This window comes from Elephas maximus, chromosome 23 (assembly GCF_024166365.1).
Source record: "Elephas maximus indicus isolate mEleMax1 chromosome 23, mEleMax1 primary haplotype, whole genome shotgun sequence".
NCBI lineage: Eukaryota > Metazoa > Chordata > Mammalia > Proboscidea > Elephantidae > Elephas > Elephas maximus.
This window is the reverse complement of record NC_064841.1, coordinates 27,654,756-27,798,934: the sequence shown is the minus strand read 5'-3', so window position 1 is coordinate 27,798,934 and position 144,179 is coordinate 27,654,756. Positions and strand designations below refer to the sequence as shown.

The following is a 144,179-nucleotide window of genomic DNA, read 5'->3' as shown; positions in this document are numbered from 1 at the left end:
AAACTGTATTTGCATTTAAATATGAAATGAGCTCTTCAAGCAGAAAACACAAGGTTATTGCAATAATGTAGAAGAAAGAACAATAAACTAGGAACACAAAGCAGATACCAGCCCTAGTTCTCCCTTGATTTCTGTGACCTTGGAGCCATTTACCACATCTAAAATAAAGATTATATCAACTGTTATCCTGTCTACCTCATGGGGATCCACAAGGAGTACTGATGGGGGCCATGCCACAGTAATTTGCCTCCTTTTTCACATTGAATTTACTAAACATTATGCTAAGTGCATTGTATTTTGTTTCTACTCTTCTTAATTCTTCCCTTCAGAAACCTGGGTCTCTCTGTCTCTGTCTCTATCTCTGTCTCCTTTATAGAAGAAGAAATTAAAACTCAGAGATTATAAGTAATTTATTAAAGGTGTAGGTAAAGGAGCTGAGATCATAAGACTTTCAGAAAGACAGAAGTTATTCTTCATCAGGAGTTCTAGGACATTTGGCTTTAGATTGATGTTACTTTCTTGTGGTTATTCTGAGAAAATAGAGATGAACAAGCAAAGAGGTTCACCTTTTCACCAGATAAAACCGAATCTCTCTTGAAAAGCCATTATTGTGAATTTCATTTTATAATATAAAATCATTTCTTCTGAAAACTTTTAAAAGGAAAATCATTGCTAAAAATATGAATAACAATAATACCTTATATTTACTGATGTGTTTCACAGTTTGTACAATACTTTCTCATGTATAATCTCTGCTGGAATAGTTTCTTAATTTTTATTTTTAGCTCCAAGCAAATAAAAATTATTTATCTCTTTTATGTGCCCACAACAAAGTGAATTGAAACATTAAGAGGAAATACTAAAACATACATATATCTGTATATATAGATATATATGTATATACATATACATATATAGATATTGGCATCAAGTCAACTTCAACTCATAGTGGCCCTGTAGGACAGAGTAGAACTGCCCCATAGAGTTTCCAAGGAGTGGCTGGTGGATTTGAACTGCCAACCTTTTATATATCTATATCTGTGTACATATATACATGTGTATATATGTATATATATGTGTGTGTATATGTATATATATGCGTGTGTGTATATATATGTATATGTGTATATACACACACACAGAGTAAAACCTGTGAAACCCAGAACCTGTGTGAGGTGGAAACCTGTCAGAGAAGGAAAACTAAAATATTCTCCACTAAAATGAGCAATAGAAAAGTGGTAAGACTGCACCCTGTCAAAGGTGAAAAACTTGCAAGACCCAGAAAAACCTAGCAGTCCTGTTGAGTTCCTAATCTCACAGATTTCACTGTATATATATTTTATACTTTTTTAATAGTCTCTGGGTGGCACAAATAGATGAGCACTAGGCTATTAACAGAAAAGTTGGTGGTTTGAACCTACTCAGAGTTGAGTTGGGAGAAAGGCCTGACCATCTACTTCTGAGAAATCACAGCCATGGAAAACCCTATGGAGCACAGTTTTACTCTGAAACACCTGGGGTCACCTGAGTCAAAATTGACTTGACAGCAACTGGTTTAGTTTGGTTTACATAATAATATAGGTAGATGGATAGATAGACATAGAGATATCTATATCTTCCATAGCAAGAAAAAAGAAGAATACACAAAAATGAGCCTCTGCCATAATGCCTTCACCAAGTGGCCAAAGTTAACATTGCCAGTAAATGAATAAATCAGCATTCTAGATTAAAATATATATATATTTTATATATATATATATATAAAACTCATTGCTGTCAAGTTGATTCCAACTCATAGCAACGTTATAGGACAGAATAGAACTGCCCCATAGGGTTTCCAAGGAGTGCCTGGTAGATCTGAACTGCCAACCTTTTGGTTAGCAGCCAAACTCTTAACAATTATGCCACCAGGGTTTCCATATATGTATAAATATACACCAATTGCCATTGAATGAATTCCAGCTAATGGCAACTCATGTGTGTCAGAGTAAACTGTATTCCATAGGGCTTTTAATGACTAATTTTTTGGTCACATTCTGGAGCCATCTGTCTTGAAGTACAGTGATAGGATAATATCTATATGCCTATGGAAGATCAGTTAATACGACTATTATTCAAATTTACCCACCAACCACTAATACCAAAGATGAAGAAACTGAAGATTTTTACCAATTTCTGCAGTCTGAAATTGATCAAATATAAAATCAAGATGCATTGATATAGTTTATAAAGATAATGTTTTACATTCTACTTTGGTGAGTAGTGTCTGGGGTCTTAAAAGCCTGTGAGTGGCCATCTAAGAAACTCCACAGGTCTCACCCCTTCGGGAGCAAGAGAGAATGAAGAAAACGAAAGATACAAGGGAAAGATTAGTCCAAAGGACGAATTGACCACATTTACCACAGCCTCCACCAGACTGAGTCCAGTACAACTAGATGGTGCCAGGCTACCACCACTGAATGCTCTGACAGGGATCACAACAAAGGGTCCCAGACAGAGCTGGAGAAAAATGCAGAACAAAATTTTAACTCACAAAAAAAGACCAGACTTGCTGGCCTGATGGAGACTGGAGAAACCCTTAGAGCATGGCCACTGGACACACTTTTAGCTCAGTAATGAAGTCACTCCTGAGGCTCACCCCTCATCCAAAGATTAGACAGGCCCATAAAACAAAACAAGACTAAAGGGGCACACCAGCCCAGGGGCAAGGACTAGAAGGCAGGAGGGGACAAGAAAGCTGGTAACAGGGAACTCAAAGTGGAGAAGGGAGAGTGTTGACATGTTGTGGGGTTGTTAACCAATGTCATAAAACAATATGTGTACTAACTGTTTAATGAGAAGCTAGTTCTGTAAACCTTCATCTAAAGTACAATAAAATAAAATAAACCAAAATAAAAAAAATGCATTGATAATTACTGGTGATTGGAATGTGAAAGTTGGAAATAAAGAAGGATCACTAGTTGGAAAATATGGCCTTGGTGATAGAAACGCCAGAGATCACATGCTAGAATTTGGCAAGGCCAACTACTTATTTATTACAATTACCTTGTACCAACAACATAAACGGTGACTATAAATGTGGGTCTCGCTGGATGAAATACACAGGAATCAACTCAACAACATCTGTGGAAAGAGATGATGAAGAAGCTCAACATTATCAGTCAGAACAAGGCCAGAAGCTGACTGCGGAGCAGACTACCAGTTGCTTACATGGAAGTTTAAGCTGAAACATGGAAGTTTAAGTTGAAGCTGAAGAAAATTAAAACATGTCTACAAGAGCCAAAGTATGACCTTAAGTATATTCCACCTGAACTGAGAGGCCATCTCAAGAATAGATTTGATGCATTGAAGACTAATGACTGAAGAATACATGAGTTGTGGAATGACATCAAGGGCACCATACATGAAGAAAGCAAAAGGTCATTAAAAAGAAAGAAAAGACCAAAATGGGTGGCAGAAGAGACTCTGAAACTTGCTCCTGAATGCAGAGTAGCTAAAGCCAATGGAAGAAATGATGACGTAAAAGAGAGGAACAGAAGATTTCAAAGGGAAGCTTGAGAAGACAAAGTAAAATATGTGCAAAGACCTGGAGGTGGAAAATCAAAAGGGAAGGACACACTCAACATTTCTCAAGCTGAAAGAACTGAAGAAAAAATTCAAGCCTTAAGTTGCGATTTTGAAGGATTCTATGGGCAAAATATTGAACAATGCAGGAAGCATCAAAAAATGATGGAAAGAGTTCACTGAGTCACTGTATCAAAAAGTATTGGTTGATGGTCAGCCAATTCAGGAGGTAGCACACGATCAAGAATTGATGGTATTGAAGGAAGAAGTTCAAGCTGCACCGAAGGCATTGGTGAAAAACAAGGCTCCAGGAATTGATGGAATACCAACTGAGATGTTTCAACAAACAGATGCAGCACTGAAGGTGCTCAATCTCCTATGCCAAGAAATTTGGAAGACAGTTACCTAGCCAACTGACTTGAGGAGATCCATATTTGTGCCCATTCCAAAGAAAGATGAGCCAACTGAAAGCAGAAATTATCAAACAATATCATTAATATCACGCACAAGTAAAATTTTGCTGAAAATAGTTCAAAAATGGTTGTAGCAATACATCGACAGGGGACAGCCAGAAATTCAACCTGGATTCAGAAGAGGACATGAAACAAGGGATATCATTGCTGATGTCAGATGGATCTTGGCTGAAAACAGAGAATACCAGAAAGATGTTTACCTGTGTTGTATTGACTATGCAAAGGCATTCAACTGTGTGGATCATAAGAAATTTTGGATATGGATAACACTGCAAAGAATGGGTATTCCAGAACATTTATTTGTGCTCATGAGGAACCTGTACATAGATCAAGAGGCAGTTGTTCGAACAGAACAAGGGGATAGTGTGTGGTTTAAAGTCAGGAAAAGTATGCATCAAGGTTGTATCCTTTCACCACATTTATTTAATCTCTATGCTGAGCAAATAATCCAAGAAACTGGACTATATGAAGAAGAATGGGGTATCAGGATTGGAAGAAGACTCATTAACAACCTGCGTAATGCAATGACACAAACTTGCTTGCTGAAAGCAGAGAACTTGAAGCAATTACTGATGAAGATCAAAGACTACAGCCTTCAGTATGACTTATACCTCAACACAAAGAAAATAAAAATCCTCACAACTGGATCAATAAGCAACATCATGATAAACAGAGAAAATATTGAAGCTGTCAAGGGTTTCAATTTACCTGGATCCATAAGCAATGCCATGGAAGCAGCAGTCAAGAAATCAAAGGACATATTGCATTGAGCAAAGCTGCTGCAAAAGACCTCTTTAAAGCGTTGAAAAGCAAAGATGTCACCTTGAGGACTAAGGTGTGCCTGACGCAAGCCATGGTATTTTCAATCACCTCAGTGGCAGTGGTTCATATGCATGTGAAAGCTGGACAATGAATAAGGAAGAACTGACACCTCTGAATTATGATGTTGGCGAAGAATATTGAGGACTGCCAGAAGAACAGACAAATCTGTCATGGAAGAAGTAGAGCTAGAATGCTTCTTAGAAGCAAAGATGGCGAGACTTTGTCTTATGTGGCTGCAACAATGGACTCAAAAACAGCAATGATTGTGAGGATGGTGCAGGACTGGGCAGTGTTTTGTTCTGTTGTACATGGGGTCGATATGAGTTGGAATCGACTCGATGGCACCTAACAACAATAATGTAAAATCATATTTGAGAGCTTTGCTATCTTCTGGATAATCAGGGTGATCCAGACTCATCTGGTACCTTTCTTGACCCAGACATGAAATTGCCTATTTCTCCATCGAGCTCTGATTTATTTTTGGGAAAGATGTTATTAGATAATTTGGTGTGTCACAGGTATATAACTATGTGTCCCATCTGGAATACCATTTGTAGTGAACCTTTTCAGTGAAGAGTCCTAGAAAAGATACATTTTTTTTCCATCCTAAACTCATGAGTTTATACTAGTAATTTTCAATTCGATTCTAATATTCCAGTGTTCTTTATAATCATATCTTCATTTCTCTTGTACTGAAAAATCTTGATTTTCAACAAAATAAACATTATTGATTACTTGCTTCATCTAACAATGAAACAAAATGATCTCCCCCAAAAATGCCATTAATTGGCGCGGGGCTTTGAACTGGGCGCAGGGGAGCTGAGCACCACATCCTGTGACGGTACAAACATGGGGCGCTGCCCCAGCCCCCTGATCTGACCAGGGAGGTGCCCAGCTGGTCCGCGCGGGCGGCGCGGCAACGTGGCTGGCGGGAGGAGAAGTCACCAGGAGGCAGCAACTGTTTTTGGAGCCGGGAGTGCAGTGACCCAGCCAGGGAACCATGACGCTGGGCTTTGGACTGGCAGCGGAGGAACCGACCCCCGCTTCTGAGACAGCTCAAGCACGGGACGCGGGCCTGACCCTTGGGGGCAATCTCTACCCAGCCAGCACACACAGACCCCTCGGGAATCTCAGATAAAACAGTCATCCCAAGCACGATAAGTAACTTTGTCTATATTCCGGGGCACTACTCTCTCCTGTTTTTCTGAACCCTCCCCTCCCCTTTCCAGGCGGCTTCATTAACATTGGAATTTCCTGAGGCAGAGGGATAACTGCTCCCTGGTTTTTCTTTTCATTTTTTTTTTTTTTTTTTTTGGTCTTTTCCTAACCCATTCTTCTGGCCTGAGAGAAGCAACCACAAAAAACCCAGGGACCAAAAATCCTTCCCTAACTGGACTAAAAACACAGAACCAGCTCCAGCCAAGCATATGTGATCCACAGTCTCCGGCTTTCATCCCTACAGGGAACAAGGTAGCTATTATAATGCAAAGGCATTTCTGATAGGGATCTGACTGCATTTTTTTTCTTAGCGGATTTACTGGAAAGACAAGTTTCCCAAGTCTGATATTTCTGCATATTCAACAGAGCCCTCACTGACCCACAACAGGGAACTGAGGGCCGAAGCTCCCCCCAGACCACCTAGCCTCCTGCCTTAGGGGTCTAAAGAGGGTGAAACCTCCCAATCTGTAGAGGTATTTGCATTGGGGGCCTAAGGTACAGCTGCAGAGCCCACCCTCCAAGGTGCTTTAGGAGTAGAGACACACCTACCTCACTGACACTTGGGGGAAGCCTGTCAGCATCCTGCCCCCCCCCGAGTGTGAACCCCACCTGCTACTAGAATCTGGTGCACACAACTATCACCACTACTTCTCAAGGTGGATAGGTGACAGTGTGCATCACACACTTGATGACCCAAAATCAGATTCTACTCAAGAATAGTGAATGGACTCAGGCATATATATCTGGTAACAGCCCAAATCAGCTGGTAATAGGTCATAAGTAAGTCAAGGGCTACAACAATCAAGACAGCACAATCTAGTAGCCCATCCACATATATTGAAAGAAAACAAAACAAGGTAAGACTCAGTGAGCAAATATACAATAAATCACTACAATATCTTAGTGATGGCTCGGGGACAGCAGTTGATATCAAACCACATAAAGAAGCAGACCATGACTGCTTCTACAACCCCCCAAACAAAAGAATCAAAATCTTGCCCAAATGAAGATCCAATCCTGGAATTATCAGAAAGAGAATATAAAAAACTAATTTGCAGAATGCTTCAAGACATCAGGGATGACCTCAGAAATGAAATAAGGCAATCTGCAGAAAAAGCCAAGGAACACACCGATAAAAAACAGTCAAAGAACTCAAAAAGATTATTCAAGACCCTAGTGGAAAAATTAGTAAGTTGCAAGAATCCATAGAGAGACAGCATTCAGAAATCCAAAAGATTAACAATAAAATTACAGAATTAGACAATGCAATAGGAAGTCAGAGGAGCAGACTCGAGCAATTAGAATGCAGAGTGGGAAATCTGGAGGACCAGGGAATTAACATCAACGTAGCTGAAAAAAAAATCAGATAAAAGAATTTTAAAAAATGAAGAAATCCTAAGAATCATGTGGGAGTCTTATCAAGAAGGATAACTTGCGTGTGATTGGAGTCCCAGAACAGGGAGGGATAACAGAAAACAGAGAGAATAGTTGAAGATCTGCTGACAGAAAACTTCTGTGACATCATGAAAGACGAAAGGATATCAATCCAAGATGCTCATCGAACCCCATTTAAGATTGATTCCAAAAAGAAAAACACCAAGACATATTATCATCAAACTTGCCAAAACCAAAGATTAAGAGAAATTTTTAAAAGCAGCCAAGGACAAAAGAAAGGTCTCCTTCAAGGGAGAATCAATAAGAATAAGTTCAGACTACTCAGCAGAAACCATGCAGCCAAGAAGGCAATGGGATGACATATACAGAGCACTGAAGGAGAAAAACTGCCAGCCAAGGATCATATATCCAGCAAAACTCTCTCTGAAATATGAAGGCGAAATTGAGATATTTACAGATAAACACAAGCTTAGAGAATTTGCAAAAACCAAACCAAAGCTACAAGAAATACTAAAGGAAATTGTTTGGCCAGAAAACCAATAATATCAGAAACCAGCACAACACAAGGTCACAGAACAGAACATCCTGATATCAACTCAAATAGGGAAATCACAAAAACAAATTAAGATTAATTAAAAAAAAAAATGCTCAAAACAGGGAATCATTGAAGTCAATATGTAAAAGATCACAATAATCAAAAAGAGGGACTAAATACAGGTGGCATAGAATGCCATATGGAGAGGGAAACAAGGCGATATAGGACAATACAAGTTAGGTTTTTACTTAGAAAAATAGGGGTAAATATAAAGGTAACCACAAAGAGGTATAACAACTCCATAACTCAAAATAAAGACTAAGAAAAACATAACGACTCAGCAAACATAAACTCAAATACTATGAAAATGAGGAACACACAATTCACAAAGAAAAACGTCTCAGCCCAAAAAAGTAAGTGGAAAAATGAAATTGTCAACAACACACATAAAAAGGTATCAAAATGACAACACTAAACACATACTTACGCTGAATATAAATGGACTAAATGCACCAATAAAGAGACAGAGAGTCTCAGACTGGATAAAGAAACACGATCCGTCTATAGGCTGCCTACAAGAGACACACCTTAGACTTAGAGACACAAACAAACTAAAAGTCAAAGGATGGAAAAAATATATCAAGCAAACAACAAGCAAAAAAGAAGAGGAGTAGCAATATTAATTTCTGACAAAGTAGACTTTAAAGTTAAATCCACCACAAAGAATAAAGAAGGACACTACATAATGATAAAAGGGACAATTGACCAGGAAGATATAACCATATTAAATATTTATGCACCCAATGACAGGGCTGCAAGATACATAAATCAAATTTTAGCAGAACTAAAAAGTGAGATAGACACCTCCACAATTACAGTAGGAGACTTCAACACACCACTTTCGGAGAAGGACAGGACATCCAGTAAGAAGCTCAATAGAGACACGGAAGACCTAATTACAACAATCAACCAACTTGACCTCATTGACTTATACAGAACTCTCCACCCAACTGCTTTAAAGTATACTTTTTTTTCTAGCACACATGGAACATTCTCTAGAATAGACCACATATTAGGTCATAAAACAAATCTTTGCAGAATCCAAAACATCGAAATATTACAAAGCATCTTCTCAGACCACAAGGACATAAAAGTGGAAATCAATAACAGAAAAATTAGGGAAAATAAATCAAATACTTGAAAACTGAACAATACCCTCCTGAAAAAAAGACTGGGTTATAGAAGACATTAAAGTGGGAATAAGGAAATCCATAGAATGCAATGAGAATGAAAATACTTCCTATCAAAACCTCTGGGACACAGCAAAAGCAGTGCTCAGAGGCCAATTTATATCGATAAATGCACACATACAAAAAGAAGAAAGAGCCAAAATCAGAGAACTGTCCCTACAACTTGAACAAATAGAAAGCGAGCAACAAAAGAATCCATCAGGCACCAGAAGAAAACAAATAATAAAAATTAGAGCTGAACTAAATGAATTAGAGAACAGAAAAACAATGGAAAGAATTAACAAAGCCAAAAGCTGGTTCTTTGAAAAAATTAACAAAATTGATAAACCATTGGCCAGACTGACTAAAGAAATACAGGAAAGGAAACAAATAACCCGAATGAGAAACAAGATGGGCCACGTCACAACAGACCCAACTGAAATTAAAAGAATCATATCAGATTATTATCAAAAATTGTACTCTAACAAATTTGCAAACCTAGAAGAAACGGATGAAATCCTGGAAAAACACTACCTACCTAAACTAACACAATCAGAAGTAGAACTACTAAATAGACCCATAACAAAAAAAGAGATTGAAACAGTAATCAAAAAACTCCCATCAAAAAAAAAGCCCTGGCCCGGATGGCTTTACTGCCGAGTTCTACCAAACTTTCAGAGAAGAGTTAACACCACTACTACTAAAGGTATTTCAAAGCATAGAAAATGACGGAATACTACCTAATTCATTCTATGAAGCCACCATTTCCCTGGTACCAAAACCAGGTAAAGACATCACAAAACAAGAAAATTACAGACCTATATCCCTCATGAACATAGATGCAAAAATCCTCAACAAAATTCTAGCCAATAGAATTCAACAACATATCAAAAAATTAATCCACCATGACCAAGTGGGATTTATACCTTTTATGCAAGGGTGGTTTAATATTAGAAAAACCATTAATGTAATCCACCATATAAATAAAACAAAAGACAAAAACCACATGATCTTATCAATTGATGCAGAAAAGGCATTTGACAAAGTCCAACACCCATTTATGATAAAAACTCTTACCAAAATAGGAATTGAAGGAAAATTCCTCAACATAATAAAGGACATCTATACAAAGCCAACAGCCAACATCACTCTAAATGGAGAGGGCCTGAAAGCATTTCCCTTGAGAACTGGAACCAGACAAAGATGCCCTTTATCACCGCTCTTATTCAACATTGTGCTAGAGGTCCTAGCCAGAGCAATTAGGCTAGACAAAGAAATAAAGGGCATCCGGATTGGCAAGGAGGAAGTAAAATTATCTCTATTTGCAGATGACATGATCTTATTTTTTTTATATACACAGAAAACCCTAAGGAATCCTCCAGAAAACTACTGAAACTAATAGAAGAGTTTGGCAGAGTCTCAGGTTATAAGATAAACATACAAAAATCACTTGGATTCCTCTACATGAACAAAAAGAACATCGAAGAGGAAATAACCAAATCAATACCATTCACAGTAGCCCCCAAGAAGATAAAATACTTAGGAATAAATCTTACCAAGGATGTAAAAGACCTATACAAAGAAAACTACAAAGCTCTACTACAAGAAATTCAAAAGGACATACTTAAGTGGAAAAACATACCTTGCTCATGGATAGGAAGACTTAACATAGTAAAAATGTCTATTCTACCAAAAGCCATCTATACATACAATGCACTTCCGATCCAAATTCCAGTGACATTTTTTAATGTGATGGAGAAACAAATCACCAACTTCATATGGAAGGGAAATAAGCCTCGAATAAGTAAAGCATTACTGGAAAAGAAGAAGAAAGTGGGAGGCCTCACTCTACCTGATTTCAGAACCTATTATACAGCCACAGTAGTCAAAACAGCCTGGTCTTGGTACAACAACAGGCACATAGACCAATGGAACAGAATTGAGAACCCAGATATAAATCCACCCACATATGAGCAGCTGATATTTGACAAAGGCCCAGTGTCAGTTAATTGGGGAAAAGATAGTCTTTTTAACAAATGGTGCTGGCATAACTGGATATCCATTTGCAAAAAAATGAAACAGGACCCATACCTCACACCACGCACAAAAACTAACTCCAAGTGGATCAAAGACCTAAACATAAACACTAAAACGATAAAGATCATGGAAGAAAAAATAGGGACAACCTTAGGAGCCCTAATACAAGGCATAAACAGAATACAAAACATTACCAAAAATGATGAAGAGAAACCCGATAACTGGGAGCTCCTAAAAATCAAACACCTATGCTCATCTAAAGACTTCACCAAAAGAGTAAAAAGACCACCTACAGACTGGGAAAGAATTTTCAGCTATGACATCTCCGACCAGCGCCTGATCTCTATATGATTCTGTCAAAACTCAACCACAAAAACACAAACAACCCAATCAAGAAGTGGGCAAAGGATATGAACACGCACTTCACTAAAGAAGATATTCAGGCAGCTAACAGATACATGAGAAAATGCTCTCGATCATTAGCCATTAGAGAAACGCAAATTAAAACTACGATGAGATTCCATCTCACTCCAACAAGGCTGGCATTAATCCCAAAAACACAAAATAATAAATGTTGGAGAGGCTGTGGAGAGATTGGAACTCTTATACATTGCTGGTGGGAATGTAAAATGGTACAACCACTGTGGAAATCTATCTGGCGTTATCTTAAACAGTTAGAAATAGAACTACCATACAACCCAGAAATCCCACTCCTCGGAATATATCCTAGAGAAATAAGAGCCTTCACACAAACAGATATATGCATACCCATGTTTATTGCAGCTCTGTTTACAATAGCAAAAAGCTGGAAGCAACCAAGGTGTCCATCAACGGATGAATGGATAAATTGTGGTATATTCACACAATGGAATACTACGCATCGATAAAGAACAGTGACAAATCTGTGAAACCATTCATTTCATGGAGGAACCTGGAAGGCATTATGCTGAGTGAAATTAGAGGCAAAAGGACAAATATTGTATAAGAGCACTATTATAAGATCTTGAGAAATAGTATAAACTGAGAAGAACACATACTTTTGTGGTTACAAGGGGGGGGAGGGAGGGAGGGTGGGAGAGGGTTTTTTTACTGATTAGTTAGTAGATACGAACTGCTTTAGGTGAAGGAAAGGACAATACTCAATACACGGAAGGTCAGCTCAACTGGACTGGACCAAAAGCAAAGAAGTTTCCGGGATAAACTGAATGCTTCAAAGGTCAGCAGAGCAAGGGCGGGGGTTTGGGGACCGTGGTTTAAGGGGACTTCTAAGTCAATTGGCAAAATAATTCTATTATGAAAACATTCTGCATCCCACTTGGAAATGTGGCATCTGGGGTCTTAAATGCTAACAAGCTGCCATCTAAGAAGCATCAATTGGTCCCAACCCACATGGATCAAAGGAGAATGAAGAACACCAAGGTCACACGATAACTATGAGCCCAAGAGACAGAAAGGGCCTCATGAACCAGAGACTTACATCATCCTGAGACCAGAAGAACTAGTTGGTGCCCGGCCACAACCGATGACTGCCCTGTCAGGGAGCACAACAGAGAACCCCTGAGGGAGCAGAAGATCAGTGGGATGCAGACCCCAAATTCTCATAAAAAGACCAGACTTAATGGTCTGACTGAGACTAGAAGAATCCCGGCGGTCATGGTCCCCAAACCTTCTGTTGGCACAGGACAGGAACCATTCCCGAAGACAACTCATCAGACATGGAAGGGACTGGACAGTGGGTAGGAGAGAGATGCTGATGAAGAGTGAGCTATTTGTATCAGGTGGACACTTGAGACTGTGTTGGCATCTCCTGTCTGGAGGGGGGATGGGAGGATAGAGAGAGTTGGAAGCTGGCAAAATTGTCACGAAAGGAGAGACTGGAAGGGCTGACTCATTAAGGGGAGAGCAAGTGGGAGTATGGAGTAAGGTGTATACAAACTTATGTGTGACAGTCTGGCTTGATTTGTAAACGTTTACTTGAAGCTCAATAAAAGTTAAAAAAAAATGCCATTAATACAAAAGACAATTAAATGAAGTTGTTTTGTCCTTAGAATTCATTCCACTAAGGATGCACAGTTAGATTCTTTTGGTCTAAATTTACTCACAGTTTCCCATTTCCAGTCAATGAGATAAGAAACACAGAAGAGGCAGATTGAGAGGGGAAGAGAATGAGTTCGGTTTTGGATATGTGAAAGTGCCTGTGGGATGCCCATGGGGGGCATTGCTTAGGGGCCACTGAATTTTTGTTAAGGGTGCTGGTAAAATTTGGACACGGGTAGTGGTGATGATTGCAGAACATGATGACCAACATTAATGTCACTGAATTGTACATGTAAAAAATGATGAAATGGCCAATTTTTGTTGTATACATTTGTACCAGAATAAAAAAATTTTTTTTTTTTTTTTTAAAGAACCAAATAGCTATTTTACTGGCCGAAATCAACTTTACTGGAGAAATCACCTTCTAATTGTGGCAGACTATACTCAAATGCACAACAGATATTCCAAAGAGTTTTAAATAGGAATACTAATTTTGCCTTTGAAATTGCTCCTCCTGAGGCTTAATGGTGAAGTGACTCCTCTGGAGTCAAACAAAACACCACTTACAAACTGGGTGAACTTGAGGAAGTTATTTAACCTCCATTATTTTTTTTTTAATGTATTAAAAAGAGACATTCAGGTTGCTAACAGATACATGAGAAAATGCTCACAATCATTAGCCATTAGAGAAACACAAATCAAAACTACAATGAGATTCCATCTCACTCCAAGAAGGCTGGCATTAATCCAAAAATCACAAAATAATAAATGTTGGAGAGATGGTGGAGAGACTGGAATACTTATACACAGCTGGTGGGAATGCAAAATGGTACAACCACTTTGGAAATCTATTTGGCGCCTCCTTAAAAAACTAGAAATAGAACTACTATACTATCCGGTAATCCCACTCCTTGGAATATATCCTAGAGAAATAAAAGCCCTATGAACAGATGTATGCACACTCATGTTCATTGCAGCACTGTTTACAATAGCAGAAAGATGGAAGCCACCAAGGTGCCCATCAACGGATGAATGGATAAATAAATTATGGTATATTCACACAATGGAATACTACGCATTGATAAAGAACAGTGATGAATCTGTGAAACATTTCATAACATGGAGGAATCTAGAAGGCATTATGCTGAGTGAAATTAGTCAGTTGCAAAAGGACAAATATTGTATGAGACCACTATTATAAGAACTTGAAAAATAAAGAATAAAATATTCTTTGATGGTGATGAGAGGGGGAAGGGACGGAGGGAGAGGAGTTTTCAATAATTAGATAGTAGATAAGAGCTATTTTAGGTGAGGGGAAAGACAACACACGATACAAGAGAGGTCAGCACAACTGAACTAAACCAAAAGCAAAGACGTTCCCTGAATAAACTGAACACTTCGAAGGCCAGCGTAGCAGGGCCAGGGGTTAGGGGACCATGGTTTCAGGGAAAATCTAAGTCAATTGGCATAATAAAATCTATTAAGAAAACATTCTGCATCCCACTTTGGAGAGCGGCATCTAGGGTCTTAAATGCTAGCAAGCGGGCATCTAAGATGCATCAATTGGTCTCAACCCATCTGGAGCAAAGGTGAATGAAGAACACCAAAGACACAAGGTAGTTATGAGCCCAAGAGACAGGAAGGGCCACATAAACCAGAGACTACATTAGCCTGAGGCCAGAACTAGGTAGTGCCCGGCTAAAACCAACAACTGCCCTGACAGGGAGCCAACAGAGAACCCCTGAGGGAGGAAGAGAGCAGTGGGACGCAGACCCCAAATTCTCATAAAAAGACCAGACTTAATGGTCTGAGACTAGAGGGACCCTGGACATCCTGGTTCCCAGACCTTCTGTTAGCCCAAGACAGGAACCATTCCCAAAGCCAACTCTTCAGACAGTGATTGGATTGGACTATGGTATAGAAAATGATACTGGTGAAGAGTGAGCTTCTTGGATCAAGTAGACACATGAGACTATGTGGGCAGCTCCTGTCTGGAGGAGAGATGAGAGGGCAGAGGGGTCAGAAGCTGGCCGAATGGACACAAAAAGAGAGAGTGAAGGGAAGGAGTGTCTGTGTCATTAGTGGGAGAGCAAGTAGGAGTATATAAAACCCAAACCCAGTGCCATCGAGTCGATTCCGACTCATAGCGACCTCATAGGACAGAGCGAAACTGCCCCATAGAGTTTCCAAGGAGCGCCTGGTGGATTTGAACTGCTGACCCTTTCGTTAGCAGCCGTAGCACTCAACCACTATGCCACCAAGGTTTCCTAGGAGTATATAGCAAGGTGTATATAAATTTTTGTATGAGAGACTGACTTGATGTGTAAACTTTCACTTAAAGCACAATAAAAATAAAAAAAAAAAAAAGAGGATGGACACAGAAAGAAATAATAACTCCCATATGTGATTACAGGTGTATAATGATGTGCTCAGTAAATATCTTTTTTTTTTTCTTAGTTTATGTGTATGCATTTGTTCTTTTCACATCTTTTCCTTTTCTGTTTTGTTCATTGTTTAGGTGTACCTCAGTTTTGCTTTGCCTTGATTAGGGGCACAGAAATAATGAGGTTTTTCTTACTTCTCAACAATGAACATAAATTTGTGACAAAATGAATATGAAGAAACAATGACCATAAGAAGGAAATAGATCTTTGTGTTGAGTACATGGACCAACACCATGTAGGATAATCTTTTACATAGAGCAGGGAAAGCTTATTTTGTACTTTTATGGTGAATGAATTCTCACACATTTTTGGTTTTGGTTTTGGTTTTACACACAGGTGATAACTATGTTATAACCACATACCCTACTTATCTGAAGAACACTAATAATTCCCTCAAGTTTTCAAGTTTAGAAATAGAAATGTGTTGTGGTAGCCTTCTTTCACCTGGGGTTACTTCTTACAGAAAAACAAAAGTAACACTTTTAAAGAAATTGAAAAAGAAACTTAGCTTCTATTTTTCCTGTAATACCATGTGAATTAAACTAAGCAAGCTTACTTCCTCTTGGAAATCAAAAGCTTAGCAACAAATCAAAAAAAAGTTAGTTACATAATTTTGGTTGACAAGGAATTTAACTGTGAGGAAGAGGCCCAATTGTCTAACTAGTTTATACTGAAACAACACATTTTCTTCTCAAGTGGGGTAAAGATTTTCAAAGTTACACTCAAGGGCTTAATTAATGCATTAATTCAAACTCCCCCAGGTGTTACCAGATTGGTTGATAAATTAAAGATTAACTCCTGTGGAATGTGAAACCATCAAACACCATTTGTGGCATATTGACTTTATTTCAAAAGCTACCGTATAAGTATAATGAAATGGATTTTTCCCAAATCCTGGAGGGACTTAAATTACCCCAAACGTTTTCCTCAGTATACAACAGTGACTAGATCTTTCTGGCTGTGCAACGCTTTGCCAAAACAAACAGGTCAAGTCTTGGTGGACAATTTTGATTACTAACGGTTTGAAATGTTTACCAACATGCCTGAACATCATACCTGACATTCATCCTATCTTTCTAAGGTGGATTATTCCCTTTCTTCCTAATTCAGCCTCATTCCAAGCAAAAAGGAAAACATAGGTTTTATGTGCTAGTTATTTTTTAAATATACAAGAAAATAAACAGAATTATTAAAATTAAAGTAAATATTTGCTTACCACATGCATATCAACTTTTGGAAACAATGGAGTAAAGTTGTTTCAGCCATGAGCGAGTGGCTAAAGTCCATCCAATGAGATAGTTGCTGGAACTTTGTTGAGAAAGAAGCATGCTCCTCAGTATGCCTTAACTTGTGGAATGAGTCTAAATCTGCTGGTGTCCATATGACCGCCACATGGGGGAGTCTACCTTTGTGAGAATTAGGTCAAGCTGAGAGAGGGGGAAAGATAGGAAGAAAGGGAGATGGCATTTGATCTGGATTGCCTGAAACCAACTTCAACTCTACACTTTTCAGCTACAGAAACTGATACATTCTTTTCTTTGATTAAGTCAATTTGGGATGGTGTCATGGATTGAATTGTGTTCCCCAAAATGTCTGTCAGTTTGGCTAGGTCGTGATTCCCTTGTATGAGTGTATGATTGTCTACTATTTTATCATCTGATGTAATTTCCCCATGTGTAGTAAATCCCATCATTATGATGTGATAAGATGGATTAGCAGTTTATATTGATGAGGTCTACAAGATTAGATAGTGTCTTAAGCCAATCTCTTTTGGAATATAAAAAGAGAGAAGCGAGTACAGAGACATGGGAACCTCGTACCACCAAGAAAGCAGCGCCAGGAGCAGAGAGCGCCCTTTGGACTTCAGGTTCCTACAATGAGATGCTCCCAGACCAAGGGAAGACCGCTGACAAGGACCTTCCTCCCGAGCCAACAGAGCGAGAAAGGCTTCCCCTGGAGCCGGTGCCCTGAATTCGGACTTCTAGCCTATGGGACAGTGAGAGAATAAATTTCTCTTTGTTAAAGCCAGCCACTTGTGGTGTTTCTGTTATTGCTGCAGTAGATGACTAAGACAGATGGGTTTATGGATGACTCAGAGGTCTGAACTAAGCTAGGAGTTAGTCAGTGGAAATGAGGTTTTACATACAACAGACATTAAAGTATGGACTTGTCTATGACAAGATGTATTGTGCGGTAATAAAAACTCCCTTATCCTATCGGAAAAGGGAAGATTCTGGTAAGTGGCTGTAAAGCAGCCGGCTAAACTGCTACCTGTTCTTTAATAAATTCAAACTACATCCTTGTAGCAAGGCGTGGTTTGGGGGAGTTGGTGGGAAAATGTCAGGATATTAGGATGTGCTGACTACTTCCTAAGGAGACCTGGTGGTGCAGTGGTTAAGTGCTCGGCTGCTAACCAAAAGGTCTGTGGTCTGAACCCACCAGCCGTTCCTCAGGAGAAAGGTGTGGCTGTCTGCTTCCGTAAAGATCACAGCCTTGGAAACCCTATGGAGTAGTTCCACTCTGACCTCTAGGGTGGCTATGAGTCGGAATTGACTTGATGGTAATGGGTTTTGAGTAGCCCCCTTCCAAATCCAAATTCCTATGACCTTGTTTGGCCTAAGGTGAAACAAAAGTGAAAGAGTTCGGGAAAAATACATTTAGGAAATTCCAGCATGTTCTGTTATTGACATTTGTTTTCCTCCTGGGAGCTGGAATTGATCCTTCTCTGAATAAACTAAGAATATTTTAGGTAGATTTTGTAGCTAATCCAGACACACCCAGGCATATTTGTTTACTCCTGGGTTAATACCTGAGTTCTTACAAGTGTTGCCAGTATACATCTAGCTTTTTTCTCTTCCTGGTTTTACCTTCAGAAACAGAAGAAAATTAAAGGAAGGAAAGACAAGGGGAGGAAAGGAACAGGAAGGAACAGAAACAGAAAAAAAGATTTAGATCTGAGCATAAGAATAATACCATTGTTAAGAAGGTAATGATTTTCTAAAAAAAAAAAACACAAAAAATAATTGTAGTTTTTAACAAATTAAAATATATACATATTTATTCTCCCCAATGCACTTTTTCTTCTTTAAAACAACAATGATTCCTCAGAGAGGCCTTTGGGGGTTAAGAAGGCCAAACTTTGTGCAGAGGCAAACAAAATCCTTCTTATGTTTTTCTCACAAAGCATGATGAGATAAATCCTTGACATGCCAGACAAAGCACTAAATTAAAAGATAAGATCTTTTTCCCAGTTGCCAGTGTGATATGAGAGAAAAGTTAGCCAACACTTGCTCCTTTTCCTGGATCTAGCTCCCACTCCCTTAGTCACACACCTCGTGGGGACAAGGCTCTCTGTGCCTCATGGGCACCCATGGGCAGGAGGTCGGGTTAGTCTTCAGTTGAGCAGCATCAGCTACCTGGGATTCTCCCCTAAACAAAAGTTCTGAGGGTCTAAGACTGAAATATTAGAAGGAAAGAGAATGCTTAGTACTGTCTGCTAAATATCCCAGTGGAGTTCCTTATACATGCGGGCCTTAACTAGCAAACTTGCCATACGGTCTTTGCCTTTCCTAGTTTGGCAGAGGTCCAGAAGCCAGAGATAGTTTGCCTGCTCCCTGTCCTGCTCAGCAACGTTTGCCCTCATGGGGACATGGCTCTGAGCCATGTGTTGTGATAAGTGGAGTATTTTGGACCTCTGAGAGGCTTTCTCCATAGAATTCCCTGCACATATGATTATCAGACTGGATCTGTTCGAAGCACCTCAAAGACCAAGGAAGAATTTATTATTTCTCCTCAAAATCCAGGAGGCTCCAGAATTCAGCCTAGGTGGTTGCATAGTGGTTAATATCTCAACGGCTAACCCAAAGTTCGCCAGTTCAAAATCCACCAGCTTCTCCTTGGAAACCTTATGGGGCAATTCTATTCTGTCCTGTAGGGTTGCTGTAAGTCAGGAGCTACACAACGGCACCTAACAACAACAACAAATCCACTCCGTGATTTAAGGCAGTCAAGGCCAGTGTGTAGTTGGACTCTGCATGTTTTCCTGTAAGAGGTAGGAATTCCCGTTGGACCAAATTGACTGAGTGACCTTGAGTGAACCACAGTTTTTATCTCGCCCTCTCTCCCTCCCGCCCAAGGACAATGCAGAAAGGAAAATAATAGCTGCTATTTCCCTTTGAGTTCTCTGCCTATACCTGATACCTGTTGTTGTCAAGTAGATTCTGACTCACAGTGACCCTAGAAGACAGAGTAGAACTGCCCTATGGTGTATCCAAGGCTGTAATCTTTACAGAAGCAGGTTGCCACATCTTTCTCCCATGGAGCAGCTGGTAAGTTCCAATTGCCGGCCTTTCTGTTAGCAGCCAAGCACTTAACTGCTGCACCACCAGGGCTCCTTCTGAGTTCTTTAGAGGAAAGGAATTATTACTTTGACAGCTAGTTACCAAGATAAATAATATATATGTATATAACATATGTATGAATTTCATATATCAATATATATATAATGAATATATACTAGTTCACATATCTGCGTCCTGAAGTCTGTAGAAATGTTTTTTTCTATCTTGATGTTCTCTTAGGTGAACACAGTACCTTCCCCTTACTCTTTATTCCTTAGGTACAAAGACTCAGTGTGCAGTTTAGAAGGAGATGAAAGAATTTGAATTCAGCTGAGTAGGTCTGTTATTGTGCACCACTGAGTCCATGATGACTCACAGCAATCCTTACAGGACAGAGTAGAACTGCTGCAGGGAGACAGATTGTCAGGTCTTTACCCTCCTGAGAGCTGTTGGTGGGTAAACCGCCAAACTTAAAGTCATCTAGAAATTGTGCTTTGAGACATTAGTAGTGAGTGACTAATTAACTAGAAGTGGCAGGAAAGTTAACCTGGAATTTTCTAAAGACTTGAGTACAGTGCTTTAAGGAAGGGTGGAATTGAATACAAGATTGTATGATAGCGCACACTCATTTTGGCCTAAGAAACTGAGCAAAAGCTTTACTGATTGAAAAAAGAAAAAAAAAAAAAAGCTTTACCTGCAAGAAAAGAAAATCCTAATTGCTTAACATGTTAAACATGACAGTGAGAAGGAATTAAAACAACTAGCTTTAGATGTAGCAGAGTTCAGAATATTAGTGATTTCAATTTGTTTCTGCTTCCAGTAGCTGCTTCCCCTTACCAATCACGCAGGAACAAACGGTTGTGTGTTTTTCCACCCATCCTGTGATTGCTGGGTCCATATTTTGACCCTGTTGTTTTTTTTGTATTATTACCAATTATATCAAGAGGAGGGAAGGGAGGGGGTATGAGGTAAATCTAATCAATTTTAGGACTTCTTCGAATAAATCTTACAGATTTGGATGAAGAGAGTTTTATGAGACAGAAGGGCTAAACAGAGTTTATAAATCCTGGCTGTGTTGCAGCTGTGGACTCAGCTGCGCTCTGGCACAGGCAGGTAATGAAATAGTAAAACTGAGGACCGAATTGAAAGAAAACAACTCAGGGACTGTTAAATTTTCACGGGATCTGTGTTTGGCAACCGCCCTCTATCGGCTGTCCTGAATAGTACACTAGATGGGACGGAGAAGCCTGAGGGGTCTTTTTGCTGGTTTTCTTTATAACATATCATCAGGGGCAGATTACCCAGTAAGTAAGGTAAACACAGGCAAATCGGAAAATCATGTGAAATTGTTCACTACAGTTTAGTAAGTAAGCACAAGTAAACCTGTGCTTACCTTGCTTACTGGGTAATCGGTTCCTGTCAAGGACTGTAAATTTGAGAAGATTTGATTCTGTAGGGAGGTGATGTGAGGTTGGGAGAGAGACAGATGCCAGCCATACCTAGAAGCAGAATCTTTGACATGATGAAAAAGATTAAAATTGTGCACTACAGATTAGCAAGTAAGCCCATGCTTACCTTGCTTATTGGGCAATCTGCCCTTGCTTCATAAACCAAGACCTTCTTGAGTCTGCAAGGTGAGGAGATTTGTGACCTCAATGCTTTTCTCTAACTGGTGTGGGCACTACTCTCAGGAGGGAGCCACACAGAAGTCAGTCACCCAGAAAAAGTCACAATATGAAGTCAATGTATTTGGTGGAGATGTTCATTTAGGTGTTAACTTTGTAATGAATTTCACTCCTAATCTCCCTTGTTCTACTTCCATGCCAAGAGACAGATCAGTATAGAGACAACAGCACTACACTGGAGTCCAAGGGAGTTGTTTCCAGTCTCAGTGCTGCTGCTTTTGAGCTGTGGGTCATTAGATGAGTCATTTAGGCTTTCTGAGTCTCCGATTCCTGCTTGCCTGCTTCTCTGCCACCTCATAGAGTGGTTAACCAGTTGCCAGCAAGCTGACTCTGACTCATGGCAACCCCATGTGTGTCAGAGAAGAACTGTGCTTAATACAGCTTTCAGTGGCTGGCTTTTCAGAAGTAAATCTCCAAACCTTTCTTCCAGGCACGTCTGGGTGGATTTGAGTCTCCAATCTTTAGGGTAGCAGCTGAGCATGTTAACTGTTTGCACCACTAGGGGTTCCAGGACCAAATGAGATGTATGTGGAGGGACTTTGCCACCTATGCCCTATGCAGAGATGAAGCATTATATTGCTACCTGCCTAATAAGAGTAAAAATACAGTCATTATTTTCTCATTCCAGGGACTGAGGATTAGAGGGTAAAAGAAATCACCCTAGGTCTCTGATTGCCTTCAATTTTGAGGCCCTGGGATTGGCAGGCTTTCTGGCATAGAGAAAATAGACCATGGAGTCATTCAAACACTATCTCTGTGATCTTTGCAGATCACTTATATGCTCTATGCTTCTATTACACTATCTGCAAAGTGAGGACCTTTTTGCAAAATGCCTGATACAGAGTGTGCATGCAATAAATAAATTCCGTCTTTAAAGTTCTTCACAGAAAATGGAATTACAAGATGCATCAATTTTTTTTTTTTTTTTTGGTATCATCAAAAGGCCAAGGTGAATTAATCTTCTTACAACAGGAATCAAATTTTAAGGTATAATGAACATAATTATCTTAAAATTAACAAAACCTATGTGATTAATTGCAACTGTGCCTAATTCTTAGTCCAAATAATGTTGCGGAGTGGCTTTGTCATGACGAGGACAGAGTTGTAGGAAGGAACAATTCAATACTCCTTGGTTCATGTTACCCTCGCGCAACACCATTGAAAGAGGGCTATTTTTACAAAAATTTTTTTAAAAAGGGATTTTATCACTTTTCAGAGGAGTTCCTCCCCCCCTCCCACTTTGGTATTTAAGCTGGTACCTGATGTGAGCATTTATTGTCATTATCCTTACCTATTTTCCCTTTTTTGATGTTAATTTATCTGATTCCTTGTCTGTTTTCTTCAGTTTTTACCGAGTGCCTTCACACATGACTATACATAAGATTGGAACAGTTCTCCAACATCATTTTCATGAAATTTTTCATTTTTTGCAAGCATTGCAACTTCACTTTGTCATCTAGTTGCTTTGTATTGTCCAGTGTTTACAATATCCAACAATCAGTAAGAGACAGACTGGAGAAGATTTTGACTGGTCAATCAGGGATAGTTACTCTAGCTAAGCAGGGAAGGTTGTTCAAGAGGGAAGCTATTTTATAAATATTTAATTCATCAATGAGTGTTTTCAAATAATGATAAACTTTTCCTAAATGACCATGCCCTACAGGAATTTGGATAATGAAAACTCAGATAAGAAAGAGTTCCTGATAATATTTCTTTGTCCAGCCAAGAATTCCTTTCTGTGCTTGTTGGTTCAGTCGTAAGAGGTTTAAGCTGAACCATATTCACTCTCGAATAAAGGACTAACATTTGCTTGTCAGTTCCCAGCCTTAGTTTAGGGATGCTAATTTGCCTAAGGTGCAGTGGTTAAGCGTTCGGCTGCTAACCAAAAGGTTCAAATCCACCAGCCGCCCCTTGGAAATCCTATAGGGCAGTTCTACACTGTCCTATAGGGTCACTATGAGTTGGAATCAACTCGACGGCAGTGGATTTACTCGCCTAATCAGATTCGTTTCATTAACTTGGTGATCCAAACCAATGTCTCTTAACCTTCATTTTGTGTTGTTCTCCTTATAAGTATGCTGCAAACACATGGAAAAATAATTTTATATCCTATTAAAAGCCACCAATAGTTGATGTCAAACAAAACTGAAAAGCAATTCATTGAATTTTTTGTTTCTTCTAGTAAAGAGAATAGTTTATATTTTGTCATGTAAAAAGCCAGTACTTTAACGAAAAACCATCACTAAGAGAGTGAAAGACTGGGAGAAGATTTTTGCAATACCAGGATTTCCTTGCAATATATATATCCAACAAAGGACTAGTATCCAGACTTCAACCTAATTTTACAAAATTGGTAAGACTGTGGTGAATAGGCACTTTACCAAATAGAATATCCTAATGATCAATAAAAACCAACCAGTTGCTAACAAGTTGGTTCTGACTCATGGTGACCATACGTGTGTCAGAGCTGAACTGTGTTACATAGGGCTTTCAAGGGCAGATTTTCAGAAGTAGATCACCAAGTCTTTCTTCAAAGGAGCGTCTGGGTGGACTCAAACGACCAACCTTTCAGTTAGCAGCCGAGTGTGTTAAATGCTTGCACCAAACATGCTTATCATCACTAGTCATCAAAAAAAACACACATTAAAACCTCAGTGAGATTTTGACACACTTGTATCAGAATGGCTGAAATTTAAAGGACAAACAATATGTGTGTTGATGAAGATGTGGAGCAACTGGAATGCTCATAAATTGTACAAGTATAAATTGTACGGCTACTTTGGAACACTGCTTGACAAAATCTACTAAAGCCTATGTATAGCCTATAGCCCACCAGTTCTACTTTTGAGTACATACCTGTATTGGTCATCTAGTGCTGCTGTAACAAAAATACCACAAGTGGATGGTTTTAACAAAGAGAAATTTATTCTCTCAGAGTCTAATAGGCTACAAGTCTGAATTCAGGGCATCAGCTCCAGAGGGAGACTTTCTCTCACTGTTGACCCTGGAGGAAGGTCTGTCATCAATCTTCTCCTGGTCTGGGAGCATCTCAGCACAGGAACATCATGTGCAAAGGACGCACTCTGCTCCCAGTGCTGTTTTCTTGGTGGTATGAGGACCCCCATGTCTCTCTGCTCACTTCTTTCTTTTATATCTCAAGAGAGGTTGGCTTAAGACATTATCTAATCTTGTAGATCTCATCAATATAACTGCCACTAATCCGTCTCATTACATCATAGTAATAGGATTTACAACACATAGGGAAGTCACATCAGATGATAAAAAGTAGACAATCATACAATACTGGGAATCATGGCCTAGCCAAGTTGACAGATATTTTGGGGAGACACAATTCAATCCATGACAATACCCAACATAAATAAATGCTTATGTTCACCCAAAAAGCAGGAATACTACCTAGAAATGAAAGGAACAAACTACTGATATATGTAGCAGTGTGGTAAAGAATCAGACACAATGAATATATAATGTATGATTATATAAGGTTTAAAAACAAACAAACAAAACTAATTTAATGGCAATAGAGATGAGAACACTAGTTATCCTGAATTGAGAAGGTATTGACTAGGAGGTGACACAAGTGGGTTGTTGGAAATATTTTAAATCTTGATCTGGGTAGTGGTTACATTAAAAAAAAAAAAATTGCCATTGAGGCGATTCCAACTCATAGGGACCCTACAGGACAGAGTAGAATTGCCCCATAGGTTCTCCAATGAGTGCCTGGTGGATTTCACCTGCTGAACTTTTGAACAACAGCTGAGCTCATAACTACTGTGCCACCAGGGCTCCAGTGGTTACATGGGTTATGTAAAAATTAATTGAGCTGTGCCCTTTTGGCTCTCTGAGCAGCACCGTGGCAGTCGGCAAGAACAAGCACCTTACAAAAGGTGGCAAAAAAGGAGCCAAGAAGAAAGTGGTTGATCCATTTTCTAAGAAAGATTGGTATGATGTGAAAGCATCGGCTATGTTCAATATAAGAAATATTGGGAAAACACTAGTCACAAGAACTCAAGGAACAAAAATTGCATCTGATGGCCTCAAGGGTCGTGTTTTTGAAGTGAGCGTTGCTGACCTGCAGAATGATGAAGTTGTATTTAGAAAATTCAAGCTAATTACTGAGGATGTTCAGGGCAAAAACTGCTTGACCAACTTCTATGGCATGGACCTTACCCGTGACAAAATGTGCTCCATGGTGAAAAAATGGCAGACCATGATTGAAGCACATGTTGATGTCAGGACTACTGATGGCTATTTGCTTCGTCTGTTCTGTGCTGGTTTTACTAAAAAATGCAACAATCAGATTCGGAAAACATCTTATGCTCAGCATCAACAAGTCCGCCAGATCCGGAAGAAAATGATGGAGATCATGACCTGAGAGGTGCAGACAAATGACTTGAAAGAAGCGGTCAATAAATTGATTCCAGACAGCATTGGGAAAGACATAGAAAAGGCTTGCCAATCTATTTATCCTCTCCATGATGTGTTTGTTAGAAAAGTAAAAATGCTGAAGAAGCCCAAGTTTGGGTTGGGAAAACTCATGGAGCTTCATGGTGAAGGTAGTAGCTCTGGAAAAGCTACTGGAGATGAGACAGGTGCTAAAGTTGAACGAGCTGATGGCTATGAGCCACCTGTTCAAGAATCTGTTTAAAATTCAGATTTTTAATGGTAACAAATAAAAGATCTTATTTGTGAAAAAAAATTAATTGAGCTGTACTCTTAAGATTTGAACATTTTGTTGCAAATTAGTTCTCAATAATAATGAGGAAAAGGCTACCAGTGAGTAAAAATTCTATTGCTGAGGATGCTATACCTTCAAATGTAGAACCGAGGATGGCGGAACTTTGTCTCACTTACTTTGGACATGTTATCAGGTGGGACCAATCCCTGAAGAAGGACATCATGGTTGGAAAGTAGAGGGTCAGTGAAAAAGAGAATGACCCTTCAAGAGATGGATTGACACAGGGACTACAACAATGGGCTCAAACATACCTACTATTGTGAGGATGGCATAGAGCCAAGCAACATTTCCTTCTGTTATACATGGGATCGCTTTGAGTAAGAACTAACTCGATAGCACCTAACAACAGTGACAACAATGTAGCATATTTCATAAGGCACAGAAAACCTAAAACTATTATCCTTTAATTAAAAAAATACTGGAGAGACATTTAATAAATTGTTAATAATGGGATTGTGGGTAGTTTTTGTTGTCTTTATACTTTTCACTATTTTTCAATTTTTTATAATAAGCCTGTCTTAATTTATAATACAAAAATGCAAAATGTTTTTAAAGTATCTACTAAAATGTTAACTAAAAATGGTATCCCATTTTAACTTGAATTCATTGATTTATATTAATATTAAGTAGTTATCTGTTTTTGTGTAGTTTTTGATAATAGAAGAGAGAATTGCAAATTATGTCTCTTGGGCTAATACTATTGTTTTTTGGGCTAACACTATTGTGGATAAAGACACTAAGGTATGTGGTTTTTGTTTTTATTAAAACTGTGTATAGCCATCCTTGTTTTACTTGGAAGCAGTGTAGCCAGTTTGTCAAGTGTGTGGGGTCAAGCCTGACTGCTTGAGTTCATAGGCTCAGCTCTGCCATCTTCCAGTGCCTGACTATAGGCAACTGACTTAATCTCTTAAAAAAAAAAAATTTTTTTTTTTTATCAGGAATGATAATCAAATATATCTCAAAAAGGTCATAAAAGATAAAAGCAATTTTTATTACTATCATTTCTATGATAACTGATGAACTTGTTTTTGCTGTATGTCTCTATGGGTCTAGCAACATTGTTTGAAATAATTTTAAAGGCTATCTCACATTAAAAATTATTTGGCATTCTGAGTTCTCAAAAAGTTTAGCAGGATACCAAAAAAAAAAAAAAAAACCCATTGCTATCAAGTCAATTCTGACTCATAGCAACCTTATAGGACAGAGCAGAACTTCTCCATTGGGTTTCCAAGGCTATAAATCTTTATGGAAGCAGACTGCCACATCTTTCTCCTAAGGAGCAGCCGGTGGATTCCAACAGCCAATCTTTTCGTTAGCAGCCAAGGGCTTAACCATTGTGCTACCAGTGCTCCTCATTAGTAGCATAGCTCTAATCAACTGATCTACCAATCTGTATTGGTATAACATATAATTTATGTTGTCCTTATAACCACTCTGTGAAGTAGGCAGAGTAGTACTCCCATGAAATGAGCTTCCAGAAGACATGGAGGGGTTCAGAGTACAGCAGAGGTCTTCCAACTTCAGTGCCTATTCCACCACCTCACACTGACCACAGCAGGCACACAGCAATTTCCTTCTGGTTGAATTTAATCTTTCACTCCTATATGACCTCTCTGGTATCCTTTTTGATTGGAGCTGACCCCACCATCCTGCTTGTGATGGTTAAGGTTGTGTGTCAACTTGGCTGGGCCGTGACTCTCATTGGTTTGACAGTTATGATGTAGTTTGGCGGCTATGCAGTGATATAACAGCCTTCATAACGAATTTTGATATAATGTAATCACCGCCATGATGAGATTGCTATGAGCAGCTAATCAGTTAAGAAGAAGTTTCCTTGGGGCTGTGGCCTGTATCCAATATACATGAACTTCCTGGCAAAGCTCATGGGCTTTTGCTCACTCTGGATCCTGCATTTAACTCCTGTTCACCTGACCTCCTTGGGACTTCAGCTAGAAGCTTACCAGCCAATCTTACGATTCGTCAGCCTCCACAGCCTATGAGTCAGCAGCCTGCCAGCTTACCTGCTGACCTTGGGTTCATCAGCCCCTAAAGCTACATGAGTCAGGAGAAGCCTCCAGCCTGACCCAAAGACTTGGGACTTTCCAGCCTCTACAACCGAGTGAGCCATTTCCTTAACATAAACCCCTCTCTCTCTCTCTCTCAATCTCTATACACTTCACTGGTTTTGCTTCTGTAGAGAACCCAGCCTAAGACATTTGGTACGAAGGGTGGTTCTAGAGAAACAAAACTGTAAGGATAAATTTTCTAAATTGGTTTTCAAGTCTGGTTAGCCTTAAAGATGTTGGTGACTCTGCTTCCAGTAGTAAAGGCAGCACTGATAATCCATGGTGTGGGGTGGCAATACCAATATGTAAAATATTCTGGGTGATCACAAGTTTGATACGTTTCTACAATTTTGTCAGAATGAGAAGTATAAGAAACCTGGTTGGTTGGTCCCACTTTTGCTGGCCAAAGTGGTGAAAGAAAGAGATGAGCTCAGGGCTTCAGAGTCACAGATCAAGCACTGGACAAACGACCTCAGAGTTTCCACTTGTGCCTGAAAGAAAGGCTTATTTCTCGTAGCAACAGAGCTGATATTGCTGAAAATCAAACTCACAGTCTTATTGTAAGACTGGTTGTATTATAATGCCAACTGAATTCCCAGACTAAGTGGTGTCTGAAGTTAAAGTGAGGGCATTGATTGGGAAGAAAAGGAATCCTGAAACTTGGGAAGGGGACATATGGGCAGATAATCAGGAAGCTGGAGACACTGAGCTTCTAAATTATGTTGAATCACTCCTGCCAACAGAACCAACCTTCTCACTCCCATCTGAAAAGATTACTCTGTGTATGTCTGCTAAGCCACCTTCCCAAGTAAAACCATCAGCCCCTCCACCCATCTGATGAGATTAACCCAGCTGTGTCTGAAGAGCCTTTGAGTGATCCTCTGGGGAAGTGTCTGAGACATTGCCTGGGGCATTGCCTGAGGCAGATGCCTTAGAAGACATTGCTGAATGTTCTCAGAAGACGTTCCCACCACCCATTTTTGCTTCTACACCTATAACTAGACCTAAATCCAGCAAGCCCCAAAAGATAAAGTACAAAATGTGACTCAGGAGGAAGCACACTACACTCCAAAAGGTACTTGAGGTCTCTAATATGTACAAATAGAAACCTGGGGTATATGTGTAGAAATGACTATTAAAGGTGTGGGATAATGGTTCAAGGAAAATAAAGTCGAATCAGTCTGCGTTTATTGATATAGGCCTACTATGCACAGATCCTTCATTCAGTGTTTCAGCTTGAGAGGTTAGGAAAGGATCTAGCAGTTTATTTGGTTGGTTTGCTGACACATGCAGTGGCCCACACTAAATCAGGTTGAAGTGCCAGCCCTGCCTTGGTATCCTGTAGAAGGACTCTAAAAGCTTAGGAAATTAACATGTTAGAGTGGAATTATCAGGTTAGACTCACAGACCCACACATGGAGTACCCAGAGAACGTACCTTTTGCAACAGTGGTAAGGAACAAATTTGTGAAGGGAGCATCCTTGAAGACTGCTGTGATTGCTCTTTTATATAAATTAAATTTGAGAGTGGGAACTGGCCTAACTGAATTAAGACATCTAACTACTATGGGGCTGATTGGGCCCTGGTGGTAAGGGCCAAGTGGTAGCACTCAATCAACAAAGAAAAGGTGAGCATAGTTACTGTAATGGATGGTGGAGTCAAAGCAGTAATCAGGACAGTCTGATTCATGTGGACTTATGGCGTTGGCTACTTAGTCATGGTGTCCCTAGGATTGAAATAGATCAGAAATCTACTAAGTATTTACTTGATCTGTACAAGCAGCAGAATTCTAGGTCACGTGAACTGCAATCTAACTTGAATTGCCAGAATTCAGAGTCACAGCCCCTCAATCATTTCCCAGACTTGAGCAGGTTTACACACCCACAACACTTTGAATGAAAGAAAAGCTGAGTCCCCTTGAGGAAGGACTCCATTACACTGCCAAAAAGTTATACTATTAGTCTTCTTCCCAGCCTTCTCCAAAGGGATCTATTGCCTTTTATGAAATGACTGTTCATTGGGGAAAAGAAAATAATCAGACTTTGGGGATTACTGGATACTAGCTCTGAACTGACATTAATTCCAGTAGACCCAAAAAGTCACTGTGGCCCACCAGCCAGAGTGGGGTCATACGGAGGTCAGGTTATTAATGGAGTCTTAGCTCATGTGAGTCTCACAGTGGGTCCAATGGGTCCCCAAACTCATCCTGTAGTAGTTTCCCCAGTTCCAGAATGTGTAACTGAATTCTTAACAAGTGGACTAAGAGCTAAATATTGTAAGAAAAGCCAAATGGAAGCCATTAGAACTGCCCCTACCTAGGAAAATAGTAAACCAAAAGAAATATCGCATTCCTGGAGGGATTGCAGAAATTATTGCCACCATCAAGGACTTGAAGGATGCAAGGATGGTGATTCCCGCCATATCCCCCATTCAACTCACTTATTTGGCCTGTGCAAAGAACACATGGATCTTGGAGAATGATAGTGGATTACTGAAAACTTAACCAGGTGATGACTCCAACTGCAGCTGCTGTTCCAGATGTGGTTTCATTGCTTGAGGAAATTAGTACATTTTCTTGTATCTGGTATGCAGCTATTTATCTGCCTAATTCCTTTTTCTCCATACCTGTTTCAAACGACCACCAGAAGCAGTTTGCCTTCAGCTGGCAAGACCAACAATATACTTTTACTGTCCTACCTCAAGGGTATACCAACTCTCTAGCCCTAATTTTGTCCACAGGTACCTTGATTGCCTCAACCTTCCACAATATGTCACACCGGTCCATCACATTTATGACATTACACTGATTGAACCTAGTAAGGAAGACGTGTCAATGATGATGGACTTATTGGTAAAATATTTGTGTGTTAAAAAAGGAGGGGAAATTAATCTGAAAAAAATTCAGGCACCTTCCATCTCAGTGAAAATTCTAGGGGTCCAGTTGTGTGGGGGATGTTGAGACATTCCGTCTAAAGTGAAGGATAAGTTATTGCATCTGGCCCCTCTCATAACTAAAAAGGAAGCACAACACCTAGTGGGCCTCTTTAGATTTTGGAAGCAACATATCCCTCATTTGGGAGTGCTATTCCAGCGTATTTATCAAGTGACTTGAAAAGCTGCTAGTTTTGAGTGGGGCCCAGACCAAGAGAGGGCTTTGCAACAGGTTCGAGCAAGCCTCTCTGCCACTTGGGCCATTTGATCTGGCTGATCCAATGGTCCTTGAAATGTTGGTGGCAGATAGAGATGCTGTTCGGAGTCTTTGGCAGGCCCCTATTGGTGAATCACAGCACGGACCCTTAGGATTTTGAAGCAAAGCCTTGCCATCCTCTGCAGATAGCTACACTACTTTTGAGAAACAGCTTTTGGCTTATTAATGGGCCCTAGTAGAGACTGAAAGCTTAACCATGCACCACCAAGTCACCATGGGGCCTGAGCTGCCCATTATGAACTCGGTGTTTTCTGACCCACACAGTCATAAAGTCATACGTACACAGCAGTACTCCATCATAAAATGGAAGTTGTATATATAAGATCAAGCTCGAGCAGCACCTGAAGGCACCAGTATGTCGTGTGAGCAAGTGGCCCAAATGCCCATGGCCTCCACTCTTGTCACATTGTCTGTCCTCTCCCAGACTACGTATGGCCCCATGGGGAGTTCCTTATGATCAGTTGACTGAGGAAGGGGAAAACTCATGCCTGGTTTACAGATGGTTTTGAGCGATAGGTAGGCACCACTCAAAATTGGAGAGCGGCAGCACTACAGTCCCTTTCTGGGACCTCCCTGAAGGACAGTGGTGAACGGAAATCCTCCAGATGGGCATAACTCTGAGCAGTGCACCTGGTTGTTCACTTTGCTTGAAAGGAGAAATGGCTAGATGTGTGTTTGTATACTGATTCATGGGCTGTGGCCAATGGTTTGGCTGAATGATCAGGGACTTGGAAGGAACATGTTTGGAAAATTGGTGATAAGGAAGTATGGGGAAGAAATGTGTGGACAGACTTCTCTGAATGGGCCAAAGAAATGAAGATATTTGTGTCTTATGTGAATGTTCACCAACAGGTGACCTTGGCAGGGGAGGATTTTATCAGTCAAGTGGATATGATGAGGCATTCTGTGGAAATCAGTCATCCTCTTTCCCCAGCCACTCCTGTCATTGTCCAATGGACTCATGAACAAAGTGGCCATGGTAGCAAGGATGGACTTCCACTCCCCAAGGCTGCCTTGACCACAGGCACTGCTGAATGTCCAATCTATCAGCAGCAGATACCAACACCGAGTCCTTGACATGACACCATTCCTCGAGGTGATCAGCCAACAACCTGATGGCAGGTTAGTTACGCTGGACTACTTTCATCATGGAAAGGGCAGCATTTTATTCTTACTGGAATAGATACTTACTCTGAATATGAATTTGCCTTCTCTGCACTCAACGCTTCTGCTAAAATTACCATCCGTGGACTTATAGGATGCCTTATCCACCTTCATGGTATCCCACACAGCATTGCCTCAGATCAAGGAACTCACTTCACAGCAAATGAAGTGTTGCAATGGGACTATGCTCATGGAATTCACCGGTCTTACCATGTTCCCTATCATCCTGAAGTAACTGGCTTGATAGAATGATGGAATCGCCTTCTAAAGACACAATTACAGTGCCAGCTAGGTGGCAACACTTTGCAGGTTTGGGACAATGTTCTCCAGAAGGCTGTATATGCTCTAAACCATCATTCAATAAATGGTGCTGTTTCTCCCATAGTCAGAATTCACGGGTCCAGGAATTAAGAGCATACATCATATGCATGTGAAAGCTGGACAATGAATAAGGAAGATGGAAGAATTGACACCTTTGAATTGTGGTGTTGGTGAAGAATATTGAATATACCATGGACTGCCAAAAGAATGAACAAATGTCTCTTGGAGGAAGTGCAAGCAGAATGCTTCTTGGAAGCAAGGATCGCAAGACTGCATCTTACATACTTTGGACATGTTGTCAGGAGGGATCAGTCCCTGGAGAAGGACATCATGTTTGGCAAAGTACAGGGTCAGCAGAAAAGAGGAAGACCCTCAACGAGGTGGATTGACACAGTGGCTGTAACAATGAGCTCAAGCATAACAACGATTGTGAGGATGGTGCAGGACTGAGCAATGTTTCGTTCTGTTGTGCATAGGGTCGTTATGAGTCGGAACCGACTCGACGGCACCTAACAACAACAACAACACACACACACATATGCTTCACTGGTTTTGCTTCTCTAGAGAATCCAGCCTAGGACACTAATCTCCTATGCTCTTCCCATCAGCCAACCTATGCAATTCAGGGGGTTTTCCCACTTACACACTTGTGTTCGTTTAAATTTTTTGCCTGTGTGCCTATTATCCTTCAAAGCTAAAATCACATTCTTTATCCTTCATGAAGTTTTTCCTAATTTACTCTATGCAGTGCTCTGATTAATTTTAGCCTTTTTTTTTTTTTTGCCTCCTACTATGCCTTTGTTTCTCCTTTTTCTCAGCACTTTTAATGCTCTGTTTTGCATTTCAGTTATCTGGATATTTGTTTTCTCCCTATATTATTATTTTTCTTAAAATCTCTTAACTGCCTGGCATGAAACCAAAAAAGCCAAACCTGTTGCTCTTGAGTCAATTCAGACACATAGGGACCCTATGGGCCAGAGTAGAACTGCCCCATAGGGTTTCCAAGGCAATAATCTTTACAGAAGCAGACTGCCACATTTTTCTCCTGCTGAACGGCTAGTTGGTTCTAACCCCTGACCTTTTGGTTAGCAGCCGAGCGCTTAACTACTGTACCAACAGGGCTTCTTCTACCAAGAAAAGTGCGTTAAAAATGGGACATCCTTAATGAATATCATTGGATGAATGAGTTCATAATGTAGTAGGCAAATGTTGTTGTTGTTAGGTGCTGTCGAGTTGGCTCCGACTCATAGCGACCCTATGCACAACAGAACACTGCCCAGTCCTGCGCCATCCTTACAATCGTTATGCTTGAGCTCATTGTTGCAGCCGCTGTGTCAATCCACCTCACTGAGGGTCTTCCTCTTTTCCGCTGACCCTATACTCTGCCAAGCATGATGTCCCTCTCCAGGGACTCATCCCTCCTGACAACATGTCCAAAGTATATAAGACGCAGTCTCGCCATCCTTGCCTCTAAGGAGCATTCTGGCCACACTTCTTCCAAGACAGATTTGTTTGTTCTTTTGGCAGTCCATGGTATATTCAATATTCTTCGCCAACATCACAATTCAAAGGTGTCAACTCCTCTTCGGTCTTCCTTATTCATTGTCCAGCTTTCACATGCATATGATGTGATTGAAAATACCATGGCTTGGGTCAGGCGCACCTTAGTCTTCAAGGTGACATCTTTGCTCTTCAACACTTTGAAGAGGTCCTTTCCAGCAGATTTGCCCAATGCAATGTGTCTTTTGATTTCTTGACTGTTGGGCTATATGAAGAAGAATGGGGCATCAGGATTGGAGGAAGACTCATTAACAACCTGCGTTATGCAGATGATACAACCTTGCTTGCTGAAAGTGAAGAGGACTTGAAGCACTTACTACTGAAGATCAAAGACCACAGCCTTTAGTATGGATTACACCTCAACATAAAGAAAACAAAAATCCTCACAACTGGACCAATGAGCAACATCATGATAAACAGAGAAAAGATTGAAGTTGTCAAGGATTTCATTTTACTTGAAGTAGGCAAATAGGTACACATTTTTAATAAATATTTATGAAACAAGCTTGGGGAAGACATAAGTCATATAGGCAGATATACCTCTCTTTGCCCAGATGTTTGAATGTAGGAAGTGACTTGCCTATTTTGCTTACGTTTCATTCATGAACATTTTTTGAGGTTTTTAAAAATAGAATTCTTGCTCAGTTGTCCTTGGGTCTGGTCTCATTAATATACTGGAAATAAATCGTCTCTCTTTTGTGGGCACTTTAACTCATACAGGCCATAGAGGCAGGCCATTCATAGAGAATTCCCTGAATGCCAAACAGATCAGTGAGGGAGGCTGGGATCCAATAGTGGCAGATACACAGCTAACCCTTCCCTGGGTGTATCAGGCTGCTCCTGCCCAGAGCAACAGTCATATTCAGCCATTTTGTTTCATAGACTCCTCAATACAAGTGAGGAGGCTGGTTGAAAAAACCCTCTTACGTATGGCATAGTTGATCATAATATCTAATGCAAAATGTGGTTGTAGAAATTAGGTGAATTATGTATTTCGATTGCTTTAATACTCCCCTTTTCTGGCCTACAAGTTTCATATGGTTTGATACAAATATTTTGAAGTAGTTTAGGCAGTACGTTTTGTTTTATCTGTTAAGTAATCTTGAACTGAGTATGCAAAATAAATTCATATTTTTGAGCAACAGAACCTGTGCTTTTAAAAAATAAATTTCGTATTTAAACATTTTTAATTATAAAAAAAAGTTTGAAAGCCTCAACGTTTTTTGGATGGTAAACCCCTTCTTACTTCCTAAAAGTAATTATAAAACCAAGGGGAAGTGAGGGTGAATTATGCTGACAAGGAAACCTAGAGGGAATTTCCAGAATGTTACTTCCAGAGTGTTATGAATAGTAGGGTGTAGACTTGGGAATGGGCTAGATAGGACTGAGTTGGGATTGATAAGAGGGCAACGTTTTTGTTTTGTTTTTTAATTTCAGACTATTTGATGAGAAGACTTGTTTTAACATGATCTCTCCACTGCCCCAGACAATCAAAGCAGATGTTGAAGCTGGAGAAAACTCACTTCCTTTGGGGTAGACAGGTGTGATAAAAGAACATGAATTTTGGAATTAAATCAATCTGGGTTCAAATCCCATCTGAGCCACGTTCTTGCTATGTGATCTTGGATAAGTTCATTCGCCTCTCGATTTCCTCATCCACAAAGCACAAAATATTGCAGATTGTTAGGAAAACATAAACATTCAATACATCGTGTTTATTACTGTTAGTGTTTCCCTCAGGGTTTATTTAGCATTGTTCCAAAGAATAATTATTTAACACTTCTTACATAGGAAACATAGAAAATAGTATGAGTCAGAGTATATTTTTAAGGTATGTTCAGGGTTCTTTTAAAATCACTGATGTGTATCTACAACTTCAAATAAAATCTTCAAAATTCTACCAACGAGTGGTGTTATTAATATTATTATTATTAATCGCATGTTCCATATTCCTCTATTAGGCACTTCGATTTTGAGACAGCTTGATCTTCCCTGGTCTCTGGTGGACCAAATGTGGCAAGTGGAACCAGCGAGGAAATAGGGCACATCTCTTCACTGATGGACAACAAAGTATTCCCTCTTGTTTACAGCACTCTTTCTCTACTAGGTCATGCCAATTTGGAGGCTGAAAAAAACATGGTGTTGGAACTACTTAGAGGGCATTTTGATTTGACTACATAGAACTTCATGTGCTGTTTGGGGCACAAATTCATTATGGCCCCAATGAAACATAAAAGAACAATGCTGACCATGAGGGAAGACAGAACATCATTTACTACATCATCCTGGTCTCCCACCCACTCTGGGCAAAGCTGGGACAAATCATTCAGGTTTGATTATAATTGACCTGGCTGTGGACTCAACCCTGGAAGTGAATCTTGGGGATAGCAGTCACGGAACCTGTGAGGCAACAGGGCCAGACCTAAGTGAAGCTGTGAAGCAGGTGAACATTGCCTCTTGGCTACCTTCATCTCCTATTTTTATACTACTTCCCTCCTTTCCAAGCCAACTTTCGTTACGTACCCCCCTTCTTTCCTGTGTTTTCTGAAGATGTTCTATTCCTGTCATAGTTAAAGCTGATTTCTGTTCTAGAGCTAATGGCTTGATATTTTACCTTTCCAGGAGTATTTGGGTTTTAAACAAAGACAACAGTTATAAAGCAATACCTAGCATAAAAAAAAAATTTTTTTTTTTTTTTTTAGCATAGAGGTGTATGTCCATCACCATCATTAGTCAGCACTTAACTTTTCTGAGGCTCAGTTTCCTTATCTGTAAAATCAAGACAGTAATAAAAATTACTCCCCAAGATTGCAGCGAGGATTAAATAAGATAACATCTGTAAAAAACGCTTTGGAAAACCGTGGATTGTCATAAATATTTTTATGATTAGATCAATATCATTAAATGTTTCATTTCCCTCACAGGAGCGTAAGCTCCTTGAGGGCATAGATTGAACCTGAATTCACAATGGATTCCCAGGGACTGGTACTGTGCCAGGCATTTAGTTGGAATGTAACATTGTTTATTAAACAAATGAATAAATGTACAAATGACAGACAATGGGGGAAGGAGGTCTTTTGAGGTCCAGTGTTTTGCTCAATGTATTATCTTTGTGTCCCTTCTCTGTCTGGACAGTCCTCATTGACCATGAAAGAGATAAAATTTTCTTTCCTGCTTGATGAATAAATTGACAGTTTATATGAAGTCTTCATCCTTGTAAGTGTTGCAATCATTGCTTATAACATCCATTTTTGCACACTGTAAACCAAAATTTGTACTCAGAAAAAAAAAAAACCATTGGTGTCAAGTCAAGTTGAACTCATAGCAACCGCATAAGACAGAGTAGAACTGCCCCACTGGGTTTCCAAGGATCAGCTGGTGCATTCAAACTGCAGACTTTTGGTTAACAACCATAGCTCTTAACCACTGCGCCACTAGGGCTCCAGTAGTAGGCAGGAAAGATCATTTGATCCTACAACTGGTACTTAAAAGGAGAGACTAGCAGTGTATTTTTATGTAGTTTTTGTGCTTACAAATTTTTAACCAGGGTAACCATAGACATAGATGGTGTAATAGAGCTAACCCTATTATTTCCACTAAGTGCAATCCTAAATTAAATGTCACTTATATGATTTCTCTTAAAAGTGTAATTACTTTGGAGAGCATAAAAAGCTAAAATGTGCCAGTGTAGACATGAAGAAACTTCTTCCTCCCCTTGTTATCTGTGGCATTAATCCCTAGGATACAAAAGCACAGGATGTGCAGTTCTGTCTACAGGGTGTGCTGGTTGTCTTTCCAGACCCCTCCAGATTCACTCTCCACCTGCTGTACCCTGCTGTGGGCTCACAGAGTCTGGTTGATGAAGGAGTTCCTCACCTCTGCTTCAAAAGATGGGAGGCATGAATAGGAGAATGGACAACAGTCAGAGTGAAGTTTGCAGTGATCATTCCCCTGGCACCTTCTGCTGGTCTACCAAAGGACACAGCTTCACTCTTATAGACTCATTGCTGTGTAGTAGATTCTGATTTACTTAAGACAAAGTAGAATTGCCCCATAGGGTTTCCAAGGCTGTAAATATTTACAGAAGCAGACAGCCCCATTTTTCTCCGGTGGAGTGGCTTGTGGGTTCCAACTGCCGACCTTTCAGTTAGCAGCTGAACACTTAAACTACTTTGCTACCCACTGTGCCACTAGGGCTCCTTATCGCTCTTGCTGTTGTTAGGTGCCTTCGAGTCAATGCCAACTCATAGCGGCCCAATAGGTCAGAGTAGAACAGCCCCATAGGGCTTTCTAGTTGGTAATCTTTAGAGGGAGCCCTGGTGGCGCAGTGGTTAAGAGCTTGGCTGCCAACCAAAAAGGTCGACAGTTTGACTTCACCAGCCGCTCCTTGGAAACCCTATGGGGCAGTTCTATTCTGTTCTATGGGGTCCTTATGAGTTAAAATTGACTTGATCACAAAGGGTTTGGTTTGGGGGGGGTTAATCTTTTACAGAAGCAGATCACCTAGTCTTTCCCCTGCGGAGCCACTGGGTGGGTTGCAACAGCCAATATTTCAGTTAGCAGCCGAGTGTTTAACCATTGCACCACCAGGGCTCTTATCCCTCTAGTAGAATGGGGGATTACTCCCTTCCCTCTGGTGGGACAATGGTTAAGCACTTGGCTGCTAACGAAAAGGTTGATGGTTTGAACCTATCAGCTGCTGTGTGGGAGAAAAGACCTGGCGATCTGCTCACTTAGAGATTTCAACCTATGAAACCCTATGGGACAGTTCTACTCTGTCATATAGGGTCACTGGGAGTCCGCATCGACTAGACAGCCCACAACAATAACTCGCCCTACCAGGCCGAGAGGAGATGCTGTTGCTACAAGCTCCAGAGTACCGCCCCCTCCCCTGCTGGTTTCCTTAAGCCCCGCCCACATCCTGTGCAGCGTTCCTTTGGTAAGTGCTCCTCAAATGAAGCCGTATGAGTGCGCCATCTCTTTCCGGCCAGAACCCTACTCGCGTACAGAGAGAATAGAATGCATCTGAGAATTGGCCTTTCTATTTCAAATCCTTAAATCACAGCGAAGGCCATTTTCTACAAACCATTTTCTATCCGTTTCACGGAGTAATTCATTGATTATTATGTGACATTTCAATATTTCTAAACAATTCATAAATATTTCCATATATTATTTCAACCAATCCTGTTTGGTTCTCAGTGTGTTCAAGATCAGCAGCACGAGCACGGCCTGGGACCTTGTTAAAATGTAGATTCTCCTGACCCACCTAGATGGAGTGAATTAGAATCTTCATTCTAACAAGGTCCCTCAGAGCCATATGTAGACTAAATGTGAGAGGCACTAGACTAAGGAACTAAGACGTCTTACTAGTGAGTGCTTTAATCTTACCCAGAATTTAGTCATTTTTGATCATATGCAGCCAAGAAACCATGTCTGATGAGAGAAGTTGAATAATGCAGATGATAAGAAGAAAGCCGCAGAAACTAGACAAGCTGAGGGGTACAGGAAGTAGCTGGGATTCTTGAATTTTCTGTGTCTAGCTCCATGACCACAGCCTTTCCTTTATTTATGTCTGGGAGATTTCTGGTTGTATCCTCACAATAAACCTCCCTACTTATTTTTTACTTGAGCTAGCTTGGGTGGGTGTCTTTTTCTTGCAACAAATGACTTGCCAAATGATTAGAACATGACTAAAAGAGAATTAAAATGGGTATTTGGGGTCATTTTCCATACCCTGTAAAAAGTATCATGTACGGGAAAAATGCTTTGCTTTTCTGTTTATTAAATGTTAATGTAATATATAAAAAATGCAAAAATTTCAGGAAGGAGATAAGCAGGGAAAAGTTTTTCTTCCCCTAGGATTTCTATTCTCATTTCTTAGAGGTAACCAGTTTCTTGTACAACCTTCAACGATTTTTCCCCTAGCACTAAAAAAAGAAGAAAACAAATTGTCTTATTATCAATACACCTAGAGGGATAAATTAAAACTATCTAACATTTAACTCCCAGCTTTTAAAATGTCCTTCTATAACTTAATTTTCAAAACAGTCCTTTGAAGCAGGAAGTAAGACAAGCACTATTACTTTCATTGTTTTAACATAAGGATACACCGAGGTTTAACGTTATGTCCTCAGTTTTCACTGAAATTCATTAAATAAATATTTACATGAAAGTTCCTGCTGTATTTGCTTTAAAATAACTGAGGACGTTATCCATTAAGTCATATGTAAGAATTTATTGTAGAATTCAGTGTTAGGGAAAAACCATCTCCCCTGAGAAACTGAAATTGCTTCTTTGCTGAAATAAAGGCTACATCTCTGATTATTTTTTTTATTTTATTTTTTTGCCTTGACTGCAAGGGTTCTCAGAGCCTAACCAGAAGATCACCCATAGCATTTGTTTTCCTAGTTGGCATATTTTTCTTCTTTTTCTTGACTATAAGCTCCTATTTCTAAGTCATTACTTCGTTGTATTTTTTATTTAATTATATAAGCCGCTTCAAGTATTTTTGCGAAATAAGGAGGGGTGTTAGATAAAAATAACTTTTAAAATGAGGTGACTAAGACACCAGTGAAGACTTCCCTAAATTTACTGCGATATTTCCTAGCAGAGCTGGAACTGAAATTGTAGCTTCCTAAATTCTAGTTCATGCAATTCCCTTTCTTACATGGGAGCTCAGCGGTCAGCATTTTTCCCTCAACTGTGGTACATAGTATATCTGTTTTTAAAAGTATGGCAGTCCCACAAAAGGACAAATATTGTATGACCTTGCTTATATAAAAAGACAAGAAGAGGCAAATGTATAGAGACTAAAGTTTATTAGTGGTTACCAGGGGTGGGAGGGAGGGGGAAAGGGAGATTAATGGTGACAGAAAAATCACATTAAGGGTACTGCACAGCTGATTATTGTAACTGCTGTCACTAAGTTTCACACCTGTAAAAAGTTGAATTGGCAAAGGTTTTGTGATAGATATGTTTACAATGACCAAAAAAAAAAAAAGCAGCTGCTGAGGCTGCTTATGTAAAACCAAACACTTCACGGGATTTGGTTCCTTACTTTGGAGATTTAGGGTCATGGTTTCATGGGACAGTCCAGTTAATTGGCCCACTAATTTGTTTAGTGCTTCTATTCTACCCCCTAGTCTGTTGTGTAGTGTCTGGGGTCTTAAAAATTTGCAAGCCATCACTCAAGGCAAACAATTGGTCCCTATTTACCTGGAGCAACAGAGGAAAGAGAGTCAGGAACAGGAGGAGGAAATGGAATGTGTGACTAATTGCCTTCGTGAACAACTGCCTCCTTTGCCATGAGACAAGAAGAACTGGAAGATGCCCGGTTACCATTACTGAACATTTTGATTAAAAATTCCATGGAAGAATCCTGATCAAAACAGGGAAAATGCAAAATGGAATTTCAAATTCTTGTGGACTGTAAGACTTTCTGGAGCCATGGAAGGTGGATGAACCCCTGCAACTATTGCCCTGAGATAATCTTTAAACCTTAAACCAAAAATATCCCCTGAAGTCATCTTAAAACAAAAGAATAATTTAGCTTAACTAGTAAAAAAGGCCTGCCTTGAGCATTATGCTCTTTAAATAACTGTGTATATGGGATCAAATTGATAATAGCAACTTGAAAGACTAGAAAGGAACCTTAAGGCACAGTGAGTTTATGATAACAAGGGAGAAACAACTCAGAAAAGGAGGGTGAGATGGTTACGCGAAGAATGTAATCGATGTCACTAAATTGTACGTGAACTGCTGTAAGTTTTGCTGTGTATATTCTCAACAACATCAATAAAATAAATAAAATTGAGGAGAAAAAAAAGGATAGCAATTCTCCAAATGTCACAGTTGAGTGTTGTTTGAATTGAAGGTGCGCTTTAGCTTGTGAAGTCCATGTTGTTGCTGTTGGGTGCTGTCCAGTGGCTGCCCTACTGTGTTCAAAGGCAGTTTCTTCCTATCTAAGGACCCGCAATGCAGTGCTGAGTGCCTGGGCTTTGCCAGCAGGCACAACAAAAAGATACGGGTCCTCTATTTCCTGCTGCACTAAATGGCTCTTCAGAAATGAGGGATACTGTTTTTCTGTCAGCATTTTTCCAAATGGATGGCCAATATCTGCCTTGAATAAAAGAAGAAGAAGAATAGAAAAGACTTTGGTGGCCAGAGGGCTGAGTCATGTTTTAACAAGGGATCAATGTGAGTCCTTTTATATTTTATTCTGTTTTGTTTTGAGAATTCGTTTTCTCTCCAGTACTTATGAGGGTTTTAAAGTCTATTTTTTTTTAATCTCCTAATTTAACTTATTCTGTGATGAAAAATGACATGGCTTTTCATAAAAAGTAAAAGAAAGGTACTTTTTTTTTTTCTTTTAATTCAAGTCCAAAACAACAAGCATGTAGGACAGCTAAGGTCATCTATTTGCAAGAGTGCCCTCTGCTGGCAATTGCCTTGAATAAAAAAAATCAGTTGTAGACTTCGGGTTTTTGTTCTTTGACCAAGTGAGGTTTTTAGTACTTTATTAGAAAGAAAATATCTGGAGGATTAAAAGAAAACTTAGATATTTTATCTTAAGAATATAAGTAAGCAAATATATTATGTATAATAGCATCAGGCATAATTTTACTTGTCATAAAAACAAAACTATGTTTTAATTGAGGCAGCATTAGCCATTTGTTTGGCAAAAAATTATTGAGTGCGTATTCTGTGGGATGCACTGTGCTGGGCGTTGGGGTCACAAAAGCAATGCCGACGTGACCCCTCTTTGAGGAACTCGCAGTCTAGTGAGGGATTCAGACCCAGCTGCTAACCAAAAAGGTGGGCAGCTTGAATCTACCAGCCACTCCTTGGAAACCCTATGGAGCTGTTCTACTCTGTCCTATACGGGCACTACGAGGAGTTGGAATTGACTTGATGGCAAAGAGTTTGGTTTTCTGGTTTTTATCAAACAATTACATATCATGTGTTATGGATTGCGTTCATCCCCCCAAGATGTGTGTCTACTTGGCTAGACCATGATTCCCAGTATTGTGTGATTGTTCACCATTCTGTCATCTGATGTGATTTTCCTATGTGTTGTAAATCCTACTTCTATGATGTTAATGAGGTAGGATTAGAGGCAGTTATGTTAATGAGGCAGGACTCAATCTACAAGATCAGGTTGTATCTTGAATCAGTCTCTTTTGGGATATAAAAGAGAGAAGTGAGCAGAGAGACAGGGGGACCTCATACCACCAAGAAAGTAGTGCCGGGGCAGAGTATGTCCTTTGGACCTAGGGTCCCTGAACTGAGACACTCCTAGACCAGGAGAAGATTGATGACAAGGACCTTCCTCCAGAGTCAACAGAGAGAGAAAGCCTTCTCCTGGAGCTGGTGCCCTGAATTCAGACTTATAGGCTACTAGACTGTGAGAGAATAAATTTCTGTTTGTTAAGGCCAACCACTTGTGATATTTCTGTTATAGCAGCACTAGATAACCAAGACACCATGTGTTGAGTCCAATGTGAGAAAAGAGGCAGTTGTTGTTATTAGCTGCACTTGAGTCGGCTCCGACTCACGGTGACCCCATGTGCAACAGGACAAAATGCTGCTTGGTCCTGCACCATCCCCATGATCAGTCTGGGATCAAATTTTTGTGATCCACAGGGCTTTCACTGGTTGGTTTTCAGAAGGAGATCACCAAGCCTTTCTCCTTAATCTGTCTTAGTCTGGAAGCTCTACTGAAATCTGTTTAGCATTATGGCCACATGCATACCTCCACTAACAGACAGGCGGTAGCGATGCTGGAGGTCCATTGGCCAGAAATAGAACCTGGGTCTCCTGCATGGAAGGCGAGAATCTACCACTGAACCATCGATGCCCTCATGAGACCAGAGGAAAACCAAAAAAAAAAAAAAGCCCGTTTCAGTGTAGTCGATTTCAAATCATAGTGACCCTAAAGGACAGAGTAGAACTGCCCCATAGGGTTTCCAAGGCTGTAATCTTTATGAAAACAGACTGTCATATCTTTCTCCTGCATATTGGCTGATGGATTTGAACCATTCACCTTTTGGTTAGCAGCCAAGCACTTAACCACTATGCCACCAGGGCTTCTGATCAAAAAGGGGGAAAATGCAGAACAGAATTTCAAAATCTCATGGACTCTAGACTTTCTGGAGCCACGAAGGGACCAGAGGAGGGACCCCTAAATCATCCCGAGGATGGGGTAGTTAGGAAAGGCTTTCTGAAGAAGGCTGGCTAAGAAAGAGAAGGAAGGGGACAGAAAGGGCATTCTAGGTTGAAGGAAGAGTATCAGGTAAGAAAAATCATGGCGTGTGTGTAGAACGTGTGCACAGTCACCACGGTAAGTTCAGTGTTGGCTGGCTGTCGCATAGCACAATATGCAGGGATGGCCAAGAGATGATGCTGTAAGGCAATGGTTCTCAAATGTTTTACTCTTAGGACTTCATATTCTTAAAAAGCATTGAGGACCCTAAAGAGCTTTTGTTTGTGGGGATTTTATTTATTGATGTTTATGATGATAGAAACTAAAATAGCTATTGATTTATTTAATTACATTTTATCTTAAGCTGTATTTTATGGGGGAAAAAACTCTAAAATTTTCAAATAACAATTATAAGAAGTGTGGCGTTTTATATTTTTGCAGATCTCTTTCCTGTCTGGCTTAACAGAAGACAGGTGGATTCTCATATCTGCTTCTACATTCAATCTACTGCAACATCACATGTCACGTAGCTACTGAAAAACCCCACTCATGAAAGAAAAGCAGTGGCAAAGGCATATAACATCACAATATTACTATAAAAAAAAGTTTTGATTTTATGGGGCCCCATGAGTCCCCAGACCACACTTTGAGAATTGTAGCTGCAAAGTAGAGGCAAGGGCATGAGGGAGAGCTTGGCATAGTGTTAAGGAGACTGAATCTTACCGTGTGCCTGTTGAAGGACTTGAAACTGGAAATTATACAGTCAGGTTTTGGTTTTGATCCATCACTTTTGCAGCTGTAGAGTGGATGAATTTGAGGGATACAAGGCTAGAAAGAGGAAAACTAATTAGGAAGATTGCAATTGTTAGGGCAAGAAATAATGAGGGGCTCAATTAGAGCAGTGTGTTCAAGGATGGAGATTAGGGAGTGGACTTGAGAAATATTTAGGGTGTAAAATTGATTTGACATGGTGACTGATTGAATGTTGGTAGAGTGGAAAGAAAACTGTCATAATTCTATCTTGGGTAACTGGGGAAAAGGTGGTATAATCAAGTGAAATGGGGACTATAAAAGGCAATGCATTTAGTTCACGATTTGTTGCACTAATGGGGCTATGAGATGGCCCAGAAAAAGCATCCTGAAGGAGGGTGAACCTGTGAATCGGAACCTTGTACAGGGGCAAATTTACTGTGAAGTTTGACTTAGGGTTTCTCATTTGCATGAAACTGCAAGGAACTAAAGGGCTCCATTCATAGGTGCCGAAGATTATCACTTTTTAAAAGATATGCAAAAGTCATATGTTTTTTAACTGCAATTGGTTAGAGTTACTGACTCTTTTTACTCCAACTTCTTCATGACAATTCCTCATGTGTTAAAAAAAAAAAAATGGCTTGAAATGGCTGCAGGCAATTTTGAGACCCAGTCAAGGGAAAATCGAGCTGGGGATACACTTTGCTTGGGTTAAGTGGGACATAGGAGCTCTGATGGCACAATGGTTAAGCACTCACCTGTTAATTGAAAGGTCCGTGGTTCAAACCCACCAGCTGCTCCGTGGGAGAAAGATGTGGCACCTGCTTACATAAAGATTACAGCCTTGGAAACCCTATGGGGAAGGACTTTGAGTTGGAATTGATTTGATAGCAATGGGTTTAGTTTATGGTTTGGTTTAAGTCATTTGCAGCTGCTTCAGTAAAGTTATTGCTGGTTCTCCAAGGAGAGGAGTATCAGGAACACCACAACCCCATACTCAGTTGACCTACTTAGTGTCATAATACAGAAGTGCAGGGCTGAATGTATCACAATACGAACTTATTCTGTGATACCCAGCACCAGAAGTTCAGGGTAGCAGTGGAGAAGAAACAAGGTGAGAAATATATGGGGCCAGAAGTAATCTGTGGAAAATTCCCCCAATCATTAGGCACATAAAAACTATAAGCAAAGGATTTTAATCTCATCAGTGACTGGTAAAAAAAATGGAGGTTCTCTCTTGGCAGAAATTCCAGTGACTTAAAGGTAATTGAGTTCTTTGCCATTCCTTCCATTAAGCAGCGGAGTCTTATTTCCCCTCCCCTTGAATTTGGGCTGATCCTGTGACTTCCTTTGACTCATAGAATGTGGTGGAAGTGGTGATGGGTAACTTTCAAATCTGGACCTTAGGAAATACAAAGCTTCCTACTTTTGCACACTCAGAATGTTCACCTCTTGGTACCCAGCTGCCATTCTTTTAGAATACCAATTCAGAAGGAAAAACCATGTGGAGGAAAGCCAAGGCACCCAGCCAAGAGCCAGCATTAACTGCCAGTCTTGCAGTGAACTGTCATGGATGTTCTAGCCCAGTGGAGCTCTCTAATGGTTGCAGCCCCATCAATACCACATTTAGCGGATGATCTACCAAGCTAAGCTGAGTCAACCCAGAATCATGGGAACAACTGGTTACAGTTTTAAATTATGAGTTTCAGAATAATTTGTTACTCAGCAGTAGATAGCCAAAACAATATTGTAGCACATATAATTTTAAAATTTTTCTTGGGGTGTGTGTGTGTGTATACATTCTCATATGAACACACACACATTTCCTTTTTTGATGAGAATTACATGCAATAGAATTTTGTAGTGTTTACAGTTCATCAACTTTTTAAACTGTAGACAACTCTTTCAGTGTTTGGACCAGAAAGAAAAGAAAATTAGAGATAAAGGGCCAAATTGGGGGTTTCTTTCAGACAGGACTGATTTATCTATATTTATAGAGCTATGAGGAAGGAGTGAGTAGAGATGGAGAGTTGTGGTACAGGAGAGAGGGGAGATAGTTTAGCAAGTCCTTGAATGGGATAATAATGAATGAGATTAAGGGCCCAAACTGAGGTATTGGCTTAGAACAGAAGAAAGGGAACTTCATTTTCTGAGAGTTGTGGGATTGAAGTAAGCAGGGATGATGGTATTTAGCTCAGTAAACCATCTGACTTAAAGTAGAATATTTAAAATAACTTTAATCTATGGTCACGCAAAAGAAATATTAATTCTTTATTCTTTGGCTTCAAGTGGAGTAAAAAAGAGAGAATTTGATTCTATATTAAAAAATAATCAAAATAGAGAAAAGATAGCATTCTAAATGTGGTGGAATTGCTTTGGTTAAAAGTTCTCAAACACTTAAATTGGCTTCTGTGGAAAATTTATGAATGTATTATGTAGATTATTCTTTTAAGGGCAGTTTGCAACACTTTACTCAACATAGCAAAAACCCCTATGTCTGTTAAAAAAAAAAATGCAGTTGTGGAAGGAAGAAAAAAAAAATCATCATTTTATTCAGTCACTCAGTAATATTTTGCAGCGAAGGCAGTACTCAGAGGGAGACTTATAGCAATATACATACCCAGTCTACATAAAAAGAGAAGATCTCAAATTAATAGCTGAACTCAATAACTCCAGAAACTAGAAAGAGAAGAGCAAACTAAGCCTAAGCCTACCAGAGGAAAAGATATAACAAAGATTAGAGCATAAATAAATAAAATAAAAAACAATGGAGAGAAGAATAAAATCAGAAGTTGGTTCTTTGAAAAAATCAATAAAATTGACAAGCCTTCAGCTATACTAACAAAGATGGAAATAACTAATATAAACAATGAACGAGGCAGGTGTTACGACTTACCTGATAGAAATAAACAGAATTAGAATACTATGAACAACTGTTTGACAACAAACTGGATAACCTAGATGAAATGGACAAATTCTTAGAAGCACACAACATACCCAAACTGACTTAAGAAGAAATAGAAAGTCTCAACAGACCAATAACAAGTGAAGAAATTGAATCAGTGCTCAAAAGGCTCCTGACAAAAAGAGTCCTGGACCAGATGGCTTCACTGGGGAGTTCTACCAGGCATTTAGAGAACTGACAGCAACACTGTTCAAACTCTTCCAAAAGACAGAGAATGAAGGAATACTCCCTAATTCAGTCTATGATGCAAACATAACCCTGAAACTCAAACTAGACAGACACCACAAGAAAACTACAGGCCAATTATGAATATAGATACAAAAATCCTCAACAAAATACTAACAAACAGAATCCAACTGCATATTAAAACAGTCATACACCATGACCAAGTGGGATTTATTCCAAGATTGTAGGACGGTTCATCATTAGAAAATCAACCAACCTAATACACCACATCAATAGAACAAAGGAAAAGAAGCATATGATCATCTCTACGGATGCAGAAAAAGAATTTGATAAAATCTAATACCTTTTCTTGATGAAACCCCTAAAGATTGGAATAGAAGGGAAATTTCTCAATGGCAATTTTTTTTTGTGACCATTTATAACCAATACAGACAATTCACTTTGAAAATAAGTTTTGTAAATTCCTGGGATTCTGATATGAACTAAGCATAATAAACTCCAGTGTGAAATTATTAGATTTGCATGAGATGACAGGGTCAATCTGAGAACCTGCCTTCAATGATATTGCCATTTCTTTTGGCTGAACTGGGCAAGCCTAAATTCATTTGGATTATGACTGCCCCTTGTGATGGTTAATTTTATCGGTCAATTTGGCTAGGCTATGGTGCCCCAGTTGTTTGATCAAACACTAGTCTAGGCTGTGTTGTGAAGTAGTTAGGTGTGATTAAATCAGCTGGCCTTAAGCAGATTATGCTCCATAACATGGTGGGCCTTAACCAATCAGTTGAAGGCCTTACGAGAAAAAAGGGAGTTTTCCAAGGGTGTATTCTGCTCCAGACTATAGACATTTTTCCAGAACCTCTTCACTCTTCCTGTCACCTAACCTACAGATTTTGAGACAAAACTGCAGGAATCTCCAGCCTGTTACCTGGTCTATACTTTACAGACTTGCCAGCCCCCACAATCATGTGAGACAATTTCTTAGAATAAATCACTTTCTGTCTCTCTGTGTGTGTATATACATATATATGTGTGTGTGTATTTCCCACAAGTTCTGTTTCTCTAGAGAACCCTAAGACACCCTTTTTTTTCTTTTTAACAAACTTATTTGCTTTAACAAACAAATTTCTTTTCTCACAATTTAGGAGGCTAGAAGTCCAAATTCAGGATGCTGGATTTAGGGAAAGCCTTTCTCTCTGTCAGCTCTGGAGGAAGGTCCTTGTCATGGATTGAATTATGTCCCCCCAAAATATGTGTCAACTTGGTTAGGCCATAATTCCCAGTATTGTGTGGTTGTCCTCCATTTTGTGATTGTAATTTTATGTTAAAGAGGATTGGGGTAGGATCATAATGCCCTTACTAAGGTCATATCCCTGATCCAATGTAAAGGGGGTTTCCCTGTAGTGTGGCCTGCACCACCTTTTATCTTATAAGACATGAAAGGGAAGCAAGGAGAGAGTAAGTGAGGACCTCGTACCACCAAGAAAGCAGTGCCTGGAGCAAAGTGTGTCCTTTGGACCTGAGGTTCCTGCATGCAGAAGCTCCTAGTCCAGGGGAAGATTGATGAAAAGGACCTTCCTCCAGAGCCAACAGAGATGGAAAGCCTTCCCCTGGAGCTGACGCCCTGGATTTGGATTTCTAGCCTACTAGACTGAGAAAAGAAATTTCCCTTTGTTAAAGCCATCCACGTGTGGTATTTCTGTTATAGCAGCACTAGATGACTAAGACAGTCCTTGTCTCTTGGTTTTCTGGTGATCTTCACATAGTGCAGACATCCCTTCTTAAAATATGTAATTACTTGGCTTGTTTTGAAGGTGCCAATCCCAGGGCCTGCCTGGCTTTTATGAATATTTTAGTCAGTCCAAGGCTAGTTTCCCCAATACGGGCAGCTCATACTTTCTCCACACATGAAATCACTGTCATCAGGGAGGCCACTGACCCACTCTCGGTGGTGAAAGGCAGCTGGGGTACGCCAGTGAGCAGAAGACTTGGGGAGGATTGTGCTACAGCTGTGGGGTACAGAGAGAACACTGTCTTAGGTGTGAACCAGAAAATGAGACAAGGGGAAGTGAAAGAGTCACATTCTCAGATGGAGCCATTTTATTTCCAAATATGATTCAAAACAGATAGATGCTAGATTTTCCATACTGGATTTTCATTTTATAAAATATATTTGCTACTAAAACCCTTCATAAAATCTGCCTCCCCTTTCATAGTGGGAAATAAGCAAAAAGTCCAAAGTTAAAAGGTCATGCATAAAATATTATTATATCCATGAAGATAATTATACGATAGTCTAAAATTCTTCACAAATAAATGCTAAAACACTAAAACTAATTTACATTTCACTATATTTTACAGCACTTAACTTTAAGGTTTTTTCTTCATATATTTGCATTCATATTTCACAATGATTACAATAAAGATTATCAGCTTTTTCATAAAATAGGAAAACAAAACAAAGCCATAACACTAAAAAAAAAAACTGCAGAGAGCATAATTTTTTTTTTTTAATACAAACAAAAACTCAAAGAACAATAAATTCACCCCAAACCAAAATATCTTCTATAACAGAATGAAGTACTGCCCAGTCCTGTGCCATCTTCAAGTTCACTGGTATGCTTGAGTCCATTGTTGTGGTTATAGGCTAATTTATATCCAGTGATTTTCATGTATCATGATTTGCAGTTGTCGTTATCCCAAGCAGACTTTCATTATAGCAAAGTCTGAGGTGGGATGCAGTGTAAGTTACTAGACAAATTATTCACATATTTAAAACTCACAAATTAATCACATACTTAAAATCGCCAGTGACGTTCAAGTATTTCATCAGAAACAGTGGTTAACCCCTTTTTTTTCTTCACTCCCTTTTCATTCAAGAGAACACTTTAGAAATCTGTAATATAATGTCTTTAGGATGTGGCTCACACCTCGGGGGGTGGGGTGTCATTTTAAGGAATTTTGTGCACATATTATTTTTCTGCTTTCTTAGAGGTAGATGACCCCCAAAATAAGGTCCAAACTTTGGTTCCTTCAAATTGTCTCAAAAAGAATAGTATCATGTGAAGGATATAGCTATCATAGAGTAAAAAACATCATAGAGTACTAACTAAAATTCCAGTTTTCTAGAAAGAAAAATCATTGCTGATGCAAGTGTCTGTATATATGGAATAACAGCCTTAAAAAAACCACCATAGAAGAAGAGGCCAATACGATTTGCCACCTGACAAGATGGTTGGAACTTATAGTTGGATGAGACCTTATAGATCAAGTAATCTAACTTGCTGATTTTAGAGGAAAGGAAGAAAAGGTCCAAACATGGTAAGTAAATTACCTAAGTACCTTAGCAAGTTAGCTTGTATGGTTATTTTCATACACACACAGGCACACACACTACTGCATTTACTTCTGTTTTGCATTAGCTCATACAATAATGCTATTAGCTCATACAATAAATGAAAAAAAAAAGGATGCAAGTTTTCATTTGTCATTCCACTGCCAGAAGTGGGGAAATACCCATCCTTTAGTGGAGAGAAAATGTTCAACTTCCTCTCCCCTGATACAGTTACCTGGTTACAGTGCAGCTTTCTGCAGTCCCTAAAAGGAGCATGGAGTGGGAACAGAAGGAAGGGGGCAGGAAGAAGGGCAGAGGCACAGCTACCAAATCCAAATTGGAGCTCCTTGCTATGCCAAAGATATTCCCACTGGCAGTGAAGGCTTTACATGAAGTTAAACTTGGGTATGGGAACTTCTAGATCTGGCTGGAAGGAGAAACGAAGGGTATAGGTACTATGTACCAGTGTATGCCCTTTACCCAAAAGCATATGAGCTAGTGTCGCCCTGGCCATAGAGAACAGAGAGGAGCAGCCTGGGTCTTTCCTAAGCTCATGAACCATAAACATAGATGACTTTATCAAATGTACTCACAGTTACTAATTATTTTAATTTACATATGCAAAACATCAAAATAGGCTTAATGTTTAATAGTACTAATAACTATTTTATCTCTTTCCACAAAATTAAATATGGATATAACTCTAAGGTAGTTTTTTAAACCCTAAGGTAGTTTTTCAAAAATACCATTATTTTAAATATTCATCGCAGTCATTACTTTTGAAAAATTCTAAGTCTAGCCGCATATATTAACATTAAATAACTTTAAAAAATAAACAATACATTATATATTCCAAAATAGCCCCATTTTTAAAGCCATATAAGTGAAAAAGGATGAGTTTTCAAGAATAAACTAGACCTTCTAAAGGTATTTTTCATAATTTTAAACTATATTAAATTCATTTCCTTTTCTAACTATGCCAAATATATACACACTGCTCTTGGTAATTTATGTCAGAAGTATTCATTATGACACAACAAAGTATTTCATTTGCCTGTTTTTACTTGTTCTAAAATTAAAAAAAATTATCCTTGATCTAAATAAACTTGTTCCCAAAAGATCTCCCAAGGAGACAGCTCACGAAAAGCAACAAAAACTTAATTATGTGCAGGTATTCAGTGCATGCAACCTCATATTTTCTAGTAAGAGTGGTGGAAAGTAGCTTTCAAGTATTACAATCCAACTTATGGATAGCTATCTCATAAAATGAAGTCCTCTAAGACACTTCTCCTTGCCTTTGCCAAAACTCCTATAGGAAATGAAACCGTCCATCCGTAAACAACGAAGGGCACTCTGACCCAGCACTGACCTTAAAGTGCACACATTTAACACTGCTCTGAACCCAAAGTAAATTCTAGCAAGTTGAAAAGAGACCACATTTTCTTAACTCATTAAAGATCATGATATCGTTTACAGCTGGAGGAATTTCTTCTGCACTTGAGCTTAGCCAACAGGCTGAGAAGCAATGGAAGAATTTCTTCTAAAAAAAAGTATCTAACAAAGCCAGGACCCAAAGCTATTTCCAGCTCCTGGCCCTGCTTTCTCCAGCTGTGTGTATTAGGAGTTGTTTGGCTAAAACCACCATAACAGACAGACTGATCCACTTTGGGAACCAGGTGCAGATGTTTTGCACTTAAGTTAATTAAGTTCATTAAACAAAACAAAACACAACCATCAAAAAGTCTGCAGGGACTAGAGATTCCGTAAGTCACAAGCAATGGAGAAATCGGTCAACTAAAAAGTGCATGTCTTTCGAAGCAGTTGCAAGAGGTCAAGAGAGGCTCAAGCCTTCTAGAAGTTGTACTCCTTTACAGGTTTTGATCCAGCCACTTGATATAACTATTTCTAGTCCGGATTCCCACTGAGAAGTTGGTGGGCCAGCTGGTAAAAATCATGCACCCGTGGAAGCAATCCTCAAAGTGGTCAAGGGTCACCTCCACACCTGCATTCTCCAAACGCTTTGCATACATGATCCCATCGTCTCTTAGGACGTCATACTCACAAGTGAGAATATAGGTCTTTGGGAGGTGCTGGAGGACTTCCTGGTCTGCAATAAGTGGGGAAGAACGGGCATCGAGCAACTGAGGGATCTCCTGGACAATCCTGGCATTGCCCGTGGTGTGCATGACTGGCTTGTAGTTCTTTGTGATGGATGCAGGCAAGAGGGATGTCCAGTTTAGACGGGCCCTGAGGGCGGCAGCCTCTTGCACATCAAGGGAGGTGTGATTGTTAACTATCATTGCCTGGACAAAGTCATAGTCGCCTTTGAAGTAATCCACCCAATACTTCACCATGACGTAGCGGGGCAGGATTGGGGTGTTCGCATTCTGCTGATAAGAGGGTGTGTTAAAATCTAGAGCTTGAAGAACCGGATAAATTAAAGCTTGCAGTTTGAGCTTGTTTCTTAGACTGGCGTCTTGACTAAACTGGAGAAAAGGAAGGAAACAAATTATTCTACTAGACATAGCTCCTTTTACAGAAACCACAGTAGCTCAATGTGTTACTTTCAATCAGTCAAGGGCATACATACATCTTAAATTTTCACTAAGCATGGTATTTAGTAATATATAGTTTAAAAAAAAAATCCCCCCCACCCCCATCACCACTACCACCAGATCAAGCTGCTGGGTATTAATGAAGAAAGGTATGATGTTTGCAACTTACAGTTTTGAGTGAGCCCTTCCTTCTAGGGCACATGATCGCTTAGGTCTTTCAACCTCCATTAACACATTACTTGTGTCTATCTTACGGCACTTAAGACATGTGGCTGCATATCATGGACGGATATGGCAAAACTTACTCAATTTTATAGGCAATGGACTCCTTGGGAGAAAAATCTAGCCTGGCTCTTCCAGAGAAGAGGGGTAAGAAAAGCTAAATGAACAGATGATGGGACTTCAAAGGTGTTTTGGTGGACCTCAGGACACCCCCTCAGATAAGCTTTTAATCTTCATGCTTGGTAAGAGTGAGAATTTAAATAGTGCTGGCAATGCACCTCCATTCTACTGCCTTAGCACGTGACCCAGGGTCAAGCTGAAATGGGAATGTGAATCCCCTGCCTCAGCAGATCTCATTCCCCCATGCCTCCCTTCAGTGTGAATATATCATCTCATTTTATAATTCTAGTGCCTAAAACTATGTATTTTTCATGTAACATCTAAAAACTAACTAGGCCACTGTGCTGCATAGGCAACTAACTGATCTTCAAGGTAACTTTAGCCATACAGTGTTTCATACCCAGGCCTTAGAACCCCATCCCCAAGATGTAACTACTCTGCAATAGCAAGAGGAAAAGATTATTAATTTGTGCCAAGATCTGTGTATGCATCATCTCACTAAGCCCTCTCCAGAGCCCTGCCATCAGATGATGTTATCCTCATTTTCCTGAGGCTCAGAGAGGTGAAAGGACTTTCCCATAGCCCTGTAGCTCTGAAAGGGTGGGGCCTGGATTCAATTGCAGTTCTGTCTGGCTTTAATGCCATGCTGCTTTTCTTCTTACGCAGATTTTCTTCTTCCCACATTTGGACACATGGATAGCAAACTTGCCAATGTGAAGAGGAGAACTGAGTTCTTTAATTACAGCAAAGGAGACAGGAACCAATACATATTACAAATAAAAAGGAAATGCTATTCATAGATACCAAAAGAAATTTGGAGGTGAGGAAACAGAATGCTATTCTTAAGTTATTTAATCCATAAAATGAAGAAAATGTGCTTATCTTGAGTTTACAGAGCTGCCAAACAATATGGGTACATTAGGGCTGTACATAGTTTTCAAAGAATCAACTAAAGTTCAGATTAACTTGCAATATAGCATTTAAAATGGATAAACCATTTAATCTTTTTATAGATATATAAAAAAATAACTGAGAAACACCTTTTTAACTTGGTTGAAAGTTCTAAGGAAACAATTTTAGTAATTGGAATTTAAGCAAAAAGATCTGTTTTCCAAGTGAAAAGGAACAGTAGATACGTAAGTTCCATGCATATCTCTAAGAAGCAAGTAAGTCCTCAAAAATGTTAGTGTTCTGCTCATCTAAAGACTTCACCAAAAGAGTAAAAAGACCACCTACACATTGGGAAAGAATTTTCAGCTATGACATCTCCGACCAGCGCCTGATCTCTAAAATCTATATGATTCTGTTAAAACTCAACCACAAAAAGACAAACAACCCAATCAAAAAGTGGGCAAAGGATATGAACACGCACTTCACTAAAGAAGATGTTCAGGCAGCTAACAGATACATGAGAAAATGGTCTCGATCATTAGCCATTAGAGAAATACAAATGAAAACTACAATGAGATTCCATCTCACTCCAACAAGGCTGGCATTAATCCAAAAAACACAAAATAATAAATGTTGGAGAGGCTGCGGAGAGATTGGAACTCTTATACACTGCTGGTGGGAATGTAAAATGATACAACCACTTTGGAAATCTATCTGACGTTTTCTTAAAAAGTTAGAAATAGAACTACCATACAACCCAGAAATCCCACTCTTCGGAATATACCCTAGAGAAATAAGAGCCTTTACACGAACAGATATATGCACACCCATGTTTACTGCAGCTCTGTTTACAATAGCAAAAAGCTGGAAGCAACCAAGGTGTCCATCAATGGATGAATGGTTAAATAAATTATGGTATATTCACACAATGGAATACTACGCATCAATAAAGAACAGTGACGAATCTGTGAAACATTTCATAACACGGAGGAACCTGGAAGGCATTATGCTGAGTGAAATTAGTCAGAGGCAAAAGGACAAATATTGTATAAGACCACTATTATAAGATCTTGAGAAATAGTAAAAACTGAGAAGAACACATAACTTTTGTGGTTATGAGGGGGGGAGGGAGGAAGGGTGGGAGAGGGTTATTTACTGATTAGTTAGTAGATAAGATCTACTTTAGGTGAAGGGAAGGACAATACTCAATACAGGAAGGTCAGCTCAACTGGACTGGACCAAAGGCAAAGAAGTTTCCGGGATAAACTGAATGCTTCAAAGGTCAGCGGAGCAAGGGCGGGGGTTTGGGGACTATGGCTTAAGGGGACTTCTAAGTCAATTGGCAAAATAATTCTATTATGAAAACATTCTGCATCCCACTTTGAAATGTGGCGTCTGGGGTCTTAAATGCTAACAAGCGGCCATCTAAGATGCATCAATTAGTCTCAACCCACCTGGGTCAAAGGAGAATGAAGAACACCAAGGTCACACGATAACTATGAGCCCAAAAGACAAAGGGCCACATGAACCAGAGACTTACATCATCCTGAGACCAGAAGAACTAGATGGTGCCTGGCCACAACCGATGACTGCCCTGACAGGGAGCACAACAGAGAACCCCTGAGGAAGCAGGAGATCAGGGGGATGCAGACCCCAAATTCTCATAAAAAGACCAGACTTAATGGTCTGACTGAGACTAGAGGAATCCTGGCAGTCATGGTCCCCAAACCTTCTGTTGGCCTAGGACAGGAACCATTCCCGAAGACAACTCATCAGACATGGAAGGGACTGGACAATGGGTTGGAGAGAGATGCTGATGAAGAGTGAGCTACTTGTATCAGGTGGACACTTGAGACTGTGTTGGCATCTCCTGTCTGGAGGGGAGATGGGAGGGTAGAGAGGGTTAGAAACTGGCAAAATTGTCATGAGAGGAGAGCCTGGAAGGAGGGAGCGCGCTGACTCATTAGGGGGAGAGTAAGTGGGAGTATGGAGTAAGGTGTATATAAGCTTATATGTGACAGACTGACTTGATTTGTAAACTTTCACTTAAAGCACAGTAAAAATTATTAAAAAAAAAAGTAAAAGAAATTTCATAAAAGGATATTTTTAGCTTTCTAACAATTAGAGCAATATAGTGATGAATTTTTTTTCCCTGTGAGTTGTTGAACTCTCTGTACTGAAAATATTTAACCAGAGTTAATTAACACTTTTCAGGAAGCTTATAAGTGGAATTGGGAGACTTACTGATCAAAATCCATCTGAATTTCCTCATAATAATAAGATAATATTTATAAATTTCCTTTATAAATTCTCAACAGCAAAGTTATACAAAGTAGAGAAAAAACAGAAAATAGGAAAAAGGGAAAAAGTGTTTCATGTATTCCTACCACTCAAAGATAACCACTTCTAGGCATAATGTATTCATATATTTTTCTGTTACATAATTGTAATCATAATTCTATAAACCAGTATTTATATTTTTGCTTCCTGGATTATTAAATAATATTATAAGATAGTTATTTTCCATGCTATTACTATTTGAACATACAATTTTTGATAGTATGTTTTCATGTAGATGTTCTAAAATTTGCCAGATTTTTCCTTCCTGAAAATTTGAGTTGTTTCTAATTATATACTGTTATAAATAATAGCGTTAAGCAACTTTGTTTATAAATGTTGTGAGTGTAAATGTATGTGTGTGTTGTTTCCCATATTATTATTGTCGCTTTCTGATAGATTCCCTAAGTAATTATGGGGTTAATGGAGTTTAAGATTTGTAAGAGTTGAAACGCACTGTCAAATTGCTTTGTAGATTTTCCTAATTTTTACTACCACCAATTTCTCAGTTAAACTTTCTCCACTCTCATTTTTTATATTACACAATTTTATCACATGTAGTTGAGCTTTTTCCCATATGTTTTTTACCTAGCCAGTTTTTAACTTATTTATTCGTTATTTTTGATCGCTTATTTAAGGTCTTAGGATTTCAGAAGTATGTATGATCACAAGCTTTAGTATAAAGACCAGGTTCTTGAGATACAGTCTATGTACTTTTAGTGACTCCGCATTCCCCGGAACATTGCCGGCCAGTTTTTTATACAGGCGTATGTGCTTTGTGTTTGTTTGTTTGAGTTGAGGGCCCATAGCTTTCAACCAACTCTCAAAAAAGCTCATGAAAATGAGGGTAAAGAACCATGAATGAGAAAATAGTACCTGTTTGTATAACTGTCTGTAAATGTATTCTGTAAATAATATTCTTAATGTTTGTTTTTAAATTTCAGTTATGCCTATTTTGTTAGATTTTTAAAACATAGCTGCATCTTTCAGTTCTTTTGTGAATTCTTCATTGCTTCTAAGTAAAAATGCTCTTGTTTTTCCAGAGAGTTAATAAATTCTCACTTATATATCTTCCAATTAAAAAATTCACCTCTCCATGTAAGTTATTTGAAGACATATGGAAATTACATTGACAAGTTTTGTTACTACTATTCCAATTAATGCTTGTGGAATAATTTATTAAATGGTTCACCTTCTAAAAGTACTTCACGTATACATAGGATGTACTGGGAGGATCTGGCTTATTTCATATTCAATTAATATATCAGTTAACTTAAAAAAAAATGTTAGTGTTCTTCTAACAAAGACTCAGAGATGACACCTCCTTCAACGACCCATCTTTTAGCTCTCCAAGTACAATCATATGAATAACTTGGCCACCTAGTGACCAGCCCACCCCTCTAAGCCTTTACCACTCGGTGATGGAGAATGCTTTATTAGACGTTATCATACACCCCTCCCACCACCACCACCACACCTGAAGGCAGTGGTGTTACCTGTTGCCCCAGGGCAGCGGCCAAATTACCACCAGCACTGTCACCAGAAATGCCAACTCTGCTTGGGTCAACCGAATACTTCTCTAGGACTTCTGGTTGCAGGAAATACTTCGCGGCACGTACAACATCGTGAATTTGTTCGGGAAAATAAACCTTTGGAACTAGCCTGTATCTGTGAAGACAAAAGTTGTATTCACTTAAGACCTTCACCACATCTTTATAGGCCATTTAAAGTTTAAATTTTAAGGGGAAACTGACTCTTTTAAAGCCAGAAATATACAGGTAAAGAATTAAACATAAAAATAAACCATATATTTTCTGGCAACTCAAATACTTGGTTTAAAGTATAGTAATTTTGTATTTGCAAGTCTTTTTCTTTTAACCATCAGCCATGAAACGAAACAAAACAAAACAAGCAAAAACAAAAAACACAGACTACCACCACTGATGAAAAAACAAAACTTCAAAGTTAAGTGCAGATGTTGATTAAGATGTGGCTAGAACTACAATAGGTCTTAGAATTTTATTTCTGGAAGTCACTGCTCCATTCACAACACCTCTGGGTTAAAAGGTGACTTGGCCACATCAACCACTTCATTAGCTAATGTTTAGTGTGTCCACATGGTATTCACAATTTATTTGATAACATAGTCAAACTAAAACAGACGTTCCGAGGCTGCAGAATATTCCATTGCCTCAAGCAGCTTTCTTGGCACACCCCGTAATTTTACGTTAAAGTTTTGGTTCCCTTTTCCTTAACTACTGCCCAAAACTAGAGGGAATTGGCAGAAGTTGGTTTAGGCACCATGTTGACATTCAGGAAACCTTTTAGCTCATTAAACACCTCATACACAGTAACTCTCCCATCTATGGGTGGAGTTTAACTGCCATTTGCTGAACATATGATACATGAAGTTATATGTAAACCCTACTGCACCTGCATAGTATGATTAAGAATGTTGCTGCTGTAACTTGTATGAACTTCTTACTTGTAAACCCTTTAAAAGTAACCTTCCCCCTCGCTGAGCAGTCTTGGTGGCACCAGCCCCAACTGTTTCCTTTCCTTGGGCAACAAATAAAGGCACCTTTCCACTCTCCCAATTCGGTTTCTCATTTATTGGCTGAGACGAGTTGTGCCGAGCAGAACCTGGAGTTTCCACCTGGCAACAAAACTATACTCCACTGAAGAAGTCTGTGCCAGCCTAACATTAAACCCAAGCACTGCACTCATTCACTGGAAGATGGAACTAAAAGGTCAGTTTTTAACCATTAAAAAAAAAAAGGCCAAGTGTGCAGGCCCTCAAGGCTCTAACACTTCTGGGGCTCCTCCTACTGCCCCAGTTTGCAGGATCAGTATCCCTTTGGGGGTATATCTAGTAGGAGTCATATTCCCTTCAGAGCCCCAAAGAAGCCTGGTTTTGTCAAATACTCTGTCCATAATGTTGCCCTCCATCTCCATATTGACAATCTCGTATTGGTGTGCCCTCTTGTTCTCCACCTTCCTCCCTCGCTTATTAATTCTCCCTCATTCTTTAACCTGGGTCAACTGAATACTTCTGTGAGACTTCCAGTTGTAGGAAATACTTTGTGGCACATACAGTATTGTGAATTTGTTCAGGAAAATAAAACTTTGGCACTAGCCTGTATCTGTGAACTATCCAGGCCTTTCTTGACCGTAACTCCATTTACCTTCGGGGACTGAACTGGCTACCATTCTTTGATACTTCTCTGTGGTAGAGTATATCACTGCACTTATTGCCTCACATTAAAATTATATATTCTTGTATTTCATCTAAAGACTGCGTTCTCTGATAGCAGGGACAGTGTCTTATTCATTACTGTGTTCCAGTATCTACCAATGTATTGGGCACATAATCCCAATAAATAATCCATTCCATAAATCCTTAATGGAATATTGACATGCCTTCATTTTGTAAATGAAGAAACATAGGCACAGAAAAGTTACCTGATTTGTAACATAACTCAAATACACACCCTACAAAGTAGGGTGGAAACTCATTACTTAATAAAAATCTAACAGTAGTTTTAAGATTCTGGTCTTTTTCTTTCCATTTATATTTAGCATATTTATTCCTGGAAGCCATTTTTTCCTAAGCCAGTCTACATAAGGCCATTTATTTCCCACATCTAAAATCCAGCTAGCTAACTGAACATCTAAAATGAAGTGCAGATACAAGCAAAACGAACAAATATTTGTGACTTTGGTAAGTAGTAAATATGGCTGTGGCTGGTCACTCAAGAATTATTACATTTTGAAAATCTAAGTGCAGTGAGAAATTCCTTAAGTGGTTACCCTATGGCAGATAAAACAAACTTTCTAATTTATTATTTTCCCATCTGTGGTGATGAATTAATCATTCAAAATGTTTTTTTTTTTTTCCTTCAGTCGATTTTCACTGTCTAAAAGCTGCTTCAAAGGAGTAGGAGTACACGACTTTGTCCACTAGGTGGGGCCATCGCCCAGGATTCCATTTACCTTTTTTTTTTTTTTTTCTTGGCCCGGGTCTCAGTTTTAACTTTTATTATTACCAAGGGTAAACGCCTAGTTCTCTCAATAAATTAAAAACAAATGCACTTCATGACTCAAGTTGTGAAAACAAAAGCTATTTTTTATTATCTCAGCAATAGCCTCACATATCATGATACCCCGGTTGCCCAGTGGGCCAGGACGTATTCCCACTTGCACACGTACATGAATTAAAGTGAGTTTTCAGATGGCGTTTCTGAAAAGTTCTCCGTGACTCTGAATCAAAGGAAATTGGTAATCTAGAAGAACAGATTCCTGCTTCAAATCTTCAGTTAATAACTAGCTCATATTACAGCGTCAACATGCTTAAAAACAAGCAGGTTATGAGGCCAGAATCTTCCTGAAACCCTTGAAAATGAGTATCTTGCCCCTCCCCTTATCTTTGTTCAAGATGGAAACATTCTGCAGCTTTCCTCAATAAGGAGGGACACTAGTTTTGTTGACTGGAGAATATAGTAAGACCAGATACTTCTTAGATCACCTGGCATAAGATGAGTGTTGAAAGTAGCTTGAAATTCACCTGATATTTATATTGTTGGGCAAAGGAGAGTTTATTGATTGGGAGCTTTCTCTATTTTTATTGTGCTTTAGATGAAGTAAAATAGTTTCTCACTAAACAATCAACACACATATTGTTTTGTGACATTGGTTGCCAACTCCACGACATGCCAACACCCTCCCCTTCTCAACCTTGGGTCCCCTATTACCAGCTCTCCTGTCCCTTCCTGCATTTTCATCCTTGCCCCTGGGCTGCTGTGCCCATTAAGACTTGTTTTGTTTTATGGGCCTGTCTAATCTTTGGCTGAAAGGTGAACCTCAGGAGCAACTTTAGTACTGAGTTAAAGGGCATCCAGGAGCCATACTCTCGGGGTTCTCTAGTCTCTGTCAGAGCAGTAAGTCTTTCTTGAGAGTTAGAATTTTGTTCTACATTTTTCCCCAGCTCTCTCCAGGACTCTCTATTGTGATCTCTGTCAGAGCAGTCGGTAGTGGTAGCTAGCTACCATCTAGTTGTGCTGGACTCAAGTCTGGTGGAGGCTGTGATAGTTGTGGTCCATTAGTCATTTGGACTAATCTTTCCTGTGTCTTTGGTTTTTTTCATTCTCCCTTGCTCCAAATGGGGTGGGACCAATGGAGTACCTTAGATGGCTGCTCAAAACCTTTTAAGACCCCAGACGCTACTTACCAAAGTAGGATGTAGAACATTTTCTTTATAAATTATGTTATGCCAATTGAGCTAGATATCCCCCAAGGCTAGGATCCCTAGCCTTCAGCCCAGTAATTCAGTCCCTCAGGGAGTCTGGGTGTGTGAAAACCTGGTGGCGTAGTGGTTAAGTGCTACAGCTGCTAACCAAGAGGTTGGCAGTTCGAATCCACCAGGCGCTCCTTGGAAACTCTACGGGGCAGTTCTACTCTGTCCTATAGTCTCGCTATGAGTTGGAATCGACTCAACGGCAGCGGGTTTGGTTTGGTTTTGGTATGAAGCTTCCATGACCTTATCTTGGTCAAGTTGTGCTAACTTCTCTAGTACTGTGTACTGTCTTACCCTTCACTAAAGTTACCACTTATCTATCGTCTAGATAGTGTTTTTTCCTTCCCACGTCTCCCCTCCCTCATAACCATCAAAGATTGCTTCTTTCTGTGTGGAAACTTTTTCATTAGTTTTTATAATAGTGTTTTCATATAGTATTTGGCCTTTTGTGACTGACTTATGTCCTCCAGGTTGATCCATGTTGTGAAATGTTTCACATATTCATCATCGCTCTTTACCATTGCATAGTATTCCGTTGTATGTATGTACCATAGTTTATCTATTCATCTGTTGATGGGCACTTAGGTTGTTTCCATATTTTTGCTATTGTGAATAATGCTGCAATGAACATGGGAGTGCATGTCTATTTGTGACCTGGTATTTATAATAAAAGTTTGTAGTATCTTGACAGACACAAAAAACTGAGAGTCAGAAGGAAATTCCTGGGTAGTACAGCCAAAGAAGCCCACTGCCATCAAGTTGATTCCAACTCATAGCAACCCTATAGGACAGAGTAGAACTGCCCCATAGGGTTTCCAAGGAGCAGCTGGTGCATTCCAAGTGCCGACTTTTGGTTAGACAGCCAAAGAAAGCATACATAAATCAGGGCTTTGAATTGGTTCATACCCGTTCAGAGAAATTTGCATTTCTCACATGTTCCCAGCGTATGCCAATGATTCCACCCCTGATATTCTAGGTCGGAATCTACACTTTAATAAGATCCCAGGTGACTCTCATGTAATGGATCACGTTAAATGTAGATTCTGACTCATAAAAACCACCTGGGATCTTGGTATAGATTCTGGTTCAGAATATCTGGGGTGGAATCCTTGGCATCAGCTGGGAACTTGTGAGAAATGCAAATTTCTAAGCAGGGGTCGATACAGAGTAAACTGGTTCAAAGCCCTGAAATAAATATATTTGCTATCTGTTGTTTGTGTTCAAAGCTATGTTCCTGTAAAGTACTGAGTTTTTTTTTTTTTAATTTACAAATTGTTGGCCTTGGGGTAAAGTACCTACTGAATTCATGGCACGTATAGCTTGAATTTGCCCAATTCACAGCAGGCAGAGAAGACTCTGCAAAGCCAACTAGACTGCCTGTCTTTATTACTGTGCATACCTTCTACTAAAAACCAAAAATCAAACCAATGGCCATGGAGTCAATTCCAACTCATAGCCACCCTACAGGATAGAGTAGAGCTGACCCATATGATTCCCAAGGCTGTAAATCTTTACAGAAGCAAACTGTACATATTTCTCCCGTAGAACAACTGGTGAGTTCAAACCACTGACCTTTCAGTTAGCAGTGGAGCGCTTTAACCACTGTATACCACCAGGGCTCCTTGCCTTCTACTCTCACTGCTGTCAAGTTGATTCCAACCCATAGTGACCCCATGGGATTTCCAAGGCTGTGAACTTCTACAGAAGCAGACTGCTACATCTTTCTTCCGAGGAGCCATTGGTGGTTTCAGTCTGCCCACCTTTTGGTTAGCAGTTGCTCACTTTAACCACCGTGACACCAAGGACCAAAATTTGGTGTAAACTTAAGCACGAGGTTTAATCAATGGAACAAATGTGCATGCTGTATAAAAATGATTGTATTACAGCTGGTGAGGCAACTAGCCAAGTGTTCCACAGGCGTGTTTCACTCAAATCTTAGAGTAAACCTGTGGGTTTAAGCATGAGAACACAAGGTCTAAAGAGGATGCATAATTTGTCTATAATAGCTGGTAAGTAGCAGAGCTGGGATCTGAATTCACAAACTTCAAAACACAGCCTTAAAGAAAAAAATATATATGTATGTATTCCACCACTTGTCTGTCAGTTTGTCATACTGTGGTGGCTTGCATGCTGCTGTGATGCTGGAAGCTACGCCACCAGTATTTCAAATACCAGCAGGGTCACTCATGGTAGACAGGTTTCAGCGGAACTTCAAGACTAAGACAGACTAGGACAAAGGACCTGGTGGTCTACTTCTGAAAAAACTGGCCACTGAAAACCTTATGAATAGCAGTGGAACACTGCCTGATATAGTGCTGGAAGATGAGCCTCTCACGTTGGAAGGCACTCAAAATATGACTGGGGAAGCGCTGCCTCCTCAAAGTAGAATCAACTTTAAGGATGTGAATGGAGTAAAGCTTTCAGGACCTTCATCTGCTGATGTAACATGAGTCAAAATGAGAAGAAACAGCTGCAACCATCCATTAGTAATTGGAATGTGGAATGTACAAAGTATGAATTTATGGAAATTGGAAGTTGTCGAAAATGAAATAGAACACTTGAAAATAAATATCCTAGACACTAGTGAACTGAAATGGACAGGTATTAGCCATTTTGAATCGGATAATCATATAGTCTACTATGTCAGAAATTACAAATTGAAGAGGATTGGCATTGCATTCATTGTCGAAAAGAACATTTCAAGATCTTTCCTCAAGTACAACACTGTCAGTGATAGGATAACATCCATATGCCCATACGCCTACAAGGAAGACCAGTTAATACAACTATCATTCAAATTTATGCACCAACCACTAAAGCCAAAGATGAAGAAAGGGAAGATTTTTACCAACTTCTGCAGTCTGAAATTGACCAAACATGCAATTAAGATGCATTGATAATTACTGGTGATAGGAATGTGAAGGTTGGAAACAAAGGAGAAGGATCAGTAGTTGAAAAATATGGCCTTGGTGATGGAATGACTCCAGAGATCACATGATAGAATTTTGAAAGACCAACAACTCATTCACTGCAAATACCTTTCTTCAGCAACATAAATGGCAACTATACACGTGGACCTTGCTAGAAAGAATACACAGGAATCAAACAGACTACATCTGTGGAAAGAGACGATGGAGAAAGAAGTTCAATATCATCAGTCAGAACAAGGCCACAGGGGCCAACTGTGGAAGAGACCATCAATTGCTTATATGCAAACTTAAGTTGCATATACAAGTCCATAAGAACTAAAATATGATCTTGAGTATATTCCACCTGAATTTAGAGACCATCTCAAGAATAGACTTGACACACTGAACACTAATGACTGAAGACCAGATGAGTTCTGGGATGACATCAAGAATATCATACATGAAGAAAGCAAAAGGTCATTAAACAGATAGGAAAAAAGGAAAAGACCAAAATAGATGTCAGAAGAGACTCTGAAGCTTGCCCTTGGATGTAGAGCAGCTAAAGTGAATGGAAGAAATTATGAAGTAAAAGAGGTGAATAGAAAACTTTAAAGGCAGCTTGAGAAGATAAAGTAAAGTATTATAATGAAATGTGCAAAGACCTGGAGTTAGAAAACCAAAAGGGAAGAACACACCTCTCAAGCTGAAAGAACTGAAGAAAAATTTCAAGCCTTGAGTTGCAATGTTGAAGGATCCTACGGACAAAATATAGAACGATGCAGGAAGCATCAAAAGAAGATGGAAGGATACAGAGTCACTGTACCAAAAAGAATTGGTCAATGTTCAACCATTTCAGAAGGCAGCATATGATCAAGAACCGATGGTATGGAAGGAAGAAGTCCAAGCTGCACTGAAGGCACTGGCAAAAAACAAGGGTTCAGGAACTGACAGAATACCAATTGAGATGTTTCAACAAACGGATGCAGTGTTGGAGGTGCTCACTTGCCTATGCCAAGAAATTTGGAAGACAGCTACCTGGCCAACTGACTAGAAGACATCCATATTTGTGCCCATTCCAAAGAAAGGTGATCCAACAGAATGTAGAAATTATCAAACAATATCATTCATATCACATGCAAAGTAAAATTTTGCTGAAGATCATTCAAAAGCAGTTGCAGCACTACATCAACAGGGAACTACCAGAAATTCAAGCTGGACTCAGAAGAGGAGGTGAAGCAAAGGATATCATTGCTGATGTCAGATGGATCTTGACCAAAAGCAGAGAATACCAGAAAGAAGTTTACTGTGTTTTTATTGACTACACAAAGGCATTCAACTGTGTGGATCATAAGAAATTATGGATAACTTTGCAAAGAATGGAAATTCCAGAACACTTAATTGTGCTCATGCAGAACGTGTACGTAGACAAGGAGGCAGTTATTGGAACAGAACAAAGGGATACAGCATGGTTTAAGATCAGGAAAGGTATGTCAGCGTTGTATCCTTTCACCAAACTTACTCAATCTGTTTGCTGAGCAAATAATCAGAGAAGTTGGACTATATGAAGAAAAACGTGGCATCAGGATTGAAGAAGACTCTGCTACATGCAGATGACACAACTTGCTGAAACCAAAGAGGACTTGAAACACTCATGAAAAATCAAAGACTACAGCCTTCAGTACGGATTATTCCTCAACATAAAGAACACAAAAATCCTCACAACTGGACCAATAAGCAACATCATGATAAACGGAGAAAAAATTGAAGTTGTGAAGGATTTCATTTTACTTGGAACCACAATCAATGGCCATGGAAGAAGCAGACAAGAAATTAAACGACATATTACATTGGGCAACTCTGCTGCAAAAGACCTCTTCAAAGTGTTAAAAAGCAAAGATGTTATTCTGAGGACTAAAGTGCACCTCACCCAAGCCGTGGTATTTTCAATCCCCTCATCTGTATTGAAAACTGGACAGTGAATAAGGAAGATGGAAGAAGAATTGACAGCTTTGAATTATGGTGTTGGCGAAGAATATTTAATATACCATGGACTGCCAGAAAAATGAACAAATCTGTCTTGAAAGAAATACAGCCAGAATGCTTCTTTGAAGCAAGGATGGGGAGATTTCACCTAACATACTTTGAATATGTTATCAGGACTCCCTGGAGAAGGACATCATGCTTGACAAAGTAGAGGGTCAGTGAAAGGTAGAAGACCCTCAACAAGATGGATCAACACAGTGGGTGCAATGATGGACTCAGTCACAGCAATGATGGTGCAGCACCAGGCAGTGTTTTGTTCTGTTTTACATAGGGTTGCTGTGAGTTAGAACCGACTCGATGGCACTTAACAACAACGACATATATATAATACTAAATCAATAAATAATATATACATATTTTTTCTTATTACCTCACCAGAGCAACAAATTGTCAAACCTGCAGATATTGTATATCCCAGAGTGTCTTTCATGATATCAATGGTTTTGCGATATTCTCAAAATAAACCACACAGCACATTGCCTGGCACGTGGTACGTGGTTTTTTGTTTATTTGTTTTTAATAATTTGTTATTATTTTTGTTGTTGTGGAGAATATACACAGTAGGACCTATACCAATTCAACAATTTCTACATGTATAATTCAGTGACATTGATTACATTCTTCGATTTGTACAATCATTCTCTCTTTCTTTTTCTGAGTTGTTACTCAACCATAACACAAACTCTCTGCCCCCTAAGTTTCCTATTGACTCTTTGGAGTTGCTATTGTCAGTTTGATCCCATATAGATAGATCCTGAATGATGCAGTATTCTGAGAGTGTGGTGATGCACATTCTCCCTCAAAATAACCTAACCTAGAAACCATGTCTACAACCTTCAGCTGTGGACAAGGACACTGAGTTCTCCTCAGATAATGCCAATTAGGTGAAAGGTGCATGTGATATTTTGGAATGAAATTATACTCCCATTAGATGCAGCAGGAGACAGATAAAGTTTCGCTTTTTTTTCTTTTTTTTTAAACCACCCTCCAATAAGAGCTCAATAAATTCATCCTGGGAACATACATAGGTTAGTATTCCCCTGAGAGGAGTCTCTGGGTGGGGAAAATGGTTAAGCACTTGACTACTAACTGAAAGGTTGGTGGTTTAAACCCACCCAGATATGCCTCAGAAGACAGGCCTGATGATCTACTTCCAAAAAGTCACAGCCGTGAAAACCAGAGTAGTTTTCTTCTGCAACCCATGGGGTCATCATGAGTTGGAGTTGACTTGATGGCAACTGGTTTGATTTTTTTTTTAGTTTATTCTCCCAAGTCTTGGAGAACCCCTCCCCATCTTCAGTAAGAGGTATCTAAATTACATCAATCATTAAATCCATATTGTGCTCTCTAGTTGAGGGGGACAATTTCAGAGGAAGGATCAATTTATTCCTCTAACAGGTAAAAGCTTTCTTTCTATCACAAGAAAACATAATAAAGTTTCATTAGAGTAGAGGGATTGTGAGCAGATGATTGTTTCTCTTTTAGTTCTTAAAATACGGTTTTGTGTATAAAGGTTGAAGGAGGTCTTTCTTTTACTTTCAAAAAATGGCCTCTTGACAACATGACGAACGTAATTAACCTCCCTGAACTTCGCATGTGAAGACTATTAAAGTGGCAAATGTTTTGTTCCATACATATCTACCACAACTTAAAAAGAAAGGCCCCTTGAGATAGCTCTGTCTACCAGTCACTCAGGCAGGGAGAGACAAGATTAGCAAAGCTTTGGCTGCCTAGGGGGTCCCTGAGTGACGCAAATGATTTGCTCTGGAGTACTAACCGAAAGGTCAGCAGTTCAAACCCACCAGCCGCTCCTCGGGAGAAAGATGTGGCCAGTCTGTTTCTCTAAAGATTACAGCCTTGTCTCAATTTGGATATTAAATTTTTATCGAAAATACTTGATCTATGTTTAGATTTCACAAAATTCACAGTTTAAAAAGTGGGTTCTCATACCTAGGTTGTTCCAAGCCGACTTAAAAGTTTTTCATTAACTGAATCAAGGACCTTTAATATTCCCACTCATGTTGACAAAACTGCTTCACCTATTTTAGAACTGATTTGACTTTAAAACAAAAGCATATCAGTTTCAAAACTCGTGTCAACACAGTGTTATTATGTTCAAACGGCATTATATAAGTTGAAAAGCAATTCTAAATTTATTGATATCAACCAGTTTTTGCAGTCAATTTACATAATGATGTTGATTACAATTAAAATCCTCTGCATATTTATGTTAGAAAAATGTACATTGATTTGTATGATTAAAAGTTTCAACATAAGCATAAATTCTTGTACCTCTCTAGCTAGGTCACAAATAAACTTTTTGTTTCCTTGAGGGAAAAAAAAAAAAGATTATAGCCTTGGAAACCCTATGGCACAGCTCTACTCTGTCCTATAGGGCTGCTATGAGTTAGAATAGGCTCAACGGCAATGTTTTTTTGTTGTTGTCATTTCCACTAAACTAAAGGTTGGCAGTTTGAACCAACGCAGCGGCAACTCAGAAGAAAACCCTGACGATCTGCTTCCGTAAAGATTACAGCCAAGAAAACCCTCTGGAGCAGTTCTACTCTGCAACACATGGGGACACCATGGGTCAGTGTCGAATTAACAGTAATGGGTTTTTAGCTGACTGGACAAGAATAATATTCAAATGAAGTGACACGTGTTGGGATGCTTTACCAAAATCCTAGGTCTAGAAGTGTGCTCTGGAAAGGACGTGATGCTCTGGCGCTCTGTTCACAGCTTAAGATGTCACAGGACATAGATCTGTAAACAGAAGCCAGCTCCCCAGACTCTCAGCATTTATCTAAACTACCTCCTCCCATTCAGATGGAAACCTGGAAAACCTCGCCTTTAACCTCAGGGGTAAATAGAGAAACAGAGCATTCCCCAAGGGGGCTACAGAAGCCCAAACAGGCCTGATGCCACGTCCTGCTGGCCTCCTTTCTCTGGGTGGTGTCAGGAGCTAAAAATAGCCCCATAGGGTTCAGGCGTGGGTGGTTCTAGGCTACACAATCCCACAGTGGTTTGCAGTTACAGGTGTTCAACAGCTGCAGCCTAAACTTTTGGCAAAATGCCAATTTCCACCACAAAATTCTAAAAGATCATAAACCACAGGGGAGAAACCAGTTATGTTATTAGAAGATGGAGCTAATAAGACATAGTTAAACATGCCTAAAAGGAGCAATTCATTAGTTAATGATTAAACTCATTAACCAAATCCCTTGCCATTGAGTAAATTCCAACTGAGCAACACTGTGGGACAGAATAGAACTGCTCCATAGGGTTTCTAGGCTGTAATCTTTATGGAAGCAGACTACCATACTTTCTCCTACCAAGCGGCTGGTAGCTTTGAACTGCTGACGTTTCAGTTAGCAGCTGAGAGCTTTAATGAGACAATATAATTCCTATGCCCATATTGACAAATATACTTAGAGGTTGAACCTTTCTGTTCAATGGGATACAGCACTGATCTTCCAGCCTGTCTAACTTTTTAGAGTATCTGAAGCCCTTTTATCTCAATTATCTAATCTGACTCTGAGGTCATCAATCCAACTCAAAGTATATTTACTTAGCACGTGTTCTCAGCTTTGCCCTGGATGCTGGGAAGCCAAAGTAAGACATGACTCCTGTTCCCAGTAGCTAACATTCCAGAAGACTGCTAACCCCATTTTCCATGTTAGATTAAGTGGCATGCCTAAAGTCACACAGTCCGTGAGTGATGGTACTTAACTACTGCACTGTGATGCTTCCCAGTTGATAAACTTCTGGTTGCTACATTGTACAGATTAGGCACAAAGGAAGGTTAAGAATAAAGCCGTCTCTCCCATGTTTCAGATCTTAAAAAAAAAAATTCTTAAAAATATCTTATCCATCTCTGATAGGATGAATGTTTTGCATTTGGAAAAGACATAAATTTTGGGGGTCCAAAGGGTGGACTGTTATAGATTAAATTGCCCAAAATACACAGTGATGGAATTCTAACCCCTATACCTGTGGATGTAATCCAGTTTGAAAAGAGGGTTTTCTTTGTTAGATTAATTAGAGCATACTTCTGAGTTATAAAAACAGAAAATTAAACACCAGGATATATACACACGGGGAGTGGAGGAGGGGGGCAGACCAGGGCAGATGCCACATAAGGATGGTCTCTACAAGTCAAGGAGCCAAGGAATGCCAGGCATTACCTACAAGGCAGGAATCATCACAGCCAAGGCTCTCATCTGGACTTTAAGCCTCCAGAACTGTGAGAATAAATTTCCGTTCTCTAAAGTCACCCACGTTGGTATTTCTGCTACAGCAGCACTAGGAAATTAAGACGCCATTCTTCTATGTTTTATGATAAACCTAGAGTTAAAAGAACACCTAGTTTTTTCCTTGAGGCAGATGTTAACAAGCAGCGAAGAGCAGATAGGAAGAGCTGAGGCCAGGTGTTGGTACTGTAGCCTTGTAGGGTGAGGCCTACGTGTATGAGTGGTACATTGTAGTGATACTAACTGAAGCAAGCCCAACCTTCCCCCTTTTCTTAGGCCTGTAAAGAGCTGAGGTTACACAAGAAACCACTGAAGGGGCCCTGAAGCTGGTTCCCCAGCACGGAGCCACAGGGACTCGTTCTATAACGGGGCAGCAGCTACTTAAACAGCCCTGCTTTCTTCTGGCCAGCTACCCGGGCTAGACGATGCAATCTTTTACTTGAAGGCTCTTGTTTTACAAAACTGCACTGAGAACCCTTGATTGATCTTGGAGGGCTGGCTGGGTCCAGGGAAGCCTGGGGAGCTGTCCAGGGCTGTCTGGGGCTGAATCCATACTGAGAAGGTAGCCCCAGTGCCACTCATGTGAACTGTTCACAGGATCAAAAAAAAAAAAAAACAAAACCCAAACCTGTTACCATTGAGTTGATCCTGATTCACAGTGACCCTATAAGACAGAGTAGAACTGCCCCATATGTTTCCAAGGAACAGCTGGTGGATTTGAACTGCTGACCTTTTTTTTGGTTAGCATTTTAACCACTGCATCACCAGGGCTCCGTTCACAGGGTCAGAGCTGCCTAAGCAATTCAGGAGAGTAGCCCTCACAAGAGATCGCAGAAGAAATAATTCTCTTAGGTTCTAGATCTGGAGTAGGGGCAAGGAGAAGATAAGCCATGAATTGGGGGGGGGGAGGTGGGGGCAGGGAGGGCAGCTGGCAGAGAGAGGAAGAGAGAAGAAAAGAACTGGATGAGCTCGGGGCATGGAAGTTGTTTGTGGTGGCCACAGCCCTGTCACTCAGCATCATTAGCTTTCTTCAGTACTGACTTGATACTCAGTCAAAAAAGCATTGGGGCCCCAATTCCCTACTCCATCACTTACTAGCTGTGACCACGTTGCAAGTTACTTAACTTCTTGGAGCCTCAATTTCCTTATTTATGAGAAATGTATCAAACTATATATCTTGGATGCAGGGGTGGATTATCCAACAGGTATGGTAAGCATAATGCTTACCAGATTGTCTGTAGTGAACAATTTCACATTTTTTCACCTTATCAAAGATTCTCCTTCTAGGTATGGCCAGCATCTGTCTCTCTCCCAACCACAGCACCTTCCTACAGAATCAAAGCTGCTTTCCAAATCTACAGGCCCTGACAGGGACGGATTACCCAGTAAGCAAGGTAAACATGGGCTTACTAGTGCTTACTTCCTAATCTGTAGTGAACAATTTCACACGGGTTTTTACCTTGCCTACTGGGTAATCCGGCCCTGCTTGGACGCTTTATACTATGAAAATTAAGTGAGATTCTTTATTCATTCATTCCACATTCACTCATTCCACAAATATTCATCGAAGGCGCACTCTATGCCAGGGATATATCCAGGAACCAATGGTTCAGCGATGAGGAAAGCAGACAAAAATTCCTAAAATCTTTGCTTTCATGGAGCTACATTTTCTATCTCCACCCATGACAACAAACACATAAATAAGTATATGGTCTGTCAGATATTAATGAGGGCTTTGGAAAGAATAAAAGTAGAAGGAGCATAGTTTCAATTTTAAATACTGGAGCTGAGACCTGAAGGAGGTAAGACGATGTATGCAAAAGCAGCCCGGCATAGAAAGGAGCCATGACTTTTGCATTATCACTATCACCACCATTGTTATAATTATTATTCTCATTCTTCTTAGTTGCCCAGAAAAATGGCTAATACAAAGCTGGTAGAGACTGCTCAAAACATTACTACTAGTACTACTGCTAGCGACAATAATAATAACTACGTCAACTCAAACTTATTAAATATTTATCACTGTCCACAGGTCTAAGCCATGGAACCTGACTCCAGGAGAATAACTTTTCCAACTCTTAGCTGTAGGAGAGATTCTCTTAAAACCCTGATTGCCTTTTAGATGAAATAGGCAGTAGTCAAACTTACATATTGCAGGTAACTCACTTTCAATTAAGTCCTTTTCCAGAAGTTTCCAAAAACTAATATGAAAAGGTGATTAAAGAAGTTATTAAAAGAGCTTAAAAAAAAATTGTAAGTTGTATTTGAAATATATTTTTCTGGTTATGCTGAGTCTCACCTTGAGCAAATCTCTTCACCTCACTGGGCTTTTATCTTATACTTTATTTTATCACTTGTAAAATCAAGTAAATGAACTGTTATCTAGAATCCCTTCATAATAATATATATATATATATATATATATATGACTCAGTATTAATTACTTACTCAATGGAGACAATGACAGCATTCAATTCCTTGGCCATTGCTGTACATAGTTCATCATAGTAGCTGATTTCTAAAAGAGACAAAAGCAGGGTCACTATAAAATAGGTCATTTAATATTCTCCACTCTTAAATTCTGCTAATCATTCATTATTTTTAGACCTAGATTTAAGCTATTAATAAGAAAAATAAATAAGAAAAATCAAATGTGAATGAATGCTTTATTGATAGAGCTACATGTACAAATGCAAAAATTAAATTTGGTTTCTGATAAAATGGAATTACTAAAAAATAACAGAAAACACATACTAGATTACATGTTCTTAACTAAGTAAACATTTATTTCACAGTGGATTATGTAAAATGAACCACATTAATTCTGATTTTGTAGCTCTTCCAACGTATGCTTAAAAAAAACAAAACAAATAGGCAGTTCCCTCCTTCCAACTATAAAATTTTACTGTTTTAACACCCCTCATTTGCTGTGATTTAGGAAAGTCACCAATTTGAAGAATACAGTATTGTGTTTAAGCCAACAGATAGCAAAACAGAATTTTAGAAAGTCTCAGAATTTCTTAGAAAGAGGACCCTAAGGTCTGTGTTGACAGAAACAATTTTAATATGAAAAAATGTAACCCTTTAGTTGTTCTTTCAATACATTAAGAGCTAGATTGGGCCAATAGAAAACCAGATATATCCTTATTTGTAGGCTTTCCAAGATGGTCCTAGAACTGGATGCTTAATAATTGCATAGCCACTGGCATGCTTACACCAGCCCCAGCTCTTCCTCTGGCGAGGGTGATCAGTAAAAACGTGTGCAAATGGTCAGATTGACTCTTGTATGCCATTTTTTTTCATGTCCTCCATGGCAATGTCCTACCTGGCAACTATTCAGTGCTACAGACTCAGTTTTTTTCTAGAGCAGAGACTCTGTCTTATTCACTTTTGTATCCTTACCTTCTAACACATGTTAAGGTGACCAATGGTCTAGGTTTGAGCAGGACTGTTCTGAGTTTTTGCACTGAAAGTGCTGTGTACCAGGAAACCCCTCAGTCCTGGGCAACCCTATGTTACTCAGTGAACATCTGTTGACAGCATGAATGAATCAGTGAATGAAAGAATAAATGAATAAATTATATTTGTATATGGTGAATATGGAGCTAAATGAAATGGGATTATTAGAAAAGGTTATGCTTTTTGACCTTGGCTGCACTAAAAAAAAAAAAAAATCATAGCATGATTAAACAAACAAACAAAATAAGTTGCTATTGCCTTTTGAACTTGGGGGATGCTAAAAGCTCTGGGTTGAATATGAGAAAGTAGCTTTATGATAGATACAGGCAGAGATGAGACCTTTACTTTCTCTTTGGAAACTGCTTTCCACTGGGCTGCTCCACTTGGCTGCCTGCCATTTTGAACATGTTCTGCTCATGAAAGTTATCTAACGCTAAAAAAAGATACTTGAAATTTGCAAGACTGTTTCCTTTTAAAGCTTCATACTTTTATATATTACTCTTTGGTTTTATAAGCAGATAAAATGTTGGTGTATTCAGAAATGGTTCGTTCTATTTCATAGAAAGATGTCTTCAAAATACAAGCTGACAAAAGAGTTACAGAAAATTCTCTCATGTTCTGGCACAATGAAACTCACCTTGTTTGGTGAAGAAAGCTATCAGCACTTCAAAATAAATTAGCCTATGACTTAGGCCACAGGAAGTATTTTCAAAACAGTCTACCTGAATAAACAAACAAACAAAATCCTTTCCCTCAGGTAACCATGTAACTTATCATCCAAACAAGGATCTGTTTGACAGTGAAAAGGGGATACTGTTAATGATTTTGCTAGGACAACAGGGGTAACTGGGACTTCGCAGGGAACCGAGACATAACTCCTTAACCAAGAAGAAGGCCAAATGCAACCACCTATCTCCCCGACAGCCAACCACAATCCCAAATAACCCGAAGGTGACCAGGACATACTTGGACTGGCCAAAGCCCAGCCTCCTCCGTGTATGTAAAGAACGCTGCGTCTCAGAGGCTCTTCTGGCTTTGGAGAGCCTTCAAACACTCTGACTTCCACCCCGTCAAAGTCGGTGTCAGTCACCTTCACCTGAGCAGACGACCATGCACTTTTCTTGCCGAAAGAAACGATGATAAAATTCAGGGCGAGCAGATGATGGCTCAGGCCCAGGCAGTGTATCAAGTTGCTCTGCAGGATGAGGGAGGAAAAAACAGGGAGAGCACGTGTCAGTTTCGTCATCACCAGAGCCCACTCTTAATACCGAAATTCTTACAAGCAACTGACGTTGGACCTGAGGATGAACTGAACCCTTTCAATACAACACACTGTGTTTACTTTTCACTTTTAGAGCTTAGGAAGTGTTTTCATACAGGAGATCTCCCTTGATCTTCAGATTGGCTCTGGAGGGAAATGGGGCAGATATCACAACAACATCACTAGCCACAGGGTTCCTGGGTTATGCAAACAGTTTGCATGTGGCTACTAACCAAAACATCGATGGTTCAAATCAACCCAGTGAGGCCGCAAAAGAAAGTCCTAGTGATCTACTTCCGTAAGGCCACAGTCTCTGAAAACCCTCTGGAGCGCAGATCTACTCTACGTGCGGGGTCGCCGGGAGTTGGAACCGTCTCGATGGCAACGGGTAAGAGGTAAGTATCGTTAGCCCAGCTTTACAGAGATTTAGATTAACTGAGCTTGCCTGTTTAGCTGGATAAGGGGGTAGTACTGGGACTCAAACCTAGGTGGTTTTGTGAATTCTAAGATTCTGTCCTTTTTGAAAATTTAAATCAGCAGATCACAGATCCGATATTCCCGTAACACACTAGGAGTGGAAGAAGAGTACTTTATTTAAGTGCAAATAAAGTTTTACATTTACTTAATTTTAAAAGTGCATTTAAGCTTATATATTTAAGTGTGTCTGGTTGTCTTGAGGAGAAGGGAATGAGTGTGTGAGAGGGAAGGGGCAGAATCAACTGATACCTTCAGGCCCTGGCATTCAGAAGCCACCAGCTCAGACAGAGCCAGGAGCCTCCAGATATGTGGAAAGAATTTACAGCCTGAAGTCTCTTCTTCTTCTGAACCTTGATGGCACCTAAAAATAGCCCATCATTGACTGAGTGCCTATCCAGCTAGTGTAGCGTTAGAGATTGAATCGTGTCCCCTTCAAAAATACATGTTGGAATCCTAACCCCTATAACTGTGGATGTAATCCCAACCAGAAATAAGGCTCTTTGTTATGTTAATACGGTCATATCAGTTTAGCGTATGTCTGTCTTAGCTATCTAGTGCTACTATAAGAGAAATACCGCAAGTGGATGGCTTTAACAAACCAAAATTTATTTTCTCACAGTTTAGGAGGCTAGAAGTCCAAATCCAGAGCACTGGCTCTAGGGGAAAGCTTTCTTTCTCTGTGGGCTCTGGAGGAAAGTCCTTGTCTCTTCAGCTTCTGCCTCCTGGTTTCTTGGAGATCTCCATGAGTCTTGGCATCTATTTTACTGCCCCCCACCCCCGACCCCACCCCCGCTCGGTTGTTTGATCTCTTTTTATATCTCAAAAGAGATTGACTCAAAATATACCCTACACTAATCCTACCTCATTAACATAACAAAGACAAACCATTCCCTAATGGGATTGTAACCACAGGCATAAACCAAAAAATCAAACTGTTTCCTTGAGTCAATTCTGACTCATAGCGACCCTACAGGACAGAGTAGAACTGCCCCATAGGGTTTCGAAGGAGTGGCTGGTGGATTCAAACTGCCAACCTTTTGGTTAGCAGCTGAGCTCTTAACCACTGTGCCACCAGGCCCCTAACCACAGACACAGAGGTTACAATTTACAACACATAAATTTTGGGGGGACATAATTCAGTCCACAACAGTGTCTTGTGAGGATGGGACAGGACTGGGCGGTGTTTCGTTCCACTGTACACGGGGTCGCTATGAGTCAGAACCAACTGGACGGAACCTACCAACAACAGTGTATTAAACCAATCACTTTTGAAATATAAAAAGATCAGATTAGGCAGAGAAGCAAGGAACACAGACGGGAGAAGATAAACACCATGCCACATGAAGATCTCCAAGGATATGAGAACAGAAGCTGAAAAGAGAAAAGGACTTTCCCCCAGAGCCAACATGGAGAGAGAGAAAGCCGTCGCCTAGAGTGAGTACCCTGAAATTTGACTTCCAGCCTCCTAAACTGTGAGAAAATAAATTTCTGTTCATTAAAGCCACCCAATTGTGGTATTCCTGTTACAGTAGCACTAAGAAACTAAAACAGGTAGGCTGTTGAATTCTGGCTACAATTCCATGAGGTAGGTATGGGAAAGATGAAGCTTTAGAGACTAAGTAACTGGCCCAAGGTCACACACAGCTACTAATGATGGACTAAGATTCAAACTTAGATCTGTCTGACATTAAAGCCCATGCTCTTTATTCTGTCTTCTCTCATCATGCCTGGCTCACTCAGTCAGGCAGAGCTGTTAGTAGCAGAGCAGGCTACGGGATAGATTATTACCTTAGCTGCTCCACTGTCACCACATGGAAGGTGCCAGCACCAACCAGAATCCACCAAAGAAACAAAGCCGAGAATGTACGTTGGCTTTAGTCCATTAAGTGTCTGTCATGGTTCATACACTAGTAGATATTTGCTCACAGTAGGGCAGAAGGTAGATTCCTGAAACTGTGAGAAGTCTGCAGGACATACCGAATTGCCTGAGAGATGTTGGTTTAGATCAGTGTGGGCACACGAAGCTGCTCCTAGCACTATCCAGTATGATACTTACACTCTCTGTTGAGGTGTGTCAAAATTGTGAATAATATCCAACTTTTTTTTTCTCAAATATATGCTGTTCCCCTTAGCTCTCCTTTTTATTCCCCTCCTGAAACCCTGGTGGCGTAGTGGTTAAGTGCTATGACTGCTAACCAAAGGGTAAGCCGTTCGAATCTGCCAGGCGCTCCTTGGAAACTCTATGGGGCAGTTCTACTCTGTCCTATAGGTTGCTATGGCACTGGGTTTGGGTTGGTTTTTTTTTAACCCCTTACTGCCCCGCAAATAAAATCAGTAGCTAAGCCTTTCTGTAGCTGGTATTCCAAGGAAGGTTATAAGAAAAAATATCTAAGAAACAGGGGTGTGTTCTGCTTTTGATTTTCAAAAGCCTGTATCCTTTGGAGAACAAAAGAATAGATAACAATTTAGAAGATTACATTATGAGTAAGAAGTCTCCCAGACAAGAAAATGATAACCCAGGCTGGGTGGTAGGAAAGAGGAGGAAAAGTATTGGAAATGAAATGAGGAATCTGTAGATATCTGAGTCAATAAAAAAAGAACTCAGAGATCCAGTAATGTCCAGATAGGTCTGTGAAATCTGACAGCAGCAGACCTATGTCCCATGTCCAGGCACAAACTGGAAGGAGGCAAGACGCTAGGGAAGCCCTGGCTGCAAGGTATGTCTAGGAAGATGGCGTCTCAAATGGTTTCAGAGAGTTTCCCCAGCTCCAACTGTTGTAAGAGCAGCAGAGTGATTCCATTTGCCCAATAAAGACATAAAAGTACCAAAAACTGGATGATACCTAGCAGGTGGATCTGGGACAGCCTCTTTGGTTATCAGTGGCCCATTACATACGCTCAAGGGTCCAACAGGAGTAGATGCAGCACACTAATGGGCCAGAAGGGTCCATATAGGTAAGAACAAAAGAATACCCCAGGGCAATTTCCAGGGACCAAACACACAATCAGGTAGACCAATGATGTGGACTGAGGGTGAGTGACACCCACAATGTCTTGGCATTGTATACCCAGTTGCTGTCGGGTTGAGTCTGGCTCATGGTGACCCCGTGTGGGTCAAAGTAGAACTGTGATCCATAGCATTTTCAATGGCTCATTTTTTGGAAGTATCACCAGGCCCTTCTTCTGAGCTGCCTCTAGGTGGAGCTGAACCTCCAGTGATTAATCCCAAGCATGTTAACCATTCTGCACCACCAGAAACTCCTGGCACTGTAGAAGACCCTCCAAAACCTAAGCGCAAACAGCAATGAGGGAAAATCACTAAGTTCACCGGGATTAAGTTTCTACCTAAAAAATTAAGGGCAAAATATAGCTCAAGTTATATTTCCTGCATCCTTGAGTTTATGAAATGAAATTCAGAGGCACCCAAGTAATATTCTAGAATAAACAAGAGTATTAGAAGTAGTCGGGAAACTCCAGTATCACACAGAAGCAGGTCAAGTGTTAAGGGGTGTACAGATTTCAAATTGATCCAGTCTTGGCTAGTCGAAGTATTCTAGAACAGTGCTGCTGTTGTTGGGTGCTGTCAAGTCGATTTCCGACTCTTAGCGACCCATGTGACAGAGTGGAATTGCCCCGCAGTGTTCTCTAAACTGTAAACTTTAGGGCAGCAGATCCCCAGATCTTACTTAACTATCGTGCCCCCAGAGTTCCCTCCAGGGCAGTGCTGGAGGTATTAAAACTTGCCTCTACCACATTCCAGGATCTAGGAGAGGAACTCTGCCTAAGGGGATGGGAGGGGATGAGGAATACTCTACATTTCAGTGGGATCTGGTGGGCCATGGTTAAAGATCAAGGGATGAGCAAGAATCAAAGGGGGCTGAGCAGAAACTGTACTCCTGGGCCAGAGGAAGACTGAACCGTAGTATGCTGGTGAATGGGGTGATTTTCTGCTGATTTATTCATCATATAATTACGGAACATATTGCATGAGCTGGGAACCTTGAGGGAAGGAAACAATCCTCCAGGGCTTAGAGGAGTAAGAAGGCTTGTAAAGGAAGAGCCCACGTTAGTTAGTGATATCAACTGCATAAGAAAAAAAAAAGAGGCATACATAAAAGGCTGCAGGAGCTCAGAGAAGGAATTACTTCTGGCTACGATGAAACCCAGTGAGGCTTCTAGCCTGAATTGTGCCTTAAGGGAAGCAGCACGGGTGGCAAGGAAAAGGGTCAGAAGCCAAGATGCAAAAGTGTTGGGCAGGGATTATAATTCAAATGCCTATGGGTTTATGTAGTAAATAAGTGAGGCTGGGGGAGCACAACAAGGCTCCATCTAAGACACATGTACAGCACAGAAGTCAACAGCACAGACTCCCAAGCCAGAATGTCTGGGTTAAAATCCCAGCTCCCCCACTTACCAGCTGGGCAACTTTGGGCAAGTTATTAAACCTCTCTGAACCTCAATTTCACATATGTAAATTGGGAATAACAATACCAACTACAACAAAAAAGTACTGTGAAGACAATGAGTATTGGATTTTATTTATTTATTTATTTATTTTCTCATGACATTTGAAGGCAGCTGTGTGGTACAAATGGCTTGCACTGGGCTACTAACTTAAAGGTTGGCAGTTCAAACCCACTCAGTGATGTCATGGAGGAAGGGCCTGGTGATCTGCTTCCGAAAAGATTATAGCCTAGAAAATCCTATGGGGCAGTTCTACTCTGTCACACGGGGCCACTATGAGGCGGAATTGACTTGATGATATCTGAAAAAAGCAACAGGGATGCGGACATCCTTTCTTTCCAAGGCAGCCTATTCTTTGTTCTACTTAATTCAAAGCTCTCATCCATACTTTGGATCAAAACCTGAAGGATGAAGGTGGCGGAGGGAGAAGCTGATCTTACATTGTGTCTGCTGCTTCACATTATCAGCTGCCATAAAGTCAAGTCCAACTCATGGCGATCCCGTGTATGTCAGAGTAGAACTGTACTCCATATGGTTTTCAATGGCTGATTTTTCAAAGCACATCACCAGGCCTTTTTTCTGAGGTAACTCTTGGTGGACTCAAACCTCCAACCTTGCAGTTATCAGCTGAGCACATTAATTGTTTGCATCACCCAAGACCCAATTTAACCCACACAAAAGCTTTATGAAGTCTAAACTAAATTTTATAGATGAGAAAACTGAGACTCAGAAAAGGGAACCAATTTTTATTTGTCCAAGCTTATATAGTTAATAAGTAGCAGAGCCGGAATTTGAATACAAGTTTGCTTGACTCCAAAGCCACTGTTCTAGGACTCTACTTTAGGGCCACTTGAAATATATTGAGGGTGACATCACCCTTTGAAACTGATGAAATCTAAAGACCTTGGCTCTAGAAAAATGCACATATGCACACAACTTTTCACATACACCTATGGTTTCAGGGACCCACATATCACAAGTTAAAAAGCACCCATGCTACTGTGTTTGTTAGTGAGAACATGAGCTTCATTAGAAGAGAGAGCTATTGATCTCTACTCGTCTGGAGCAAAAAAGAAAGAAGAAAACTAAAGACTCAAAGAAGAAACTAGTCAATAAGACTAATAACCCACATGAACCATGGCTTCATCTATCCTGAGACCAGGATAACTAGATGGTGCCTGGCTACCGGAAACCCTGGTGGCATAGTAGTTAAGTGCTATGGCTGCTAACCAAAGGTTCAAATCTGCCAGGCGCTCCCTGGAAACTCTGTGAGGCAGTTCTACCCTGTCCTACTGTCCTACATGGTCGCTATGAGTCGGAATCGACGTGACCACAGTGGGTTTGGTTTTGGGTTTTGGCCTGGCTACCACTACCTATCATTCTGATCAGGGACACAATAGATGGTCCCAGATGGAACAAAAGAAAAATGTAGAATGAAACTCATATTCTTTAAAAAGGCCAGGCTTACTGGACCAGTAGAGACCAGAGGAACCCCAGAGACTGTCACTCTCAGACACCCTTTAAACCTAGAACTGAAACCACTTCTGGAGATCACCTTTCAGTTAAATAACAGATTAGCTCATAAAATAAACAACATCACCCATGAGTACTGTGCTTTTTTAAAAAAATCAACTATATGAGACCAAATTTACCCTACAGCAAAGATGAGAAACTAAGGGGTGGGGGGGGGAGGGTGCAGGGAAGCTAGATTAATGGAAATGGAACAACCAGAGTGGACGTAATGTTGACACACTGTGAAAAATGTAACTAATGTCACTGAACAATATGCATAGAAATTGTTAAATGGGGCCTAGTTTGCTGTGTAAACTTCCACCAAACACACAAAATATTATTTTTTAAGAAAAGGTTATTGTGAACAATAAAAAAGTAGAGCACCTACAACAGTGATTGGCACATACTAAGCCCTATATGAGTTTATCATTGTTATTATCATACCTCTGGTTCCGAAGATCATTGCATGAAGAAATGTTAAGATATTGCAATGGTCCTAGGCAATCTGAAACTATCTTTTTTTTCCCCCATCCTGTACATTTATTATTAGTACCACATTGATTTCCAAGCTTTGAAAATGTTACAGGTTAAAAAAAAAAAGTAAAATAACTGTCTCTAAAAAGTTCGTATGCTCATATCAGAGGGGGTACACAGATACTCCACACTCATAAGTAACTTAGCAGGTGGTCATATTTCAACATGAACCAACTGCATTAAATACTCAGAGTATTTTCTAACTCACTGCCTGTTTCGTTTCTCACATTCAAATGGTTGTATTCTGTATCAGTGGTTCTCCAACTTCTCCAGTTAATAGTTACTTCTTGTCAAAGAGCTTTTTAATTCTCCTCTGTAAATTCTGCTCTACTCTTGCTAATCATAGGAAAAAACATCACATACGACATTTATCTGCATGAAGATTTGCGGTCATGTGTTTTAAACATTGTAAAGGTAGTGTACTTTTGGATGCCGATTTAATTTTTTATTGGCACTCAACTTACATGATTTTCAATAGAGCCCACTATACAGATCACCCAAGATTCACTAACACAGAATCTTTGTTCCACAAAGAACCTCAGTGTTTGCGGCAAGAAGTTACCAAAGTTCATATAACTATAATTCAACAAGTATTAATTAGGTGGCTACCACTGGCTGAAAGTAGAGAATACCTAAAAGGTGTCAACCTGTGTTTTACTGGCACAGTGGCTGCAACAGTGGGCTCAAACACAGCAACGATTATGAGGATGGCACAGGACGGGGCAACATTTCATTCTGTTATACACAGGCTATCTATGAGTTGGAGACGACTTGATGGCATCTAACAACATATGTAAAATGCTCCGTTACATGTTACAGGAGTACAAACATGGGCTGAGAACACAAATTGGTAAGAATGTGTTATGTAACTCCCTCTCCTTCCCAAAATTTCAATCTCTCCTTTAAGCTTCCGCAGTTCACTAAGACTTTGATTTTTAAGGGAAATCACTGATTTTAAAGTATTGTCTCATATTAATTAAAAAGTTGAAGATCAAATAAAACATATCTTCAGGCCAAATCTGAACTAAGGGCCGCCTGTTCACAACTTCGAATCTAGGGGACGATCCAGTCTGACTGAACATGCAGCTGGCAAGATGGTGGCAGATTAAATGCTACTCCAAAGTGTAGATCTTAGATAGTGGTCAATAGGGAAAAACAAAGATTTTTGGACACTTCTTCTTCTTTTTTTTTTTTTTTAATGAAACAAAATTTTGGGGAAGAATTATTCAGCAGAGATATATACAACAGATTGGTAAGAAAAGAGATTGGAGGAAAGGGTAGCAGTTGCAAGGATTTGGCAATTGTTCACAGGAGGGAAAATGAGGATCTGCCCAGGAGAATATAGGGAAGGGAAGAAATACAAGAGAGATCACTGAGGCAGAGTTGAAAGGACTTGGCAACTGCTCAGAGACTGGAAGAACAGGGATGAGGTAGGCAGACGGGGAGCAAAGAGAAAGAGCTCACAGATCTTTGAGGGTCTTCACTTGGGGTATGAGAAATAGAGAACACAGGAAGAAGAGTAGTCACAGAAGGCAAAGTTCCATTTTGGAATTATTCCATTTAAAGCTGATGGAGTATTGAGGTATACAGGTCCAAGAGGTAGACAGCAAATGTAAGGCCAGAGATTCAAGAGCTCAGAAGTAACCGCTGACAACTCATACAACAAAAACAAGACTCAGGAAAAGCGGCAAAGAGACAACAGTGTCAAGAATATAGACCATGGAGGAAAACATTCTTTTACAGGCTGGAAAGAATCTAGAGGGAGAACTCCAGAAGATGTTAGAATGGCGAAAGGAGAACTAAGAGTGAATCTTAAAATAGAAGCAAAATTTGGAAGAATTTCAAAGAAAAAACTGATAATTCCACTACAGAAAAAGGTGATGCGCTCAAAAATGGCCATTGACATAGCTAGGAAGTCACCACCAGTAGCTGAGAACTTTTAGACATATCATGGGGATATAATCCAATTATTTCAATATGTTCATCCTGCTGTCGTTATGAGAAATGTGATGTTTGCTGTGTGCAAGACACCTCAGCTCTGCACTCTGTCTACCTCTCCCTTAAGAGATTTCATTCGTGGCTATACCAACCTTTTAGCTATGCCAAGATTTTCCTATTCCACCCATTCCAGCCTGCTTAGAATTCTTACATTTATGGTTGCTCAGGCCAAGTGGTAGAAGTGTCAGCCTAGGATCCATGATACACAAGAACTACAGCAGCCCATCAAACTTCCTCTATCAATTGCACAAAACTGACCTAATTCCCAGGGTATGTATTAGAATGCTGGTTAAAAGCATACACTAGAGAGCCAGACTGCCTGGGTTTGACTCAGCACTACCACTTACTAGCTGTACGTCTTAGTTAACATCCTTTTGCCTTAAGTTCCTTATCTATAAAATGGGGATAATAGAACCTAACTCAGAGAGTTGTTCTAAAGATTAAATGGGTTAACATATGTAAAGCATTTAGAACAGTGCCTGGCACCATATAACTGTTTATTATTATAGTTGCCAACTGATAATTAATAGGATAAAAGTGCTACTTCACTTTACATCCCACAGAACAAACTTTACAATATTTATGCCTAGAAAGTTTATTAAGGCTAATTACAGTATGTAGGGACTGCTTGCTTAAGTTATGAAAATTTACAAAGTAAACGTTTAGAACAACTTGACTTTGTTTTGCCCATCAATAACTTTCAATCCTGGTTTTGTAAAATCCCAGCGTATCTACTGGTGAACCTGGGATATTATGAAGTTCTCCAAAAACTCTACATGATTTTATTTTATTCGTTTTAGTTCTCTCAGTAATAAATACATATCATCTTGAACCCACAGAAGGAGAAACAATGTTACAAACTCATGACAGGGTTCACTTTCGCCAGCAAAGGACCACACACACGCTCTAACAGTGCAGGGAAATGCTTTACTCCCTTAGAGAAGAGACAGCGACATCAGCTTCACCAGTGGGCACCAGTCTCCCATGACCAGCAGGCTGATCCTGCATATGGCTGGTGCAAGGCAGATGTTCTACGTTCACCCCTCTTATACCATAGTATGAGACCCCGTTCCCTCTATGCCAGAAACAGAGAAGTGGGGTTGGCCAGGTGCTGCGTGGTGCCCACACACGTGCAAGAGACAGAAATGTTACTGTATACCCAGAGCGGGGGGAAGCCTTCTCTGATAAGGAGAAGAAACTGGCTGAGAGAATTCCTAGCCTCCCTGTAAGACAAAGTTCTGGGCCCAAGGTCTTTACTTAGGCGGCCTGGATGAGAGGTATAGAGGCAGACCATTTCCCCAACACAAACATCAAAGGTTAGCATCAAAACCTTCAAGAAATTATGAATGACTTGGAAAGGAAAATTAAGTTTATAAACTCATTGCAGAGATTGGGGAATGGGCATAAAAAGGCTTGGCCAAGAAGCCACTGGAATGGCCATGCTCCAGAGAAAGAGACTTGGAAGTGAGTTTGAATGTCCAGCCCAGAGAAAAGGCCTAATTGTCCTACAAATATGGGAGGCAGGGTAGCTGCGACAATTGCTCAGAGGGTGGAGGGACAAGCTCTTTCCTAGGCTGATCCTCATCTGATAAGGAGAAGAAACTAGGAGAGAGAAGGTGACCCAAATCTCAGCCTCCTTACCAGAGATTCTTGGAGGGAGAAGAGATCGAATGTCACATTTCTCCAATGTTACACAATTCACCCAGTTGGCCAGGGCTCCACCGCTGAATGAATGGACAAGAGAGTGAACGGATTCTCCATCAATGGTGGGAAACTGCCTGTGAAACTGTGCAAGTAATCGAGTCAGGCAGACGGGTGTGATCCTAGCTCTGCCTTCTGCCAACTTTGTGGTCTGCCCAAAGTTATTACATAATTCTGGGCCTCTGTTATTTTTTTGGTATGTTAACAAATCTCACCGCCTTCCACTGAGTTATTGTGAGAACTTAATTAAAACATCTGGCATATAATCAAACCCACTGCCATCCAGTTGATTCTGACTCATAGCAACCCTATAGGACAGAGTAGCGCTGCCCCCATAGGGGTTCCAAGGAGTGCCTAGTGGATTCAAACTGCCAACCTTTTGGTTAGCAGCAGAGCTCTTAACCACTGCACCACCAGGACTCCATCTGGCATATAGCAGGCATTTGTTCATTTAATCCACGGGTTCTCAAACCTGGTAGCACATTAGAATCACCTGGAGCTTTTAAAAATTACCAATGCAGTGCCCGAGTCCCATCCCACAGCAATTAAGTAATAATTTCCAGGAGTAGGACCAAAGGCATAGATATTTTTTAAGCTCCCTAGGTAAATCTGATACATAGCAAGGTTAAGAGTCACAAATTAAATCAAGTCAACTAATTCATTCAATTGACATTTATTAAGAGCTCAGACTGCTAACCACAAGGTTGGCAGTTTGAATCCACCAGCCACTCCTATGGGGCAATTCTACTCTGTCCTAAAGGGTCGCTATAAGTCAGAAATCAACTCAACAGCAACGGTTTGTTTGGGGTTTTTTTTGTCGTTGTTGTTCAGTACCTATTTGGTCATAACAGTGTTGAACATTAGGGGTACAAAATGAACAAAGCACAAGGGCTTGCTTTTGAGGAGCACACTATGTGGGAATGTCCCAAACACAGTAGATGATTATGATGTGATGTTGTTGTTGCTGTTGTTACGTGCCATCGAGTTGGTTCCAACTCACAGTGACCTATGTACAACAGAACAAATCACTGCCTGGTCCCGTAACATCCTCACAATCAATGCTACGTTCAAGCTCATCATTGCAGCCACTGTGCCAATCCATTCTGTTGAGGGTCTTACTCTTTTTTGCTGACCCTTCACTTTTACCTCGTTCCACGTCCTCTTCTGAATCTGGCTTGAATTTTTGGCAGATCCATGTCGATGTACTGCTGCAACTGCTTCTGAATGATCTCCAGCAAAATTTTGCTTGTGTGTGATATTAATGATATTGTTCCGTCATTTCTGCATTCGGTTTGATCGCCTTTCTTTGGAATGGGCACAAATATGGATCTCTTCCAGTTGGCTGGCCAGGTAGGTATCTTTCAAATTTCTTGACATAGACCAGTGAGCACCTCCAGTGCTGCATCCATTTGCTGAAATATCTCAGTTGGTATTGCGTCAATTCCTGGAGCCTTGTTTTTTGCCAGTGCCTTCAGCACAGCTTTGACTTCTTTCAATACCATCGATTCTGGATCATATGCTACCTCCTGAAATGGCTGAACATCAACTAATTCTTTTTGGTATAGTGACTCTGTATTCATCTTCTTTTGATGCTTCCTGCATTGTTCAATATTTTGCCCATAGAATTCTTCAATGTTGCAACTTGAGGCTTGGATTTTTTCTCCAGTTCTTTCAGCTTCAGAAATGCCAAGCATTTTTTTCCTTTGTGTTTTTTTTTCTACTTCCAGGTCTTTGTACATTCCATTGTAATACTTTACTTTGTCTTCTCGAGCCACCCTAGGGATCAGCCTAGGAAATAGCTTGTCCTTCTACTCTCTGAGCAGTTGTCATAGCAACATGCAAGATACCATGGCACGAAAAATTGATAGACAAGTGGTGGATGCTGTGATGTAGAAACTGCAAAAATAGAGATACATGCCTTGGAATACAGAGGTATGTAACCCTGCCTGGAATAGGAAAGACGAGCTGTCAAGAGTCTCTGGGTGCTACCAATGGTTAATGTGCTTGGCTGCTATCTAAAAGATTGGAGGTTGGAGTCTACCCAGAGGCACCTTGTCAAGATCTGCTTAAACTCACGTGAAATTGTGCACTACAGAGAAGTAAACATAATTAAGCCCGTGTGTGCCTTGCTTACATAAGCCAATGCACACCATGCTAACTGGCTAATCCGCCCCTTGGAAGAAAGGCCTGGTGATCTACTTCCAAAAAACAGCCACTGAAAGCCCTGTGGAGCACAGTTCTACTCTGACAAACATGGGGTTGCCATGAGTGGGAGTCCACTCAAAGGTAACCGGTAAAGGTCAAAAGAGGCTCCTTGGAGAAGTAAAATTCATAGGTGTAGTGAATTTTAATGATCAGAAGCCTGAGAAGATAGAGAGAAAGGTATGGAAAAGCACACAGAAGTTTCTGGTCGTAGGGCAGGTATCCCACAGGTGTTCAGTCTTCTACCTACCACCCACTTTGCTTTTCAATTGTTCAGCATCACCCTCCCACCCCAAACCCCCCAGTAAGGATGCGAAAAGATCATGCAAGGCATCAAAGTCCTCTTTCCTCTGCCACCCAGATGACAAGGAAAAAAAAACATTCGGTTGCTGAGGGCTGGATTGCTAACTCGACTCTGATCAAAGGCCAGAGCTGTCTGAGTACCATTTCTGGGAGGCTCTTGGCCATATGCAGAATGTGAAGAAGAGGGCAAGCCAATTTTGCTGTCATGATGGGTTGCATATTGGACAGTTGTTATCCACAGGGCTTTCGCTGGCTGATATTCAGAAGTAGATCACCAGGCCTTTCTTCCTGGTCGGTCTGAGTCTGGAAGCTCCACGGAGACCTGTTCAGCCTCATAGCAACATGCAAGGCTCCACAGACAGATGGGTGGTGGCTGCACTGGAGGTTACTGGGTCTCCCTCTCAGGCAATGAGAATGCTACTACTGAATCACCACTGCCCCCAAATTCATGTTAGCCACCGTTGTCCTCTCTCCCAAGGCCCTGAATTTGCAGAAGCAGTTGATCAGGCTCCAGGCTCTTGGCAGACCCCCCGGGCTAGGGACTCTTCCTATCCCTGTCCTTCCTCCTTCGTTTCTTTTACTCAGCATAGCTTTTGTAGAATAAATCTTTTGTCCCCTACTCTGAAAATGCAGGGGCCCAAAGGCTTCCATGTGGAGTAGAGCTGCACTCTCCTCTCCACTCAGCAAAACATTGGAGGGAAATATGAAGCCAACCTGTGGACAGATACCATTATGTAACAGCAGGCCTTCTCTGATAAAATCGATCTGTTACAGAATTACGAATTTGTTTAGTCAAGTACCCAAGTGTTTCTTTACAAGCTACAAACCAAACCTGAGGAGACCCTTACTACCAGGTGATCACAGGGTAACCCAGATGGAAAAAAAAGGAGAGAGCTTACAGAGGAATCTAACACTAATCCCCTCACCCTAAACCCTTCAGTTCGTTCCCTCGCTCCTGGCAAACCCCTGGGGCAGCGATTTAATCTGAGGGAGGGCAAAACTTCCTAAATTTTTTTTTTTTTATTGTTTTACTATCACGCAGAAAAAAAGTAGTTTCTATATTGCCAAGGCTTAGCTCTAAAAGCCTCCTACATTCTATCAGCTTATGTCAAGGGGGATAACAGCTTACACACACTGGTATTTGCTCTCTGCCAGTCACTATTCTCAGTGTGAAGGACTCTCAAACCAAGAGTGGTCCAGTGAGCGGCCCAAAGTCACACAGACAGTAAATGGGGACCTGGATTTGAACCCAAGTATCCTAGCTCCACAACCTTCAGCCACGCACAAGTAAATTTATTCTCAAAACTATATCATAAAACTGAGGCTTTTACATCTGGAATGAACATTTAGCCTACCCTGTCTGCATAAAGGGAAACTGACGCCTAGAAAGGGGTTAGCACCTATGGCGGAACAACTCTAGTCTTGACCACTCTGGACCGAGAAGCCCTTCCCCTTTCCTCCCCCTCTTCCTCCCCAGCACATATCTCTCTTGAGCATCCCTAGTAACCTCTTTCTCTGTCCTGTTCCTGTCTCACTTTCCTTGGCCTTCTAGACACATGTGGGTAACAGTTGAAACGAGATTTTTAAAAATTGAGTTATTTCATACCCACATCTCAGTCACCTACATTATCAATCGTTAGATTGTGAGCTCCTCTGGACAAGACCCGAGTCTTGGCAATCACATTTTTTCCAGTGTTGTCATCAACAGATGTCCTGCATGAGGTTACTCAAGCAGCTAAATGCCTCTCTAGACTACCAGGACAAGCAGAATTTATTTCCATTTGAATGTTCCAAATAGCAGCTGTCTAAAGGCAGCACAAAACAATTAAATGTTGAAACAAAACCTCCCAAACTCCCTTCTGCTATATGGCAACTCAGGGCTAGCCCACTCTCTCTCTGCCTGACTCACAAGTTTGTTACATAGAACACTCCAGAAGTTGGATTCGTCTTCCACATTTTGTAAAGCACAGGATGCAGCAAACTGGGCGTGAGCTTTAAATAATGGTTTCTTAAAATGGCATACAGAGCCAAAACACATAAGGCAAATAATTTTTATAAACAAATGCTCTCCTTTCACGCAGGAGACTGGGTTTAATTCACAGCCAATACACCTCGTGTGCAACCGCTACTGTTAGTGGAGGCCTGCAGACTGACAGACTAGGAAGAAAGGCCTGGTGATCGACTTCCGAAAATCAGCCAGTGAAAACACTGTAGATTACAAGAGTCCAATCCCATCGCGCACGGAGCTGTCATGATTCAGGGGCAACTCGACGGCCGCTAACAACAAAGATGTCTGAACGGCTATATTCAGATGATGATTATAATAAAGTACCCTTTTGTGTACATTCAAGGGGTGATTATAATAAATTAATGCACATTATATAAAATACGTAACAAGTTATAATAAATTAAAACCCTTTGCCATTGAGACGATTCCAACTCATAGCAACCCTATAGGACAGAGCAGAACTGCCCCATAGGGTTTTCAAGGAGCGGCTGGTGGATTTGAACTGCCGACCTGCTGGTTAGCAACCAAGCACTTAACCACTTTGCCACCAGGGCTCCTATAATAAATTATGTACTCTTTGTACAGTATGTTATAGTTCATAACCATTTGAACTTTCACTTGTTTGAATTTCACAAGGACCTGCAGGTTTTGTACCCATTTTATATTCTTTTGAGAATCAGCCAAATTAAATGCTTACCCAGGATTGTAAAACCCCACATGGCAGAGCCAAAAGTCCAACTCACTCTGCCCAATCAACCCCGAATGTCATTACTCAGAGCTCAGGAAACCATCATTAACCAAGTCATTATTGAAAACTAAAGCCTCTCCCATCGCACAGGTTTGGCTGTACCTGAGAAAAAGGTGTAAAATCAGGGTGGAGAAGGGAAGTAGGTCATGAAACCCTACCCTGCTGTCGTTCGCTGCAGTCAAGCGGATTCTGACTCATGGCGACACCATGTATGCAGATTAGAACTGCTCCATGGGTTTTTCAAGGCTGTGACCTTTTAGAAGTAGACTGCCAGGCCTGTCTTCCAAGACAACTTTGGGTGGGTTCGAACCATCAGTCTTTCAGCTAGTAGAACACCTAACTGTTTCTACCACTGCAGCATTTTCTTCTCTCTGAAGGCAGATCTGCTCAGCTGGTTAGCAGGGTCAGTTTTCCTGCATAAGCTGTGCCTCAGAAAACAAGTATCAGTCTAGTTAAAGCAGCTCGGGCACCCTGAAGCATCAGGAATCAGGATGGCCTGTCAGTCCCAGTGGCTCAGGAACGAAGGCAATGGCTGTTGTGACAAAATCTGGATTCACTAACAATGGAGGTTTTAAATAGACTGTTGTTGCTGGGTGCCGTTGAGCTGATTCCAACTCATAGCGACCCCATGTGACAGAGCAGAACTGTCCCATAGGGTTTTCTTGGCTATAATCTTTACAGGAGCAGATCACCAGGTCTTTCTCCCATGGAGCCACTGGGTGGCGTCGAACCACCAACCTTTCACTTAGCTTAACACCTTGTGCCACAAGGAACCCTGGTGGCATAGCGGTTAAGAGCCCTGGCTGCTAATCAAAAAGTGGGCAGTTCCAATTCACCAGGCGCTCCTTGGAAACTCTATGGGGCAGTTCTACTCTGTCCTATAGGGTCACTATGAGTCAGAATCAACTTGACAGCAATGGGTTTGGTTTTAGATCTTCTGCGCTACAAGGGTCCTTACGTAGACCCTAAGCTTGTTGCTGTCGAGTCAATTCTGACCCACAGCAACCCTACAGGGCAGAGTACAACGCCTCGTAGGGTTTTCAAAGCTGTGAATCTTTATAGAAGCACACTGCCACATCTTTCTCCTGCAGAGTGGCTGGTAGATTTGAACTGCCGACCTTTCAGTTAGCAGCCCAGTGCTTAACCACTGCACCACCAGGGCTCTCCTATCACAAGGTCTATACTTATTTTTCATCCACTCGTTCAGCAAACATTTGAGTGTTTATTGTGTACCAGACACCATAACTGGTACAGAGACAAGGGGAAATACAAAATTGGACTCCATAATTAAGAAGGTGACAATGTAAGGCAGATACAGACACTGAAATGCACTATGCAGTGGGATAACTATTATAGTTACACGTAGAAAGAAGTAACAATTTCCACTTAGAGAATCTTGCAAAGTGTTCATTGCACTGATGACATTTGAACTGGGTCTTTAAGAATAAAAATTTGCCAGAAAAATAATTCTATTATGAAAAAATTCTGCATCCCACTTTGAAATGTGGCGTCTGGGGTCTTAAATGCTAACAAGCGGCCATCTAAGATGCATCAATTGGTCTCAACCCACCTGGATCAAAGGAGAATGAAGAACACCAAGGTCACACGATAACTATGAGCCCGAGAGAGAAAGGGACACATGAACCAGAGACTTACATCATCCTGAGACCAGAAGGACTAGATGGTGCCCGGCCACAACCGATGACTGCCCCGACAGGGAGCACAACAGAGAACCCCTGAGGGAGCAGGAAATCAGTGGGATGCAGACCCCAAATTCTCATAAAAAGACCAGACTTAATGGTCTGAGACTAGAGGAATCTCAGCGGTCATGGTCCCCAAACCTTCTGTTGGCCCAGGACAGGAACCATTCCTGAAGACAACTCATCAGACATGGAAGGGACTGGACAATGGGTAGGAGACAGATGCCGACGAAGAGTGAGCTACTTGTATCAGGTGGACACTTGAGACTGTGTTGGCATCTCCTGTCTGGAAGGGAGATAGGAGGGTAGAGAGGGTTAGAAACTGGCAAAATTGTCACGAAAGGAGAGACTGGAAGGAGGGTGCGGGCTGACTCATTAGGGGGAGAGTAAGTGGGAGTATGGAGTAAGGTGTATATAAGCTTGTATGTGACAGACTGACTTGATTTGTAAACTTCCACTTAAAGCACAATAAAAATTATTAAAAAAAAAAATTTGCCAGAAGATGGGTGAGAAGGACATTCTACACAGTGGAACAAAGTTATAGAAGCACATGACTTGTTTAGAAAGTTGTTAGCTCCTGTCGAGTCAGCCTTTGACTCATGTGGACCTCACGCACTACCAGATGAAATGCTTCTCCATCCCCACGAGGGGTTGGGGATCAGACCACTGTGAGCCACAGAGTTTTCACTGGCTGATTTTTCAGAAGTAGATTGCCAGGCCTTTCATCCTAGTTCATCTTAGTCTGGAAGCTCTGCTAAAATCTGTTCAGCATCATAGCAACACACAACCCTCCACTGACAGAACGGTGGTGGCTGTGCGTGAGGTAAACGGGCTGGAAATCAAATCTGGGTATCTGGCATGGAAAGCAGGAACTCTACCACTGAGCCACCAACGCCTCAATGTTTAGAAAGTAGAGATATACTACTGTTTTATGACCCTGAGAGAAATAGGGTGGGTGCTGTATTTCAATGTATTAAATATTCTTAATGACTTTGAATCTGTTTTTTGGCATATTTATAAAAAGCTTCTATCACCCCCACCTCCCAAACCCTAGAGAAGTAAAAGCCTGGTTCCATTAAAAGGGGCAGATCCCAACCAGAGGAACAAAGGAGTTTGGTTTACCAACAGGTCAGTAAACTATAAATTTTTTAAACTCACCTGTGTTAAGAGAAGGTTGCTGGAAACTAGTTTTTTAATCTTTATTATCATCACTATACAAAGGAGCCCTGGTGGTGCAGTGGTTAAGAGCTACAGCTGCTAACCGAAAGGTCAGCAGTTCGAATCCACCAGCTGCTCCCTGAAAACCCTATGGGGCAGTTCTACTCTGTTCTATAGGGTCCCTGTGAGTTGGAATCGACTGGAGGGCATCGGGTTTTTTTTTTTTTTTTTAATACCATCAAACAAGGTGTCCAGTCCAGAGCTACTTAAAGGGTGGTCTCCACAGACTGGCACATCTGAAATGCAAATTCTTGTGCCCCAACTCTACCTGCTGGATTAGAATCTCTGGGGGTGGGACCCAGAAATCTCTCCAGGTGATTCTTTTCCAAGTTGGAGTTTGAGAAACAATGGCCTAGTCGATTCAGAGTGAAGCTGTCCTTCAATGAAACAGTCTTCCATCGGGCAGTTTTTATTACTGATTTTCTGTGTGACGGTAACGGGTGAATACCCTTGGATGGAACGCTGCTAACAGCAGGGCCTGCAATGACCAACTGCAGTAGGACGTTTGAATGACCGCTGTCAAGAGTCCCTTAATGGCCACTTGCATGAACTCCTACTTCTCTTTCAAGACTCCTTCTCTGTGAGGTCCCCACCGCCGCCTCCTGCGCACAGAACTGATCTTTTAACGCTCTGTGGGCCACGCTTTCTGTGCCAACATGCGTCTTGGATGTACCTCTGTGTCTGCACCTCCCCTACCTCAGTGGGAGGTTTTGTTCCTGTTCGACTCCCCTGTGAGGTCTCTGAGAGCAGAAACCCGGACTGCGTCATCTGGGTATCCAAGCTCCGAGGCTGACGCGCAGCTGGTGCGCAAACATGAACGGATGGGAAGGGGGCCTGAGATCCGCCCGAAATCGCAGGGTCGGGGAGGCGACGGGCGAGGCGTCTACTTCCGGGCCTCGGGGCCGCTCGGCGGCCTCCTTTTGTGCGGGTCTCGCGTCACAGGCCCGCCGCCCGGCCGCCCCTCGCCGCCTCCGCTCCCTCCGCCCGCGGCTCCTCCCCGCCGAGGCCGACTCGCCGCGGCCGCATCCACGAGTGCTGCCCGGTCCTGCTCGGGCGCCGGGCCTCGGCGAGAGCACCCTAGACCCGTGCGGCTTGCCCTCTGACACGGCAGACCCGGCAAACGCGGGATCTGCGGCGCCGAGCGCGGCGGCTGCGGAGGAGGTGATGGCGGCCGCCGGCGCGCAGGGTGGAGACGACGGCAGCGCGGAGGGGCCGATGGCGGCGGCGCCCCAGCCGCCGGCCGAGAACGCGGCGAAGCCTAGAAATGACTTTCTCGAGAGCCTGCACAGCTCGGTGAAATGCCGAGTCCTTGCCCTCAAAAAGCTTCAGAAGCGATGCGATAAGATAGAAGCCAAATTTGATAAGGAATTCCAGGCTCTGGAAAAGAAGTATAATGACATCTACAAGCCCTTACTTGCCAAGATCCATGAGCTCACCGGCGAAATGGAGGGATGTGCCTGGACCTTAGAGGCCGAGGAGGAGGAGGAAGACGAGGACGAGCAGGTGGAGGAAGAAAAGGAGGAGGAGTCGGACGATGAGGACCCTCACTCTGACGTGTCAGATGACGCGGATAAATAAGAGGTGGCAGAAATTGAAGAGAAAGAAGACCAAGGAGAAAAAAAAGAAACCCCAAACAAACAATTGTGAACGTTGGTGGACTTTAAAAAGGCTCAGGTTTTTGACTAAAATACAGTGTGAACCTATTCTTATGTCCCTAAAATATATTAAATGAAGCAATCAGGTCCTGGCCAGCCCACAAGTTTAAGATTTGATTTTCATTTTGAACACAATAAATATATTAAAAGCGTTTGAAGAAGAGCAGTTAAAACTATATTTTTTCTTGATTTCTTCTGTGAAAATTGGAAACTGAGGCTTACACAGGGTGTCAAGTAGATGTGAAATAAAGAATGTCCATTTGAAACCCATTCATCAAACTATCACACTATAAATGGAACACCGAGCCGAGACTGAACACATTCTCAGAGCTAAATTCTTCAATTCCTTTAGTCCTCCTGAAATTTCCTAGTGCAGAAAAAGCAGAGCCCAAGAAAAATGTTATCTTTGTTTAAGATGGCTGTGTAACCCAGAGATCAGCTTTCCACGTCAGGGGAGAGTGTTGGGAAGGAGAAAGCCTGCGATGGAGATCATGACACTACTGTTGATGAGGCCAGGAAAACTGCCACTTCAAGTTCTGAAGAATGTTCTCGAATATCTGAATTTAGGGAAACAACCTGGATCAGTGAAGGAAGACATATAACCTGTATATCTTAAAAATACTTATTCATTACTTACAATCTCATGTTTATGTGTTTTCTTGGTACTGTCTATTTACGAAAGTTAAAAAAAAGTGAAAAAGTTTATTAAATTACTCCCTATGATTCTGAAGAATTCACTTTCTTGAAGAGATGTAGAATACAGCAAATTCTCTAAAGCATGTGTACCCAGTGTTACGGAGTTTGATCCTCGTGAGGTCTTTTTGTCATGTAGCTTTTAGAGTGTAGCTGTGAAAATGATAAGAATTCTTCACTGAAACTAGTATGTTTGGAAAAATATACTCTTGAAGAACCAATCCAAGTGTGTCCTCACCCCCAGCTCATAAGTAGCTTGTGTTAGCTGTGCCTTCATTATTTCCCCATGTAAATGTGACATATTAAATATAAGATGGTGCATAATCAAATTTTACTGCTTGAAGATAGACTGGCAAACAGAAGGATTTTCAGGAAGAACACATTTAATGTAAAGATTCAGCTTTTTTGTCAGTTTTGAATTATGTGTGACCCACTGATCTATAAAGAAACATAAGCATAAGGTTGTTTCCTGCTGTGGTGTTAATAAAACTTAGTCTTTCCAAACATTTTCCTCTTCTCACACTGTGTATCGGGTAAATAAGGTAACTAAGCATATTTTCTGTCTGGTAAATCTTCACTAACATTGCCACTTTATCATTCTTTATAACTTAAAATGAATAGAATCATTAAATAAGAATCAACGAGGAAATGAATGTTTCCACAGGCAACGGTTTTTGTTTGAAGCTAGGTACTTATCCACACAGGTCATGAGGATAATAACAATGTATTCACTGCTTCTTGCCTAGCACTTAGTGCAGTACCTGGCATACAGTATGTATTTAGCAAGTCCTTCTGGAATGAGTGAATGTCCGTAATCACACTTAGAAGTACATATGTAATGTTTGAAAAAGAAATAAGTTGGTGATTCCCATATATCTGAAACTATCAAGACATGCATTACTATATCCCATAATTAAGAGATTATTAACACATAATTTTAGCAAATAACTAAGAAAGTTAAATCTAGAAAATGGCGGAAGTCTGCACACACACGTCTGTGCGCTCACACACACACACACAAATTTGGAAATGGCCTACTAAATTGTAGTTATCCAGGACCTGTATTGGGAGAAAAGGACACAAATTTCCGAGAAAGTTAATCAACTAAATCAATTCCTCAGAAGATTAATGATTACTCATTCTACTTCAGATGCCTGATAGGTTTAGTTGGGAAAGTCAGCCACAGTCACATGTCAACTGAACAAATGTTTACTCTAGGTGGAATTCTGCAGAGAAGCCCTACTAGATGGAATTCACAATGTAACAGTACCATTAAAGATCCCTCCTCACTGACCTGGTTCTCAGATACCTCCAGAGTGATTGATCTCTCTTGACCTTGCTCTCTCTAATCTAGGTCTCAGCCCTTGTTTCTTCATACATCTTTCCTCACCAAATCCCATTCCTAAGGGTTCAATCCTTATTAAACTGGATGCAAATGAGATCATACAATTTTAAAACACAAAAGGCCTATGTATGTATGTATATTGACTCCCTCCTTTGAATATCGAAGAAACTGAGGAACAGAAGGCTGTCATAACAAGCCCCAAAGTTCCCAGTTTGCAGATTCACTACATTTCCGCTGAAAAATGTTTCAGCACAGAAAGTTTCTGCAACCCTAGCTTTTCTTTCTCTTCCCTTGCATAGCAAAATTACCTAACTTTATACTTATTTTTGTTGTTTTAAGTTTGCCCTTCCACTTTTCTGTTCCAGATGACTTCCAGAACTACAGCTATAGATCCATGTTTCGACCGCACCATTCTAAACACTCAAATTCTGCAATCTTTTTTAGAGGTGTTCAGTGATCTGACCCCTGAGCTCTCTTTGACATCACTGGCTTTCTTCACTTTTGTTGCCTTTCAACATACTTAGAATACTAGAGCTGGAAGGAAAACTACAGAGCAGCCTTTCCCCGAACAGTTCTTTCGAACAGCAGCTTGAGAAGATGGTAATTCTTGGAACAAAAAGCCAGGACTTGTATAACTTTGTAATAAACTAAGCTTGGGAAATGCTGCATAACTAAACTCTTCTCTCAGAGATTCACAAAGCACATCAGCTTTTCAAAGACACTGACAAGTACCAGCTGGTGTTATTGGGTGCTGTCAAGTCAATTCCAACTCAGTGACCCCACATGACAGAGCAGAACTACCCCATAGGGTTTCCTAGGCTGTAATCTTTATGGAAACAGATCACCAGGTCTTTCTCCCACAAAGCCGCTGAGTGAGTTTGAACCACCAACCTTTTGGTTAGAAGCTGAGCGCTTAACTAACTATTGCACCACCAGGGCTCCTTACAAGTACCAGTAGTAAAAGAGAAATTTATATAACTCTGCTGAATTGCCAATCTTTTCACACCTATTAACTTACCTTATACTGGTTTGGGAAGGTCTTACCTAGTCCAGCCCCCTTGCACCACAAGTCAAGACTGAGTCCAGTGTTTGAATGCATTACTCACCGGCCTGCTAAGCATTGCTGTCAGGGCCAGTCCTCCGATCCAGTGAGTTCCAGGCCAAGGCCTATAGTCTCTAAGTATTGTTTCTCCTCTGCTGGATCGGATTCTTTCTGGTCTTCAGCACACCCAATACCCAACCTTTGCCCTGGGACCCAGTACAATTGTTCACTTAAATGTATGCCTGTGGAGGGAGGGAAAAGGATAGATGCTTGATCTTATTCTGTCAGCTGGATCCCACGTCCAATCAGGACATAGGGCTGTGCTGGGTTTCCTCACTTACAGTACATCTACTAGGTACTGGGACATGGGCATGCAAAACCATTCAAGGAATCTTTCTAGGGGTTCCAGAGAATTAGAGGAACAAACCCAGAGCAAAGTGTCATGGAGGAGATTCAAGGGTAAGGCTTTTCAGCTGGGGCCCCTAGTCTTTAGGTAAGTTGGGTCAGACTACAAAGCAATACAACTGATGCTCACATGTATCTAAAGAAATGGCTTGGACTGAAGTTTTGAAAGACACGTTTTTGACATGTTCTGAGTACTACCAACAGCATCATCATTAGGTTAAGTTTAGAGCAACACAGTAGGAGGAAAAGACACTCTACTAAGAAGCTTCTATATTTCCCTTCTCAGTGTAGTGTGGCAGATTGGAAAGGCCATGGGACTGCAGTGGACAATCCCTCATTAGCCACCTACCAGCTGTATAACCTCTCAAGCACTTTTTTTTAATGAAAAATTGTTTAAGTGTAAGAATATACAGCACAAGAGCAGGGCTTACACTTGTTTATTGCTAATTTCCCAGAATAATGCCTGGCACAAAGTAGATATGAGACAGATAGGGTTAACTGTGCCTGCAGCTGAACAAAAGAGGTGTTAAAAGATTACCATCTAGAAGTTGGGTAGACAGGAGCCCACCCTGTCAACATGAGATAAGACTGAAACAACCCAAGAATTACTATCACCTTCTTTTTTTTTTTTTCCTTAGTGTTTTTCTAGTCCCCTTCTCCTTTACAGGCCCTGCATACACAGAGGAACAAAGTGTGACTGGTGTTTAACCTTCCTTAGCCCTCCGAAGATGGAGATGTAGTGCTCAAGATCAAGTGCACTCGTGCCATATCCCACAATAAGTGATGCCAAGGGCTGCCGAGAGGACTCCATCTTGAATATCGGCGGGTTCCACCTTAGATTCCAGATGCGCGGGCAACCTAATTAGCATACACTGCCATTCTGAGAAGTACCGGCCCCTTGAAAGAAGCCCACTAAATATTCATTGCTCTATTGTCTCCACCTAACCTATATAAGCCCTAGACTTGCTTTCCTTTTTGAGTCAGTCTTTTGCAGAGGTTTAGATCCCCTGTTGACACCTTTTGCTTGACTCAAGCAAAATAAAGCTTGTTGAAGATAAGTTTGTCTTTCGCGTGTATTCTTACTCAGGAAAAGACAAGGACCCTTTGTGTCAGACTGGCAATTGGTAACAGATATGCAATAAAAATTCACTGAAGGAATGAACAAAAATTCTAATCAATGTCAATTGTTCTCAAAGAAATTCAAATTAAACAAGGCACCCATTTAAGCTATTAAATTAACAAGTTTTTAAAAAAATCAACTACAATAGTTGATGCTTGAAATAGTGTAGCAAAACTGGCACTCTTACCCATTGCTGTTAACCAAATAAATTTGGAAAATAACGTGAGAATAAGTAACAGGGCCTGCAAAAATATGTATACCCTTAGATCTGGTAGTTCTATTTTTTTGGACTCTCCAGAGGAAAAACCCTAAAAACAAAAAGATTATGTAAACAAATGTGTTCACTGTAACATTATTTACAATGAGAAGTGACTGACAGTCTAAGTGTCTGATAATAGGGAAATAGTTATGTTAAAAATCGCACATGCTTTTTGATGCATCCATTACAAAGAAAGATGGAAATAATGCAGATGTGCTAAATCCTTCTGGTATAATGCTAAATAAAATAAGTAGTACCTACAGTTGTACATATAGAATGATAGCATTTAACGGAAAAGAGAGACTGAAGGAAACACACACACACAAAAAATGCAAACAGTGATTGTGTTAAGGTGATATTCTAGGTGAGCTTTTGCTATTTCCCAATTTTATGGGTATGATTATATATCTTGTACCATTTGCTCCCATAAAGATTAAAAAAAAAAAGCCAGACCCATTGCCATCCAGTCGATCCCAACTCACAGTGACCCTATAGGACAGGATAGAGCTGCCCCATAAAATTTACAAGGAGCACCTGGTGGGTTTGAAGTGCTGGCCTTTTGGTTAGCAGCCACAGCACTTAACCACTACACCACCAGGGTTTCCCCGCAAAGGTTACAGCCCGGCAGTTCTATTCTGTCATACAGAGCCGCTATGAATCAAATCAACTAGATAGCATACAACAATAACTACAGTTTACTGAAGGAATTACACTTTAAGGCAGCTGTAACAGCCAGGGATTATGGAATTTAAAGACCACTCTCTACCCTCTGACATCCACCCACCACCCAAACACACCCTTTACATGTTCATATTCCTACACATCCATCCACCACCCAAACATACCTTTGTTGTTAGGTTGTCGTTAGGTGCCGTCGAGTCAGTTCCAACTCATAGAGACCCTATGCACAACAGAACAAAACACTGCCCGGTCCTGCGCCATCCTTACAAGCATTGTTATGCTCAAGCTCATTGTTGCGGCCACTGGGTCAATCCACCTCGTTGAGGGTCTTCCTCTTTTCCGCTGACCCTGTACTCTGCCAAACATGATGTCCTTCTCCAGGAACTGATCCCTCCTGACAACATGTCCAAAGTATGTAAGACGCAGTCTCGCCATCCTTGCCACTAAGGAGCATTCTGGCCACGCTTCTTCCAAGACAGATTTGTTCGTTCTTTTGGCAGTCCATGGTATATTCAATATTCTTCGCCAACACTACAATTCAAAGGCATCAACTCTTCTTCGTTCTTCCTTATTCATTGTCCAGCTTTCACATGCATATGAGGCAATTGAAAATACCATGGCTTGGGTCAGGCACACCTTAATCTTCAGGGTGACATCTTTGCTCTTCAACACTTTGAAGAGGTCCTTTGCAGCAGATTTGCCCGATGCAATGTGTCTTTTGATTTCTTGTCTGCTGCTTCCAGACATACCCTTTACCCATTCATATTCCCACACATCCACCCACCACCCAAACTCACTCTTTACCTATTTATATTCCTACTGCACCACCCTATAAAGGTAAAGGGTGTGTTTGGGCGGTGGGCAGATGTCAGTGGGTGAAGAGTATTATTTCAATTCTATAATCCCTGGCTGTTATAGCTGCTTTAAAGCATAATTCCCTCACTAAATTGTTATTGTTGTGGTGTGCTGTCTAGTTGATTCCGTTTCACAGCAACTCTGTGTGACAGAGTAGAACTGCCCCATAGGATTTTCTAGGCTGTAATCTTTACGGGAGCAGATCGTAAAAGATATATAATCATGCTAAAGAATATTTGGAAAATAGGAAAACATACCCTTGCCTGCACAACTTGTCGGTCTTCTCCATGCAGTATATACTTTCCTCAAAGATACAGAAGCTGAACTACAGGGTTCCATCTGTCTTGGGCATTTTTCTTGTTTCAACCCATGACCAAATTCCACTTCATTCTTCAGTATCCATTTCAAATGTCTCCTCCTCTGTGGCACCCTGTTCAACTCACCCCTTGGATGGTCACTTCTGCCTTCGTGCTCTCTAGTACTTGGTTCAAGCTCCTACTTTTGAAGGATGTTGTATTTTCCTTATAGGATTCTAGATCTATCTCCTTCATTTTTGTTCCTCTAGGTCTAGCATAGGATATGCTGGTGGTGTAGCAGTTAAGAGCTACAGCTGCTAACCAAAAGGCTGACAGTTCGAATCCAACAGGTGGTCCTTGGGAACCTTATGGGGCAGTTCTACCCTGTCGTATAGGGTCGCCATGAGTCGGAATTGACCCAACAGCAATGGGTTTGGTTTTTTTTAAGTCTAACTGCCTAGTACCTCATAAATGCTCAACATAATTGTTGAATGAATGAATTTATTCATTCTTATGTTTCTTTTCATTGTTGCTTCTAAGCTCATGTCTTCTGAAGAAGCAGGCCACTTACCTCGTATCATTTTCCTACTTGCGCTCGCTATGGAGAGGAAGCAGGAATCTAGAGCAAATGCAAGCGAATTTTGATGGTTGGTTCTACTGATACTGCCTTGATTGAAAAGGAAATGTCCAGGGACAACTTCCTGTCAGGATGTTAACACCAACACCCTCTAAAATACAGAAGCTGTCAGCTTACTCTTGGCCACTCAACCGTTTATTCACTCAGCAAATATTTGCATGTTTCTTTTGTGCCAGGAACTGGTGAATCACAGACATGATCCCTCCCCTCACAGAGCTTACAGCCTGGTAGTGGAGACAGAATTGCTTAAGGAGGTAAATTACTCAGGAGTAATTCAACAAATAGACAATTGCCAATGGCAGTATGTTCTATGGAGGGAAAGAACAGGGTGGAGTGAGAGAGGAAAGTACAGGTGAGAGGGAAACTAGACTAAGTGGTTAAAGCCAGAGGTCCCGTTCTCTGATGATAGACTCAATCCCTTTGACAATCATGCAAGAAGCTTTTGTCTCAAGTAAAGCACCACAGCTGCTAACAGGTTAAAAAAAAAAAGTGATGTTCTGAAGCATGTGGTAGAGACACAACAAGAAAAACTGAATTGAAGTTTTTGTTTAAGACAAAAAGCTACAAAAATCAAACAATAGTAGAAAAACAAATTGCTTCGAATTATATATTTGATCACCAAAATTTTAATGCTACTCTAAGAGTTCATAAAACAGAATATTTTTAATAAGTAGTTCATTAAGTAAAAATAAAAATTTAAAAAATCCATTGATGTCGAGTTGATTCCATAGTAGTGCATATATTTGTAGGTATATATATAGTATGATAGCATCTAACAAAAGTAAGACAACATATACACAGAAAGAGAGACTTAAAAGCAAATATAACAAGAAGTACAAGTGTTTGTACTAGGGTAAGATTGTAAGTGTCGTGGGTTGAATTGTGTCCCCCCAAAATATGCGTATCAATTTGGCTAAGCCATGATGCCCAGTATTGTGTGATTATCCACAATTTTGTCATCTGATGTGATGTTCCTAGGTGTTATAAATCCTATCTCTATGATGTTGATAAAATGGGATTAGCAGCAGTTATGTTAATGAGGCAGGACTCAATCTACAAGATCAGGTTGTGTCTTAAGACAATCTCTTTTGAGATATAAAAGAGAAGCAAGCAGAGAGACATGGGGACCTCATATCACCAAGACACAAGAGCCAGGACCTAGGGTCCCTGCGCTGAGAAGCTCCTTGACCAGGGGAAGGTTGATGACAAGGACCTTCCTCCAGAGCCGACAGAGAGATAAAGCCTTCCCTGGGGCTGATGCCCTGAATTTGGACTTCTAGCCTGCTAGACTATGAGAGAATAAATTTCTCTTTGTTAAAGCCATCCACTTGTGGTATTTCTGTTATAGCAGCACTAGATATCCAAGACAGTAGGTGATTTTTTTCCCCCAAATTTTCTTACTTCACCTGAAAAAGCAACCACTGATTGTATGCTTTCAAAATCCTACTAGTAGTTGACTTAAAGTTACCACAATTAAAACAGTGAAATATATCTTAACAGTACAGGACTGAGACTAGGTCCACCCATGGCTCAGTTATGTAAAGGTCTCTTTCAGACTTTTATATCTTTCAGAAACTCCATAGAAGTAGCTCCCTGTTTGTGCCATGCTCTCCTGCCTCAGACTTTTGCACCTGCTGTTTTCTCTTTCTGTAACGTCCTTCCTCCCCTGTCTGTCTGGTGTGCTTCTCATCTTTTCTGACTCAGCTCAGTCAGTACTTCCTCTGAGATGCTTTGCCTGAGTTCCCAGACACACAGGGGCTTCCTCCTCTAGGCTTCCGTAGCACCCGCTACGCATCACTAACTGTAGCACTCAGCATGCTTTGCTGGAATTGTCTACTTCTTGGTTTTTCCAAACCAGATTGTGAGCACCTTGAGATCTCTGCAGAGTCTGGCATATTCTGAGTGATCAATAAATGTCTGCTGAAAAAACACAGGCTCCTGAGAGAACAAATAATGCTGTTTTCCTCCATCCACAGCAAGAGGAAGAGCTGTAACAGAGTGTAACACCCTATGTTGGAATATGACTTCAAGGTTTATGAAAAGATCCCGAAAGCAAACCTGGCTCTTACAGGTGCGCATAAAGCCATAGAAGTCGATCTTTGCTACAATAGTTTCAAGGATCACGGGTGTACAGACCTTAAAAACGCTACCTGCAGGTGCCTGCAACATTCTGAAGCCTGAAAAGGGAAAAACATAGAGAGGGGAATGACATAAAGACATTTTATCACTGGCAACACCCAACGGAAAGTCCAACTTTTAAAGCAGGTAAAGGTCTATAATTTATACCCAAGATGCTTTTACAGAAATAGGAAAAAATTTTAATGTTTTTAGAGTAACTGAAAAGTACTTCCAAAAAGGTTTCTTCAGTAGGAAAAAAAAAAATTTTTTTTTTTTCATTTAAGAAATGATCTTCACCAGAATAATGCAATTTAACTGGTTGCATGAGGAAATAAGACTGATAAACTATTGAGTTTAGACAGTACCAGTTTCCATGGCTGTTAACTAAGACCCAAACATGACCCATGTTATGTCATGTAAAATACTGACCCACCATCCTTGACAAAAGCATAGTATGTATATATAAATGTTACACTAATAACTATAGAATTAATAGTTGCCAGTCTACGATGGAACAAGCTTAAGAGCCAAATGATGTGAACCTCATTTTGAAGTAAACAGGAAAAACTATTTAGCCTGTATTGTCCAGATTTTAAAATATGTTCCCACATAGATGAACCAATCAACACAAATTTATTTAGTTATTTGGAGGGGAGAGACATAGGTCTTCTTTATTCTTTTCCTTTGATTTAAAGTTGTTGTTGTTAGGTGCTACCAAATCTGTTCAGACTCGTAGCGACCCTATGTACAACAGAGTGAAACATTGCCCAGTCCTGCACCATCCTCAACAGTCACTGGCTGCTATGCTTGAGCCCACTGTTGCAGCCACTGTGTCAATCCATCTCATTGAGTCTTCCTCTTTTTTCGCTGGCCATCTACCTTACCAAGTATGATGTCCTTGTCTAGACACTGGTCCCTTCTGATAACATGTCCAAAGTGTGTGAAATGAAATCTCACCATCCCCGCTTCCAAGGAGCACTCTGGCTATACTTCTTCCAAAACAGACTTATTCCTTCTTCTGGAATTCCATAGTATATTCAATATTCTTCACCAACACCATAATTCAAAGGGATCAGTTCTTCCTCCGTCTTCCTTAGTCACTGTCCAGCTTTCGGGCACATATGAGGCAACTGAAAATACCACAGCTCGGGTCAGGCACATCTTAGTCCTCAAGGTGACATCTTTGCTTTTTAACACTTTAAAGAGGTCTCTTGCAGCAGATTTGCCCAGTGCAATACACCGTTTGATTTCTCAACTTTTGCTTCCATGGGGGTTGATTGTGCCTCCAAGTAAAATGAAATCTTTGACAATTTCAATCTTTTCTCCATTTATCGTAGTGTTGCTTATTGGTCCAATTGTGAGGATTTTTGTTTTCTTTATGGTGAGGAGTAATCCATACTGATGGTTGAAGTATTTGATCTTCCTCAGTAAGTACTTCAAGTCTTCTTCACTTTCACGAACAAGGTTGTGTCATCTGCATAACACAGGTTGTTAATGAGTCTTCCTCCAGTCCTGATGCTGTGCTCTTCTTCATATAGTCCAGCTTCTTAAGTTATTTGCTCAGGATACAGACTGAATAAGTATGGTGAAAGGATTCAACCCTGACACACACCTTTCTTGATTCTAAACCATGCAGCATTCTTTTGTTCTATTCAAACAACTGCCTCTTGGTCTATGTAAAGGTTCTCTATGAGCACAGATAAGTGTTCTGGGATTTTTATTCTTTGCAATATTATCCATAATTTGTTATGGTCCACACAGCCAAATGCATAGTCAATAAAATGCAGGTAAGTATCTTTCTGGTAGTCTCTGCTTTCAGCCAGGGTCCATCTGACATCAGCAATGATATCCCTTGTTCCACATCCTCTTCTGAATCTGTCTTGAATATTTGGCACTTTCCTGTGGATGTACTGCTGCAACCGCTTTTGAATGATCTACAGTAAAATTTTTATTGCATATTAATGATACTGTTCAATAATTTCTGCACTCTGTTCACCTTTGGAATGGGCACATATATGGATCTCTTCCAGTCAATTGGTCAGGTAGCTATCTTCCAAATTTCTTGGCATAGACAAGTAGGCACTCCTAGTGCTGCTTTAAAGACTACCGTATGTATACATTAGTATTTAGTACCTCAGTAATATCCATCACAACCATCATCAAATATTTCAGTCACAAGCTATAAGGTATTTCTCCTGGCTATTTCCTGTCAGAAATTATAGCTCAATATTAACCTTTTTAAAGTCAAAATATCAGTTTTGGCAGACATTCTTGAAATCATTCCAGCAAACAGGTCACAGGTTGAGATGCTGGAATGTAAAAGCCTGGGAATTTATTTTGTGGCTAACATATTGGAGGGTTCACCAGGGTGCAGTGCTGATGGGTTGGTTTCAGTTCTCATGTTCCTCAACCTCTTGGGGAAATTCAACACAGTTGACCGCCCCTTGCAGGGGGCATTCTTCCTATGATTTCTTCCAGGATATATCCTCCTAGTTTCCTTTGTTCCCTGACTGTTCAGTATCCTTTGTTTCCTCCTCCTCTTCTCCCAACTCTAAAACTACTCACTTCTCATTCAACATCGTTTCCTTGGAAGAGCTCATGTATTTACAAGGCTTCAATTACCACTCATATGCCAACAAATTTCTCTGTATTTCTCTTCATATAATTACTTGTCCTTAGCACTGGGTTTTAGCTCCAGGAGGGCTGGGAACTATCTGTTGTATAAATTGGTATATCCTCAGTGGCTGGCACACAGAGATTGCTCAATTTACAAATGATAGAGGCCCTAGTAAATTTTTTCTGTCAACTGGAGACATTTGCCTTCGATGACTTTTCCATACTTGATAGACCAGATTTCTAGGTCTAATAAACAGCGATCAGTTGAGCAAAACCAAAGCCTCTTTTTTTTTTTTTTTTTGAGAATATTTTCAACTCTGGTTCCAAGCTCCTCTTCACTATCTTCTCACCGAGGCCAGACAATCTACCACCAGGACTAGAATTTACATCGAGTACTTCAATTTTTATAACAAAATGTCATGGCACTAACTGTACCTTAGGTACTTAAAGTCTAAGGAATTCTTTTCAGGTGACATATAAAATTCTAAAATGAATTGATACCCTGGCAAAGCCTGGGAGAGATATTTGATATGAGACAGTGATAGTCTGGACATGCAATTTCTCCAGCTTTAAGAGTACTGACTCCAAAGCTTGCTAGGTACGTGGCTTGAGCAAGTTACTTAACCCACCCATGCTTCAATTTCTTCCTTTATAATATAAGAGTAATAATAATAGTATTTATCTCACAGGGTTCTTATGAAGATTAAGTAAGGTAATACATGTAAAGCACTTAGAACAATGAGAAGTAGCTATGGTGATGACGATTACTCAAACATCCAATTAGAGCATCAGCAAATTAAATCCATGGACTCCAAAACTTGAACCATAGGAAGAGGTCTTGAGTTCTTGCTATATGCCAAGGACTGTGCTAAGTCTTTAATCCTCATAACAAACTTTGAGGGAGGCACTGTTATTATCTCCACCTTTACATATGATAAAACTAAGGCTTAGAGAGGTTAAGTAACTTGCTCAGCTAGTCATGCAAGAAGTAAGTGCTAAAGCCAGGATTTAAAACCAGTAGCCACAGCCAATAGCAGTGTGTGTTAAGAAGATCTACACCTGTACAACCTGTAACCCGTTGCCGTCGGGTCGATTCTGACTCATAGCGACCCTATAGTACAGGGTAGAAGTGGCCTCATAAGGTTTCCAAGGAGCAGCTGGTAGATTCGAACTGCCAACCTTTTGGTTAGCAGCCGGGCTCTTAACCACTATGCCACTGGGGGTCCACAAACCTGAGTCTAGTAGCATAATGGAAAGAATAAGGGTGAAATAAAGGAATAAAAAAACAAAACTGGTGGTGTAGTGGCTAAAGCACTTGGCTAACCAAAAGGTCCGTGGTTCAAAACCACCAGCTGCTCCACAGAAGAAAGATGTGGCAGTCTCCTTCTGTAAAGATTTACAGTGTTACAACCTCTATGGGGCAGTTCTACTCTGTCCTATAGGGTTACTATGAGTCAGAATCCACTCGATGGCAGTAGGTATAGATCATTGCCAAAAATCAGATTTGGATTAAAAATACTTTGTATGTGTCAGGTACTGCTCCAAGTGTTTTACATTTTAATGAATTTTTAATAATGATGATGAAGATGACAATAAAGCTTTATTTATATATGTTCTCTCATGGAAACCTCACAATAAATTTATGGACCATATATATGACCGTTTACTAGGTCAAGAAACAAACTCCTAGGTTTAATACTTTGTTCAAGGTCACGTGGCCAGTTTATTGCAGAGCCAGGATTTGAACACAGGTCTCCCTAATCCCAAGGTCCATGTTCTGAAACACTATAATAGTGTTCCCCAAAGTATGGTAACTATATCACCAGTTTCATGAAGCATTTTGCGAAATAAGGAATCTGTAAAACAATTAGGTTTGGGACTCATTGGGTATTCTATTCTCTTTCTGAGAGTCAAAGTATACACTAGTATAGTAAGAAATCTGAAATGTTATATAGTTAAAAAGAAATCCTGATTAACTTTGTGTAATGCAGCTTTTTCCAATCTCATTTAACTGTGGAATGCTTCTCAATCTGTAATATATATTAGTTTTTCGAGGACTAAAGTTTGGAAATATATAACATATTAGTTCTTCTTTTTTTTTACATATTACTTCCTTAAACGATGCTTTCCTAATGTTGATCACACAGCTAGTACAAAAGATTTATGAGTGAACTGAGTGGGGTGGGAAGGGGAAGAGGAGAGAATGAAATATAGTTGTCTAATATAGTTGAAGGAGCCCTGGGGGCACAATGGTTGAGAGCTACAGCTGCTAACCAAAAGGTCAGCAGTTTCAGTCCACCAGCTTCTCCTTGGGAACCCCATGAGGTAGTTCTACTCTGTCCCATAGGGTCACTATGAGTTGGAATCGACTCAATGGCAATGGGTTTAGTTTTTTTAATACAGTTGAGAGGGGTATGGTGTCCAGCAGACCTACTTAGCAGTCATGTGTCTGTGAACCAGTTACATACCCTTGCAGAGCCACTGTCTCCTTTCTTGTAAAATGAGAAAATGAACTTCTAATAATAAGGTGTTGTGCTTATTATTCAATAAATGGTACCAATCATTATGCAGATATTTGCCAGCAGTTTTTTTCTACTAAAAGCAGAATTGACTTGCCTTGCTAAGAAGGTCAAGGAACAGGGAGAATTGCTGCACTGGACTTGCTTCTCACTGACAAGGAAGAACAGTGCCATGTAATGGAAGTGACTGAAACCGTGCAGCAAGGTGACTTTATCTTAGAACTGACGATGCATATGCCAGGAATAATAAGATATACATCTTGCACTTTAGAAAAACAGACTTCAGTACACTCAAAGAAAAGGTAGTTTTTGTCCCAGGCCAGGACAAATTAGGGGACAGGCAGCTGAGAAGATGGTGTCTCAAATTAATATCTCAGGAACTATTCTTCAACTATCGCATCCAAGACGAAAGTGGAGAACCCAGATGTAAATCCAGCCACCTATGGTCAGCTGATCTTCAACAAAAGGTCAAAGACCATTAAATGGGGGAAGAGACAGTCTCTTCAATAAACAGTTCTAGCAAAACTGGATGTCCATCTGTAAAAAAAAAAAAAAAAACAGGGTCCATACCTCACACCATACACAAAAACTAACTCAAATTGGATTGAAGACCTAAATATAAAACCTAAAACTATAAAGGTCATGGAGGAAAAAATAGGGACAACACTAGGGGCTGTAATATATGGCAAAGATAGAATACCAAACATAACTAAAAATGCACACAGAGCACAAGACGAACCAGATACACGGGACCTTCTAAAAATTAAACACTTGTGCTCAACAGAAGATGTCTTCAAAAGAGTCAAAAGAGAACCTACAGAATGTGGAAAAATTTTTGGCTACGACATATCCGACAAGCGACTAACCTCTAAAATTTATAGAAAACTTCAACACCTCAACAATAAAATGACAAACAATCCAATTAAAAAATGGGCAAAGGATATGAACAGACACTTCACCAAAGATATTCAGGTGGCTAACAAACATTTGAAGAAATGCTCATGAACATTAGCTATTAAACCGGAAAGAGATACCATCTCGCCCCGAGACTACTGGCATTAATAACAATAATAAAACCAGAAAGTAACAAATGTTGACAAGGTTGTGGGGAGATTGGAACTTTTATACACCACTGGTGGGAATGTAAAATGGTACAACCATTCTGGAGAATGGTATGGCGCTTCCTCAAAAATCTAGAAACAGAAATACCCTATGATCCAGCAACCCCACTCCTAGGTATATAACCCAAAGAAATAAGAGCCACGACATGAATAGACATATGCATAGCCACATTCACTGCAGTACTACTCACAATACCAAAAAGATACAAACAACCTAAGTGCCAGTCAACAGATGAATGTATTAATAAAAGTGTGGTACATATTCATAATGGAATGATATGCAATGGTAAAGAATGATGAACCTGTGAAATATCTCACAGCATAGATGAATTTGGAAGACATATACTAAGTGAAATAAGTCAATCACAAAAGGACAAATATTCTATGAGACCACTAATATTTAAAAAAAAGTTTACACACAGGAAAAAAAGAAAAAAAAATTCTCTGCTGGTTACCAGGGACGGGAGAGGGAGGGACGGAAAATTACCAATTAGACAGAGACACAAGTTAATGCTGGTGAAGAAAGGTGATATATAATACTGGTGAAGTCAGTACAACATGACCGAGGCAAGAGAGGACACTGAGAGGAAAGCAAGAACAAAGGGCAACTATGGTAACTGCTACAGCTTGGACAATCCTGCAGCAACAGCATTAACAACAATAATTTACAAATGGACAAATAGGTAGATAGATATGCCACGAGGTGTGGGAAGATGTAAGGGAACATACCCGTCCGCAAATATAGGTTTGGTGGTGGATACTTCTACGTACATGGCTGTCGGTGCAGTTCATATAGAGCACACAAGGCATATAGTCAGTAAACCTCTTAGACATAACCAAACATCTCACAGGATGAAGTTCCTAGGCTAGAAGACAAAGGACCACAGGCTCGGGGAACATCTACGTCATTGGCACAACACAGTACGCAGAGACAATGTTCTGCATCCCTACTTTGGTGAGTGCTGTCTGGGGTCTTAAAAGCTTGGGAGTGGTCATCTAAGATACAACTATTGGTCTCTTCCCATCGAGAGTGAAGGAGAGTGAAGGACACCAAAGACTCAAGGGAGCATTTAGTCCAAAAGACTAATGGACCGCATGAACCACAGCCTACATGACCCTGAGACCAGAAGAACTAGGTGGTTTCCAGCTACGACTACTACTACTAACTGCTCTGGCTAGGATCACAACAAAGGGTCCTGGACAGAGCAGAGAAAATTGTAAAACAAAAGATCAAATTCACAAAAAAGATCAGGTTTGAAGGTCTGACAGAGGCTGGAGGAACCCCCGAGACTAAGGCCCTTCTGACCTGGAGATGAAGCTGGAGACCACCTTCCAGCCAAACAAAAGACAAGCACATAAGATAATAACACCCGAGAGGAACATACTCGTTAGAACAATCAACTATACAAGATCAAAAGGGTATTATCTGCCCCAAAGCAAAGATGAGAAGACAGGTAGGGGTAGAAAATCAGTATGAAAGAAAATGGAGAAACCGAGGTGGAAACAGGGAGAGTGCTGACACATTGTGGGGCATGAAACCAAGGTCATGAAACACTTTAAATATAAACTATTGAACGGGAAACTAATTTGCTCTGTAAACTTTCACCTAAAGCATGATAAAAAAATAAGAAAGAGGAAAGGGAAAATTTAGAAAGATATCCAATGTATGTGGGAATACACCAATGATTTTCAGAAGAGATGGCTTGTAGTTATAACTTACCTTTAGCTAGAAAAAGGCATATAATTAATCATAAACTCAAAAACAAGGATAATCTGTAAAAAATATTATGAGGAAGTTAGAAATCCAGAAAACACGGAGTCTTGCCAAAAAGAAAAAAAGTTGCTAACAACAGCAAAAAAGCCATTTTTGGCTAAGTTCTGAGTCAAAGCACGTGGAAGAGCATAGGTCCACCCCTTGGGGCAGATGGAGGAACACAGAAGACTGAAGGAAAGTGGAACCAATGAGTTACTATTTTCTATTTTCCCTATGATGAATGATTCTCAAACCAAAAAAAAAAAAAAGTGGAACTCAAACAGTAAGAGGCAAACTATGTTTACGATAGGTGAGGAAGCTTATGATTATGAAACAATATTAAGGAAAAAACACTTACAAGGGCCATTAAAGAAAAACAAAATGCTAGCAGAGTGAAGAGGAGAGAGAAATTAAGGCTAACTGGGAAAAATGGGGAAGTTGTCAAAAGAGATGGTTTCTGAGCTGCATGTTGAAAGATGTGTGAGAAGTTGGTCAAAGTAAGATGGGGGGGCAGGCTGGGCAAAGTGGGCCATAGGAGAAAAGGTGTCAGATACAGGTGTGTAGGTTGTTATCGGGGACACCAAGACGATGGATTTCAGCACTCAGAACCAGAAGAGCAGGGAATCTGTCTACAACTTTGACTTGATTATGCTGAGTGTTTGCAGGTCGAGTAAATGTAAGCTGAGGATCTGTCCAGGTTTGCGTGGGGAAAGTCCCGGCATGATTAGCAATATCTGCCCCTTTCACTCTCAGTGGGGTCTAGGTGGAGCAAACAATTAAGCCCTCGACTACTGGCCAAAAGTTTGGTGGTTCAAACCCACACAGGCACCAAGGAAAACAGGCCTGGCAATCTGCCAAAAGGTCACAGCCTTGAAAACCCTAAGCAACAGTTCTATTCTGCATACATGGAATTTCCATGAGCCAGAATCGACTTGACAGCAACTAACAACCACAACAATTTTCACTCTCAAAGCTTCGTGGTTTGGATAATAAATCAACGTCTCCCTGCTATTGTTGTTGTTAGGTGCCGTCGAGTCGGTTCCAACTCATAGTGACCTTATGCACAACAGAATGAAACACTGCCCGGTCCTGCGCCATCCTTACAATCGTTGTTATGCTTGACCCCGTTGTTGCAGCCCCTGTATCAATCCACCTCCTTGAGGGTCTTCCTCTTTTCCACTGACCCTGTACTTTGCCAAGCATGATGTCCTTCTCCAGAGACTGATCCCTCCCGACAACATGACCAAAATATGTAAGATGCAGTCTCCCTAGATATATATAACTTGGAAACAATCTACCTGTGTTTAATAACAATAATAAATGTGTATTTAAATATCCACAAACTATAGAGAGGAGACTTCCCCAACAGATATACCCACAAACTGGTTTCAGATATGCCCCAAAATATTGATGTTTAGGATTTTATAGAGGCAAAAACTTAAAGCCCTTTTTAATAACTACTTGAAATTTATCAGAGTTGACATTCTATTTGAAAATCATTTCTATAACTTGCTTTACAAATTCTGTCATTCAGACTCAGATAGATTCCCATTAAATTTCCTCCAGTTTCCCCAGGGTGTGGTATAAAATTATTTCTGTGATGTGAAAAAATACTGAAAAGCATGGGTATAGATTAATTGAACTGTGGGGGCTCAAAAAAAGACAAGATACAAACAGTGTGCCAGTGATAAAATTATCAAGGGTGTTCCCACATGCACGGCAGCAGCTACGAGGCACCTTTCAAGAGAGGCAGCTCCAGCACACAAAAAAGGGGTGAATCCTTCCAGGGACCACATTTTCAGGTCAGTTTCACTCAGGAATCAGGGGACTCAGATTCCAGTCTGTGCTCCACCAATATAACTAATCAGGTCATCTTGGGCATGTCACTTTCTGAGTCTCAATTTCCTCACCTGACAAATGGAGACAACTACTGCCGTTCAGTTATTAATTGTAAAATAAAAGGTGATATATGTAAAAACCCTTCATAAAAAAACTTAAAGGGCTATATAAATGTAAAGTATAATAACAATAATGTATATATTCCCTAAGGTCTCATTTACTTTGGGCTAGCCTTGTCTTCCTGTTTCCACTGGTGTCTCCCAGGGATATACCCTTAGCCCACTCTTACTCTGACTCCATACACTACTTTCACCATCACCCATTTGTTGACCACTTCCAAATTCATATCTCCAGCCCACATCTCCCTCCTGAGTCTCAGGCTTGTATATGCAGCTATTTATGAACAGCTAACCTTGGACTAGGAGTCCCTGGGGGGTGCAGTTAACTTACTCCATTGCTAACTGAAAGGTGGAGGTTTGAGTCCACCAACCAGTGCCTCAGAAGAAAGGCCTGGCAATCTACTTCCAAAAAATCAGCCACTTAAAAACCCTATGGAGCAGAGTTCTACACTGACACGCACGGGGTTGCCATGAGTCAGAACTGACCCAACAGCAATTGGTTTGGTTTTGGTTTGATCCTTGCACTAGTCCCACAGACACTTCAAAACTAGATCCAAAACTTTGTCTTCGCCCTCAGGCCCCTTCTCCTAAGTCAAGTTCAGCATCACAATCCACCCAATTACTCACTCCAAAGCCTGTCCCAGAGTCATCTTTGGCTCCTTTCTCTCCTTCATTCCAAAGTCTTCCCTCCGTCAGTAACTTTGGTTCACTTCCTTCTAGACCAGTCCACTTCATTAGTTTGTGTTCTCATCTCTCACATGGATTATTGCTTCATTTCTGCTTTCTTAAATTTCAGCCTCCACACTGCCACTGAGGAAGACCATTCTAACACAGATTTGATCATGAAACGTCCCTGCTAAAAATCTTTCAGTGGCTCCTTTCTTGGCCAAAGAGCCCTTCACCCCTGGCCTGTGCTTTCCTCCTGCTTCGTCTCTCTGACCTTTGAATTTTGTGTTCCAGACAGTCTAAATCACTTTTAGTTCCTTAGCTGTACCACCTTCTCCCACTGGAGCCTTCACATACTGCTCTCTGTGGCTAGAACGCCCTCTTCACTCTCTCCCTTCCCTCTTCTCTTCCCCCACCTCCGTCTCCTGGCTAGCTTATATGGAAAGGCAAGCTAGCACACCCTCGAGCTCTGGAGTAAAACAGACTGGAGCTGTATCCAGATTCCACCTGTTACTGAGTCATTTGGAGGAAGTTGCTTTTCTTAGCATTCAGTTTCCTTCTTTGTAACTTAAGGAAAATAAGAACACTTGCCTCATAGAACGATAAACCAAAAAACTAAACCCACTGCTGTCGAGTCCAACTCATTGCAACACCATAGGGTTTCCATAAAAAAAAAAAAATAGTATAGCCTAAATGAACTGTATGCAAAGCACGTGGCACAGTATCTGACAAAGTGTCAATATGTAAGCACATGCGTTATTACCGTAAACGCTCAACCTCCATCGCTCAGATTAGACATCTATGTGAAAGTGAAACACTCCCTAATGCCCCAGTGTATGCTAGATGCCCTTTTTAAGGTTCTTTCAGCAACCCCTAACTACCTCTATCATAACTCTTTTTTCATCACTCAAGTGTGCATTGAGTAGCTGTCAGTTGGTTTATCTCCCCACACTCAACTGTAAACTTCTAAAGATTGGGTACGTGTCTTTTTCATTTCTGTTTCACCAGCTCTTAGCATTGATGTTCAGTTACTATCTACAGAATGAGTGATGAATTCCGATGTAGGATTTTAATTTTATTTTGGAAACACTCAAAGATAGATTATTAAAACTTCAGAATATAACGTACCTTAGATTGTCGTTGTTGTTAGGTGCCATCAAGTCAGTTCTGACTCATAGCAACCTATGTACAACAGAATGAACCTTCGATTAGGTAGGGACCATAGCCAGGTTTGCCACTTGGAAATTCAATTACATTTCTTCATTCTTTATAAACATAAAATGAAGGAAAAAATAAGCAGTGGGCGGTTCCCACATAGCTTCAAACTAAATATACGCACATTATTTTAAAAGGAGTAATTGTGCACCAATGGAATGTTTAAGCATGACTAACTTCACTTTCACACCTCCTAGAAATGTCTTCAGACCAAGCTCAAGATCAAACTCAAACCACAAGTTGGAAATAGGATGTCCCATTAAAATAAAGCGACACTGACGGCATTACTGTAGAAGTGCTAAAAAAAAAAAAAAGGAAAACTATAAATTAGGCAGTGTTTTACACACCACACCCAGTAGTTTAATCAATCTGACCTTGATCTTTGATTGGCTCCACCGGATGTGCTTTCTATGGCAAAGACAGAGGATAGCTTACCCGTCAGAACTAATACTGATTAAATTCTGCCCCTGAAGTTATTCTTAAAGCCATTCTGCTGCCATATGCTTTAAGAAAATCCCATCAAATCAGCTAAAAATCATTGTGATTGGTGAAATCTCTACTGTACACGAGGAAATATGTATCGTTATGAGTCCGAAGGAAACCCTGGTGGTGTATTGGTTAAGAGCTACAGCTGCTAACCAAAAGGTCGGCAGTTCGAATCCACCAGGAGCTCCTTAGAAACCCTATAAGGCAGTTCTACTCTGTCCTTTAGGGTGGCTATGAGTCAGAATCAACTCGATGGCAATGGGTTGGTTGGTTGGTATAAATCTGAAAGGTGGTAGACAAAACTTATTATTTCCTGATATTTTCAAATTAAATTTACCTGAAATTAGTACACACTCCAGTTCAAAACTGTTATGAAAAAGGTGAACAAGTTGGAGCCCTGCATGGTTTCCGGCTGAGCTGTTATTCAAACCACACCCACTTGTCATGCACAAGGGCACAGGGTCATGAACAGAGAATTCAGGTGAGGCCACGTTAAAACTCAACAAGTTTGGGGACATTCTCTAGGATGAAAAATCTTGCTCAACTAGTCTGAAAGCACCATCATCCATAAAAATCAGGAGGAACATTCAACAGAACTACCAATTTTAGTAACCAACTAATCTGATACACTATGTGCAAGAGCTCCTTGAGAGCTGATCAAGGTAAAGATCTATAAGGGAAGTTAGGCTCTTGCTCTAATTCCCTGAGGCCCTATTTTTACCTTTAGTCACCACTTTTATCATGACCTTTCCATCCTATGTGCTTCTGTACCTCTGTCTCTTCTATGACACCTGTCAGCTCCTAGTTTCTGTAACTGCTTATTAACACAGGTCCTCTGTCCTACTAGACTGTAGTTTCTTTTAGATCATTTTCGCATCTCCCCAAAGCCTCACGCAGCAGACTTTCAATCTGTGTTAAGTCTAAATGACTAAGCATGAATCATGGCACTGGGAGAGCTAGATCAGGAGATCCAGGATACCTCTTTTAAAGAAATCTTCATAGAACAATTACTAAAGCATAAAGCACACTGATATGCTTATACATATTCTAGTTGTAGGAAAGCTACCCCTGGGGAGAAAGCAATTTTAAATAATTTCTTATTACTATACGTTCATTGTGGAAACCCTGGTGGCATAGTGGTTAAGTGCTATGGCTGCTAACCAAAAAGTCGGCAGTCCAAATCCCCCAGGCACTCCTTGGAAACTCTATGGAGCAGTTCTACTCTGTCCCATAGGGTTGCTAAGAGTTGGAATTGACTCAACAGCAGTGGTTTTGTTGGTTTGGTTGGTTATACGTTCATTGTAGAAAAACTAGAACATAAAGATGTGAAAATTGAAGATACAACCTCATGACACAGAGAAAAATCACTCTATTTTTCCATACATAAATATATATAAAAAAAAAATATATAGATATCCACAACTCTCTATTTTGATATACAGGTAGTCTAAATGGGATAATGGTATACGTTATTTTGCAATCTTTTCCCACTTAACATACAATATAAATCATTTGTTGTTGTTAGATGCCATCAAGTTGATTCCAACTCATAAGGACCCTATATACAACAGAACAAAACACTGCCCGGTTCAGTGCCATCCTCATAATTGTTGTTATGCTTAAGCCCATTGTTGTGGCCACTGGGTCAATTCATCTCATTGAAGGTCTTCTCCTTTTTCACTGACTGTCTACTTTATTAAGCATGATGTCCTTCTCCAGGGACTGGTCCCTCCTGATAACATGTTCAGAGCATGTGAGACAAAGTCTTGCCATCCTTGCTTCTAAGGAGCATTCTGGCTGTACTTCTTTCAAGACAGATTTGTTTGTTCTTCTGGCAGTCCATGGTATATTCAACATTCTCCACCAACACCAATAATTCAAAGGCATCAGTTCTTCTTTAGTCTCCTTAGATCATTAAATATTATTTTACAACCTAAATTTTTTGAAAGCATAGAATTCCAAAATATTGATTTATCATAATTTACTTAATATCTTATTGCATACATGGGTTGCTCTTAAATTGTCATTCTTTTAAACAATGGTTCAAGAAGAAAGGAAAGATAAGAAAGGAAGGTTGCTACTTGTATTTCTGCTAAATATTCCCTATATTTCTCATAGAAGGCAATACTTTAATCCTGTCAAATGCCCTTTTCTTTACAGCTACAGCTTTACCTATATCCTTGATTACTTATTTATAATAAATTTTATCCAGAAAAATTGATGGGTCAAAGAATAAATACATTTCTAAGGCTTCTAATGGATACTGCCAAACTATCCTCAAGAAAATCAGTTGCCATCAAGTTGATTCTCAAAACTCCATAGAGTTTCCAAGGAGTGGCTGGTGTATTCAAAATGCTGACCTTTTGGTTAGCAGCCAAAAGCTTAACCACTTCACCACCAGGCTCCATCCTCAAGAAAGGTTGTTCCAGTTTCCATTTCCTCCAACAATGTACATATCTCAGTATCTTCACCTGCACTTGTTCTTAGGTGCAGTTGAGTGGATATTGACTCAGGGCGACCGCATGTGATACAGCAGAACTGCCCTATTCGGTTTTGTAGGCTGTAATCTTTACAGGAGTAGATCTTTCTCCCGTGGATCCTCTGGATAGGTTTGAACCACCAACCTTTTGGTTAGCAGACAAGCACTTATCCTTTGTGCCACCAGGGCTCATTTCACCTGCATTAGGACTACCATTAAAATAAAAAAAAGTCTTTGCTTGAATAGTATCTCGAAATCAGCTTTCAGAACCTCCCCAAGCACCCTCCTTTTTTTCCCTCTAAACTCTTTCTGTACGATCTTTTCCTAAACTGTTTCCCTGTACTTCATAGTCCTACTTTTGTTTGTGCTTTTCCACTGCTCCAGTCTGAAATTTGCCTAGCTAGTGTTTTATCCTCTTAGACTCTTAGGGCCAAAGTATCAACCAACTAATCTGATCAACTAATCCATGCTAATGTAAAAGGGCTCATTCCCAACACCATGTATGCAGTACAACTTGAGCAGTTTAGGGAAAATTTATTATCTGCTCCTGCAATTCATTTTATTGGTTCTCAAATGTAGCTTAGCATTGAAATCACCTGGGAAGCTTTTAAAGACACTGATGCCTGGGTATCACCTACCCCCCACCCCACCCAGAGATTCTGAATAAACTGACGTCTTAGTCATCTAGTGCTGCTATAACAGAAATACCACAAGTGGATGGCTTTAGCAAAGAGTTTATTCTCTCACAGTCCAGTAGGCTAGAAATCCGAATTCAGGGCACCAGCTCCAGGGGAAGGCTTTCTCTCTCTCCGTCAGCTCTGGAGGAAGGTCCTTGTCTTCAATCTCCCCTTGGTCTGGGAGCACCTCAGCACAGGAACCTCGGGTCTAAAGGACATGCTCTGCTTCTGGCACTGCTTTTTTGGTGGTATAAAGTCCTTATGTCTCTTTCCTTGCTTCTCTCTTTTACATTTCAAAAGAGTCTGGCTTAAAACACTAATCTTGTAGAACTCATCAACATAACTGCCACTAATCCAGCTTATTACATCATAGTGATAGGATTTACAACACATAGGGAAATGATATCAGACGATGAAATGATAGACAATCATACAACCACACAAGGGAACCATGACCTAGCCAAGTTGACAGATATTTTGGGGGGACACAATTCTATGCATGACAACTGGTATAGGGCATGACCTGGACATCAGGATTTTGGAAGTTCCCTGACAATTCTAGTGAACAGTCTATGTTTGAGATGAGTGTTAAAGAGAGATTCGGAAGAAGAAAAGTGTAAAGAATATAATCTCAATAATCTGACGCACCTGCACAAAATAAAGACGACAAAAAGAGGAGAGCAGTGAAGTGCTTGCCAATGACAACAGAATGGAAGTAGCATTCACATTTCTTGATGCTAGGCGGGTGGCCATTATTTAGAAAGTAGATCAAGCTTAATCTCAAAGTAGTTTTATTGCTTTTGCAATTGAGCCAACCAACTCAAACTCAAATTATCTGGGTAACAAACTTTATGAAATGCAACTTAGTGGTGGCTCTAGAGGTTTCAATGATAAAAGTTACTTACAGTTTACATTTGTTTCAACAAATTTGAGCAATCCCACAGATTTTATCCACAATCCACAGCAGACCCCTGGAGACAACCTTTAGAACAATAACTACAACGAGTACCATTTACCAAAGACCCAACACTTGAATACATTACTAAACCTTACAGCAACCTTACAAAGTGGTTATTGGGCCCATAAATCTACCCACTGCCGTTGAGTAGATTCCGACTCATAGCAACCCCACAGGGTTTCCAAGGCTGTACCTCTCTGCGGAAGCAGACTGCCACATCGTTCTCCCTCGAAGCCACTGGTGGTTTCGAACCATTGACCTTTATGTTAGAAGTCGATCACTACAGTTCTGAGAAGGTTAATAAATTTTCTGGCCTCATAGCCAGAAAAGACCTCTTTAAAGTGTTAAAAAGCAAAGAAGGACTAAAGTGCTGCACTTGACCCAAGCCATAGTGTTTTCAATCTCCTCATATGCATGAGAATGCTGGACAATGAATAAAGAAGACCAAAGAAGAATTGATGCCTTTGAATTGTGGTGTTGAGGAAGAATACTAAATATACCATAAGCCCTGGTGGTGCTGTGGTTAGGCATTTGGCTGCTAACCAAGAGGTCAGCAGTTTGAATCTACCAGCCGTTCCTTGGAAACCCTTTGGGCAGTTCTATTCTGTCCTATAGGATCACCATGATTCTTAATCGATCCAACAGCAATGGGTTTGGTTTTCTGGGAACCAGACCCAAAAAAAAACCTATTGGTTAGCAGCCGAAAGCTTAACCACTGCACCACCAGGGCTCTGTCTTGGAAGAAGTACAGCCAGAATGCTCCTTAGAGGCAAGGATGGCAAGACTTCATCTCACATACTTTGGACATGTTATCAGGAGGGACAAGTCCATGGGGAAGGTGTGCTTAGTAAAGTAGAGGATCAGTGAAAAAGAGGACGACCCTCATGGAGATGGATTGACACAGTGGCTGCAACAATGGGCTGAAGCATAATGACAATTTTGAGTATGGCATAGAACCCAGCATTAATTCATTCTGTCATTTACACAGGGTTGCTCTGAGTTGGAACCAACTCAACGGCACCTAACAACAATATAGGCAGTAAACAGCCAGGCTGAGACGGAATCCAAGGAGGCCTGACCCTTAACAATCACGCTCTTGCTACTATGCTACATCACCTTTTTCCCAGGTAAATGTGAAGCCACACTGGTAAACTGCTTTACTGGGTAGAATACAGTACCATCTGGTCTGAGTGGTTGTTTATGTATTTCACAATTCAGAAGAGAAGTGACAAGAGCCAATTCGGTATGAACCCACTCCTGAGCCATAGTGTCATCTATCACTGTGATCTGAGGTCACACACATTATCATTCCCAAACACCAGCTGAGGGCACACTTTGTAGAGGACTCTACCCAGGCTTGCCCTTGATGGAATGGCAGTCTAGAAGAGAATGAAAGTCTCTTCTCCAAATCTGGGTTTTCCCAAATTACTTAAAATGGACAAGACTCTTTTGTTGACCTGAAAACTAAAAATAATCTCTGTGGCCAACACAACAGCTTGATTTTTTTTTCCTGTTTCCCATATTCTTAAGTTATTGTAGAAAGCCATGTAATCCACCCAGGTAAACATCATTGTGTTCCAGAATCTTGGAAGGGTGTTAGTCCCAAATTAAACAATTTCATGATGGAAGGGGGAGGTGGCAGGGCTTCCTACATGAAGAATGTCTTTCTTAGAACGAGGTTAGCGAAGGGGTTGGTCATTCTTCCACCTCGTCGGCATTATATATAGTAAGCGGGAGGGAAAGAAGGGGATCTAGAGACCTTTCCTAGAGACAACAGGGAGCTTGGGTGTGGAGAATGTGGCTGGACTCGGAAGCAAATCCATGTTGGAATGTGCTACAAGACCCTAAGGGGCTTTCGATAGGACAAAGCCCCACAGATTATGTAATCCTTCCTACAAACGAAGGGGTCATGGAAAAGGAACATAAACCCTCTAGGAAAATCATGACTTTCTTCCCTATCTTGCTCTAAGGAGCCCCGGTGGCGCAGTAGTTTAAGCTCTGGACTGCTAACCAAAAGGTCCAGGTTCCACCCCACCAGCCCTCCACCGGAGAAAGATGTGGCAGTCTGCTTCCGTAAAGATTTACAGACTTGGAAACCGTATGAGTCAGTTCTCCTCTGTCCTATGGGTCTCTATGAGTTTGAATGGACTCAGCGGCAGTGGGTTTGGGTTTTGGGTGGGGATCTTGCTCTGGTTGTCCTTCTTGGAAGGAGTTCACAAATTAAAGTCCAAGGTTGGGAGAAGGGAGAGACTAGGTCTGGAGGAGAGTTAGGAGTTTAGGTCCTGTAGCACATTCTAAGATGGACTAGGTTTGGAGGAGGGTTAGGAGTTTACGTAGAGCAGGCTGCTCAAAAATACTGCCCAATCACAGGGCTCAGCCTTGGCTGCAGGCTGTATTTAGATTTCAGATTCTCTGGCACTAAGAATAATGGCTCTCAGTATGCACCAAACCAGAGACAAGTTACATTTTCCTGCCTATGGGTGGAAGAAATACACACCCATAATACAGCAGAGAAAAATGCAACCCTCCCAGTGAAAGTCGGGGCATCCTGGAGCAGGCAAAGGTTATCTCCTTGACAGCCGGGGGCGTAAAACAGTGCTGTAGGGCAGGCAGAAAACAAACGCATCGGGCAAAGCTGCTACTGCCGCCTCCGCCTCCTCTTCCCCAGCCAGCCTCGCTCTGGGCCTCCTTTCTCGGGCTGAGCTCAGAAATGCCAAGGGTGAAACGGTAGATCCGTGCGGTTCCTACGCGAAGGCCCAGAGAATGGAGCGCTCCACAGTCAGGGGGCGTGAGGGATCGCCAGTGCCCGGTGCGGTTTTTAAGGTGGCTGTATTCCCCAGAGTCAGAGCTTGTTTTTCCCGAACCCTTCTAAAATAGTTAATACCTCTCTGTCAGCTCTATAGGGTCTCTATGAGTCGGAATCGACTGGATGGCAAAGGGTTTTATTTATTTATTTTTTTTTCTGCCAGCTCTTACAGGGGAACGAGAATGGGAGGGGAGGGTTAAAAATGCGGAAAGATTTTGTTTTTTCCAAGAAAGAGAGGGGTATTTAGGACAGACGAAGGGTTAAATAGCCGCCAAATTCTATTCAGGAACTTCACCTCCTCCGTCACCAGCGCAGACGAGTTGGCACAGATCTAGTCCGCTGCTGGCAAGGAGGCGAATGCCTGAAAATGCCTGACAGAGCCACCTTAACAAGCGATCGCCTCGTTGTGTTAGAAAAAAAAAATATATATATATATATATATATGCATTCTCTTGGGACACGATCCGGAAATTTTGTTTCCCCCTTCAAATATTGCTTAAGAGAAGAGAGAGAGAATCAGCGCTGGGCTGCGTCTCACCACTTGCTGTGCACCCCGGAAAGTCGCGTCCAGCAGCATCAGCTTCCAGGGATCAGCCACCGAGTTGGGCAGGGGGATGTAGACGTAGTAGGCGGCCAGCGCCACCAGGGCGGTGATCAGGACACAGGACGACCTCATCCTTTCCAGGTCCGGCTCTCCGCGGGCTGGCGAGCAGGAAGGGGCGATGCCAACCCAAGATCTCCGGCAAGTTTCTGCCCAGGGCCGCCGCTCAGTCCCCGGTTTCTTATGTGCCCAGGAGCCAATCAGAGGCGGGGTCGGGAGGAAGTCGGGGCGCTCACGTGCCCCGCTTCGGTGTCCTTGCAAAGTGCTTCAGACGTTCCAGGTTTCAATGAGCGCCCGGACTGCGTTGGGCGCGGCACAGCGGACTCTGGAGGACACGGGGCTGTTTTGCACTCCTCTGACGATGGGCTCCCTCCAGATGGTGCTCAAGCGGAAAGGGGGAAGAGTTTCAGGCTGATGAGTTTCTGTCTAAAGCTCGTGGGTCCTTCTGACTTAAAACGGCAATGCTATTGAGAAAGAAAATAAAATTAACCTGTCTTCTAAAGCCAAGCTTGCAATGGAATGTAAGTTCTAGCTAAACTGGGTGAAAGAAGACGATTACAAATTCTTATCGCTCAAGCAGGGAGCTTTGGAGGTGCAGTGATTAAGCACTTGGCTGCTAACTAAAGGTCGGGGGTTTGAACCCAGCAGTCCCTCCACCGGAGAAAAGTGTGGCAATCTGGTTCCATATAGATTTACTGCCTTGGAAACCCTATGGGACAGCTCTACTCTGTCCTACTCTGTCTATAGATAGGGTCACTATGTGTGAGTCTGGATGGACTCCATGGCAACGGGTTAACAGATAACTCAAGCAAATCTTAGTTTCCAAATCAATAAATAAAGTAAAAACAAATAAATAACAATCTGCAATAAAAGGAACGTCTAATAAAAGGAGCCACACCTCCTTGGAAAAAAAGCTAATTCCAGGACTGAGGCAGGTGAACTACAAGATGAGCCTGGAATATCTTACCATGCCAGAAAATTAGGAAATGCTCAAAATATGGCGGCAACAGGTCAAAAGGACACAAGATTTTGAAAGGTCTCCCACTGGCCAAATCTGGATAGTTTTAGTTATCAAAATGAATAAGGATAGTAATGGATTATAACCCACTGAATAAAATGAAAATTCTCAAGTCTACTGATATAAATGAATAAATAAGACAGGAAAGAGGAAAAGCATTTCCTTGCAATAGAATGCCAGCAATGGATTCAAACATAACTGCACTTTACCACTCAACTCCACTGCGAAGTGATTAGTAAACCAAAACTCATTGCCATCGAGTTAATTCCAACTCATAGTGGCCCTATAGGACACAGAAGAACTGCCTCATAGGGTTTCCAAGGAGTGGCTGGTAGATTTGAACTGCCAACCTTTTGGTTAGCAGCTGAGCTCTTAACCTCTGTGCCTCCAGGACTCTAAGTGATTTAAAAAAAAAAAAAAATCCTCTGTGCCTCCAGGACTCTAAGTGATTAGTTCCATCAAAAAAAAAGGAACCCAGTGGCGTGAATAGAGGGGCTGAGGAGCTGCTTTAAATTGAGTGACAAGGGGCCTCTTTGAGGAGGCGCTATTTGAGCTGAGACCTAAATGAAAAGGAGGAGGCAGCCATGCAGGGACCTAGACAGGGGCGGAGGGGGCAAGAGCAGAGGCTCTAAAGTAACAAGGTCAGGGAACAGAAAGGGTGCTAGTGAAGCAGGCCTAGTGTGCAAGAGCCGGTGGTCTAGGTACAGTCAGAGCATGGGTGTTGCAAGGCGAATCATTAAGGACCTTGTAGATTCTGGTAAGGAGTTTGAATATTCTGGTGCAATGGGAAGCAACTGGAGGTTTTGGAGCAGGAGAGTAACATGATGTGATTTATATTTGTACACGAGTACTCCAGCTGCTGTTCTGAGAACAGGGAAGCCAGTCAGGAAGCTTTTGCAGTAGTCCAGATGAAAGACAATGGTGACCTGAAGTAGCAGTGGAATGAAGAGAAGGGGGCAGATTTAGAATATATTTTAGAGGTGAGAGAGATAGGACATACTTATAGATGATGAGGAGTGACAAAAAGGGAAGAGGCAAAAACATGCTGTTTCTAAGGAAACAAGGTGAATTTGAGTCAAACAGTTGACCTTTCCCAGTGCCTAGAGTGATATCTTTGTGGGGGCAATGGGGGTTCAGTAGTAGAATTCTTACCTTCCATGTGGGAGACCCGGTAAATGAATAAGTTCTTTTATAAGGATCAGCACAAAGCTGGTTCCTATGAGGCAGAGGTTAAAGATGTCCCAAATGTCCAACTTTTCCAAACTGCTGTCCCACTCCATCATCTCTAACATCCCTACTCCCCCTCCCCTCAATATTCTCCCTCTTGTCTTTGGGTTCGATAATTCATTGCAACATCTCACAGAACTCACGAACTGTGAGTTAAGTGGCTTATTAGGGAAGTAACAAGGTACAACTCAGGATCAGGATCAACTTGAAAGTAACGGGAACAACCTAGGATGCAGTTTCCCATCAGGACAGCTTCTTCTCACCTTCTCCTACCAGGCCCTGCTGGGGCCTTGCTGCCGCTGGTCTTCTGGCTCCTGCCACTATCTCTTTTGCTATTGCTGTGCCATCGTTGCTCACTGTCCTTCGTGTTACCGCTGCCCTCTCTCATTCTCTTCATGTCTCCCTTTAAGCCTAGCAGGACGGCAAAACTGACCAATCCCCTCTTTAGGGTTCTATACACCTAATTTGCATGTTTCCACCCCCACAAGTGTTCCAGGAACCTTATCTGCATTAGCAGCAAGCTGTCCAATCCCCTTGGTGGGCCGCAAGCACTTTATTTGCATGGTCCCACCCAGTCACAGTGTGGCAGTCACAAAGACTATGGCTAGAAGGGCCACATTAAGTAATAAACTGCACCACACCTGGGTTTGATCCCTGGTCGATGTACCTCAAGCACAGCCTCACTGTCTGTCAGTGTAGGCGTGCACATTGCTGTGATGCTGAACAGGTTTCATCAAAGCGTCCCAGACAGGAAGGCAGAAAGGCTTGGTGATCTACTTCTGAAAATCAACCAAAGAAAACCCTGTGGATCAAAACAATCTGATCTGCAACTGATCTTGGGGATGGCCTAGGAGTAGGCAGTGTTTTCTTGCATCGTGCATGGGGTCAGCATGAGTTGGGGGTGGCCATGAATCAGGGGTTGACTTGATGGTAACTAACAATAACAACAACAGAACAGTACCTGGCACATAGTAAGCCAGGTATATTTGTTGAATGAATAAAGCATTGGAAACAAGTATTAAAGTTTATCTCAAGTTGGTCTCATAAAAAAAAAGAAAAAACTCTCAGATCTACAGAAGAAGCACTGAGAATTATTGTAATTTCTTTTTTCCTTCTTGGTTTCCGTCTTGTAGTGTACTGCTTAAGGGAAGCTGTACTGCATGGGGAGGATGGAGAAAAAAATACTTATTCTACCACTTATAAGCTAGAGGAATATGGATAAGGCATATAGCAGCTCTGGGCCTCAAGAGCTTCATCAACAAAATTAAGTTTGTAACTACTTGTCTATGGAAAGAGATGATGGAAAAGCTCAACAGCATCAGTCAGAACAAGGCCGACTGCTGACTGTTGTCAAGGGTTTCATTTTACTTGGATCCACAACCAACACCCATGGAAGCAGCAGTCAAGAAATCAAAAGACACATTGCATTGAGCAAATCTGCTGCAAAAGACCTCTTTAAAGTGTTGCAAAGCAAAGGTATCACTTTGAGGACTAAGGTGTGCCTGACCCAAGCCATGGTGTTTTCAATTGCCTTATACACATGCGAAAGCTAGACAATGAATAAGGAAGACCAAAGAAGAATTGACACCTTTGAATTAAGGAGTTGGTAAAGAATATAGAATATTGCATATATCATGGACTGCCAAAAGAACAAACAAATCTGTCCTGAAAGAACCAAAATGCTCCTTAGCAGCAAGGATGGCCAGACTTTGTCTCACATACTTTTAACATGTTATCAAGGAGGGATCAGTTCCTGGAGAAGGACATCATGCTAGGTAAAGTAAAGGGTCAGAGAAAAAGAGGAAGATCCTCTACAAGATGGATTGACACAGTGGCTGCAACAATGGCTCAAGCGTAGCAACAATTGTGAGGATGGTGCAGGACCGGGCAGTGTTTCATTCTGTTGTGCGTGGGGTCACCATGAGTCAGAACCAACTTGACAGCACCTAACGACAACAACAACAAATCACTACCTGATTTTTTCAAAGAAAATTAGCTTGTGAATTACTGTATTTCTAATGTGTGTGCCTAATTTGCATTACACCCTCTACTGATTGTGGTTTGAAGCTCATCCTTGATCTTGTCAATCGCGACAGTATTTAAAGTGACAGGTAACTTGAAATGTAAGTTCTACAAGCTGGTTGGCCACGTAGCTATTATACCCACTTAAGACAAAAAAATTGGGCTTGTGTTCAAAGAACAAAAGGAAGTTTTTCCTTTTCTTGTAACTATCCAGTTATATCTTCCTCCAAAAGATTTATGGATTTATGATTCATGAACAGTCCAGTGTGGACCTACTCATGGCAACTTAGGAAAACTGCAGTGTTGCTCCCACATCCAGAGTACCTTACTGTGTCCTCTTCCCATCCAAACGCACAACCCAGGGACCCCTACCGGCGTCTCATCTCCCATTTTCCGGGGCCTTGCCCTCAGTAAGTCATAGTTAAGAGTAATGGAAGTTCTTCAGCTGGGCATCCCACCCCCTTCTCCCATGTTGGTTATGCCTGTGCTCCCTACACCTCAGATAGTTTGGGGGACTCTTGCCTACCCTACTGTACAGGTGATGCCCCCCTTGCTCATCCGCTCGAGGTCAGGTTTTGTGTCTTTTGATGGACACCTAATCTAATAACTAATGCAGGCTAATGGGAAAGGGGCAGGGTGAGGGTGGGGGCACACCTGAGCTTTCCCTAACCACATAGGTGACTAATGCCCTCTCAGAAATAATAATGTCTTTGTTTTTTAACTCAAAAGAATGACTGTACTGTTTGGATTTCAGGATGAGTAGTAGGGTGGAAACCCTGATGGTGTAGCGGTTAAGTGCTACGACTGCTAACCAAAATGTCGGCAGTTCAAATCCACCGGGCACTCCTTGGAAACTCTATGGGGCAGTTCTACTCTGTCCTATAGGGTTGCTATGAGTTGGAATCGACTTGACGGCAACGGGTTTGGTTTTGTTTTTTTTTTAGGAGTAGGTTGGATGTGTGGAGGAAGTGTGGCTGTGTTAGACTATGTAGATAGCTAGCTGTTTTACATTATCATAAGCCTAGCACTGCCCAAAGAATTAAGGCCTTAAGCTAAAGAAAAAGTCATCGTGAATTTGATAAAAAAGAAAACTTACTACTTGAAATTTTGCAGAGTGTAAGTAGCTGATCAGGAGGTGGTTCTGTTATAACTTGACATGAATCCCTAGATTTTATAAGCGATTTGCATAAAACATTCCATTGACATAATTTTAGAAATTGTTTTGGCACCTTTTGCCTGTGACGCTATTTGAGTTGGTACCTACCATGCAGTGCAGTCAATGTGCTAGGTACCTTATCTCAATCCCAGCAAATTTGTTTGTTTACAAGATGTTTGTGTGTGTGTGTGTGAACACATTTGTTGGTGCTACCTAAAGTGTTTTTATTCTTTCTGAAATATTGATGAAGGAAATAACCAGTGATCATTTATTTAAAGTAAAATAAATAATAGGACTAGACTAACACTGACCTTTAGAAACTAGGTGAAAGGCAAATCGGGTAAAGGTCAAGAGAAAGAAGCATGTATTTCCAACTTAAATTTAAAGAGAATATTAGTCAAATTAAGATGGCAAACGGAAACCAGCTTTAAAACTTAACCAAGAGTAGCAAGACTGGGTAAAATTCACATATATATATTTGGGCCTTGAAGCTTGTCATTGAAGCACTTTCTGTAACTACCAACTGACCAACTAGCAGTAACAGTCTTATCTTTCTCGCAAAGCCAACTTAAATTATGTAAGTCTGGTTGAAGAAAGAGATTATTAGATGGAAAGAAAGTAAGTTATGTTACTGAGCATTTCGTGTACTAAAAGAACCTGTTTTAAAGTAATTTTTAATATTTTTGAAATACTTAAATGACTTTCTCGTTTCAGTGAAACAATCTTCTTTCAAAAAAGATTATTGAATAATTGCTTGCTTAAAAAACCTATTTAACCAGACAGAACCTTTTAGTGGGGTTCTATCTGGCTAAATATATTTATTCCACTTCTCATTTACATTTTCAGTGTTTCATACTGATAGAAACAACTATGGGTAGCGTATTTAAGGTTGATATTCCTACAGTCTCTGAGAAAATGATTTCAGAGCTCTTAACATAAAGTAGCTACTCATTTTATGTGTGGATTCATGAACAGATATATTTTTGTAGTCTATTTATGAAACTATCAAAGAATTGACATTAGCTCCAAATATATAATATCACAGTGTGTTATAATTACCTTATTTTCTTTGGGTATGTGATTTATTTTCTAAAATCGGCAGACATTTATTGACTGATGACCTACTAACTCTATCATGATTGGGACTGGGAAAATATCCCTTCAAGGAAAGAGTTCTCAGTTTAGTGGGAAAAAAAATAAAAAGTAAACAGAAAAGTACACAGACTAAAACTTGCAAAGTGTTACAGTAGAAGTACAGAAAGAATACTCTTCAGAGGTGAGTAGAAGCATGCCAGATAGACAAGGGGAGAAAGGCATGTCAAGGATATGCATAATCAAAGGTCTGAGTGCAAGAGCTTTGTGCCTTCAGGGATGTACGTTTATTGATTTTCTGAATGAAGTAAAATAATAAAATTTATCAGCTCAGTTGTTGATAGTTCAGTTGCCTAAGTGAACTACTGATATAACTAGAGCCAATGATTTGTAATCAGAATTTAGGATTTACGTTGACTTATGTAAGTCAGTGGTAGGATTATCAATGAATAATCAGTGTAGGCTTCTCAGGAATAAATTATTTATATTGATAAAATATGCTTTGTACCAACTACTAAAAATGTACAGTAACCTAAGCTCTTGGGCCTATCACTAAAGATGATTTTTAAATTTTAGTGGCTAGTTCATGTTGTTGTTCTTAGGTGCCATCAAGTCAGTTACAGTTCATAGATGCCCTATGTACAACAGAATGAAACACTGCCTAGTCCTGAGCCTTTCTCACAATCCTTGCTATGTTTGAGCCCATCACTGCAGCCACTGTTGAGACAGATAGGGTTAATTGTGCCTGCAGCTGAACAAAACAGGTGTTAAAAGATTACCATCTAGAAGTTGGGTAGACAGGAACCTCCCCCCCGTCAACATGAAATAAGATTAAAACAACTCACAAATTACTATCTCCTTCTTAGTGTTTTTCTAGTCTCCTCTTCCTTTACAGGCTCCGCATGTGCAGAACAAAGTGTGACTGCTGTTTAACCTTCCTTAGCCCTCTGAAGATGGCGATGTAGTGCTGAAGATCAAGTGCGTTTGCGCTATATCCCATAATAAGTGATGCCAAGGGCTGCTGAGAGGACTCCATCTTGAATATCAGCGGGTTCCATTTTAGATTCCAGATGCTTGCGCAACTTAATTAGCATACACCGCCATTCTGAGAAGTACCGGCCCCTTGAAAGAAGCCCCCTAGATATTCATTACTCTGTTATCTCCACTGAACCCATATAACCCCTAGCCTTGCTTCCCTTTTCGAGTCAGTCTTTTAGAGAGGCTTAGATCCCTGCTGACTCCTTTTGCTTGACTCATGCAAAATAAAGCTTGCCGAAGATAAGGTTTGTCTTTCGTGTGTATTCTTACTCAGGAAAAGACAAGGACCCTTTGTGTCGGATTGGCAATTGGTAACACTGTGTCAATTCATTTCGTTAAGGGTCTTCCTTTCTTTGACTGACCCTCTACTAAGCATGGTGTCCTTCTCCAGGGACTGCTCCCTCCTGATAACATGTACAAAGTATGTGGAACAAAGTGTCACCATCCTTGCTTCTAAGGAGCATTCTGATTGTACTTTTTCCAAGACAGATTTATTCATTCTTCTCGCATTCCATGGTATATTCAATATTCTCCATCAATACCGTAATTCAAAGGCATCAAGTCTTCTTTGGTCTTTCTTATTCACTGTCCAGTTTTTACTTGCATATTAGTTGATTGAAAATACCATGCTTTGGGTCAGGCACACCTTAGTCCTCAAAGTAACATCTTTGCTTTTTAGCACTTTAAAGAGATCTTTTGCAGCAGATTTACCCAGTGCAATATGTAGTTTCATTTCTTGACTACTGCTTTTATGGGGGTTCATTGTGGATCCAAGTAAAGTGAAATCTTTCACAACTTCAATCTTTTCTCCATTTATCATGGTGTTGCTTATTGGGTCCAGTAGTGAAGATTTTGTTTTCTTTATGTTGACTTATAACGCATACTGTAGGCTGTAGTCTTTGATCTTCATCAATAAGCACTTCAAGTCCTCTTCACTTTCAGCAAGCAAGGTTGTGTCATCTACATATAGCAGATGGTTAATGAATCTTCCTCCAATCCTGATGCCCTATTCTTCTTCATATAGTCCAGCTTCTCGAATTAGTGACTAGATAATATATATTTTTTTAATTAAGTGAGATATTTATTCAGTTAGATTTTCTATTGGGTCTTGCATTTTAATTACTATTGTCTTTATAAAATGAAACCTTCATTAGTTCTATTGTATATTTACTTTTGTTTGTTGTTTTTGTTAGGTGCCAACTCTTAGCAATCCTATGTACAACCGAAAAAAGCACTGCTGGTCCTGTGCCATCCTCACAATCATTATTATGCTTGAGTCCATTATTGCAGCCACCGTGTCAATCCATCTCATTGAAGGCCTTCCTCTTTTTTGCTCACCGTCTACTTTACCAAGCATGATGTCCTTCTCCAGGGACTGGTCCCTCCTGATAACATGTCCAAAGTACGTGAGACAAAGTCTCACCATCCTCGCTTCTAAGGAGCAGTCTGACTGTATTTCTTCCAAGGGAGGTCTGTTCATTCTTCTCACAGTCCATGGTATATTCAATGTTCTTTGTTAATACCATAATTCAAAGGCGTCAGTTCTTCAGTCTTCCTTATTCATTGTCCAGCTTTCACATGCATATGAGGCTATCGAAAATATCATGATGTAGAGGTTAAGAGTTATGGCTGCTAACCAAAAGGTTGCCGTGTTTGAATCCATCAGATACTCCTTGGAAACTCTATGGGGCAGTTGTACTCTGTCCTATAGGACAGCTATGAATTGGAATCTACTTGAGGGCAGGGGGTATGTCATTAAGGGGAGTAAAAAAAAAAAAATGAAAAAACACGCTCAGCATTTCTCAAGCTGAAAGAACTGAAAATTCAAGGTTCGAGAGGCAATATTGAAGGAATGTATGGAGAAAATATTGAATGACACAGGAAGTATCAAAAGAAGATGAAAGAAATACACAGAGTTGCTGAACCAAAAAGAATTAGTTGAAGTTCAACCATTTCAAGTGGTAGCGTATGATCAAACCCCAGTGGTACTAAAGGAAGAAGTTCAGGCTGCACTGAAGGCAGTGGTGAAAAACAAGGCCCCAGGAATTAATGGTGTCCTACAGTAAAACTTTCAGACACTGTTAAAGTGAAAGAAAGAGCTTTATTGAAACATAAGAAATATTTGAATAGAGAGATGATAGCCCTTCTACAAGTGAGAGCCAATGAATACAAGCGGCAGCTATTCCCCAGGAACAGATATAGGGCAGAATCAGGAGCTACGTTACAATATTCTGATTGGTGGAAAGGCAATTGGGGAAGGAGAGGTGGGGTATCTCAAAGTAGGGGCTTCTTTGAGATTGGGCACAGAGATATATGTGGGACATTTGGAATGATTAGTTTGAATACATGACTAAGGGGGTTTTGCAGGGTGGTCACAAACTAATTATCCTGAAATTTCCTGAGAGCTCCTTAAAGGGACTTCTGGTAAGGATTTGTGTCAAAACATTACACACTTTTCTTTTGTTATGTACTTAAACTGCCTAAGGGTTTGAAGGTTGCAGGTGAAATCTTTTGCTGTATACTAAATCTGCTGGAGTCAAGACCCTCCCTTAGCTTAAAGAAAAATTATTCTTTTAGTCACAGGCTTTTAATTCTATACCAGGGCCACTGATTAATTAAAAAGTTAACATGAATCAAGATGGAGTCTGAACTCAGGCCCACACCAGTCATTTTACTTTGCTCAAGCACCTTGATTTTAGGGCTTCTTTACACACATAACGTCCTGGGTAAACCCGTTCTCTTACAATCATACTCCTGATCCCCACCCTTATTTGCAAAAGCTTTCCAGCAAAAACCAGGCTGGTTAAACAAGATAATAGCTTGGGGGACAGGGTCTCTTGGTTCAACCCAGACAGAGGCCCCAGTTCATATGCATAAGAATGGGAAGAAGTCAAAGTTACATTCTCTGGAATGCAGAAACAGGAGCTTGTAACAAAATGCAGTCAGGCCTACTCCTAGGCCCATAATCCATTTCTGATGAGTTGTTTCTGACACATAGCAACCGTGTAGGACAGAGTAGAACTGCCCCGTAGCGTTTCTAATGAGCAGCTGGCAGATTTGAACTGCTGACTTTTTGATTAGCAGATGAGCTCTTAACAACTGCACCAACAGGGCTCCAGTCCTAGGATAACACCCTAAATATGGCAGGCACCTCTGTTCTGAAGCTCTTATTCAATGGAATACCAGATGAGATGTTTCAACAAATGGATGCAATGCTGGATGTGTTCGCTCACCTATGATAAGAAATTTGGAAGACAGCTACCTGGCCAACCACCTGGAAAAGATGCATATATGTGCCTATTCCAAAGAAAGGTGATACAACAGAATACAGAAATTATTTAACAATATCATTAATATTACATGGAAGCAAAATTTTGCTGAAGATAATTCAAAAACTTTTGCAGCAGTACATCAGCAGGGAACTGCCAGAAATTCAAGCTGCATTCAGAAGAGGGCGTGGAATGAGGGATATAATTGCTGATGTCAGATGGACACAGGCTGAAAGCAGAGAATACCAGAAAGATGTTTACCTTTGTTTGATTGACTCTGTAGATCATAACAAATTATGGATAACATTGCAAAGAATGGGAATTCCAGGACACTTAATTGTGCTCATGTGGAGCCTGTACAGAGATGAAGAGGCAGTTGTTCAAACAGAACACAGAGATACTGCCTGGTTTAAAATCAGAAAAGGTGTGCATCAGGGTTGTATCCTTTCACCATACTTATTCAATCAGTATGCTGAGCAAATATCCCAGGAAGCTGCACTATATGGGAAGAACGAAGCATTAGAATTGGAGGAAGACTCATTAACAACCTGAGATATCAGATGACACAACCTTGCTTGCTGAAAGTGAAGAGGACATGAAGCACTTAGAGATGAAGATTAAAGACTACAGGATTACACTGTAACATAAAGAAAACAAAATCCTCACTACTGGACCAATGAGCAACATCATGATAAATGGAGACAATAATGGAGTTGTCAAGGATTCCATTTTACTTGGATCCACAATCAAGAACCATGGAATCAGCAGTCAAGAAATCAAATGACATATCGCATTGGGCAAATCTGCTGCAAGAGGCCTTTTTAAAATGTTAAAAAATCAAAGATGTCTCTTTTAGGACTAAGGTGCACCTGATCTAAGCCATGGTATTTACAATCATCTCACATACATGTGAAAGCTAGACAATGAATAAGGAAGGCCGTAGAAAGAATTGATGCCTTTGAATTATGATGTTGGCAAAGAATATTGAATATATCAAGGACTGACAGAAGAATGAACAAACCTGTCTTGGAAGAAATATAGCCAGCACGCTCCTTGGAAGTGAGGTTGATGACACTTTGTCCTATGTACTTTGAACATGCTATCAGGATAGATCAGTTCCTGGAGAAGGACATCATGCTTGCTAAAGTAAAGTCAGAGAAATCCTCAACGAGATGGATTGACACAGTGGCTACAACAATGGGCTCAAACATAGCAATGATTGTGAGTATGGTATAGGACTGGGCAATGTTTTGTTTTGTTGTACATAGGGTCTGTATGAGTCTGAATCGACTTGACAGCACCTAACAACAACATTGTTTGACTTAAAGGTGACTTTTTTTTTTTATTGTGTTTAAATGAAAGTTTATAGCTGAACTTAGTTTCTCATACAAAAATTTATACACACGTTGCTGTGTGACCCTAGTTGCTATCCGTATAATATGTTAGCAGACCCCTCCTTTCCACCCCGGATTTATTGTGTCCATTCAACAATTTCCTGTCCCTTTCTGCTTTCTCATCTCACCTCTGGAGAGGAGCTGCCCATTTAGTCTCATGTTTTTTGTTTTATCTGCATGCACTAAGAAGCACACTCTTCACGACTATCATTTTGTGTCTTATAGTCCAGTCTAATCTTTGTTTGAAGAGGTGGCTTCAGGAATGGTTTTGGTTCTGGGTTAACAGAGCGTCTGGGGCCATGTCCTCTGGGGTTCCTTCAGTCTCAGTAAGACCATTAAGTCTGGTCTTTTTACTAGAATTTGAGTTCTGCATCCCACTCCTGTTACCTCAGGGACTCTGTTGTGTTCCCTGTCAGGGCTGTCACTGGTAGTAGCTGGGCACCATCTAGTTCTTCTGGTCTAGGCTGATGGAGTCTCTGGTTTATGTGGCCCTTTTTGTTTCTTGGGTTAATATTTTCCCCATGTCATTCTCCTTTGCTCCAGGTGGGCTGGGTCCAATTGATGCATCTTAGATGGCTGCTTTCTAGCTTTGAAGACCCCAGACACCACTCATCAAAGTGGGATGAAGAATATTTTCTTAATAAACTTTGTTATGCCATTTGACCTAGATATCCCCTAAAACCATGGTCCCCAAGCCCCCGCCCCTGCTACTCTGTCCCCTGAAGTGTTTGGTTGTATTCAGGCAACTTCTTAGCTTTTGGTTTAGTCCAGTTTTGCTGACTTCCCCTGTATTGTATGTTGTCCTTCCCTTCACCTAAGATAATTCTTGTCTACTGTCTAGTTAGCGAATACCCCTCTCCCTCAATCTACACCCTCATAACTATCAAAGAATGTTTTCTTCTGTGTTTAAACCTTTTCTTGAGTTCTTATAATAGTGGTCTCATACAATATTTGTCCGTTTCTGACTGGCTAATTTCACTCAGCATGCTTTCCAGATTCATCCATGTTATGAGATGCTTCTCAGATTTATCATCGTTCTTTATCATTGTGTAATTACGTGACTATACCATAATTTGTCTATCCGTTTGTCCATTGATGGGCACCTAGGTTGTTTCCATCTTTTTGCTACTGTGAACAGCGCTGCAATGAACATGGGTCTGCATATATCTATTCCTGTGTCGGCTCTTCTTTCTCTAGGATATATTCCAAGGAGTGGAATTGCTGAATCATATGGTAGTTCTATTTCCAGCTTTTTAAAATAGAAAAAAAAAAAAAAATTTAAGGAAGTGCCAAATCAATTTCCAAAGTGGTTGTACCATTTTGCATTCCCACCAGCAGTGTATAAATGTTCCAGTATCTCCACAACCTCTCCAACATTTATTATTTTGTGTTTTTTGGATTAATGGTAGCCTCATTGGGGTGAGATGGTATCTCATTGTAGTTTTGATTTGCATTTCTCTAATGACTAATGATCATGAGCATTTCCTCATGTATCTGTTAGCTGTTTGAACGTCTTTGGTGAAGTACCTTTTCATATTCTTTGCCATTTTTTAGTTTGGTTATTTGTCTTTTAGTGGTTCAAGTTTTGCATATCTTGTAGATTTTAGATATTAGGCCCTAATTGGATATGTCATAGCCAAAGTTTTTTCCCAGTCTGTAGGTTGTCTTTTTATTCTTTTGGTGATGTCTTTAGATGAGCATAAGTGTTTGATTTTTAGGAGCTCCCAGTTATCTTAGTTTCTTTTCTGGTGTTAGTGCATTGTTAGTTATGTTTTGTATTCTGTTTATGCCATATATTAGGGCTCCTAGCATTGTCCCTATTTTTTCTTCCGTAATCTTTATTGTCCCTATTTTTTCTTCCATGATATTTATTGTTTTAGATTTTATATTTAGGTCTTTGATCCATTTTGAGTTAGTTTTTGTACATGGTGAGAGGTATGGTCTTGTTCCATTTTTTTTGCATATGGATATCCAGTTATGCCAGCACCATTTGTTAAAGAGGTTTTCTTTTCCTCCATTTAACAGACTTTGGGCCTTTGTCAAATATCAGCTGCTCTTAGGTGGATGAATTTACGTCTGAATTCTCAATTCTGTTCTGTTGGTCTATGTATCTGTTGTTGTACCAGTACCAGGCTGTTTTGACTACTATAGCAGTGGAATAGGTTCTAAAATCAGTTAGTGTAAGGCCTCCCACTTTGTTCTTCTTCTTCAGTAATGCTTTACTTATCAGGGCCTCTTCCCTTTCCAAACCAATTTGGTGATTTGTTTCTCCAGCTCATTAAAAAATTTCACTGGAATTTGGATCAGCATTGCATTGTGTCTGTAGATCACTTTGGGTAGAACTGATATTTTCACGATGTTGAGTCCTGCCAAGAGCAAGGTATGTTTTTCCACTTATGTAGGTCTGTTTTGGTTTCTTGTAGCAGTGTCTTATAGTGTTCTTTGTGCAGGTCTTTTATATCTCTGGTTAGATTTATTCCTAAGTATTTTATCTTCTTAGGGGCTATTATAAATGACATCGATTTGGTGATTTCTTCTTTGAAGTTCTCTTTGTTGGTATAGAGGAATCCAACTGATTTTTATATGTTTATCTTGGATCCTGATACTTGGCTGAAATCTTCTATTAGTTCCATTAGTTTTCTTGCGGATTGTTGTTTCTTGTGGATTGTTTCTATGTATAAGATCATATTATCTGCAAAAAAAAAAAAAAAAAAAACCCAGTGCTGATAGTTTTACTTCTTCCTTACCAATTTGGGTGCTCCTTATTTCTTTTTCTAGCCTAATTGCTCTGGGTAAGATGTCAAGCACAATGTTGACTAAAAAGGATGATAAAGGGCATCCTTGTCTGGTTCTCATTCTCAAGGGGAATACTTTCAGACTCTTTCCATTTAGGATGATGTTGGCTGTTGGCTTTGTATAAATGCCCTTTATTATGCTGAGGAATTTTCCTTCTATTCCTATTTTGCTGAGAGTTTTTATCATGAACAGGTGTTGGACTTTGTCAAATGCCTTTTCTGCATCAGTTGATAAAATCACGTGGTTCTTGTCTTTTGTTTTATTTATGTGGTGGATTACATTGATTGTTTTTCTAATGTTAAACCACCCCTGCATACCTAATATGAATCCCACTGGGTTATCGTGAATTATTATTATTATTTTTATGTTTTGCATTCTAATGGCTAGAATTTTGTTGAGGATTTTTTTGTCTATGCTCTTGAGAGATATTGGTCTGTAATTTTCTTTTTTTGTGGTACCTTTACCTAGTTTTGCTATCAGGGTTATGCTGGCTCTAGAGAATGAGTTTTGGAGTAGTCCATCCTTTTCTATGCTCTGAAATACCTTTAGTAGTAGTGGTGTTAACTCTTCTCTGAAAGTTTGGTAGAATTCTCCAGTAAAGCCATCAGGGCCAGGGCTTTTTTTATTGGAAGTTTTTAAATTACCTCTTCAATCTTTTCTTTTGTTATAGGTTTTTTTAGTTGTTCTACCTCTGTTTGTGTTAGTTATGTAGGTAGTGAGTTTCTGGAAATTTGTCCATTTCCTCTATTTTTTCAAGTTAGTTGGAGTACAATTTTTCATAGTATTCTGTTATGATTCTTTTAATTTCAGTTGGGTCTGTTGTGATATAGCCCATCTCATTTCTTATTCAGGTTGCTTGCTTCCTCTCCTGTTTTTCTTTTGTCAGTTTGGCTGATGGTTTATAGATTTGGTTTATCTTTTCAAAGAACCAGCTTTTGGTCTTTTTAACTTTTTCAATTGTTTTTCTATTCTCTCTTTCTTTTAATTGTGCTCTAATTTTTATTGTTTCCTTTCTTCTGGTGCCTAAGAGCTTTTTTTTTTTTTTTTTGCTGCTCTCTTTCTATTTGTTCGATGTGTTGGGTTAATGTTTTTATTTTGGCCCTTTCATCTTTTTGGGATGTGTGAATTTATTGCTATAAGTTGACCTATGAGCACTGCTTTTACTGTGTCCCAAAGGTTCTGGTAGAATATATTTTAATTCTCATTTGATTCTGCAAATGTCTTTATTGCATCCTTAATTTCTTCTATAACCCAATTGTTTTTGAGCAAGGAGTTGTTAAGTTTCCATGTGTTTGATTTCTTTCCTTGCTTTTTGTGTTACTGATTTCTACTTTTATGGCTTTCAGGTCAGAAAAGGTGCTTGGTAATATTTTGATGTTTTGGATTCTGTTAAGGCTTGTTTTGTGGCTGAATATGTGGTCTATTATGGAGCATATTCCATGTACATTGGAAAAGAAAGTATACTTGGCTAATGTTGGGTGGAGTGTTCTGTATATGTCTATGAAATCGAGTTGATTGATTGTGGCAGTTATACCTTCCACGTCTTTATTGAGCTTCTTTCTGGATCTTCTACTCTTCACTGAACGTGATGTGTTGAAGTCTCCTACTATTATTGCGAAGCTGTCTATCTCTCTTTTCAGTGCTGCTAGAGTTTGTTTTATGTATCTTGGAGCTCTGTCATTGGGTGTGTAAATATTTGTTA

General features: G+C 40.5%; 2 protein-coding genes and 1 pseudogene across 5 annotated transcripts; 2 read left to right on the top strand and 1 right to left on the bottom strand.

The window, feature by feature from the left end:
* The first annotated feature begins 20,070 nt into the window (after positions 1 to 20,070).
* LOC126066232 (40S ribosomal protein S3a-like) lies at positions 20,071 to 26,499 on the top strand (annotated as a pseudogene).
* Positions 26,500 to 51,026: 24,527 nt separating this feature from the next.
* Positions 51,027 to 127,574, bottom strand: NCEH1 (neutral cholesterol ester hydrolase 1). Of its 4 annotated transcripts, XM_049867297.1 has the most exons (6): positions 97,919 to 98,084; positions 95,428 to 95,572; positions 77,345 to 77,573; positions 75,368 to 75,437; positions 59,918 to 60,089; positions 51,028 to 54,782 (listed from the first exon to the last, which is right to left on the bottom strand). In XM_049867297.1, the coding sequence occupies exons 2-6, from the start codon at positions 95,476 to 95,478 to the stop codon at positions 54,165 to 54,167; spliced, it is 1,140 nt and encodes a 379-aa protein (XP_049723254.1). In that variant the 5' UTR covers positions 95,479 to 95,572; positions 97,919 to 98,084; the 3' UTR covers positions 51,028 to 54,164. The 4 variants fall into 4 exon arrangements, with proteins under 4 accessions (XP_049723255.1, XP_049723252.1, XP_049723254.1 ...); XM_049867298.1 differs by lacking the exons at positions 95,428 to 95,572; positions 97,919 to 98,084 and adding an exon at positions 127,403 to 127,574 and having other exon boundaries at positions 51,027 to 54,782; XM_049867295.1 differs by lacking the exons at positions 95,428 to 95,572; positions 97,919 to 98,084 and adding an exon at positions 118,205 to 120,914 and having other exon boundaries at positions 51,027 to 54,782.
* On the top strand, positions 97,149 to 98,084 carry NAP1L5 (nucleosome assembly protein 1 like 5). The gene has a single exon (XM_049867299.1). It carries the CDS (start codon positions 97,318 to 97,320, stop codon positions 98,080 to 98,082), a length of 765 nt encoding a protein of 254 aa, XP_049723256.1. The 5' UTR covers positions 97,149 to 97,317; the 3' UTR covers positions 98,083 to 98,084.
* Positions 127,575 to 144,179: the final 16,605 nt, after the last annotated feature.

Coding starts and splice junctions, on each gene's coding strand:
- NCEH1 (XM_049867298.1), bottom strand. CDS start 127,540: ATGAGGTCGTCCTGTGTCCTGATCACCGCCCTGGTGGCGCTGGCCGCC. Junction 75,438..77,344: donor CTGGGCTTTGGCCAGTCCAA/GTATGTCCTGGT, acceptor TGTCTCTTTTAG/AAATCAGCTACTATGATGAA. Junction 60,090..75,367: donor GCTGTCATTGTCTCCATTGA/GTAAGTAATTAA, acceptor TTGTCTTCACAG/ATACAGGCTAGTTCCAAAGG.
- NAP1L5 (XM_049867299.1), top strand. CDS start 97,318: ATGAACGGATGGGAAGGGGGCCTGAGATCCGCCCGAAATCGCAGGGTC.